Below are 144,179 nucleotides of genomic sequence, written 5' to 3' on the forward strand. Positions count from 1 at the left end.
ATCTGCTAGAGGTTGCTTACACCCACTTAGAGTGTTACATCAATAGAAATGCATGCTGTTTAGTTTTATAGGTACAAATATGCAGAAATAAAACTGTTTACAACTTGCAAATCCAGTGGAAAACAATGTTACCATACTATCCATTAGCATAAACAGATGGAGATAACATATACACCTATCAGGCATAACATTATGACCACTGACAGGAGAAGTAAATAATATTGACCATCTTGTAACAATGCAATGTTCTGCTGGGAAACTTTTGGACCTGGCTTTCATGTGGATGTTACTTAGACCTTCAGATTCCCCAGACCCCAAACTGATCAAGTATCTGTGGGATGATCCAGGCCCCTTCCCTCAACCTATAGGACCCAAAGGGAAGAATAGATGTTTAACCAGACAACATTGACACAGATTTTGACTGTGATACACTCTGTGGATGTATTTTGTCTGTGTCCACTGTCGATGGTAACCTTTGCTTAGGCAAGCAGAGCACAGTGTTTTCGGATACAGTGCAAACATGAGAAAAGAAGAAAAGGAAAAGAAAAAATATCCTGTGTGGGAAAGGTCTCTATCATCTCATTTGTCCGTCTTTGCCCTCTCCTCCTCTCTCATGGCGTCATGCCGCTCTGTGCTCTGATCTGTGGAGCAGTGACAAGACCCTGATCCTCAGAGCTGCGTCCCTACTTCAAGCGCTGAGGCAAATGACCCGCTACAGCACGGGAGGGTAGCACGCAGGATTATATGCATGCAGGCACACGCACACACTTACACACAAAGCCATATGAGGGCTTGGGATGTCTTAACTCGTCCTTTGGGTCCGCCTTCGATGTCATCTCCTCCAGCAGCTGCTAACAGTCCATTTCAGCCTCTAACACTGCCAGGGGGCAATACCTTGCAGTGGAGTACTAATGATCTCCCTCCTTCACTCTGTCTCCTTCTCCATCCATCTCTCGCATGTTTCTCACTGGCTCTCTTGCTATATCTTCCTCATTTACTGTGCTGCTTTTCCTTTTGATTGCATCTGTTTATAATCGTGCCTGTCAGTACCTGCACCTGCTCAGTATTCCTGTTTGCGAGCACGTCCATAGCCGTGGCTTTGCATTTGCAACTGAGCACGTCTTTGTAAACCCAGTGTCCATTAACACGGCGTTTACTGTCTCTGTATCATTAAGAACCACAGACATGTGTCCTAGTAAAAGACTAGGACATAAACTGAAGTGATGTAGCCACGGTCACACTCACATTATTCTCTGTTCTATTTCCATGGCTGCCTGGGAGCCTAAAAGCCTTCATAAATTACTCTGTTATTTGGGTCAAACCTCTGTTAGTAAGCACGTGGCTGATTTAGAGCCCCAACTGCCTCCCCTTTGCTCAGATGTGTGCGCGCACACACACACGCACAGACAAATGCAATGTTGTTACGGCATAAACAGACACATCCCACAAAGAACAATGTCAAGATAAACACAGAGAGATCAACTTAAACGTTCAATGTCTGAGAACAGGCCACAAGGGGAGTTTGAGTCAGCTCTCGTACGTTCGTTTGGTAACCCATCTTGTGTGGTCAAACATCAGCTATCACAGCATGTGAGCTCATTGCATGTGGTTATAGAGTGTGCGTGTGTGTTGGTTCGCCTCCAAGGTTACTGTTAGTTTTCCATGACATTTTACAAACCATATGATTGTGGTGTTTCACTACAACCCACCAACTGCTTTTCTTTCTCTTAAGCTTGTAATTTGACTATCCTGCTGTTTTTTCTTCTATACCGCCATTATTTCCTTTCGGTCACTTATCATCAAGCAGCTTTAACGTACTGTGTTTGTGTATTCATTTGCTAAAAGAATGTGTCGATTTATTCCAATTTTGTACGCCTGAATATTGAAAAGTTCATTAATTTGTTAATTTTCATCTGCTGCAGATATTTTCATAGTTTCATAGACAGCTGTGTTTACAGAGGAGGGATTCTGGTATTCTATTTAGTTGCAGTCAACCCTGTCCTGTTTTGGCAGCTCTCAAACCCCAATACACAATTACTAGTTATGTTAAAATGCATGTTGGTTCGAGAGTAAAAGTTAAAACATTCCTCCGATCAGGCACAACATTATGACCACTGACTGGTGAAGTTAGTAACATTGACCATCTTGTGACAATACAATGTTCTGCTGGGAAACTTCTGGACCTGGTATTCATGTGGATGTTACTTTGACTTGTATCACCCACCTAGACCAGACCAGGCACCCCCACCCCATAGCAATGACACTCCTTGATGGCAGCAGCCATCCCCAGCAGGATGGAACAACTGAAAAAAACATGAAAAATTCACTAGATCCCGAACTGAACAAGTATCTGTGGGATGCACTGGAACAAGCCTGATCCACAGAGGCCCCTCCCCTCAACCCATAGGACCAAAAGGCCCCCACTAACAACATTCTGCTGCCAGACACCACAGGACACCCTCACAAGGCCCAAAAATGCAATGATTAACATACTCATATATTTAAATACCTGATCAGTCGACTTTTTTTAAAACGTCTCCATTACCCATTAATACACTAACTCTTTTTCAAAGTAGGCAAACAACTCCTCAAACAAATATAAAACCCTTTTTGTGCAATTGAGAAAATTTCCACAGGTTTTACTTTTACTTTACTTTACTTGCTTCTGAAGAATGTGTTGCGAGTCTAGCCTCATTACTTCATACCGTCCCAAGAAACAAAGCAAGGTAAAAGAACTGTAGCAGATGATGTGGTGAAAGAACAGGAAGATGAAAGGAGCATGAGCATGCGGACCGATGCACACAGTACCACCATACTGAAGTGATGCTTTGATGTTGCAGAAGGTCGGAGATGTAAAACACAGAAACATGTGTCTTATCCAGCCAAGACATTACAAAGTACTCCACGTATCTGATGGGCTACATAATGTATCAATATTAGCCCATGGATGAGTCCGATGCAATTAGGTTTATCGTGTAAAAACAAACCAGCGGCTATAACCCGAGCTGGTCCTGGGAGCAACTGAAACAAGAACACCCTCTTGTTCAGGGTTCACAGTAAATGATTACAGGTGACTACGTGCACAGTTACTTGTCAAGTTTTAGACAATATTAGATTTGATTTGTCCAGTGTGATTAATAAAAGATAAAATAAGTAATAGATAAGTAATACGCATAGCAAGTGAATGATTAAAATTGTGATGAACATGATCAATGAGCAAAATATTCTCCACATGCCCTAGGGAATGTCAGGGCACATTTCAGTCAGGACCAAAGCATCAAGTCAACCAACCGGCTGGCTACAAATTCTGCTGCTCCTCAAACATGAAAACCTTTTAAATACCCTAAATGAGAAACAGCAGTGATGCCTGGTTGGCATGTGTCACAGTGTTTTTCTTCTTCATCCAACATTTAAATGAGAACAGACTGTGATCATTTCATATGCATAATCCAAAAAGTCCAGTATGCAAAAAGTGGATTTTGCAATTAAACTATTAATGAAAAGACTAAATGAACATAACTGCTGAAATCCAAATGATTATTTGCAAGAGGCGCAGATGGTCCAGTAGGGATGCAAATGAAAAACCTGATGTCTTAGATAGGTTATTGACCCTTGACCAGACAAAGATCCCTCTCATCAACGTTAACTCATTGACTGGCCTGTCACGCGCGCTGGTCGATCCCTGATTTTGTCCTCCTCTAATTTGCTTTCACAGGGAAGTCAGTGTTGTGGCTTGTTTCACGTGAACTACCTTTATTACACATGTCCAGCATCATTTTGATGCACTCTCAAGTGTTTCCAGTGCTTTGCACAATGAGAAGTTTCCTTACTCATACCCTATAATTTTCCAAACGCCCACGCATGGATACACAACCAACAGTGCCACTTACCTGTGCTTTGTTTTCTCTTACGCCAGTAGTCAAATCCCCTGAGGCCACCGCCAATCAATGCCAAGCCGACATGCCTACTTGTCAATGGCGGCCATTATGTAGATAACAAAAAGTCTGACAAAAAGGAAGTGGAGGAGGAGACGTGGAAGAGCAAAGGTACCATAGTAATGTAGTAAAGGTTGCCTGTCCTGTCTAGTTTATATGTGAACATAAAACCACGGCGTGCCTGTCTTTCACAAGAAATCAGCGCTCTTAGTTATTCAGATGCTTTCGTCAATCAAAGCTCCAGACATAGCCGGAATAATTTCAGCCCATTGTTCAGCGCTCTCCATTAAAAACTGAGGGACAAACCCATAATTTCATATCATAGTGGGTCACCCAGACTTCTTGGGTTCCTAACCATGATTAAGAAATGTTGTGATATGGGTGCTTGTGGTGCAGATAGTTGAAAATAGTCATTTGACAAAAATGGTTGTAGCTGTGTGTGCATATAATATTCGAGCAAAATTGAAATGTCATAAGAAGAAAATGCGAATTAGGCTTTTAGGATTTTACATGCACTGAGTTGGAGTGAATAAACTAGACTGAGTAGTGTGATCAAAAGCTGTTGGTATAGGCTCCATTACACATGGCTGTAATTAACAGAGTTGAAAAAGTAGAGGCTGCCAACCAAAGACAAAATGAAACCTTGAGAAAGAAGAAAGCACATTTATTTATTTAATTTCAGTTGGGCAGCTGTAATCATTCTTGGTCTTGCCAGGCAGTATTAGCTGTATTTTATGCGGCCCGGGCACAAAGAAATGCAGTGATTCTTATACACAAAGAACAACAACATCAACCGAAGTGCTAGGTGTCACTGTGGTACACTGCGTGGCTTTGCTAGTCCAGCTGGTTTTCACTATGGCTGTATTTCGCCCAGATCGTTCTCAGAGACTCCCATATTAAGTTACTATGATTCAAACTGTAGATGCTGCGATGCAATCTCAATGGGTTCCAGGGGGGGCTTGCAGTAACATCTTTATACGTTACCTCATTCTTTGTTATTTATTTCGATCACTGTTGAAGCCAGTTAGTTAGTGATCAAGATATTGCTGTGAAACACAATAAGTCAAGAACGCCTGAATGCACCGGCCATGCTTTACATGGGTCAGGAACCAGTCAGGAACATATCTGATATCAGTACCCAGTGCCACTGCTCTTACGTCTGGATTTGTTTCACCTAAAATGAAATGTGATGTACTGAATCAGATGATTGCCCGTAGTCCATTTGTTTTTCCATCAATACTTAAGTAGCTTAAATCAATATCTCAATGCGGTTTGACAGTGTCTAATAAGCCTGCTGTTAATTTACCCACTGAACGGTCACCTTAGCCATCGCTGTGCGTTAGAGTTACTCTTCTTCTTCTTCTTTAGAGGAAGGTAAATGTTCTTTGGAGGTAAATGTTTGTTTCCTCAGATGATGAAATGAATTAGATGTTTCCTAAAAAAAAAAAGGCAAAACCCACATCTACTGAGTGACTTTTTTTTTTGCATGTTTGAGGATGTTTGCCATTTCTGCAACGTTTTTTCTAGTGAGATACTTAAGTACTGCTACTGCACAATGTGACTGAGACTGCAACATCGTTGCTTCATATCCTCTTCAGATGAGGGGATAGTAGATATATGAAAGTACTGTAGGAGATGATGTGGTGAATGAACAAGAAGATGAGAGGAGCATGAGTCTGCAGACGGACGCTCACAATGCGATCATACTGTGTTGCTATTTTGCTTCGATCCTATAGAAAACGTTGGAGATGTTGGATACATGTACCTTCTCCTGCCGAGACATTACCCTGAGGTAATCACATATGGGATCATCTACATAATGTATAAACAGTTACTTGTAGGCTCCTGAGCTTCTACACCTCCATTTAATTTGGGAAACAATTTGTTGAATCCAACAGTAAAACCGCTTCACCTGGCGCATAGACAGAGTTGCTGCGGTTTCTAAGCTCATCCCCGTGACATCAAAATCTGATTGATGGCGCTACAAGAGCAGTGCTTGATTATACAGGGGAGGAAACACTCATAAACACGTGGTGCGTACAAAAGAACACCGATGTCTCTCCACCACACGTACACAACGTACACACACAGACAGCAGGCGCAGGAAATCATGCAACATACTGCAATCAGCTGTCGTACACACACACACCCACGCACACACCCACAAACACACACACACACACACACACAGACACGGTTCATGAACGGATTTCACAGAAGGATAGACCTGGGCCTGTACATTGCTTAATAGGAAGGCATTAGCAGCATGTTTACCCTTAAATAAATAAGGCTCCTGTATACACTGTCAAATGAGTCAGAGAGCTCTGGAAGCCTATGCAGCTTGTGCAAATGTGTGTCTGATTTACAGGGCAAAGGATGTCGCCTTGCTGCGTTGGCTCCCAGTTTAGATTTTCATCATCTTTTCTCCCTCGATAGAGAGCACGGTTTGTCTTTGGTCCCACTTGAGTCAACCAATAGCAGTTCAGCATGTCACGTCTGCCACGCATGAAACAGGGATTTCCACATCTGTAAGGGATTATGTGGTCAATATTATCTGAGTCCCTTCAAACCCCTCCAAGTTTTTCTTTTTCCAACTCACTATTTATTCTGCTCTTCTCGTTTTTCTGTTCTGCTCGGTTCCTCCATCAGCCTCTGAAAATATGTTACTGATTTTGGGTGGTGACAGTAGTCCAATATGGCAGGCGTTTTGCTGATTCTTTTATTTCTGCTTGCTTATTTGACTTGCGTCTAGCTAAAACGCCCAAGTTTTTCTGGTGCTGCCAATCATGGACGGACGGGTTCCTAGACACAGCCTAGTGCTATTTTTTACGTCTTTGTCACCATTATGCATTGTTTCTTGTGTTTAATGTCAATTATTTTCATCTCATTCCTATCATTTGCATCTCTTTGTATTTGTTTTGTGTTTCAGTTGTCATTTTGCGTGTCTTTGTAGCCGATTTGCATTTCTTTATTTTGTGCCGGTAATGCAGTTCAAGCCAAAGGATGAGGAGACACTTTGCAAGTATTGTTCAAAGCTTCTTGCGGCAACACATTCACACTGACTTTCTTCTGTGTCCACACTAAATTAAACTAATTACCACAACAGAATGCCACAGGGTTCGGTTTTGTTGAATCAGAACTGTTTTGCTGTCAAAAGACCTCAGTTGCGTGATTGATTTATTTACTGTCTTTTAATCAGATATAGTCCCAGTCTGTTGTGCAGCTGTAAAATAAAGGAAAAATAAACAAATTGGATTTGGTTGGGCCCTCCAGAAACCTTGCAGGCCCCTATTCTCATGCAATAATCCTTTCAAACTAACTACAAAAGCTTCTCACTTTTTCCACTGAAATCACTTTATTTGGCTGTACCATTGGCTCGACTGATGAAATAAACCCGACCGATCTGGTATCCAGATGACGCTAAAACAAATGCCAAGAATTGCTTCCATATACAATCAGACCCAGGTGTGTTATCTTTATTGTCATTTCACCATTCTTCTCTCCTTTCCCGGCAATCTGGCCCAACAAAAAAGTGCACGGATCAAATCACCGTCCTGTCAGCACCCATTTTCCTGTTCCGCTGCATCCACTAGAAGACACTCGCACACACACACACAGAGCGTGACGCAGACATACACCCAGGGTGGCGTCTCATTCCTGTGGCTGATGAGAGCAGGCATGATGGGAGTGAGGCATGTAATGTGATTTATAGAGCCGGGCTCACTTTTCAAATTCAATCAGGAACTTTGATTACTGATGAAAATTTGAGACAGGAAATCGCTTTGATAGCAAACTAAAACCTCATGAGACAGAAGAGCGCCGATATGTGCATGTGTGTGCGCGGGACTGGGAAACACTGAGCCTGTCTGAACTTGGCCATATTTGATTAGAGGGAACACACGCAATGCAATCAAGAGCGACAAAGCAGGAACTCCAGCAAATTTAACCGGTGACCGGTGAAATCTCTCCTCTGGTTCAGATTTTTATCTATCCGAGAACCTTTTTGATACCGACATTGCAAGCTCACACATTAGCATCGGTTGTGGTCTCACAAGCTTTACGGATACACAGAAGTGACGCGCACGTATAGAAGCACACACTCGCGTATGGCCGACCCTGCAGAGGTCATGGCGGATCTATGTTGTTTGGTCTCCTGTGTTATTTTAATGTCTGCTGTTGCACATGAGGGGACACTCAAACCCACACCTGACAGCATGACAGACGGGCCCAATTATCATTCCCAGAGGAGTGTGTGTGTGTCACAGAGAGAGACAGAGCAGAGGAACAGGAAGAAAGGCTTAGATGAAGAATGAGAGAGTGCTTGTGCATGTACGTGATACAAACATGACAGCCTCATCAGTCACCAATGGCCTTTTTAAGTGTTCTCCATAGGGACTTCTGACCTTTTCACATGATATCAATAGCAGCTGCATGATGAATCAATCGCCTTGGCTCCCGGTAGCCTCTGTTAGCCCGAGCAGATACGTGAGATGACATTCGGCCTGTAGAGGCACCTGGAGACAAAAGCCCAAAGTTATGGATTGGCCTTTGATGGGGAAAGCAAACCCAGCGGTGATAGCTGCGAGACAGACGGAGGCAGGGCGAGGATTGCATGCGGAGAAAAGTTTTGGGTGGAAGGGCGGATGGAAAGATGGATGGCGGTGTGGGAAATTAAAAAGCTATGAGAAGAGGGGAAAAGGAAGGAGAGGGAGATAATGGCAAGTCGAGGTCAGAGAACGAGCCCCGACCATTCTGTCTGTCTGCACAGGATGGATTGGAAAGGGGAGGAAGAAATGGGGATGCACGAGGCCAGGAGAAAGATTAAGAGGAGGGCAGTGGGAGGAGATAGATACTGAGGAAATGGAGAACAGGCTTTGCGTTTCTTTTTTTTTTGTCAAGCCTTGTGTGTGTGTGTGGGTGGGTGAGACGCAGGGAGCGAGCGATAGGGGAATATGGAGCCTAATATGATGGGCTAAATGAGGTGTAATGGCGGTAACATAGAGTGACAGCAACTGGGCCAGTGCATTAAGGGGTTAACCAAGGCCAGGAGTCGCTGACCTTCCCCCTCCCCTGAGACTGAATTATCTCTCGGTAAGGAACACACACACACACCCACACACACACACCGATAATGAAGATGTGGTTGCACGGCCGCTATATTTCGCCATTCAAGAATGTTATGACGGGAATTTCACCAGTGCTATCACCATCAGAGCCGAGTAAGGGACAAATGAGACTACCCATGCAGTGATTTTATGCAAGACTGGTCAGATGCTCGCCAAAACAAAATTTGATACCTTCAGGCTTTGTTACACAGCAAAAAAAAAATAATTGGTGAGGGCCACACGACACTTTCATGGGAAGACGTATTGTCTAAGTCCCGCTGCAAGTGTACCGTGTTGAATTGCATTTTGAATAAGAAAGAAAGGCGTGTGAAATGTGTGAAAGGAAAAGACACTGCAGGCTTCAGGTGAGAAATTAGAAATATTAGCATATTTATTACAGCAACATGAAAGACATTAGAATGCCTACACCCTTTACAACAAGCCACGCAGAGGAAACTGGCATGGGGACAAATAAGCATCATACGGTGGCCAAAGAAAGAGAGAGAGAGAGAAGGAGGAGGAGGAGGAGGACAGGGAGAGATGGAGAGCTGAAAGTCTCAAATGAGAATCACTCATGAACGTTTACAATACAGAGCTGGTGGCAAATGGAAACAAACATTGTATTTGAGATCAAGCAAACCAGCCCACGTAGCTGAACCTTGACAGGCTGAAAAGTGACTGAAACCTGTGATTTGAGAGCTGAAACCAAAAGTTTGGTTATGACATGGTATTACACAATTTTCCATTATTTCCCAGGAAGTAAGTGATGTAGTTCCAACCTTGAAATTGAATGAGGCGTTTTGCACTCACCAAGAATTGTGTAACCAAAAATGTCAAATACCAAGCCATTCAAAGACGTAATTGGCAGATAAATTAACCAGTGCTGTCATTTTCCTCGTCAATTTTTACGGGTCATCGGCTTAAAGGTTTATGATAATAATTTCAGGACAAAATGACTTTCTTCTGCTCAAAGGAATCAAAGTGGCGTTGCTGTTGGAAAGGGAGCCTCTGGGTTGTTACAAAACCAGGGTGTTGATGTGAGGTCACCTATGAACACAGATAAATACTACCTGTATATACACTTTACTCTTAATATCGCCTCTATAGGACAACAGAAAAGAACAATAGCTCAGTAAATAAGGCATCTAAAAGGCCAGCGGTCAAGGGTAGTCCGCTAGAGTGAAATCATAGAGTTAGCAAGAGTAGAATGAACCATTTCTGACAAATTTGTATTATTATTCTTTTTTTTAAATCTGTGGCTTATGTCGCAACATAGTTAAGTGGTTTGACAAGACGAAATGCATCTCTTCGACTATAAATTCTCAGCATCTCAACATATTAACCCTGCCATATATTTACCAGGTCTGAAGAAATGGGGCAGAAAAACACAAATTAAAAGCCTTATTAATGCTCGGCTGCCCTCTTTGGCTCAGTCCCAGCTGGCTCTCTGAGCGCCGCTCCCCAGTTAATAGCATGACATATGCTATGCTATATATGCAGTTTCAATGGCAACGATGGGACATGTCAAAGAACTGTAAATGTTAATTTGCTAAAAATGTGATGTCACCCAGTGGTTTGTTGTGGCTGGAAGCCTGTGGTTTGGAATTTGTTTGCGCCGCAATATTATATGGACAATAGGGAGGAGCTGGGGAGAAGCGATGGGTGCATCCGACTGAGAAGCATAGACCAGACATGCCAGTCGAGTCGGGAGTGATCCCAAACTTGCTCCATGAAGCTTATCTATTTAATTATGGAACAAAAAGACCATCATTTTCAAAAGGACCAACAGCACACTGTTGAGAAGAAGTGAATTTGGCTAAGGACATGATAATGTCTTGCGGAAAAAATGACTGAGCCGGCACCTAGCCACTTTCAGTGGCAATAAACTTTAAGCAACTTTCATGTTTGCTTCACTTTTCAGAACTGGTTGCTACGTCCATCTATACCAACGATGGTTTAACCTGTCAGGCCACAAACTACTGTAACCTAGTTAGCCAATTATACACTTGTTGACCATGGCAGTAATGCTCGCATACAAAGCTTACTGCAGCCCACATTAGAGCCGATAAGCATGTGATCCCTTCCTGGCACATATTTTCTCATGTTTTTGTTATGGAAAAGACTGAAACAAACACATCAGTGTCCTTCAAATTCTTTTCATGCTGGTCCTCTTACTCCATGCAGCTCGTGGAGAAATGCAAAGCTTGCCAGGCTTGCCGTGCACAAGTACCGTTGCTAAGCTAAGGGAAGGCATTAGAGAATGTTCTGGTAATTTAAGATACAGAAATTGGTGTTTGGTAGTTCTCTTATTTCGTGCCTCCTCCCTTCTTTTCCTGAAGAAGCGTTTTTAAAAAGCTGTGTTGTACGCAGAAACGGGGTTAAAAAGTGCGCATTATAACGGCCTAAGGTGGATATGCAAATGAAGCCAGTGCATCGATAAGTCCATTCTACTCATTCTAACGCTATTGTAGAAACTGCAGTCACTGTCACCTGTCAATCAAAGCTGAAGCTTTGCGCCATGCTACATTCCTTTGTTCAGACCAACGAACCACCTCCCTTCACTTTCCTCCTGTATGACTCGCCCCTGAACAAGTACTTCAGAAATCTCTTTTTCACAATAAAAGTACATCATCATCGTTATCATTACAAACATTCTAACATTGGAAATCAACACTGTACATATTTTACACTATGATACAATCATATATACTGTACTTTATGCCACTGTTGGTCCTATAGAGTACCACATATATTAAAACTGGGTTTGGGAATACACTTAGAGCAGGTTCAGTGTCAATAATACAGTGTACACTAGAGGGTCCCTTCAAATCTGCTTGTGTAATTCATGTGATAAGCAGCAGTTTTCCACGGATATGGAAAAACCAACACATTTATTTGCTTCTTGTTGTAAACATTGTTTGGTAGAGTTACATCATGGTTATTGGTTTGAAAACAGGGATGCTCGAAATAGGTTGGCATGAACAATAACAAGAAGGTGAGGCAGTACAATACACATATCTTTTTTTAAAGTAACATTTTACCCTCTTGTGGTGGCACAGCTGAAAACCAGCACTGTGTATATTTCATCTTGCTGAAAAGGGGTTCATTCCGATGCTCCTATTCATCAAGCAGACTATTTGGGAAACACAAAGCACTGTAATTATTATGACTGGCCTTGTGTAACCATCCAAGCATGGGACTTGATGACAGGAAAGCTTACAGTCGGAATGGTGGTATGTTGCCCAGATGAACATTTCAAGGTTACTGTACATGGCACAACACTGGAAAAACAAGTTATAAGTTCTTAACAGTGTCAACTCTATCATGACCTTTGCGTCACCTTTGCTCTACACAAAACACATTAACTTTCTTAAAACACCTGAAACATGGGAAGGCAAACTTTTGGGCTGAGATATTCCCAAGGACATTGCAATGAAACGTCCGTAACGGACAAAGCTGATTGAAAAAGACAGTGGAAGAGTAAAATTTTGTCTGCGCTTACTGCACTGTAAGCAGTTTCAGCCTTTTCCTTGCTTTCAGTTTCAAAGAACCGTGCAAATAGACTAGCAAACGTGCACTGGGTCTAGTTGCTATGGAAGTGTGTCTGAGAGCAGTCGCTGAGGAAGCCCTTCTCTGGTCAAATACACTATTTAAACCATACTTTCATCCTACACAGGCTAGGAAAATCTACATCCCTCTCTATCGCTAAAGGTCCAGTTTTTCTCTTCTCCTCTCCCCACACATTCATGTCATTCAGAATCTCGGCTCATTCATTGGCTTTCTGCACACAGAGAGCAATGGAAGGGGCCAGACACGGACTAGGTAATAACTCCTGTTAAGGTTGAGCAATATAAACCTCACCACCGATACAAACGTTAGGTCCAGCTCTACAGTTGTGGGACACACAGCCCATATAAACATATATCTACACATATACATATCTTCTGACCCTTTTTAAACTCTTCGAGGTGAACAAAAATGACAGTAGAAACCAACTGTACACCTCACAGACAGTGATGATAATTATATTCTAAATTTTTTTTGTCATTTCTTTTGTTAAAAGTCTTTTTTTTTCTGCTTTTGTTGAGCTGATATGGCGTGAAATGGTCTGGGTTGCACTGTTGTGACCTTGTTGTTGGAAATGTGTCTCAGTTGCTCCATTAAGGTGATTGTGTTGCTCGGGACTCTTGAGTGCTAAAGCCAGTGGTGCCCATCGAGGATGGGAAGAATAGGTGAACTGCGAGAAGGTGAAGGAGTCAAGCGTCCATGTTGTCTCCATCTCAGTGTGTCTCAAAAGTCAATGGAGGCCACAACACAGAGTATCCATTACAACTCCATTTCTGAGGGGAAACTCTTCGACAGGAGTATCCCGTTTGAGTCTAGCTCACCACATGTTTGTATGGAAACTGTTATACTTGGACGTGCGTCCCCTGGGTCTGCAGGGCCTGCGCGCTGGACAAAATCTTCTTCTGGTGGCCGGCCAGGCTTACTCCCATCTTAGCCAATTCACTGCACAGAAAACAGAAATAAACAAAAAATGTTAAAATACTCGTTTTAGAAAAGACGATAAAGTGTCAAGCAGCTGCTAAATCTCCATCTCCATCTCCAAGATACTTGTGTACATGACTGTCTTTAATTTTGAATGACACCGAAGTGGAATGTAATGCATCTCTTACTGACAATCTTGACCTTTTGAGAGTTTCATTTAACATGGATGAGACACCACCCGTCTGTACCTGACACTGATGTAGAGGATAGAGTCCAAGCTGACATATCCAGCACTGGAAAAGTTCTCCTTATACTGGCCCATGTTGATGGCCTGCAACCACTCATCCACTGTGCTCACACTGAACTCTGGGGTGGACGGGTCCTCCCTGCTGGGATGTAAAGCACACTCACAACTCAATAAAGTTTTGGCCGGTTGAGTGGCTAAATAAGTTTCTTTTACTAGTCCTGAAGTCAGTTTTTATCTCCTCGGTACAGGTATTGAAGATTACTCTGCCTGGGCATTCGTAAAAAATTGCAAAACTCGTGAGTTAATACTTATTTTTGATGCTAGATCTGAATCTTATTAATTCTGCAACAGTCGCAGAGAGACGGCCTCAAATCCAGACTGAAAAACAAAAACTCTAAACTTTAAACCTAGCCATTAGTGGCTAAGTAGGATTAATGGTTCATCAGCTATTACTCCTTCTCCCTGGCACAAGTGGATTTACTTTCGGGAGCCCTTTGACTTGTTTGCTTGCTTCCTAGTATATATTGTTATAAATGATCTGTGTGTTCATGAATCTTCGTGCTCAGACTGAGAAGAATACACATAGTGCAGCTGTGCATGTCTTTGTCTCTTAGACTGTTTTTCTACTCACATTGTTCATTGAGTGAGCTGTGCATAGAGCCTTGTTAGCAGTACTTTTGAGCCCCTGTCCCTTTTACTGTTGTGTTGGGATTAGTTACTTTTTCCTGTCTAAAGTGTCAGTATGTGAGAGGGACGGAAACGTCTGTATGCCGGTCTGAGGATCAGCTAAATGCCTCAAGAGTAAAATGTAAATGTAAAACTAACGATATTCTGCAGATGCATGCAATACACCTGGGGAGTCTACACCGAATCTGAGTCTGTGCATATACCGGCCCACACCTTTAAAGCCTGATACCCTATCACCTCGCAAGTATTACTTAGTTTAGAAAAGGTTTAAATGGGATTTTATAGGAATAATGACATTTCTGAAAACAATTATCAGCACCAACAAAATGGAATTGCATTGATGTCCTGTAATCCACATGTGTGAAGTTTTTTAGAGTAGTAACTTTCTCCCACTGACCATACTGAGCTGTTGGCCAGCTCTCTGAGGCTGGCAGGGTTTCTGATGAGCTTGTCCAGGATCGTGACAATCTGTCCAAACTTTGGCCTGTCGCTGCGCCCCTTCTCCCAGCAGTCCAGCATGAGCTGATGCAACACCACGGGACAATCCATAGGGGCGGGAAGACGGTAGCCCTCATCTATTGCTTTGATCACCTATGAGAAAGAGAGAGAGAGATTCTGTGATCAATGCTAGACGGGGAAAATAAAATGTCAGCGCAAATTCGATATCACGTTTAAGAACTGTGCTGTAGATTTTAGATTTGCAGATGTTGTATGAGTGAACTGTAGCCGTTTACGCTGCATCTGAGACATGATGTGTTGGTGACTCACATCCTGATTGGACATCTCCCAGTAGGGTCTCTCTCCGTATGAAATCACCTCCCACATGACGATACCGTAGCTCCACACATCACTGGCTGAGGTGAACTTCCTGTAGGCTATGGCCTCTGGGGCCGTCCATCTGATGGGAATCTTCCCTCCCTGCAAGTGATTCACAACACACATTTATTCATACACAGAATTTGTCACCCTGAATTTGCTGCTTTGCGCTGTTTTTAATAGCATAAATACTTATTGTATTAGTTGGTCTCTGGCTAAGTGCTGTAATAAATCAGAGTAGAGCAGAAATGGCAAAACGTATTATGAAATGGTGGCTGCAGATAAACCTGCTGCACTGCCACCTTTAATACAAGAAGCAGGTGAGGTTATGCACCCTAACAAACAAGCGCTCCTTTCTAATATCCCCACAATACAGTTTGCACTAGAGTTTGTTCTTGCACCTGTCTTTCTTCTGCCATCAGTTTTTTTTATTTCTTTTTTTCATGCTTCCCTAGCCTTCGTTGTTGACGCACGGATCAAAGGGATTCCATATGGCCCGCTGTATAGAGACAATAGGCGGTAAGATACCTCCGCCCTCTCTCTTTCACTCTAATACACACAGACACACACACACACACACATCACACCTCTATAGGCTCGCTTCAGCTCTTTAACATGCGGCAGCTGCCTCTGCACCACCTAGCATTCCCCATCTCTGCTTGGTCAAAGTCAAATAAAAGACAAAGCTGCCAAGTCACTCGACACTGTACTTTTGTTTCCACCACCCCCTGTCCACCCCTACCCCATCTTCTTTTTTTTTCTCTTAACTGCTCTCGCTGGATCTGTCTCCTGTCTTTCCCCATTCTCTCTCTCTCTCTCTCTCTCTCTCTGTCTTTCTTCCAGCCTCCCTGGATCTTCGTCTTATTTGATATCCACTCCTCTCTCTCTGTCTCTTCCCCATCTCCGCCTCGGCCTCTGCTACCCAACCCCCCCCCCCCCCCCCCCTTTCCTCCTCCTCCCCCAATGCCTGCAGCTCTCCATCTAGGTCTCCTGACATCAGTGGGAGTTTGTGTGTGATTGCAATAGAGCAGTCAGCGGCTGATACACTCCTCCCCGGGCAATGCTAATGCCATATTAAAAATAACATCCCCAACACTTCCTATGAATATGAATAATGCCGTCTCCTTGTGGACATTTTAGATGAGTTACTCCACAGCGGTTTAACTCACTGACGTTTGACTTTCTTCATTCTCTCTGTGAGAGGATGCTGATGTTAACAAAGACTTCTTTGACTTGACTGCATACTGACAAAAATATTAAAAAGAGGAGACGTGCGAGTGTACGTGCTCTTCTTGTGTATGAATTTATTTTGTGAAAGCGGAGGCCTGACGCGAAACTGTTCAGAAAACTGTCTTCAAGTAGCATTTACACTTTACAGTATGTGACATTCCCCTCTGTTCCCTAGGACACGACACATGGCATGGCAATTATTCTTTGCTTCCTGTTTTGTTTTAAAATTCTCCCCTCTCCTTTCAAGTACTTTGGTTTCTGCCTTGTTTTGTTTCCTGTCTGTGAGATTGCCTGTCCCTCCCCTATTAGTCTCGCCTGTTCCTCATTAGCCTCCCTACAGTAGTGTATTTAGTTATGCGTTCCCCTCTCACCGTGACTATGTTTGCATGTACACTAGTATTCCACTTTCAATCTGAATTATAGCGCAGCCAGAACAAAAATGCCTTGATGAAGGTTACGTGTTCCTGGGAGGGACAGAAACTGCGGTGCCAGCAAAACACAGAGTTGTTCAAGAGAGTTTGAAAAAAAATTAACAAAGCCGGAATAGATGTGGGGGGTGTCACTGAAAACATGGGACAACTTCCTCTATCTGTCTTAAACTCAAGAAAGTGTTGTCAAGAAAGTTGGGGAAAATACTTCTTCTCCTATTATAGTTCCAGCAGATGCAACACTTGTCTTGGTGCCTGTAAGCACATCTATCTCTTGTCAGATCATATTATTTAGAATCCATGTTAAGTTGGAATCAGAATGATTTCAGTCCATGTAAACGTAGCCAGTGACAGTTCATATTTGTACCCTGTCCTGTATAAGTCTTTATCCTTGTGTAATGTCTTGCTATTTCTTATCTTTGATCATTTGTTTGTTTGAACTTTCCCTTTGATTCCTCCCTGTTGAATACTGTTGCCTATCTTCTGTCTGACTCCCTGAAACTTTTTGCAAAAGACTTTTGGTTTTTGATCTTGAACCTGTCTTACTCGTCTGCTGATTTACCAGTTGTTCCACAACAAAATACACAGAGGCATCACTGTTCGGTCTATTCAGGTCAATCACTTTTTGGACCTGGTCTAATTATCTGCAGATATATTTCGTTAACAGCCTCTGGCTGCTCTTTGAAGCAATTCTCTTTCTTTGAAACTTAATTCATGCACATGGTTCAAGTAGGTTTTCCACCAGTCTGTTTTGGTTCAAGTACAATAACAAAGAGGTCAACTGGCAAATGAACTGTATTTGAAGACATTTATTTATGACAGCTGCAGATTGTGAGAGTATGTCTTACCCTTGTAGTGTAGGCGGCCTCTGGGTCGTCCTCCAGAACTCGGCTCAGGCCAAAATCAGACACCTTGCACACCAGGTTGCTGTTGACCAGGATGTTTCGAGCTGCCAGGTCTCTGTGAACGTAGCTCATGTCTGACAGGTACTTCATACCGGAGGCGATGCCGCGCAGCATGCCGACCAGCTGGATCACTGTGAACTGGCCGTCATGTTTCTGGATTGAGGGACAAGGATGAGAGACAAATTAATACACACAACATACAGTAAGAGTTAAAGTTGACATCAAGCTGCAAAGCTGCCAGAGCGATTAGAGTTGGGTCCTTTAACAACTTCAGCTGGAAGTGAAGGTTTAAGCCAGGATTCAATCATCCGTGATGGCAGCAATCCACACTGTGAACCTCTCTGAGCTCCTCCGAACCCCGCGCTTTGACCTCCTCTTGGAGGGTGGCAAGCAAAAGATGAATTCCTCCTTCCAGGGATCAATGGGGGATCACAAAAAAATCCTACTTGCAGAGGATTGGATCTGACAGTGCAGACAAAACTTTCCTCTCTAACCCTGACCGCGTGCCCATGCAGAGCTCGCTGGATTTCAGTTTTGAGCTGTCTTTGGCAGAGAGCGGAGCCTGTTGATCGATGACAGTCCAACTCACCTTCCTCTGCCAATTATTTCTGCCCTGGGCCAACTGTCCCCTTTAAAAAGCCATTCACGTTATCAGTCACCCTCTCTCCTTTATATCATCTCTCCTTCCTCAGCCTCTTTGTTCTCTCCATCCATCTCTGTCTCTCCTCAGTCTCTGTCTCAGTGAGAGAGAGAGAGAGAGAGAGAGAGAGAAGTCTGTGATACTTTGATTCAGTCTCCATCTATCTTTCTATCTTCCTTCATTATGGAATTAGAACGCTGCCATAAATTGTGCGCGCGCAATGAGACACGCGCGAGCGCAAATCAAACATCCGCGCGCGCAATGAGACTCGCGCGAGCGCAAATCAAACATCCGCGCGCGCATTTTTACCCCCCGAGCGCTTTTCCAAGCACTCGCGAGCTATTTTGTAGCTCGCGCGCGCGCAGAGTCCGCTCGCAAAACTTTCCCCTGCTCGCTCGCGAAACTCTCCTCTCCTCGCGCGGAAAACTGTCCCCTGCTCGCGCGCGAGTTATTTCTTTTAGTGGGCGTTTTTGTCAGTGAGGGGGACGGGCCTGGGGGCATGCCAATCACCATTGTATCCCCGAATATAATTGGTTGAGCGTATTGGCCAGTTGAACAGCAGGGTACGGCAACACTACTAGGACAAACGGGACAAACCACACTTATTCACACTCCAGAACAGAAGGTGGCGGTAATGCACCAAAAAGCTGGTTGCCGAACCGCCATTCAGGTAACGTCAAAGACAGTACCCTGCAAACATTTCATCAACCTTGACGGCAGGTCTAAGGGGCGACCTCTAGCGTGAAACGAGTTTAAAATAGGTCTAGGTCGCGCTTCGACCACAAACCAACTTGATGAAAAAAATAAATGTAGGTCTAGGTTGCACCTCGACCACAAACCAACTAGAAGAAAAAATTAAATTATACAACCAATCGGGTGAGCCCTTCTAGCCAATCAGAGGCGGAAAGGGCGGGACCTTCTACTCCAAACCTGGCAGCGGAACGACTGCAGAGAAGCAAGTACGGCACGTACCGAACAGTTTTTTCGGTAAGTTCGTTGACATAAAACATTAGAGACGGTTTATATGTGTTCATTATCATAGACTGTAGGTTCATATTGCAACTTTCTGTGTTTTAAAAAGTGTCATTGACCGACCGTGCGTTATGTGTTTAACTGTCGAGTGGATTTCAAGCTAGCTGCTCACTCGGCTAACATGAAACAGGGCTCTTCAGTGTGCTTTCTGTCTAATATTCTGATATTTTTGGACTATTGGAGTTTAGAAATCCAGACATAAATCAGTGAAGCACTTATACAGACGAGCTGACATGGAGGTGTCCAGAAAATGCATTTTTTTCCCCAAGATAATTTGAAAATGTTAATTTATCTTCATTAAAAAACAAACAAACAAAAAAAACAATAGTAGCCTAATCTATTGATTAGCTGTTAAAATGTTAATATTCAGTGGATTGTGAACATAAAAATTTGACTCCCAATGCAATGCCTAATTGTCTGCTTTGTTAATCAACAATGTTTCTTCTGTTTAAGATCATGTAATGTTTTTATTTTATCATTATCTGGGACTTTTTGGCCTATGTAAATATAACCAAAAAGCAATTTATGTCTGTTTCATGACTTAACATTCATGTGATGTATGTAGTATGTACGTAGGTGAATTAGATGGTAAAACGGTGTATAATTTTCCAAGATGTGTTTAAGAATTGTTAAGTAATATACTTCAAATGTTTTTCCAGCTTCACATGACAGAGTGAGGATCTCCACTCCAGGTGAAGGAGCCATTGATAGGAGGGAGAGGGGTCCAGAGGAGATCGTGATCGCCTACAAAGTGTTTTTCAACTGTGTGGGTGTTTTTATGTTTATTGCACATACAGCTAAAAATAAAAGAGACCACTGCTGCGATTAAATTGGGATTATTCCACTAATGTTGATTTCTAAACTCCTCCTAAGTTTGAAAAGTAGTGTTGTGTTCTAAAATGAATATGAACCTGTTTTCTTTGCATTATACAACGTCTGAAAACACCAGAATTGTTTTGTCATTTTGACCTGTTGCCATTTTCTGCAAATACATGTTCTAAATGATAATATTTTTTTTTCCAATTTGGGAGAAATTTTGTCAGTAGGTTATAGAATGAAACAAAACTGTTCATTTTACTCAAACACATAGCTATGAATAGTAAAACCAGAGGAACTGATCATTTTGAAGTGGTGTCTTAACTTTTTCCAGAGCTGTATGTGTAAGAATCATGTTGGTCTGATTAGTTTTTAGTTTTTCAAGTGTTCTGATTGTTTGTGTAATAAAACTTTAAAGAAATTGCACTTTTGTGTTGTCAAACTTATAATTTCCCCCCAAAGGTAGGTTCTGTTAATACATTGTATTTATATAAATGTGTTAATTTATAGCAAAAAATATTTTTAATATCATTTATTATTCATTAAATGTATTATCTATATGTAAACACTAATTGTTACAGTTAATCAGTCAGTTTGAACAGATAACATTTCGACGTTGAACAAACGTTAAAACGACGTCGAGACCTAGACGCAGCCAGGGGCTTTAAAAGTAATGCTGAAATGAAGGTTGAAAAGACGTCAGATCGCAACGTCAACATCATCTCTACCTGCATTTGTCAACCTCTTTTTAACTCCACTTCACTGCAGAAACAACATCTAAAACTCGACACATACAGCTGTAAATATATATATATCAGAATATTTACACTGGATCGTTTTTAGAAGGTGAATAATGCGCGCTTAGAAGACATCTGTGTTACAACGGGACGTTGTTTATGACCGTTAAAAAGACGTCGAGGTTGCAACGCGACGTCGTTTCAATTTGCATTTCAGCATTACTTTTAGACCTCCTGGCGACGTGTACGTTTAGACGTTGTTTCAACGTTTATTAGACGTCGAAATGTTTGCAGGGTTGTGTCTCTTAAAATGAGTGTCCATGGGCATCTTTGCCTTAATAAGATTTTAATAAGAAATAGCCTACTATATTTTGACACACATCTGCATCTGGACCATACGTCTATATGCTGCTCTCATAAAGAGAGTTGCTGACGCCTATATAAACTACAGGCCTTCTATCTTTTTTATTTTTAGGATTTTTTAACATTACGTTTATAATTTTCAGGGAGAAAGAAGAAGTCTAAATCGAGAATATGAACAAAACAGTTTTACCAAAATAAAAAATGTCGTTGTGCAACAGAATCCAAGTTACAAAAAATGATCAGCATTTTATCAGATTAATGTCGACGATGGAGGGAAGGAAAGACAGCACTCAGTCAAACATACTGAAGTTCATTGCTCTGTGTGACATTTTGCAAACTTTCAAGTCAAGACACCAAATCACAATACATGTCATTCAGGCATTCGGGGCTGTGTGGCTTGTCCCGTTTGTCCTAGTAGTGTTGCCGTACCCTGCTGTTCAACTGGCCAATACGCTCAACCAATTATATTCGGGGATACAATGTTGATTGGCATGCCCCCAGGCCCGTCCCCCTCACTGACAAAAACGCCCACTAAAAGAAATAACTCGCGCGCGAGCAGGGGACAGTTTTCCGCGCGAGGAGAGGAGAGTTTCGCGAGCGAGCAGGGGAAAGTTTTGCGAGCGGACTCTGCGCGCGCGCGAGCTACAAAATAGCTCGCGAGTGCTTGGAAAAGCGCTCGGGGGGTAAAAATGCGCGCGCGGATGTTTGATTTGCGCTCGCGCGAGTCTCATTGCGCGCGCGGATGTTTGATTTGCGCTCGCGCGTGTCTCATTGCGCGCGCACAATTTATGGCAGCGTTCTAATTCCATACTTCATCTTTCTGCATCTGCGTCCCCCCCGTACTCCCCTTGCCTCTGTCGTTTTTTTTCTCCCTCTCCCTCGACAGCTGTGGAGTAAGTTAATTAGCCGGTGGTTTTGTGAGATGCTGATTGATTGGACTGTCTAACAAACCTACAGACTTCCTCTATCAATCTGCCCACCACGCTGCATTGCCAGGAAGGAGGAGGAAGGGTGGGCAGGGCAGGGAACGCGAGAGGAGACAAATGCGGGGCAGAGAGGTAAGACAAGGAGATGAAGCAGAAAGGATTAAACAAATCAGAATTTTTGGCAAAATGTTGGCACGTCATCTTCGTTTTTACTAGAAAACTAAAACGGAGCAACTTAATATAGAGTACAGGGACAGATGGGAAAGTGAGAGCGGGATGGAGACTGACACACTTAAGACGGGAAAAACGGGAACGGTGGTTTTGTTATTTCAGGGGGAGGCCTGGTTAATAAATGGTCAGCATAATTAAAGACACATATGGAGGCCAGATGCACGGATGAGCTGTAAAAACCATAAAACTGATTCCATAATTATATGGAGCCACTGCGGACCCTCTTTATGAGCCTCATTACAAGACATGCTGTAACACAAAACACGCATGTATGTGTGTCGGGACGTTGTGCGTCAGCCGCTTTTTATCCGTCACTTCATTTTGCCTCAGTGTCGCTGATGGGATTGGTGTCTATTTAGCAACGGGGCTATCATCACAGCCTTAATGGCTCTGGAGCACTGCAGCGATTTCACTGGCTGACAAACAACTCTGAATATGAATCAGGGAGACGCCGAACGTGATGCACGCCAGGGCTGCAAACGCGCTTCGGTTGTTTCCTCCTTAGCAAAATCCATACCGCCTCTTCGCTTCTAATGCTCATGTTTTGGAACAGGAATCATGACAAAAACATTCATCAAAATTCAGCATCATATCCGTGTCTCCTTCTCTCCTCTGCCATTAAATAAACAGTCCTGTGTGTAAAAGCCGCATATAAAACACTGCACTTATAAACAGTATTTATTCATTCATAATGTCTGCAGTTTTGTGAAAGGACAGCTAGAAGGAATAATTATTTAAAAACATCAATCCCCGCAATGAGTTACTATTACATGAATTACTATCATTATGGTGTATTATGTGACCGGCTCTTCTCTCTTCATAATGTCGGTCTCAGTAACAAAGCAACGCCTCCACAACCTGGCTTTGATTTTTAAATCAGTTCACTGATAAGGGGTTTGCAGTTACCTTTTTTTTTTTTTTGGGCCTCATTTTTTTAGCACTTTTGAACTCTGTGGAACATCACCTCGTATTATCCAATATATTTCACAAGGACATTTCTCAAACGCTCGATCGGCACACTAAGAATCTGCTGGTTTCTTTGTTCGTTCGTAATAATGCTGTTTCCCTTCACGTGTTTTTTCGCAATTGCTTCCACATGAGCAGCCACGTGACCCGTGTGCTGTTCAAATGTAGTGCATTTGGAATGAAATGGTCCTTTTTGTTAGTGTCCTGACAAAGCAAACGTTGCACATAAAGCAATACACTTTCTTTGTTTTATTGCCCATTTGTCAGCAAGATGCTACAGTTTTCTCTTCTGGGATATGGACGCTAAGTGCATGCCATAGATCGACTATCAAAAATCATTTAATGAACGTGTGGGGAGCCCAAACATCTATCTGAAAGAGTCTCCGTCCATTTCTCTGTCCTTAGTCAGTATGGAAAGAGTTTCCTGTCAGCCAGTGTGCACTGAATACGACAAGAATATCACCACGCCCATGTACTATCTATTGATGACATGTTTCTTATGCCTGTTACTATGAATAGTGAATTTACAATATATTCACAATAGTGAATCAGCTTTTCATGCCATCCCTTAAAAGACTCCCACTGTGTCATTACTTATATTTTTCTCCTTTCACCAAACCATGTGGAGAAAATGTATTATCGAAAATAATTTATCGCAAGCTGCCAGAAGTTCTCTAGCTGTGCACAATAATATACAAAGAAATTGTTGAGTTCTTTTTTCCCCATTGTGGCTGCTTGTAAGTATGTGGTTCAAAACTATTGTGTCCTTGACCGTCTTAATCTCAGTCCTTGGTTGACTCTCTAAAACTTTTATAGACTGAATTCTGCAGCTTTGGGAAATGAATGACAATTTAAGTTGGGTGTCTTTTATTCATATATTTTTATGAGTACAGCAAATTGAGGAAATTAACTCTACAATTTCAGACTCTTTACAGCTGGAACATCATTTTCAGTGTGGCTTTTCTGAAGGCGCGTGGCCCTGTCCTTGGGGGAAATGCGAGAGCTGTGCTCCTTCCAGTCGAGCCATGACTCACCTTGAGGAAAGTGTCCAGAGATCCATTTTCCATGAACTCCGTTATGATCATCACTGGCTTACCTGCGGAGGCACATAACAAGGCAGCTGTTAGCAGGGCAGAGTTACGAGGAAGAAACACACAAACTATAAAGAGACGAGGCCAGTGAAGGAGCAGGGTCCACAGCTGTGACCAGCCCTTCTCCCTGCCTCTCTCTAGGGGATAACATGGCATGTCGTCATCAGTCACACTGACAGCTTCTAATCAGCCCTCTCCATAAACGCCAGGAGATAATTAGAATAGACCAATCCACCAGAATATGTGTGTGTGTGTTTGAGGGGGCCTCCTGAGATCTCATGAATACTAATCAGCCTCAAGGGAAGGGGGTTGTGGTTGGATCGCCATGCACCTGCACCTGCACGAGTGTGTGTTTGTGTGCATGTGATGAAGGGCTGGTTGAGTGACGGGCCCCGCGCACCGTGGTCCCCTGCATGGCATCTGGTGGGGCTTACAAACGATTAACAAAGTACCTGCAATCACATGTACACACACGCACATGTTCCCCTAAAAACCAGCACTTGTCCCTGTTTTACAGGGCGCTCTCTCGGTACCACCCCCTGCAGCCCTGCTTTGCCAATCACAAACTAACACGCAATGTGCAGTTACGACTGGAGCGTGTATGTGTGTGTGTTTGTGGGTGGCTTGTAAACACACAGGCTGTGTCAGCTGTGATGAATAGGTCACATTTCCTAAATCAGACCTCGGAGATGCCGGGAAAAAGAAACCTAGGGGAGGGATAAAGACAGCACGATAGAAGGTGAGAGAAATAGAAGAAATCTAGATGGAGAGAGCTTACAGGATGAAAAGAAAGTCTTTCTTTCTTAGGAGAAAGTTCAGCTTCTCAAGAGGTTCATGACTCAAAATAAAAAGAAATGTATATTGGAAAAGAAGCAAAATGATTTTAAGGCAGTGGAGGTCAAAGAAGGCTGGACTAGAGAAGTTGAGGAGCGAAGACCATGTGGAAGAAGATGCGAGGGGAGTAAAGGAAGGAAGGGTAAGAGAAGAAGAAATGAACGTAGAGGAGGAGAGAAGAGCTAGAGGAAGAGAAGGAAAAAGAAAGACGACAGGAGCAGAGGAGGTGGCTTGACAGAGGAGGGGTCAAAAGCTTGTCGTGGAAAGGCAGGAACAACACCACCGAGGCCTGGAGTAAGATTGTCGGTAAAGACACCAATACATCACCTTAAATGAATTCACTATCTCACTGCAGCAAGCACACACACGCACACACACACGGAGTCGCCCGGTCTCTGGTGGTGGTGTCTTCTTTGACAGTAACATTAGTCTCAGGGATAAAAGTGAAAGAGAATTGGATTTTCTTCTGCTGGGGGTGAGGACTGCTGGTCACATTTATCTCCACACGGGGCCTGGCTTGCGTGTGGTGTGCTGCTCTGTGTGTTTGCGAGGAGGAGGAGGAGAAAAAAAAAAAGAGAGAGAGAGAGAGCTGGTTTCAGGGCTTGGCAGGCGGGGAGGGACGGTGCACGGTGATCACAGGTGGAGAACGCACCGTCTTTGTGAGCGTTTGCCAAATAAAACAGTCGACTGATGTTGACTGAAAAGAGGTCCGTCTCTTTGGCGCCTTCAGTCCACTTGTGTTTGTGTGACGCTGAGATTGTGTGCTTAATTTCACTTTGGATATTGGACCATGGGATTAAGAATACATGTGTGTTGTTCTGTGACGAGCTTCCGTGTATGTAAACGTTAAATTCTACAAAGCAAACAGCCATGAAATGGAAAACTGCACTTGAAAACCAATTATGTGTTTGAGTGTGTGTGTATGTGTGTATATAAGAACCATGTATGATACCAGTAAAGGAGAATATTGCCTTCAGGTCTTTGCTGTTAGATGTCGTCAAGAGAGAAGCACAATGAAACACATTCATCCTGTTGTATCAGCTTAGAGGACCATGTTAACCTGCTACACACACAGACACTCTCTCTCTGCTATCGCTAGCTATCATCTGGACACCTGCCATACAGAATTACCCCCACAACTCTACAAGATAACAGCGGCCACCAATAAAACCGACCGCACGCACCCTCACGCTGCGTATTAGCTCATTTCATCTCTTTTTGTCAGGTGCAAGCGCAAACACGCACTCGGCTCCACAATGAGTCCCTTTCACTTCTCGTGGCAACTTCATCACAAGCCATTCACGCTGCGAACACACACGCAGGCAGGACGGAGGCTCTCCAGCTCCTCCCCGCCAAACAGTCGCTCCTCGGTTTCATCCTGAAAGCGCATAATTAACTAATCACATTCATATTCATTCGGGTTTATTGCCTTTCATCGCCTTCAGAAATAACCCCGCCGTTTGCGGAGCTAAAAGCGCCTCCAAGTGTACGCGTGTGTGTGCAGATTGGGTATTGATGTTCTGCCAGGTGGAGTGTGTTGGTGGAATGGATCAGAAAGGAGTTTGCTCTTTTCTTTTTGTGCGCCACTTTATTAAGCGAGAGGAGAAAGTGTTCTCTCCAGGATAAAGCTGTAGGCGCGTGTGAATGTGTGGATGAAAGACGCATACGTATATACCGCCTGCGTGGTGGATTACATTATGAGAGGCTGTTTCTGAGTGTTGTTGGTGCGAGGGTAAACGAAAGTGATAGGCTCCGTATACATCTGGACAATTACATTATGAGTAGCTATCTGTGTGTGTGTTTGTGTGTGTGTGCCAGTGGGCCACATTACCGCGTTATTGAATGAGGCGGCCCAAGGTACAAACGAGAAAATGAAATAACTGCTGTATTGATTAATGTTAAAGGTCTGAACTAAATGATACAATGCTTTTAACACAGGACAGATCTCTGTTCTGGGAAGCGCCATGTGAGGTTGAGGGGGTGCGGAGAAACAGACAGACAGAAACTCAATAACCTTATCTCCTCTCCTCACCTCTCCTCCTCCCTCTTCGCTTTCTCATCTCCTCTCATTTCCTCAAGTTTGTCTCCTCATCATCCCCCCCTCCCCTCGCCCCTTCTTTCCCTCACAACTCTTCGCACACCTCCCCCACCGCCCCACTCCGCCGCCCTCATCTATTCTCAACCCTGTCTCATCTTCTCTCATTTCCTCGCTCTTGTATCCTATCTCACCCATCCGTGCCCCCTTCTTCCCTTACATCCCGCGCCCATTGTCACCCTTTTTTAGCCGCTTTCCCCTCCCGTTTCCTCTTCTCCTCGTTTTGCCCGCGCAGGCCAATCTTCAGATCTGCATGCATATTCAACACTTGAACACTTTCAAACACCCTGACAGGAAATATTGAAACACTTATTGTTCGGCGCACAAAGACGCACGGTTAAAACTAATCACCAGTTTCTTCAAACAGAAGACGGGTGGAAAAACGTGGTTCTGCAGGGTTTCAGCAGCACCTTTGTGCCACAGCCTTTTAGCGTGTGTGTGCGTGGGGGTGTGTGTGTGTGCGTGAGTTTGCGTGAGTGTGTGTCAGATGAGATGGAGTTCGGTAATTGAGGGTTTTCCAAATGAGCCGATTGTTGCCACGATTGTAAAACACATAAAGGACGGATGGATAAAATGAGGGACGGGGGAGATAAAGGCAAGATAAGGAGATGGAGGGGAGGCCGGGTGGAGGGGATGACGGGGTGGGGGCAGATTGCACTTTTCTGATGTGTCGGGAGACAGATAGAGGGGGAAAAAAAATCAAATTTTTCCCCCCCATCTCTTTTTTCTGCATGTGGCGCTGTAATTAGCATGACAATAGCAACAATCAGGTGACAGACAGCAGAGGAGGTTATTAGAGTGGCACATGGCAACGGCTGGAGGCTTATGAGGTTTTAAGCAGGGAACACACACACACAGACTCAGACTCACACATACTTCCATGCACATGCACACACAGAAATTAATAAAACCAGAAAATGCAAACTGCTTAGATAGGCGCTCATGCATACACAGCAAACAACTGTGCAAAATTTTTATTAATACCAGTACCACAATAATCACTGCTACAACTAGGTTGAATCATCCTGTTATTATAACTGTATTGATATTTACTACTACTACTGTCCTCTTACCAGTCTACTATTCTGCATATGTAACAACAACAACAACTAAAATACTGTAACTGTTTCCTGTATCGTTGAAACGTTTAGTCCATTATGCAGTTAATTACAGTTGTGGGAATGTTCTGCTTTTCTTTGTCCTGTATCACAGTAATCTATTCATACTTTGGTGAGACAAACCCAAAACTTTTAGGACACCACCCTCTAGGAGTCTATGATGGGCGCTGTTCGCTGTTTTCTGAGATTTTAATTTAATTTAATTGAGAAAGTAATCTGCAAAATTGGTTAAACTTGTGGAGGACACGATCAGATCTGCAGATATTTTACTCCTCGCGTATAAAAATTTTATCATGATTTGCCCCCCACTACTCCGCTCAATGAGTTCATTAAACAAAATCAAAACTCATTTGCCAGTGCTAATACCAGAGCGGATTGTAAAATGTCATATAGAAAAAAAAAAAAAAAGTGCTTAAGGCCAGTCAGCGCAACACAGACCTGGAAGACTATAGACTGGACACAGGATGCAACATGTCTCAGCGCTTTCTCTAAATCTATAACCAGTTGGCTAATCAAATACGGAGCAGTAGCTATGCCCTACTGTGTGTTTTTTTTAATGTTTCTAAATGCCCAAAAAGTTTTATGATTTCATTAATGCACTTTTTATATGCCATCAACCTGCCAGGGACTGTAGATGAACATTAAAAAATTAAATCTGGCACATTTACGTGGATGGACGAAAGTGCTCATGCTAGCGAAGGTGCTTACTGAAATAATATTTAGAAAATATATATATTTTACTGTTACTTTTATCCTTCTTATCGCTATTAATACTGTTAACAGGGCTGGGTATAGCTACTTATTTCCTGAGTCGATTTGATTCTGATTCACAAAGTCAATTCAGTGTCAGTTAATTTAGAGATATTGCAGTTTTGGCACATATTGCATATTATTTTGCTTTTAGGCAGCTCTTCTCTGTGCTCATACTTTTTAAACCCAATCAGCTTTCAGGCCTGACGGTGCTGTCAAGAGTTGTAGCGTCTGTCATGTTCTGGGTCTCCCTCATACGTGGACTAATCTCATTGCATGGTCTCAAAAGACCGCAGCGAGATTTCTGACAAGAGGATGCAGGAAATGCAGTGTACCTTCGTACTCCTGCCACAGCGGAACAGCAATTCCTCCTAGTTCTACTCAAAGCAATACTACAGTACTCCTACCTCTTCTGAGTGTAATGCTTACTCCGACACAAACCAATCCTGCACACCTGAGTCTGGAGCAGTCAGGGTCAGTCTGTCTGATTAGACCGCTGGCGGTGTGAAGGGACCAGCTGGTGCCGGAGGAAAAGGCCTGAAGGAATTATTGACCCATCTCAACTCTCACCCCCTTGCTCGCACACACGCACCCTGGGCTGTGACCTGTGAAATTACTGCCCTGCTAGTGAGATTTGTTTCTGAGGGGCTCTATCAGCTTCTCAATGTGGCGTGAAGGCAGGTGAGGAGGGAGACACAAAGAAACGCATGTGGAAGCAGACGAGCGCTCATTACACACTTGCTAAAAAAAGAACATGTTTTCTATATTCAAAGAACAGAAACTTAACAAGCACGTTACGATGCTATAATATGTCAAGTCAGTGTTCAGCTGATGAGCTGTTTTCTCCTGTCGACCGCGGCATTGTCCTCTGTCGCAAAATTTCACAAGTTTCTCAGTAATTCTTGTGTTTATTCCGTCGTTCTAAAACAGAATAGTGAGCGTTACTGGAAAGAAAATGCCTTAATTACATGTCTACATGTTACATGCCTCCCCCTTGTCGGAGAGAGAAAAAGAAGGAGAGAGTGACAGAATAAGAGGAGATGAATAAGAAATGCAGTGGGGTCTCATTAGTAAAATGCACGCTGCTGAATATTCATGAGGCTAAAAAACACATCCAATTAACTTTATGAATTATTAATATTCATGATAAAAGCTTGTGCATATGCATTTGCTCTTTTGTTGTTGGCCTAAGTGCCACTGAACACCGCTGTGTGATGGACTGAAGATCTTTGTGTGTGGATGTGTGTGTGTGTGTGACAAAGGGAGAGGGAGTAATGTGAGGGGGAAATCAGGGGTTTACTTGTCTACACGTATGTTTTCAGTCAGCTTCTTTGTACTGACTCCCTCCTTCTTGTTCTTCCTTTAGTTTCTCCCAAGATCTGAATAAGGTGTCAGATCGGAAGGACAGAGCAGTGTCACGGAGAAACAGCAAAGCAGAGGGAAGAGAAGTCAGAATATGTCCACACTTAACAAGAGCAAGATAAAAAGGTGGTGTGGGTCACACTAGAGTACAGGTCATTTTTGCATCTCTGCACTAAAAACCTGAACACTCTGCCCACTCCACCTTCCCATCATTAATCTTAGCATGTTTTAATCATCGAGTGTATATAAAGATGGATGAGCGGCGGTTTTGAAGCTCAGTGAAGTGGCTCTGGCAGTCACCATCTTTTCAGTGTCTGACTCCTGGCTGATTTCGTAAACGGCCAAAGAGGTGGAGTGGGCCTAGTGTGGTACCTAGACACACGGCCAGCAACCCGCGATGCACCCACCTGTCACTCAAAGCAGCCACATCCTAAATTATGCATGACTTCAAGCTCTGATATAACTCAAACAGGTGAATTATATAAAAATGGTCAGTTGTTATGAAAGGGGTCACAGTGCCTGATCACAGTGCCTGATCACAGTGCCTAAAGGCTACACAGCCTCTGACCAGCCCCCCCCCCATAATAGCTGTATAGAGCCAGAACTAAGAGGTGGATAATGGGAAAGACATTATGTTGTTTTGTAAGATGTTAATGATGATTAGAATGTAAAAATCTATCTTTATCTTGAGCCTGTGCTGCTCATAATCACATAAATACTTGACATTTGCCATTTTGCATTTTCGCCTCGATAACAGTTGACTCAGAAAGAACCAGGCTTTCCTTCAAATTAAGAGCTCCTATTGAATTAACAGAAACAGTCGGCCGGCGTTATGCATGTAGCGTTAGAGCGGCCGTGGGTCCAAAGCAGAAAGGAAAATAAAAGATGCTCAGATTTAGTCGGCTTGGTGTTTATGTAGATAGACGTTGAGTGAGAAAGACAGAGAACTACAGGGTGAGAAGAGGAGGCTGGGATTGACTGAAGAAGACAGACGGGGAACAAGAGAAACAGCGAGAGACTGAATGAGAAGATTAGATGGACGCTGACTGAGAGAGAAAGCAGGAGATGGGGATAAGAGACGGGGGCAGGATAGATGGGGAGAGAGAGAGATGGAGTGAGTGATTGAGAGAGCGAGGCCCCGTGATAACGAATCAGCTATCTTGTTGAACCAGGCCTGTGTCTGTCTCACCTACATGAACACACACACACGCTCTCTCACTCTAATTGCCCAAACACAATCATGTGAAGTAAACAAGTGGCCGTTTGAGAGGTGGACAGGCGCGTGCGTCACCGGTGTGTTACCATGGTAATGGAGCTTTTATCTGATCCAGGGTCAGCTCTTATTTACATCACCAACAGCTCTGCTGTCTCTCAAACAGGTGCGTGATGGACGGGCGCCCACACAAAGCCAGAGAAAGGAAAGAGGAGTGTGTGATTCCTCGCATGCGTGGTGGAGTCAAGGCTGTGTCGCTGTTTTGTCCTCACTCACATTTGGTGACGACACCCTCCAGCCTGATGATGTTGGGGTGGTCGAACTGTCCCATGATGGAGGCCTCGGACAGGAAGTCCCTCCTCTGTTTGTCAGAGTACCCCGCCTTCAAACTCTTGATGGCCACGTAGATCTCCCTCTTCCCCTGCACACGCAGCCGACCACTGCACACCTCCCCAAACTCTCCTACACACACAGAAAGAAACACATAATAAAGTCTATGCTGTTGATGAATGTCTATATTCTCTAATCTGTGACTTAAGAGGTTTAATAAGCGCGTTCATTGACTCTAATTTCCATTTCATATACTGTGTATCCACAATTATTGCGTTGTACAAGTGCTACTGATTTCTTAAATATAAGAAAATTCATCCATATACACAAGTCTTTCCTGAAAGCGATTAAGTCATTTGAATTCCACTTTAATTTTGCTTGAGTTATTAAAGTAGTCTTCCTGCTACTTTTCTGCCAACTCACCAGCTCCGATGACTCTCTCGATGCGAATATTGGAAGCATCTATCTCTTTGGCAAAGTCTCTGACAGCCTGGTTGGGATCTTCATAGGTGTGAGGATGGATGTAAGTCCGGCTGCCTGGAAGCTTGACTGTGGAAAAGTGTAGAAAAAGGCAGAGAATTACATTCCTTTGCGGCATCTCCCAAATGTATCAGAAGAAAAAAAAACTACATTGAAAAGTTCATGTTACTAGGATGTTGCTTTATTGATGCACTTTGCCTCAGAAGTTGTCATGGATTCAGTGTCTTACTCTAACATTTGTGCGAATTCATGTTGAAGTGGGAGCCTGAGCGTGGGCGCTCTGTTTGAGTGACATTACAAATGATTACATAATGAAACACATAACTTTTTGTTAGCAAGGGGTGTTAAAATGACTCACAATTTTAACAGGATCCCACAAGGAGCTTCGCTGTGCCAGCTAACGTTTTAGTGCGAGAAACTGTGAAACAATGCGGTTTACTCGACCGCAGAATGCCACGAACTTAAGAGACTCGTGCTCTGTAGCTCGGTTCTTACGACGCGTCCCTGGGTATGCAAACAAACTATGACTGATGCATGTGAAGGAACAAACTGTGATTTTCAGGGTGTTTGTCGCATCGCTCGGCTCGTTCAAAACATTCCTCCTTCTGTTTGTTGTTTACAGTCGTAGGTACATGCAGCGATGTGATTCATGGCAGGCGGGTGTGAAGTTTGGATGGAAGACAAATGTCACGCAGACTCTGTTTCCGCTCGTTTCTGTGTTTGTGCCTTTACCTCGGCCATGTTGGAACTGCATCTTCTCTTCATCAGGATCCTGCTTGGCCTTGATATACCCACAATGCCTGAAAAAGAAATGCGAGGCTGAGTTATGATGCTGTTACATAAACCTACTGTCTATACACGCGGTCATGTTAGTTCTTCCAACACAAATATGCCAATATATCCTATATTGTTAGAACATGTGCAAAAATTCGGATTATCTTAATCCCCGAGTGCACATTGGACTGTGTTTGCAATATTTAATCTGTGGTATTTCTAGGAAACTCCCACACTGTGTGCAGCCAATAACAATGAGAAATGTTCTTTTGTTTCCACACACACACAATTCTCCACATAAAACAAGTCTCGGGAGGAACAATCCCACAAAACACTCCAAATTTTTTTCTGCTTCTGCCAGTAAGTTCAATCCTTCTCTTTGAGCTACATGCCTGAGGTTGAGCGTGCCTCACAGTGCGTGTTTGTCTCGCAGATCTACACATTAGAGCACTCCTCTTTACCTGTCTGTGGACCCTTCTGGTCAACGAGCACTGGCTTCAACATTATCAGAGGTCACACACACATGCCCCTTTCTCGGCCCCCTCTGCACACATGCTGCACACCCTGCGGCGTGGTTCACTGATCAAGACGGAGTATTGACCAACCGATCAACTCAATCCTGCAGTGCAGCTGTGAGGAAGTGTTAAACCTATTCTATTTACAGACCTCACAGAGAGGGGGTGTCGTGCCAGTTTGTGTGCGCCTCATATGTTGACTCTGTCGGGCCTCTGTCTCAAATACTGTTTAAGAGCCCTAATCGCCCATAACACTGTCTCTGGGATTTACTGCGCCTTTAAATTGAGCACAAACATTTTAGGACAAAAAACATCAAATGTAAAAGGAATCTCATATAACGGTTTACTAACCACAACATAAATACTACATGATCTCCTCCTCCTCTCCCCTTCCATCTCCTTTTATGAAAAGAAGAGGCTGTAACTCATAATGTGAAAGGGAAGAAATGGGATTGTAAATGCCTACAGGAGCTACTTTGGGCTTTTCAGAATCAGAATCAGAATGCTTTGTTTTTGTTTTTTTTATTATTATTCACTTAATTAATGTAATGTAATTTATTTTAACTAAAACTTGGACGGATAGAGGACTGGCTAGAGGTCAAAGATCTCCTCCCATCCTTCTTGACTTTACTACGGGTAAAGCATCAACCTGGCAGTATGTCTGTCCATCATGAAGATAAATTGATTTGGGCTCAGGGCCAAGAGTGACTGGGAATCTGAGGCTCAGACTGTATGTGATTTAAGAAAGCGGTGGAGACCGAAAGAAATGGAGGAGCAAAGATTTGACCAAGGAAAGAAGAAGAGCAATGAGATGAAGACAAACCTAATAAAATGGAGTTATACTGAGTGGAGAAGAAACAGGGTAATGCGCTATGACTAAGAATGAGACTCACGCAGCAACAGAAATGGAGGAAGGTGGGGCTTTGCTGGGCTCAGTAAATCTCAGTCATTTGGTGTTTAATCCTTGTGTTGATTTTACACAGCTGAATGCATGGTATAACCCAGACATCAATAGTCTGTCTTGGGAATACACGCACACACGCACACACACATAAGTAAGGGTAGAGACTGGTTGCTGGTATTTGGGGATAAAGGGGAGGGGCACAGTGCTCTTATGAAAGGGGGGAGCTGGGCCCCACCTGGTTATCAGCTGGGCTCAAGTCAGTCGAACGTCGAGGGACTATCATTACCCCCTTGACACACACTCGCTCACACATGGTGCTTAGGGGCATGTGTTTAAAACATATGGGGAATGGGGACATGGGTCACACCTCTGCTCCAACTGTGATAATCCCGTGGGGATGCACACAGACACACACAAATTTTCTGCAAAACACCAAAACCAGTGTGTTTCAAAACACTTCCCCATCACTGCTGGATGTGTTTCTGTGTTAGAGTGTGTGTGTGTGTGTGTCTCCGCGAGTGCATGGCTGCATATGTGTGTGTGTCTGATGGGAAATGAACACATTTCCATAGTAATTACAGAGCAACTCATTTCTCCTCTCCAGTTAGAAGTGTCATGAATCATTAGCGCTGCAGTCTTAAACATGGCACAAAACCTGACATGGCTGTGGCTTTTGTTTTCCCCTGACAGCTGTGTCTGGGTGTGTGTGTTTGAAAAAGATATTTAATACCTTCAAGTAAATGCAGTCTGACCTGTAACTCGTCTATTAAAGACGCTGGAATTGGACTCAGGAGGACAATGTGGAGGCTATTTTATGACGCCGTGGGTATTTTTTCTTTTTTTTTTTTTTTTTTCGCGTTTGGTACTGAAACATAGCTGTAGCGGAACTAGATGAAGAAACACATCACTGTCAGAGGGTAACCAGACATATTTTACAGTTATGCCGTGTTTAAACTGCTACTTCCTTAGCAAAAGGCACGCTCTAATTCACTGTGGTTTTGAGGGAAAAGTGTCTCGTTTTTAACGGCATAAATGGAAACTTTAATATTGTGCCAGAACAAAATGCTTGGTCTAAACACATCTGCAAAAAACTATTTATAATCTCTTGGGTATCCATCCTGGAATCCAACATTAGTTATTATGTTTGTGCAGCCCAAAGCCCTCGGTAAATGTAAGGGAAATATCACAGTATTAAATAAAGGGCTACCCTGACTGTCATTTAACCAAAACCATCATCTTTCAGTGCCTTACAGCGGTGTTTACATTTACATGGACACTAGTATTCTGCTAGAAATCATGGGAACACCTCAATCTGAACAAAACTGGCCTGATCCCGTCTGACTGAGAGGAATTTTCCGTCGAGTTGATAGGGACGGTTAAGCAGTTCAGTGGGAGTGGAGCAGTCCAGTTCTGGGACAGAAACATGTTGGTGGCAAAACAACAAGTTAGACGACGTGTATGAAAAGACAGCAATTGTCTTCTTCTAATGAATGAATTCCAGAGTCCTTCTTTTGAAATATTTTTACCAATTGGCCCGTTTTATGTATATTGTATCATAAAACTATGACCACTGACAGGAGCAGTAAATAACAGCACAAGGTGTTGACCTGGCCTCCAAATTCACTAGATCCCAAACTGATCAAGAATCTGTGGGACCCATAGGACCCAAAGGCCCCCACTAACAACATTCTGTTACCAGACACCACATTCTCTGATGGGTCAACACTGTTTTGGAGGCACAAGGGAGGCCTACACAGTATTAGGCAGGTGGTCCGAATGTTTTGCCTTATTGGTGTGTCTTCCATGTAAACAGTCAAGTTGGGATCCTGAATCAGAATGATTTCACTCGGGTTGAAGAAATATTGTCCATTGTCCAACATTGTAAGCGTAGCCAGCAGGACGTTCCAATCTAGCGAATAGAGAAGTAGATCGGCAAATGATATATCTTTGATTTTGATTTGTACGCTAGTTTTTATCATACAGTATGAACGTTCATAGATTCCTGAGCTAGAACATCTTTTATTAGAAGAAAAAGTCAACCCGCATTTCCACTAGCTGCTTCTTTGTCCCGCTGTACTGCAGTGTGACGTGAACGCCGGCGTTCAGCCAGGTAGAAATCATTGTGCCACTTAGCTGCCATCTAAATGCGCTATACTTCCCTGGCTCATACAGCAAATGCACACCCAGCGCGTTAAGCTGATTTAAAGTACACATGCGTGCACCAATCACGCAAAAACACACACATTAATGGACTGCGATACCGCTGTCGCAGCCGAGCTCTCACCTTCCTCCCTGCCTCTCTGTTCCACTCCAGTGAGGACAACAGGCTATCCCTGTCCTCCAAAGCTACACACTCCACATTTGCATATCAATTTACTTTTTAATATAATGCTCTGTCACTCGAGACCCATTTGTCATTCTGCTAGCAAGCCCCCACCTTCATAGAACTCCATCCATATATTATTGTTATTGTAGCCCCTCCCCCGTTTTCCTCTCTCTTCTTCTCCCTTGCTGCTCTTTATCTCTCTAGGGTGTTAAAGTCTTTCTTAATTCTTCCTTTAAGTGGAAACATCCTCTCGTCCAGTAACCCCCATCTCTCCCTTTTCCCCCTTTTTTCTTCTTTTTTCGTTGCAATCCATTTATCCTCTCTGAACAGGGCCTGTCCTCCGCTCTCTATGTGGATGCGCTGTTCCTTTCTTTTTTTTGATCGAAAGAATGGACAGTAGGAGCAGGAAAGAGGAATAAGGACAGAGAGAGGGAGATGGAAAACAAGAGTGCTGACAGGCAAGAATGCACAATAGGGGGTCTAAGCCTGCATACCAACTAACAAGCAATCAGATGAAGGAGAAGAGCGTCGAGAGACGGGGAAGGCAGCCGTAGGAAGAGAAGCTGGAAGGTTAACATAAGGGATGTGGACAGAAAGAGAGGCGGGGCAGTGTTTGTGCTGCAACAACGGGGGCCGAAGGCAAAGTGGAAGAGAAAGCAGAGATAGCATGATTGGGAGAAGGGCTTGATAGAAAAAATAGATATAAAATCTTCCCGATAGGTGATGAGTGAAACAAAGAAAGGTGAAGTCAAATATAGGATGCCTGGATCGAGGATTAACAAGGAGATTGGACAAGTTAAACACTATCAGCGCTGTAGCTCAGCCCTGAGGGGACAGAAAGGATAAACTTGATGGACAGATTAAGAGCAGATGACAAAACGAAGAGTGTCAGGAAACAGTATGGCTGCAGGACATGTCTTGAGAAAGCCCAAGAAAGTGAGAAAAAAAGCATCCACATCTGTAGGTCTTGACTCAACCGCAACTTAAATTAGAGAAGATGAGGCCAGTCCGTGAAGAAGCATCTTAAACTATACCTTTTACCTCCATCTACTAAGATGCCTCAGTCCCTCATTGTTTTTACAGACTTAATCCCACTCAAGATAACAGGAAGCTGGATCCCATCCCAGCGTACATCGCCCAGAAAACCAAGAGAAACAGGGCAGGCAGGTCGCCAGTTCATCTCAAGACAAACACGAGATAGATAAACACTCAAATTCACTCAAACAGGCAATCTGGAGCGTTCGTCCCTCTTGACACTGGGAGGGAACCAGAGCACACAGAGGTGAACCCACACAAACACAAGGTCAATACAGAAAATTGGACTATCTCTCTGTCAGCTGCCAAAAATGTGGTTTGTACAGGTTGTGGTCAGGCCTTCTAAAATAGTACACGTTCATGCAGACATCTTTATTACTGTTGAATTTTCATGGAGTCATTTTTCCTTAGAACATCAGGACTGTGAATTGTAATTTATATATGTATATATAATATATTCTTTTTATCACATAATTGTTATTTTTGAGTTATTTTTTCACTCATTCTAATAGTTGCACACCACCCTTTTTAAATATAAATAACACATTGTATATAACACTGCATGTTATATATGTATTGTGTCTACTGTGTCTACTGTTTTCATGCAGCAAACTAAAAACCTTTAAATCATTCTTTTGACCTAAATATAATGTCTATACAGTTGTATTTAAGCAAGCGTGACAAAGCAGGCCTTCTTGTTTTCCTGAAATTGTCAGCATTGTGCCAAGTCTTCATTTATTGGTCAATTAGCCTCAGGCTTTATTGCTGTCTGCATTTCCCCCTTCAGTCTGACTCCAGGCTATTGAAAGGGAGACAACAACATCTATAGCACAGAGTGCTGCTGATTTGTACTTCCTCTGATAATAAAACCAGTGCTCAGTGGATCTGCTGTCATTTTAGTGTGCCACGGCGCGGGGCGGAATTAAAGGGAGGACCCCTGTCAGATACGGATAGAGTCATCACATTACACATATGCCATTGCATTCTCTAATATACTGCATCTTAAGCCCTGTCCACGTATAAAGCGATTTAGCCGTCACTCTGTAGCTGACACTTGTCGGCTTGTGGACGCTCCAGGATTTGGTTGCCTTGGTAACGCTACTTATTTTCAACCTCAGTTGTTTCCGAGTAAACATAAACGGACATTATGGACTGCCAGGAACTAGATCTTCTTGCCATCTGGGTTCACCCAATGCTCCAAGCCCGCTGTCAGCACGGCATATTGGTGGCAGGAAGTAAAGTAAAGTAAAAGTTTAGGGAACTTGCGTCAGTTGACAAACAAGTGTATCGGCGCTGCTATTGGTCGTCACCTCGAAGTTGGTACCCTCTCGCTTCTCATTGCCAAAGAATCTTTCATCCATCATCGCTTACTACTCACTGAATTTAAGTAACATTTCCTTAGTCTCCACTAGTCTCTTGGATGCATGCATGCAGCATAGAGAATGCTATTCTTAAGGGAGAGGAAGAACGTGTATATGAGGTGGGAGGCAGGCTCGTGAGGGACAGCTAGAAGAGACAAGAGTGGAGGAAATAAAAAGATCAAACAAGGGGTAACTTTGGCAGGACAGAATGAAAAGCTTGATTATGCACTAAAGGCAGAGGAGGTTGAAGGACAGAGGCTGAGGTAAATATGGATTACGGAATACCCTTGAAACAAAGAACCCAGACTTTGAAGAAGTTTACAGAAATGGACCAAAGACAAACAGACTTGTGTGTGGATGGAGGCTTTCCTTTCCTTTCCTTTTCTCTCTCCTCATCACCTCTCATCTCCTCTCCTCTTTCATTTCCTGTCTCTTCACATTATTTTCCAACCGCTAATCAGAATGGCTAAAAAAAAAAAGAAATCAGTAAATCATTAGTCACCCCTGCAGCATGACACAATGAAATGACGCATCTATCCTTCTTTCTCCATCACTCCCTCCTCACACACAGGCAAACACGCACACACACACACACCCTGCTGTGGTGTATCTGCTCCCATCATTACTCATGATAATGGTGATTCCATTTAATATCAAGCTATTAAATAAAAAATAATTACTGGGAGTGAAATCAATGGATTAAATTCACTCTTATTATTTCGCAAAATTAAGCCCCGTTCAGCAACCTGAAAAACGAACCGCTTGGCTGCTAATAAACACTGAGGTTTATAAAAGCTGATTGTGGATAATTCATTAAGAGTCAAAACAGCATGGAACAAAACAAACTCGGACCAAAAAAAAAAAAGCGCTGAGGAACAGAAGTGAGTGAGATTTCTTCTCCTGGCCTCCTCTCTCAGTCCATCTCGGCCACGTCTGGCACCGTCTCAGCACTCTCTGACCACAGCGTAAAAAGATTTACTCAGCCCGGGCTAATTATTAGGAAGGGGAAATGATTAGCTGAAGAGTTATGACTAATAAATCTGTCCCTGTTTCATTAACACCCTGTTTGGAAACATTTCATTCTGGTGACTCTCATTAAGGAGAGTGGTAATGGACGGCAAGGATAAGGAGGGAAGGGAATGGGAAAGGTAGGAGGTGAGGAAACGGCAGCGGGGTCTGCATGGAGCTGCACTGCGGTAATTGGTGTAATGTAGCCGATTTTTTAACAACCTGGGGAAAGGTCAAATGCCAGAGGATGGAACACGAGAGAGAGAGAAGCGTGTCATCTGTATCATTACGTGAAGTGTATCTTTATATTTGCTAACAGATGACTGCGAAACTAATTTCCCTAATGACGCTACTACACCGACACAACTTGATTAGGTCACGATCGTAACACGTGTGCGTCTGTGCGTGTCCGACAAACGCGTTTAAATGCGCTATAAACTTTAAAACCCTGAACCGGAACAGTATAAAAATTTGTCTGATGTTTTTTTTAGGACATTTGATCAATCCCACGGCAACATCTGCTCATTTGCATACAGCCTGTGTGAAATAGTTACGCACCTGCGGCAACTAGCTGCTATTATTGCACTGTTTGTAAGCTACTTTCCAGGCATTCTGCAGACAAAGCTGTATTTGGCTACACCCTAAAGCTTAGCTGCATTAATTGAAAGCGCCAGCATCCAGGCAGCACATACAAATCTGTCTAATGACACTACACACACACATATCATCACCGGGATATATGCACACCCACCTCCGTGCTCTGGCCTGTTTTTAGATTTGTATTCACAGAATCTTTTGCCTGCCAAATCATTATTAGTGCTATTATCAAGCAAACAGAAGAACACCACCCACAGGGGAGGGAACGCATTGGCTGATTTCTACCGCCACTGAATTCACCATGAGTACCGTTTGGCAATCATGGGTCTATTACTTGTGCCTTTTTTCTATTTCCTTTTATTTTTTCCCCCCTCCCTCATCCAAACTTAAACAAACACCATTTCTCCTTTTCATTTTGGGTGTTATTCATTTCAGCTTCTCACATTGTCTTTGACACGCAAACAGGCACGCGCCCACGCGTTATTTGAGCGGTTTATACACTTTGTGTTGCCGTTCTTCTCACAAGTCTCTCCCTCTCGCTGCCTCTCAACCCCGGTCTCTCTCTTCTCCCGGCAGCGTGTTTTCATTAGCGCATGCTTCCCCTGTTCCTTTTTTCCATCCCTCCTTTCCTCTTTTGTGTCATTAAGTTTTTAAGAATAACCCTGGGCTGCACAACAGATGCTGCGAAGGTGAAACGGCGTACGCGCGCTAACATGCATGCACATCACCGGGACATGCTATTGTGTTAGGAAGGTAGAGCTGTTGCTGCTCTCTATTAGTGAGACTGAGAACTCTTTCTGCTGCCATCAGCAACGTTTTGACAGCCCACTTTTCCTCCTCTGTGTCTTTCTCTCTCAGCCTTGTATTATTCAATACTCTGCTCAGCAAAGTTATTCTTCTCCCTCTGAAATATGGATCCTATATAATATACTAATAAAAACTAATAGTAGAATTCGTCTGGACTGAACCAAGATGCAAATGGAGATCAGTAGATTTCATATTGTCTCACTTCAGTGTGTAAAAAGTTAGATATTAACTCATTTCGCACCCAGTTAATAACTTTTATTCAGGCTTTAAGACTTTTCTTGAACAGATTTTGGCCCGTGACTCCCTGCTGATCATCTGCAGCTGTGACTCCATAAAGGCAGACATAACGGATGAAACAGTTTAAAAAACAGGAACGACATAGATCGAACAGTTTCACACTGACTTCTCACCAAAAACTCCCACATTAAAATCCCAAACTTAGAAAAACACACAGGAGTCTGGCACACAACCAAAGCCTGCAGCTATTCGGAAAGGGAGACGGTTGCGGAGGGAGGCTGGAGAATCATTAAGGCTGCAGACAAAATAGAGAGGCGCAGACACGCACACAAACGCACTGGATGCTGGGAGGCAGGAGCTGTAACATGTTTAACAAGGAATGAGGGAAAGTGAGGACCGAAGGGGAGAGCGCTTTTTGAGTGAAAGGCCATCTGCTAGTCCGTGGCTCTGCCAGTCGCTTGCTAGCTTCCCAACATTCGCACCTGCCAGCCTGCCAAAGCTCCCTCAGGAGGACAAAAGCACCAGCCCCACACACAAACACACAATTGCGCGCACACACTCGCCGGGCAATAATGGCGCGCACACACAGCAATAACTGGTGTGATTTGTCAGCAGCGTGCTGTGTCTGAGGAGCTTTCCGTGTTTTTTCATGTTTTCCCTCCTGCGGTAACAATAGCATAACAGCACTTTATTAAACGAGAACAGGACAGAACAGAAAAGCCTGCAAATCAGCCCGTTTATGAGGCATAACTGTTCAGCACACTGCCAGCGAACGCTGCAGGAGTGGCCTGTGCCTGTGTGGGTATGTGAGGAGAAGAGAGACTGCATGGACTTACATATTGTTTTATAGTTCACTGAAAGGAGCCTTCTATCAGGGTGTCCAGAACATGGTCAGGATTCAGTCTGTCATCTCGGTGTATAACAGTAAAAGAAATCCTCAGCACTATCTCTGTCCAGTCTAGTGATTATTTGGGAAGTGATTTCGACAACTGGCCTTTGGGGCCTTATAATTGTCTGTTGGAAAATCTATTAAAATATGGCCTGACTCTTATTGTCAGACTCAGTTTCAGTTTAATCACTGTCTACATTGAACTGGTCTCAGCAAATATGTAAGATTCTCGTTACACTTGGAGGTGGGGGGATGGGGGTGCAGGAACAGAACAGGAAATGAAAGCTGGAGAGCCAAAAGATGGGGAAAATGAAGAGGAAAGCAGAGGCGGAGAGAATGAAACGAGAGCTGGGAGTGAGAGAGAATTTGACTGATTGACAGATAAGACTTGAACAGATGAAAAGAGGGAGGTATGGACAAAACAAGAACAGATTGTTTTCAGATTTTCTTCCAATTCTTCACAAACCTGACAGTGACGGTCCTATTGCACCTACCAGTGCAATCGCTCACCCATCATCTCTTCCTCCTCCTCCTCTTTTAAACACACTTGTAATCTGTCTTTTCGTCTTCTGCTCCTTGCTCCTCTCCCTTCTTACCCCGTCCCCCCTCCTCCTCCCCCTCCTCCCCCCATCCCCACATCAATCTACTTTTCTCTCCATCTCTCTCGAGCCTCTCCTTCTTTCTCCCTATCTCCCTCACCATCTGAAAATGTAGCTCTCTAGTGGCGCAAACACACTTCAGATGTACTTCCTTCACCCTCTCTGCCGCAGTCTGTCATTCCCGCCGCCTATCGAATATGTTTATTCTCCACTTGTGTTCTCCTTTACCTCGCTTCTGTCCATCTTTCTCCCCCCCGAGCTCCCTCTCGCTTGTCTCTCCAGTGATGTAGCTTTGATCCTCGCTTCCTTCCCCACTTACATGTCACACACTCCACTTATGCACACGTACACACACACACACACACACTTGACAGATGTACAGACGTGCTTTAATAGAAAGCAGTAATCAACACTGCTTCCTCCAAAGCATCCACACCTCTAAATGGAAGACAGATAGATGGAAAAAGAAAGACACAGAGAGAGAGAGAGAGAGAGAGAGGAAGAGGGGGAGACCTGAAATTGATGGTAGTGTATCGACCCCTCTGTAAAACCTAGTTAACACCTCCCCAGCCTGTGAAATCTGATTAGTGTGTGTTTGTGCCATCGCATGTGTTCATAGCTCAAAATGTTTAACAGGTTGTTTTTCTTCTTAGATGGACAACCCCATAATACGCTCTGATTAAAAAAATGTTGATGTGTTCCCGCTCATGCGTCGTGAGTATTGTGTGTGTGTGTGCGTGTGTGTATGCGTGCACGCCACAGAGGCCTGTCTCCGCTGATTACATCCCTCGAAGTCAATAGTGAATAGAGCACTCAGCCTGATAAGCAATCACCTGAATCAATACTAATGTTTTTAGTGAGTGTACATTAGTATGTGCGTGTTTGCATGCGCGCGGATGTGTGTGTGCGCGCGTAGTCCCTTAAAATGTCGCTAATCTAGTTGGAAGTCATTGAGAATAAACATTTAGCTGCAGGTAAAATAAGTCACAGATGTCTTTCCTGTTCTTCCTCTCCTCTCCTCTCCTCCCCACTCGTCGTCCATTTCTTCCCCTCCAAAGAGCCTTCTCCTCATTCAGATGCTTTCATCTTCTCGCCTCTCACAATCGGCATTCTTTTATTTCCCTTTCTCCCCCTCACCTAGCTCTCCTCCGAGACGGGGCATTAACAGCAGTCTAACCTTCAAAGAGAGGGATCACAGAGAACCCATGCTCTTCACATGCAGAATAACACAGCCTTTAGTTGGGCTTTGGCAGCCGTGTAAATGTCAAAGTTGGAGGCCTTGCTTTGGCACCCCCGCATGTAATTCCTCAGAGAGAGACAAAGAGATATGAAGGGAGACCAGCATGTGTGAGGATCGCTGTGTTAACCCTTGTGCGCACATGAATGCACAGGTATAGTATCAGATAGGCCCTTTGAATATGATTTGTGGCAGTCTTAGACGTTTCAGTGAAAGTTCAGTCAGTTTTGACTTCAATTTTTTTCGGCAGTGACCCAACATATAATGTGCAACTACGGAAAATAAAGCTGTCAGTGGCAGCTTAACCTAACAGTGACTGTTTCAAAGGTCCAAAAACTGGATAACAACAATTCAACGGATAGGGTTCTATAATTTATATTCTTGTGATACTCAGGTACTTACTCCATCTTAATACATTCTTAAGACTTCTACTACCATTTAAGACGCAAATAGTAAAATTGTGGTAGGAAAAATGCTAAATAATTTCCTAAAACAGCTGTTTTCAGGAAATGTTTCTCCAAAAGGAGTAAATAGTGCAAGCACTGCATGAATAGTGGAGTACACAGGGCATTGCACATTTAATGGAGAATCTTTTCAACTTCAGATTTAGTGAGCCTGTGAGCAGCAGACTGTGAAACTGACTCCAACTAAAGTGGAGTGACCCCGTTCACCGTCATAAACGAACACGTCACTCACTGCAACACACAGTTGCACTGAGTGACATTTTAGGAGTTCTCTGGCAGTGATGAAGGTCTGTGGTACAGAAGCACACGTACAAGGATTTGCTGCGGCTATGTGAAAACTAGCAGGATCAGTTCATTTATAGTTTTGCATTTACTTGGGGTTTGAGCAGAGAAACATCCACCGATCAGCCACTACATTAAAACCACTGACGGGAGAAGTAAATAACATCTTGAGACAATGCAATGTTCTGCTGGGAAACTTTTGGACCTGGCATTCATGTGGATGTTACTTAGACATGTACCACCCACCTAGACCAGACCACACACCCCCACCCCATGGCAATGACACTCCTTGATGGCCGCAGCCAGACGCACACACAAAACGGTTTAGGAACAACTCAAAAAACATGAAAAACAACAAAAGGTGTTGACCTGGCCTCCAAATACACTAGATCCCAAACTAATCAAGTATCTGTGGGATGATCCACAGAGGCCCCTCTCCTCAATCAATAGGACCCAAAGGCCCCCACTAACAACATTCTGTTGCCAGACACCACAGGACACCCTCAGAAGACCCATGTCCATTTTCTGATGAGTCACAGCTGTTTTGGGGGCACAAGGGAGACCTACACAGTATTAGGAAGGTGGTCATAGTGTTATGACTGATCGATGTGTAATGTTACAAGGCTTCTATTTCTATCATTTCAATGTGTTGACCAGAAGGTGGGCTGTCCTATCTTGTACAGTTGATCCTACCTTCCGCTGACAACGAAGCAAGTCACCAGGAAGATGAGGAGAACGATTCCCCCTGCGATGGACACGGCCAAAATGGTGGACTGGTTAGGGTCTCCAATGGCCAAAACATCTACAAAACAGGAAAGAAAAGAAAACGCAGAGAATTATTAACACAAGCGTGAATAAAGATGAAAAGACCTCAAGGATGTCTTCTACAGGAGGAGGAAACTAATAGGAGAAAAGCCTAAGGGAGGCTGGGAGGTAAATGACAGCAAGCGAAAGATGGAGAGAGAATGAAATACGGTAACAATAGACAAGGTGATAAAAGACGGAGGCTGGAGCAGAGAGAACAAGAGAGAGCAGCAAACTAGTGAAAGAGAGGCGGAGAGAATGGTAAGTAAGGTCCTTGATGAAAAGAGCTCTCCCTCTCTGCATCGCCTATGAGTGTATGAGAGCGGACGTGAAAAGCCATTCCCGTTCGGCTGCGCTGTCCAAATGGATATGTTAACATTGCACATAACAAGGCTACCGCCGAGAACTTTCTGCAAAGATGCATCGATTTTTACGCCACACCAATCGAGCCATTACTCAAAACAAATACCCCATTTATCTGGCTTAGCTAAGCATGAGCGGACACGTGTGTCAGTGTGTGTATATATACTGTATATATCAGTGTGTGTGTGTTGAGGCAAATTACTGCCCCAAGGCAGGCACAGAAAAGCATTGATCTCCTATTACATTTAGTGGCACACGCATACACACACACACACACACACACACACACACACACACACACACTTCTTTAACGGTCAATACAATTGATCTGATTGGATAACCTTGATATGATTGCCACGGGGTTGTCAGAGTTTGTATTTTACAAGGCTGAACTTGACTGTGAACCTGCTGTATGACGCCTCGGTAACAGCCCTGCGCCTGAGCTCTGTTAGCTGCGTCGAACTCAAAGCAACGATTCCAGGTGTTTGTTGCAGGATGGAAATATAAACCGAGTTCTGAATTACTGATTATCGAATGATTTGCAGGCTAATGTGTGCCCTTTGTGTGCTACACGGACCGTCTGTGGTGCAGTGCTATGCATTTACTGATTTATGCCCCTCTGCCTGCCTGTCTAGGAATCAATGATCACTTTGAAGAGCACATTACGGGGCCTCTAAAGCAGAAAATCCTGGAGCACATAATGAAGCGATAATGAAAGTGGATGACAGCAAACACAGGAGAAATGGACGAGTGACAGGGGAGTTTGAAAACGCCGTGGTATTGAGGTTCAGCCAAGTGCGCCCGGAGCTGTTTGTGAGGCCCCGGCCCCACTGTCATAGATTTGTCTTTCTGGAATTAAGTGGACAGTCACCTTGAAGCTAAAATGTAAAAAATTACACGTTTCACTGGTGTTTCACTATAGCGGCTAAAAGGGAAGAACAAAACCAGTCTGAATATATGCATCATCCTGGCAGTCGGCCGTCCAGTCAAGTTTAAATTAATGCACCAAACGGCTACGGGATTACCGGAGGATGCCAGCTGTTCATTCCCTGTCTTCTGATTTTGTGCTTGTTGTGAAGCTTCCTCCACCCTTCAGATCTTGCTCCAGTGGTCTGTGTGAAACAAGATCTCCAATCCAGAGATGCATTCTTTTCTCTTCCCAGTGAAATTGGGTTGTCTTTCTTTTGCCTGATACATTCAAGCCACTGGTTCAGATATGTAGACGACAACCTGTGAGGCCGCCCAATTGATATATTTTACAACCATCCAGTGAATTGATTTAAACTGTAAGAGGAATTAATCAGATTCTTGCCACACTTGACGTATTAAAGCAGTACGTTGTTCCCTGCAGTTAATCTTTGTCCTCCTTCTTCACCTGCACTTTAAGTCTGAATTTCTCGTGTTAACACTGGATGGCTTTTAAAGAACCGCTGCCATATAAATATTCTAAATGTGGCTGTTCCAATTACTAGCTGGAGACCACAGGGAAATTTAAAACAGGGAGAAAATAGATGGCAACGCAACAAACCAAGTGGAACAAACAAATATTTATTATTCTTCAGTTTACCTTCGTGGCTGGTTTCCAGTTCAATCTCTCCGCCGTAGCTCCCATAGCCGCCATCGGTTCGGGCCCTGACCCTGAACACGTAGGTGGTCCCCGGCTTCAGCCCGTCCACCGTCATCATGTTGGAGCGGGTCTTCAGAACGGTGTAGTTCTGCTCCCGCTGGTTCTGAAGTGGCATAAAGAGCAAGAGGAGGAGGAAATGAAGTACCGAGTTCAAAGGATAATATTGAGTGTAAGAGAAATAAAGTGACTGCAGATTACAAAAAAGAAAATATAAATAAAAAAATATAAAACTCTAAGGAGTTTTATGTAAAGCAACGAACCGTTTGGTATATTGAGAGAGACATAAAAATAAGGGAGCGGGAAAATAATAGAAACCTCAAACTGTTGAATTTAAATGTCTCCAGGGGCCAAATACAGCTCACTAAGTTTTCATTTGTTCATCACTGGACCATTTGGTTGCATTTATACGTGAGCATCTGTCAGGTCCCAAATCTTATCCCTCTCTACACTCTGGGGTAATATGTGGTTACTAGTTCCGCTTCATTTCGTTCCTCGACTACCTTGTAGGTGTGTGCGCACTTAGAGCTGTGAGTGTAGGAGGATGAATAAAGAATAAGTGTGTCTGTCAGTAAGCTGATTCCCCGCAGAGAGGCTGATACTTTACCTAATGGAAGACACTCTACAACACGGATTAACACTTTTTTACTGTTAATGCCTGCCAACGCGCGCACACACATACGCACGCACGCACACACACAGGCTTAATTTCATCACCTCGGCCGTGTTTTTATGAGGCTTGTTCGACAGATGTGTGGTTAATTAGCTTGGTGTGAGCAGCAGAGGGGACGTGACGGATAAGGCAGTGGAAACAGACAGATAGAGAGATTAAAAGAAAGAGAGAGAGCGTTGTTTGTGACGAGCAAGTCATTACAGACATGACCTGGGGCTACACTCGTCTCCTGCCGGGACAGACAACAAGTACAAGATGAAGAGGGAAGAAACATGTTGCGTCAAAACTGTTGAAGGAGTGAAAGGAACAGTCTGGCATTTTGGTAGAAACACTCATGCTGTTGACAAGTTAGAAAAGAAGGCGCCGACAACAGCTCTGTCTCAATAAAACTAAATTCACCACCCAGCTTCTGTGACTGGGATTAATTACCAAGTTATATGTGGTTTCTTAATCTGTGCAGAAACCAACCAAAATGTCAGACTATTTCTTTAAAATAAAAAAAAAATAAAATTAGCAAATCCAGATTTATGTATTCCTGGTTTGTGTCCAACTGCAGTATGCTGGGTTCTGCACTTCCCATAATGCACCTCGACAGCATCTCTCATTAGACTCTTCCTTTGTCTAAACAACCAAGTGGCAACCTCTAGGATTAAAATTGCGGAAATACCAGAAGCTGCATTTCCTCCAGCACCCACTTGAGTCTGGGTGCTAAAGCAACTTAACCCACATAGACCCCTGTATTAAAATGCCCAACTTTACAGGACAAATAAACATGTCTACAGATATATGCATAATTTAAGATGTGGCCTCTTTGAGAGACTGATGGGTGCCCCCCACACTTTACTAGCTGTATGAAAGTCGTCACCCACCCACCTCAGTTTCACTCATTCCCAACGTCTGATTTTGCCTAGCTCGGAGTAGCCACACTCAATTCTTACCAGAATGTGGTTCTGGTAACACACCATTAGGATTTCATTATGGGGCAACCGATACAGTTTATACAGAGAATTAAATGCCTCTGCACACAACTGGATAGTCTCACAACCAATCAGAGCCATCGTGTTGTCAACAAATTCATTGCACGATGAGTTACCAATTCAGCGACCCCAGATCAACTTTTGGCGGAAAACTTTTCTGAGCGGAAAGTTGGTGTTGGTGTTAGGCAGAGTCAGGAACTGCTGAGATAAGAGCCCAAGTCGCCCCATTGATCTTAAAAATGGCTCTTAAGGGATTCTACTGTATGGGTGACGTCACAAAGGGTGCGTCTATCTTTATATATAGTCCATGGTAAAAACTCAGGTTATAACGCAGGCCGATTCACTAAAAATGTATTAAATGAGTGGTGTCTCTTTAAAAATGAGTGTGTGCGTATGTCTCACCTTCTCGTAGTAGATGACCTCGTACTCTACTATCGCTCCATTGGGTCTCTCCGGACCCTGCCAGGCCAAAGTCACACTGTCCTTGCTCCGCCTTTCCTTCAACACTACGCTAACTGTGAAAGAAGAAGAAGAGAGAGAAAGAATGAGCAACAAAGACAGAGTAAAGTTCAACAAGAAACAGCAACATATAAAGAGAGCGAGAGCGTGCATGAGGACAGTGATTTCAGATCCAAAGCGGTATAACGAGAAGACGCACATTGCAGACTGTGTGTCGTGTATGTAATTTTGCTAATGAGACAGCTTAAAAGGTGTCACATACAGTACATGTGTGATCACGGAAGGCCTCTATGTGTCTGCGTGACTGTGCAAGGTCCCAAAACCCTGTGACTTCCTACCCAGTCTTCGCACATAGTGGCACGTGCCTGCGTGGGCTGAAAGTGTGTGTTGGTGCCATGTGTAAATAGCTGTGTGACAGTGTGTGTGTGTGTGTGTGTATAGCAGACTATAGTCGAGAGAGTAGCATGTGTGTGGAGACCTTAATGAGGTTAACAACCTCCCACACCCCCTTTCACGTTCTCCCCGATCCAGCTTTTGCACACACATCCGTAGTATGAGCCCTATTAGTCATCGCCACCCTGTCACACACACCTCTCTTACACACAGTGACACGCTGTGACAGAGGCACATATGATTATACATGTGCAGGCAAAGGTGTAGAGGTGTAATTCGGTGTCAGAGTATCAGAGTGAGGCCTCACAGCAGTGATTTTACAGTTATGCTGTAGAAGCTCAATACTGTTTGTGAATACACTGAAATTAGGATACAGTTTAAAAAAAACAAAAAACTTTTCCATATCCCAAATCAGTGGATGGCACTTCTTCTAATGTTTTTACTGTAAATCGTAAAATACACTTGTCCCCGGCATTGCGTTCATATTCTCACCTGTCTGCGACGTGGTGACATTTATGACTACCGTTCCTCTGGGCGTTGGACTTAAATCAGACACCCCATTCTGGCTCTCCACAGTAAAGCTGTAGTTCGAGTCCGGCTGCAAGTCGGTGACCAGCACGGTGGCCGACGAGAGACCGAACTGCCTAGGCACGAAGTGGACGCTGCTGCCGCACGGCGTGCACTTCCTGCCGTCACCAGAGCACTTCCTGCAGTGGAGGCTGTAGGTGATGTCTCCTCTGCCTCCTGAGTCTCTGGGTGGCGACCACTCCAAGGTGACGCAGGTCTCGTTCACCGTAGAGATTGCGTTCTCTGGAGCAGATGGAGGACCTGAGGGAGGATGAAGACATTGATTTGTTTCTGGACTATGAAATCTTTTAGTCAGTCGAGTGAAATCTTATCCAGTAGTATCCGTATTGTAACCTTCCCTGAAGCCTAAGGGAACATGATTAAAGGACTATTCCACCTCAGTGGGTACATGTATTTAAATATGTAGCTTTGGGACAGTGAGTTCGCTGGTCCAAATCTCCTCTACGTCCATAGTGTAGGTTCCTTGAGCGAGCACCTAAACGCCCCAGCTTCCTGAGTGCCTCTCAGTGGCTGCTCCAAGTGTGCCCATTGTTCTTTGTTTATACAAATGAGTGGATTAAATGCAGGGGATGTCTTCCTTGTATGTGTTCATACAGATGGCCAATAAAGCTTATTTACATTCACTATTAAGCCTTTTATTCTTTTATTGTTGTCAGGCTTATGGACAGTTAATTGAATAAGTATTAAAATCCATACAGAGATCGTTTTAATCAATGTATTGTTGTCAAATTCTGGACCTGTACTACCCACAATGCAACTCCCCCCTACTAGCAGTTCCAACAGCAAGTGGATCTGCTGGCATTTAATCTAGCCATGGGCCTCTAGCCTAAGGCAGAGATGTGTGGCAGGCTACAAACTAGTGGTAAGCTCTCTCCTCTCTCACCCCCGCCATTTCTCACTTGGGGCAGTTTATCAGATTTCACACAGCTCCCTCAGAAACCACAAAATGATTTAGGATTGTTAGGAGAGTTGTTGTTTTTTGCAGATGAAGTAGTACAAATCCTGACGTGTGATATCTGTGGAATTAATTGCATCGGCACCATCAACAGCATCATCATTGGATGTCTACTTGCTGGCATTCGTCTTCTTCCTTTCCTTCACTGGCATGTCACAGCTACCAACTGTTGGTCAGTGGAATACTGTGAAACGCTGCTTCATGCCATTACCCATGGTCATAAACCCCACAGGGTACAACAGGTTTTAATGAGGTGAAAGATTCAGCTAAAAATGATCCCAGCATGTATGTATGTGGTGAGGAGCATTGTATAAGCTGAACAAGGCCTCTGCAGAGCCTTTTGCATAACTCCTTATCAGTGCCAGTTCTTGCCATACAGCCTAATGGTAATTATTTTTTCGCAAATGTGAAAAAAAAAAGGCGTGCATTTTGTCATACCAGATTAATTGCGGTTTCTATTAAGACCTGAGTTCACACTGATTACATTAAAAATGAATTAACCAACTGGCCAGAGTTCGGACACTTAGCGCGCTATTAATGAACAGCTTTGGAATGGACAGAGATGAAAAGAGTCTGGCTGATTGTTAATGCAAGTATAATAAATTATAATTAATTTCCAAATTTAAATCCTTCTTTAAAGAGACTTCACATGACGTTAAATAGTTTATGCTTGACTGCAGGGAGATTTTTTCTTCTTACATTTATATGAAGTTACCAACACTTTGGACCTGCACTGCAGATAATAAGTAGTAAGTGGAAAATGATCTATTGAAAGTGCCCCGAGTAATTGTCTCCTGAGTCAGGTACATTTTATGATTTAGGGCGGTTAATATGACTCAGAGCTTCAGCTGAAATGATTAGTGTTTTACAGAGTCAGAGCCCAAAAAGTGTGTCAGTCATCACTCTCAAAGAAGCTGAGAAACAGTGACACTTTATTACGCCTTTAGATTGAATATGTTCTTGATGACAGATGAATTAAAATGACCGGAGTTAATATATGTAACTAAAATTTGAAACTGTTTTGTTGCACCTGAAGCAACATGCAGTATTTTTAACAAAGCATAGAAGCATTTTATCTCTGGATAAACCTAAGACATCAAATTCTGCTTTGTCTCTGTTATATTCACGGTCTCACACCCTTGTAGGCATGAATGTACATGTGTCATGGGATGCATAGGAACAAGCCTGATCCACAGAGGCCTCAACGCATAGGACCCAAAGGCCCCCACTAACAACATTCCGTTTCCAGACACCACAGGACACCCTCAGAAGACCCATGTCCATTCTCTGGTGAGTCACAACTGTTTTGGAGACACAAGGGAGACTTACACAATATTAGGCAGGTGGTCATAATGTTGAGGCTTTGCCTCTCCAGTTCTTAGTAGTCTTTTGTAAAGTATTTTTAAACTACTGTCCTTGCAAACTGTTTACTACTTTTGCATCACGTTAAAACTTTTCACCATCAAACCAGTGGAATATTTTCCGTGGGCGTTTAACTTGAGTTTGACAACAGCAGGGATCTGTGCTGCTAAGGGTGTGCTGCTTTTGGTGCCACTGAAATGATGAAATATGACCCAAGAAGTCCCATTTAAGAAGGAGATCTAAAAAAAAAATCGCATTATAATGCGCTGAGGAAAGTGTGATCTGTAGACATTTATCAAAGCGTCATAAGATAACCAGTAGAAATGCAACAAATAATCTAATAGGAATCTGGCTTTTCCTTTGTCTGACTTGCCAAGATGGAGCCAGAGCCCTCCACATTGATATAGCGACACAACTACAACGAATACAGGAAGTACCCGCATTCTTACCAAAGTTAGAACCAACTTCTGTAAGTAAGTCATGTCTACCTGTGGTTTCTTTTCAACTGGAAGATCAGTTTAAGTATTGTCAAACCATTTGCAACAACAACAAACTTCCAACACATCATCAGGTAAGCCCTTCGCATGGTATTCATGACACATGGGAACCACTCCAATGGAAATCACTGATTATGGTTGTTCCCAGCACAGCGTGGCTAGCGTATCTCAACCATATGGAAATTTGGCAGTGGGTGCCCATTCAGCCTGACATCTCATCAGGTCCTAGCAAAGGAATTAGCCCCAGGGGGCCGCCAGCAGAGCCTGGGACTTTCCTGATTAGCCTTCCCAGTGGCGAGCCTCTCTAAAGTGCAGGAGGGAAGGAGGGACAGCTGGGCGTAAGGGATGGAGGCCATGCTGGGTATAATTGAGGCTGTCGGTCATAAAACTGCTGAAAGGGCGTGCTGACTGATCCTGCTAATTCTGTCTTTTTCTTTTCTCCATCCCCCCACTTCCCTAGGTCACACTCAACTGTCCATTATCGCCGCTGCCACTGATCGGCCTTTTATGACACTTAGATTATAAGTCTCTGATCCACTATTTCCTCCGCTGTTCTATTCTTGTCCTGTGTCTTACGTGTCATTCTCTATGTCGCTATGACTAATCCTTTCACCTTTTCTTCTTATTTTCCCATTTTTCTCCTGCCCCATTCTCCCTAGTGCTCTTCACCATGCAGGAGAGCACGCGTGTGCGCCCATACATATTTGAACAAACCGTTACTCATTTCCAGCTGATAACACCTGTCACATCTCACCTGCTACAACGATTAATGAGTGTAATCTACCATAACCTGATAATGGGTTTCGGTGTGTGTGTGTGTGTGTGTGTGTGTGTGCACAAGTGTGTGTTCCTGCATATTTCTCCGGTCTCTCTCTTCCGCCATGTCAGTGTCCTTTCCCACCCCCACATCCCTCCGTCTATCTCAATCCATCTCTCTCTCTGTCCCTCTCATACGCTCAATCTTCCCTCCTCATCCTCTCTGCTCTCCTCTGTCTCTGTACACGAGGATGTGGTCCAATCCCTCTGGCAGTGTGTATGTGTGTGTGTAAGAGAGAGAGAGAGAGGCAGACAGACAAAGGATAAAAAACATCATCAGCTTTCCACCAGTGTATCACCCATATCAGGGTTCTCATCTGAGATATCCGAGGGTTGAAACCGCACAACTGATAAACATGGATGTGTATATGCGTGTGCGTTTAATGGATGGTTCCATTGTGTTGTGGAAACCAAGAGCGGCCGAGGAAGAGGAAAACGCATGGAGGTACAAAATATATAGAAATATGAATAATTAGAAAGCAGCAATGACAATTCTTAAAGATTCTCACATGAGTATATGCAATGTAATCCAATCATTTAAAAACCATAAAATGTAACTTCCTGTAGCAAATACTACGACTGATGGTTTATAAGCATGTGTGTGAACTTTTTGCCGGTGTTTGTATAACTCACGTGTGCAGGCCATAGAGCGGGGGTCGGTCTCCGCGCGGTAGAAACCTTTCTCGCAAATGCACTCGATGGCTTGTTCCTGCGGCGACGAGCTGTGAGGAGGACATTTGGTGCAGTAGGCATCTGTAGCCAAGGCTTTGTAGGTTCCCGGTCTGCACGCTGGAGCGAGGAGAGAAGGCAAACACGGAGTGAGATGATGTGCCAGCAAAAAAAATGAAAAAAATAAATTAAATTGATAAACACTTAGCGCTTATTAGTGTTGTACGCTGAAGGGTCAAAACCCAAGCAGCACGTGACTCCGGTATTTACACTTCATACTACAACTATCACTGTTGTACCGTGGTGCACCTTGGCACTAGCTATGACAAACACCTCTTAACCCATACAAAAGCTTTTAACAGATAATTCCATTTTTTGTAGATCTGGCCATCATTTTTGTCAGCTACTATGAAAATACGAAACAAACAATACAAGCAATCAAATGGCCACAGAGGTTGTAAACACTTCACTGAAAGACGGAAAACTGCGGAGTAATTACACAAGCAGTCAATGTTAAACATTCATCAAAGTTTGCAGATTGGCTCATTTGTTCAATTTTGACTCACCATATTTAACATAGTTGCGAAAGCGCACACTTTTTCTGCAATTTGTCTGGGCCATGGCCATGGGTGATAATTATAGACACTCTGAGTGGATTTCACTTCTAAATAAAGTAATTTGACCAGTTTAGACGTGTTTGTCTGTCTTGCACGTCTAACTACTGCTAGCGTTTTCAGACCTGTCTGACATGTAGTCTGGGTCGCCAAGTTCCCAGATCTTGATTTGAGGAGGACCAAGAATAGAACCAAGGTTGTACAGTCATAAACCGTGATTATCCTCTGAGCCGGTACGAAAATAGAATAAAAGAGACTCAAAATGCACAAAACAACACAATACGAATGGAGGACTACAGATACTGAGGTCAAAAGAAGTGCCGTGCAGCACCCGTGGCAAAGAACAAGAAAGCTGAGTTAATATATTGTGACATTGGGACTACGTGCGACTGTGTTACAGCGGGCTGAAGGCCGGCATAACCACAGGGTCGTATGGTACAATAACACAGCGCAACAGCAGATCAACTGTCATCCCTGTTATATAAGCATTAGATCTTCAGGCCAACGAGGGGAACAAAAATATACAGCCACAGTGGCAGCAATAGTCTCAATAACATAATACGAGTATTGCTATGGCTGTTACAGTGGCTGCATATTAGTCATTATGTGGAGTCATAAAACTGGGGAGGGAAACGTGTGATACCACTCAACGGGAGCAGCAGGCTGAAATAGACTGGGGACTTGAGTGATTTCCCTTTTGCATCCTAGGCAGTAAAATGGAATTCCTGACTTTCCCTTTGGTAATCTGAATATAGATTACGTGTGTATTTATTTATACATTCATAGGCCTGGTATTCCCATCCTCGTAAGCCTTTTCTGCCTCGGTGGTAAATGGTATTACGGTGCACAAAACCCTATGTAAGGAAAATGAGGGCGTCTCAAATCTGATTGATGCCCTATGCGTGTGCGTGCGTGTGTGTGTGTTGGTGTGCATATGTGTGTGTAGGTTGGATCAATGATGCGACACATACCACCTGGTGCTGATTGCGTGTTTGTGTGCCAAGCGCTTGTGTGCGAAAAGGTGTTAAGTATGCAGCGTGTGTGTGAACGCCTGTGTTCGACTGCTGATTGCTTGTGCTGCCGGTGAAGGTCACGGATTTAATCAAGCTGCACGTCACTTGTCCCAGAAAGGCTGTATATTATCACACAAACGCACACACACACACACACACACACATTCATGCATGTTCAATGCCATGGTCAACCCGCGGATAGCGGTACAGAAAAGTAGCCAAAAAGTTGTGTGATTTCTCACTCTGGAGCGAAGTTCTTCCACCTGGATGCTGTGCTCGCTTGCATACAGACAGTATTTTTAGGCAAATCATTCATCATAGGGGAGCAAAGTCCACTAGCACAATCCCCAAAAGACCCGAGAGAACACTGGAAAAAAAAAACACGATGTGTGTAGGTTTGAAAAAGAGCGAAAGAAGAGAAGAAGAAAGAAAAGAAAGGAAAGGGAGTGATAATTCTCAAAGGGTTCTCCTTCCTGACAGCTTCCAAGGTAATGGGTGCCTATGCGCTGTGCTGGGGCCTGTGTGTGTGTGTGTGTGTTCCTGTTGGCTGGGCTGTAGGAGCAGGGTGGAAAAGCAGCTTTTCTCCTGGGACGTTGCATCCGGAGAGTCCTGGCTCGGGGCACTGTCCAGCCAGAGAGGCACAAAAGACCCCGTCGCTAGAGGACAGACAGGGCATCCCATGCCAGGCTTGGCGTCCGTACAACTGCCTGATCAAAAAGTTTCTGCAAGAATGGAGGCTTGGCTACTATGAGTGGAGCTTCCTCCTCCTGATCTGCTGTTTTCTATTTTGCGTTTCCACCTCTTGCTCACTCCACTTTTTCGTTTTCTCTTAAAGTTCCCCTTTTCTCTCTCTCCCTCTCTCGCTTGCTCCCCTGCTTTTCTTTTTTTTTTTTCTTTCTTTTTTTCTCAAGCTACTCCCAGTCTCTGCCCCATGGGAAATGTGTTACTTGACTTGGTTCCCTTATGATTAATGATTTACCATAGATATGAAAAAGGGACAAGAAGGCTGAAGCAGCAAGACAGTGCTTGCATAAACATGCACTCGCACACAAAGCAGACACACACAGGAGCAAAAGTTTAGACACAAAAAAAAAACTATGTTAGGAAACTAGGAGCTAACTCCGAATTTGCAGCTGACAATGCCGCACATAGGGTGTGCTGAGATGTGTGTATGTGTTTCTCCTAAAGATAAATAGTGGCCTCAGATCCAGTGTCTTATTAATAATTCATCTGGTCACCAGAGAGAGTCAGTGTATTTATGCCAATCGATAGCTCTTAGATATGATATAGTACTGCTGCTCAAGACACACCCTCAGTCACCACGCACTGATTGAGATGGGAACAGCCCAACTCCTTCCTTTGGGAAAACACTGCGCACATGAGATGACTGGGTCCTGCTCTTTTCTCTTCTTTTTTTTTTTTTTAACTCTTTTCAGGCTCCAAAATGTCTTTACTGTTATTAGCCTCTTATAAAATGTCAGAATATAAGAGCCTGTTCGAGTTTCTCAAACCACAGGGATATAAGCCGTGGATCGGATTATTACATGCAGCATCTCTTAACTGATTGTTCAGGTTTAGGTTTACTTACAACCTCATCAATTTGGGTTCACTCTCACCAGCAGGAAGCTAAAAAAGTTATTTTTACAAACCCACTCTTTCGCAATAGTGGAATATGTTGCAGCCAAAGTGGCAAATAATTGCATCAGGAATTGGTCGGGAACAAACCCAAGCGACCAGTTGGGGGATTGTTTTTTTTTTTTTTTTTTTCATTTCGTTTATTTCTCTTAGTCATCTCTCATGGGGACACTGTCATTTATCTGTATTTACCTCTTCCATTCGTTCACACAGCAGTGGGCTGCAATGTGCTGTGTCTGGGGAGCAGCTTATTGGGGTTACGTACTTGCTCTAGGCACCGCGGCCACAGACATAGCGGGATACAAACCTGTGATCTTATTGTCCCAAAGCTGCTTCTCTAACCACTACTTAGACCGCATTTCGGAAAAAAATAAAATAAATAAATTAAAAAAAGGGGGGGGTTAATGATTTGAATGGTTAATTCACAACCCCACAATTAATACCTGTATTTAATAACATAAAATGAAGCGGAAAATCCTTATTCCAAAGATGCAATCATTATCAAAACACTGATAAATGATGCATACGTTCCTTTACTTTCTGTGACCTACTTTATATATTATTAATATTAATATATTATTCACCTTTACACATATTACAGTTCATTTGAATCAGGCGGTTCAGGGGTCATGTAGACACACAAGCACAACAGAAAGTAGAAAGTAACATGCAGAAGAAAAATCTGCATTTTAGTTCATGTGATAAAATACACCTCTGTCCTCCGTGATGACCCCTCAGGCCAGTTCAGCATATTTTCACTACATTTATGTATGAATGTCTACATCACGCTTGTGTGAATAAGAGAAGCTGCTGCCGCTTTACTTCAGGAAAGGCATTCGGCTAATGTTCAACGGGACCTGCATATTTAGAAACAAGCGCAGGGAGAAACACAAACCCATATCTCAAAGTCATTACACTCTAATTACATTCAACCAGGCGGCTCCGTATGTACGCAAAATCACATCCGCCGCACGTTTCCGAAACAAACACCCTCTGACTCTGCGAGCGTCCTCCTCTCCTCCACTTCACTTTCAAATGCTCCTACTAGTTTAACTGCTAATTGCTCTGTTCTCTTGCTTTCTGTTGCACTTGGTTCAAGTCAAACATTGGCTCCCCGCCGGCTTTACCATAAAGGGCAGAAAGAGGAGAGGACTGTGTGCGTGTGTGCGCGTGGACGGGGTGGGAGGTAAAATGAGTGTGTACGAGTGTGCGAGCAGGAGCCTGTTCGGTTGGGAGGGGAGTTGTGTAAAGCTTGCTGGCCCACGGGAGATGAGCTCCATAATGGTCACCATGGCAACAGGCTTTCAAGATGGAACCCTTCGAGTACCCCTCGAGTGCCACGGCTCCCGGAGCACAGAGCAGCCTGTGTGCATGCGTGTGTGTGTGTGTGTGTGTATACAGGCGTTAGTCGAGGCCAGCTACTTAAAAATTGAAACATCAAGCGTCAGTGGAGAAATCTGACGAGATCGAAGCTGACGTCCTTTACGGCCACCGGGGTCGCATCTGTACGTGTGTTTGTGCTCATGTGTACATACCCGTGAAACAGGCTTTTGGTCGAACTGACATGTTGTGATACTAAACAAACTTTGAGCGGACGTAAAAGAAATATTAAAATAGTGAGCTCTTAAAAGCCGAAGAACAACAGCACAGCCCGTGTGACTTTACTAACTGAAAGTGCGTTTGTGTCATCAACAATTTCCCTTGTTGATAAGTGGAAGTAATATGTGCGGGTGTGGATTTTTTTATTTATTTTTTATTGTGTGCAATATGAGTTTCTGTTTGTTGAGTAGAGACCAGAGCAAAGTGTGTTTCTGGCTGGGTGGGGGGGGGGTCTCCTGCTGGGATCCTCTAATCCCTAATCGGAGTTCATAACAACCTTTAAAACCATAATATTCATCATTACTACTAATCCTGCTAAACACACAAGCACACCCACACTAAGACACGCACACACACAATATTCCTGAGCAGGCCTGTTTGAAGGTATGTTACATTTTCTCTTCCTACTTACTTTTTTCTTTCCTCTTTTAAGAAACATCATTAAAAAGAAGAATTGCGCATTCTTTAAAGATAGCAGCTTCTGGTCAAGTTTGAGTGTGTATTGAGAAATAAACCACGAATATGACATTCCAGTCCACATACTTGTATCAGCCATGCTAATGAGCATGTTTGTTTACCAGCGCACTGGAATTCAGTGCAATAACAAATCAACTTTAATGACAGAGTCCAGTACTTGTAGACTTAATGTTTTGGCCACATGCAGCCAATTTAACATAATTTCTGACTTAATTGAAAATCTGAAATTTAATTCACTTTAAAAAGATTCTGACCTGATAAAATTTGTACAGAGAGTCCTGGCCTGCCATTGAGGAGAAAAATCCAGCCAAGAGCAGCTATAAAAACAGCCCACCAGGTTATTTACCAGTAAATACATTCCTATTCAAATGTTGGCCTAGGTCAGATCCTGTGGTATGTGTGGGCATACAAGGTGATTTGGCTGAAAGAAAAACACTTATTAAATAAATCAGAAGAATTTCAATGACTGTGCTTTAATAAAACTAATACTGCAAAGGGTAAAAACATAAGCCCAGATGTTAAAGTCAGGCTTACTTTACCGACACCTATTTGGAGGCAATAAACAAAACTAGGATGTATTACATCAAAGCACATGATGTATAGCCAAGAATTACTTTTAACTGCCTCAAACTTTATGTTAGAGAAAGACCAGCCAGGATCACATGACCCGTGTCCAGTTGGAAACCACAGACCTCCATGACTGACACCTCGGGACAAACCCTTACTTTGTTCGCCGCATTTTATGACTGTTCTGACTCATACGCATGCAGACGGTCAGGCCTGATATGAAATGGGTTGTGCTGTCCGGTACACGAAGCACATGAGTACACTCTGACTGCTTTCTGATCTACTCTCCGTCCTCTGGACACCAGCCAATTACTGAGAGCGGCCAAGGGGAACTACGGGATGAAGCTTTCCCTCTTCCTAATTCTCTCCATATCTGTCTATCCTCTGTTTCTGTTTTTCCCCTATCGCTCTGTTTTCCCTCCTGTCAGTCTGTCTCTGTTTTTCTGTCTCTGTCCTCTGTGTCTTTTCTCACCATCTCTACTTTGTGTGTGTGTGTGTGTGTGTCTCTGTCTGCCTTTGTGTGTGTGTCTTTATTTCCCAGTGGGCTGTCTGTCATACTTTGACCCTGACCTTCTCCAGAGCTCCTGCACAAATATTTACTCTCTCGCTGACAGGCACACACATATACACAAACCACTCAAAAAAAAAAAAAAAGGAAGAAAGAAAGAAAGAAAAAAAGAAGTCATAGGGAGAGAGAGCAGGCTCAGTTTCAGTGCAATTAAAGCACACACACATCTACGGAGACACACTCTTCGCTAGTGGTAACCCTAGCTGGTAGCTCTCTAATTTTGAGTCGGGGTGATTATCTCGCAGTCTAAAAACAGATTAAATAGATACCAGGTGCATGTGAGTGTTTCGGCGTGAAAGAGGTCATGGGCGAGAGACGGACAGAAAGGGAGAGAGAGGAAGAAGAGGGAGAGAGCATGACAGGCCTATAGAAGTCTGTTGGGAGTTTGGTTCACAGTCTGAATAACTTATCCGTCAGTCTGTTTTGCCATCAATATAAAAGGCCAGAGGAACGCAAAGATTCCCCATCTCCTTTTGAACATCAGCAAGCAGAGCATTACACACACAAACACAGCTCCAGTCTGCACACACACATCTAAACCTCTACTATTACCACATGCTTATTTTTGTCTCATCGGCACACGTACTCCCAAACCACAGACCCATAACGCCATCATAAACACACACGGCCCTCTCAGACACACACACACACACACACACACACACACCACGGCAGTAAACGTGCCCACATCAGCCGGCCCCGTGACCAGCAGAGTGTGTGTAGGAGGAGCAGTGCACCTCCTTTCTTCACCCGCGTTATTTTCAGTTCATCACTCTCAATAATTCATTCTCTCAGGCAGAGAAGGAAAGGAGAGCCCCGTGCCTTTTTCTCTTTGTCAGACACACACTCTCTCTCTATCTCTCTCTCTCGCTCTCTCTCTCTCCAGTGTACCTGTCAAGTGGGAGGCCATATTCTTGTCGTCTTTAATCTGTGGGTGGCTGACTTCGTCAAACTCACGGCAAAAAACGAATTGAAATGGCAAGAAAATCTGCCCTTGTGTGTTTTATTTTCATCGAAGGCAGAAGATCACAGTGATGACATTCGTCGTCGGCATTTATAAAAAAATAACTAAAGCAGCAGAACTGCTAAGAAAGACAGCACTTAAGACTGCAGCCTCACTCAAGGTCACACCAAAGACTCCACTGACTAGTTTTGTGTGTACACATTCTGGAGTATATCCACATCTTTATGAATGAATCCGTGCGGTTATGTTCGTGTGTGTGCACTCTTCAAGTGGAATCTTCCACGTGACACATACAGGATTGTCTTTTTATAAATGAATGAATCCATAAATAATACTTCCTTTCACGGGCCTCCTTGAGCCCCAGGCACCTATTCAGCGCGCAGGAAGTCGAGGGTGTCACACACAAAAGAGCCCCCTGCTTGGGAAAATTGCTCCTGCGTGTTTTTTTTTTTTGTGCTCTCTAAAAAAAAAATCTGCAAAAACTCAGTCCTGTGGGAGCTTTCCACGTGACTATCAACAAAACAATTAGATCCACGGGCAGATCTGCTTACGAGGCGGCCTTGAAAGGTAATGACACTCATAGACCTCAATGATGCCCTTTTAGCGGAGCAATGCAGCTGGCTGGCAAGCAGCCGTGAAGAGGGGAGGGAAGATAATTGATGCTGCTATTTCGGGCATTATTTATTTTCAGCTTAACTTAAAATGACTAAAACTCTGGCTACATATTTGCATGAACTGTATTCAATGAGTCATTTTCTGAGAACTTGTGCATTTTCTTAACATGTAACCGAAGGACGATATCATTCTCTCTCTTGACTGCATTCTAACTTATTCTACTAACAACCACAATTCAAGGACCACGTGAGACTGTCTCATGCGTTGAGTCGGAACGGCACTGCCAACAGTCACGATAAAACAACTGTGTTGCTCCGCCGTCCGCTCGACACAGAACAGCTCTTTTTTTTTTCTACAAAAGACAAAACTCTACTTCTTGTTAAGTTCAAACATGCTCACACAAATGTCAAATCCAGGAAGTACATCACTTCACAAATTCAACAAATATTCCATTGCAAAATGAAATATCTGACTGTAATTCAAGAAACCAACCTTCAAGTCTCAACCTTCTACTGATAAATAGTGCTTACCCCTCCAACAATAGGGCAGAATAGTCCATGAAACATTCATGAGTAGAATGGAAAAAGTCTCACTGGAAAACAATGGCTCTATGATTAATGTACATGGACCATCAAAGGTATGGATACCCTCTGAAAGTGTCACTCATACATGTAAAAGAAATGTGCATCATGTCTGTGTGTCAAATATAAATGAATTAGGAGATATGACTTCATGAATTTGTGTCAATTGGATGTGCGGACGATGAGCAGAGTTCTAACCACAGACCATGATGATAACCAGGCAACATCAGCAGGTTCAGCTCTAGCTTTATTTAGTTTTAAATCACATAACATTCGATAACTTTATGCCAAGCACCCACACCACTCCGTCATTTTAGGAGCCTAAAGTGGAGAGTGTTGGAAAGGACTAAGTTTTAGTTTGAAAACTGACACCCGTGTCCCCTTTTTCCGGACAAAACAAACAAAGACCTCACCCCGTGTTGTCTATGATAGCAGCTGTACATGTGCCGGAGGAAGGATATTAATCAAGCGTTAGCAACCGTTTCAGTGTCTTTGTTATCCTAAATGGAGCTCCATGTGTACTCAGTAGTGTTAGTGTGGACAGGGGATCTGGAAAAAAAAAAATGCTAAAATGATTGTCCATGTGGTGATAACAATATATGAGGGCGGATGTAGTCTAAGTTCCTATTGTTCTCGGAGCAGCGGCATGCACCTTTCCATTTCACCTCCTGCACAAAGAAAGCAAATCACCACCGGTACATATGTTTGGCTACCTATGTAAGGTCTTGTTCATAGGTATTATACCCACAGGCAGCAGCTGATCTAAACAGCAATATTTCAAACTGAAACTAAATCAGTCACATCTCTCCTCCGGTTCTGCGTAACACTTCTTTGTTGTGGCCAACACTGGCGCTGAAAAGTCTGATTGAACTTTGCAAACGGTTCCTTTTGGCTGTAGAACAATAGCGCAGCTGTAATGGGTACAAAAGCTGCAACAATAGACTTCGACCACGGCTACATCTGTACGTTGGGGCTGAGCAATAACTCCTGTGCAGCGCCGGCCCAATCAACCTGACGCGCTGATCGTACATCTGGAAGCCATCCATAAACTAGAAAGGGAGTGAGGGTGGGGATAAGGGGAAGGGGTCAATGGCTGCCTTCCTGTTCCCGTGTTTCCTGTTCTACAGACCCGCTGGCTGCCTGCACGTCTCCTCCGCTCGCACACAGGCACCTTTCTGGAAACTTTTAGATTTTGAATGACGAAAACGCAAGGCTGGTTCAACTAATGTGAAAATTATTAACTTTCCCATGAGTGCACATATGTTTATCCCTAACTGGAACTCAACAGCATATGGAACTCAGCCAATTAGTATGAACTGTACCCAAAGGAGACACATTCTCCCCTCTATTCTCTCTCACTGCTTCGGTCTGTAGGGAATAGCGCTATATAAGGACGTGAGGAGTTGAAACATGCATTAACAGAGTCTCAGTCCTTGGCCTGCTTTTCCCTCTTTTCTCTCAGGGTTTGCTCACACAGCTCAACCCACTGCACCAGACTCAGTTGAGCCACACAAGGTCCTCCAAAGCCACCTTTAAGTCCTCGGGTTTTGTTGTGGCTAACACTTTAGCGGTGCAAACACCACCTCTGTACTAAGGTGGCTTTTGGCAACTCAGCTTATGTGTGGACAGTGATCGGCCGCGGCGAGAGAGGAGCTGAGCTCGGAGACTCTGTGTGAATCGGCATTATCTGGGTCAGTGCTGTGTGGGTATGTAGACGGGAGCGCAGAGGATCTAGCGGGAGCCTAAGCCTTTGTGATTTTGTGTCATTTATTTAAACACAAAAGAGAGAAGATGAGAAAGCGGGAGAGGGAAAAGGGATGGAGTTTAGGAGAGACACGTGAGGGAGGGGAGATAAAGGGGAATACAGGAGAAACGAAGGAAAAAGGTGGCTGCCGTTACCCAAATAAATGAAAAGTGAAGGCAGACAAGCGAAGCAGTAGAAATATACACACTGGAAAAGACAGGTAGAAGAACAGATGACTGGCCTTTACTTGGCCCATATATCCGTTTGTCCTTTAAGAACATCTGGCTTGTAATAACAGCCTGCTGCCTGACACTTCAACAGCTTAATGCCCTAATGCCTGCAGCGGTGTACACATACACACACACACATACATTCACACACTTACATACACTGTATACACACAAAAATCTCTTGCCTAGCTGTCTAAATCCTTCTGTTAGCCGCCCACTACCTTCCTACTCACACCTTCGTACTCTCAAGCTCCCCGAGCTGCCACCAAGAGAAGACCGAAGAAACGAGAGAGCGGTGTGTGCGCGAGTGGAAGAGAGAGAACATGCTACATGAGGGAGCCCTTGACCTTCAAAAGTCTGTGTCTGGTCAACATAAAAATGCTCAGTTTACCCGCGTCAACTGTCCACACTCGTACTTCTGCTGTTGAGGAGAGGCAATAAAGAAAGGCAGGCTCCCTGCTGAGATTTCGGCGCATTCACACGCACACACACACACATCCCCACACACGAGCTCAATCTCTTTCACAGGTGAGAAGATTAGCCTTTTCCTCGTCTGTTCCCCGCTCAGACCTCTCATTATGAAGGGAGACTGCAATCCTCTTATGTGACATAAAGTGTAAAATTCTATTGTGTATACGTTTTTGTATGTGTGTGCACGTGCATGACCAGTCATTCTTTCCCTAAATGCTTCCGAGAGCGTTTCTTTATGTAGCCCTCGCAGCACATGTATCATGTAACATTTTTTCTGTACAGAAGTTTTCCTGCAGAGAACAAAGGCTTTTACTGTAATTCCTTCCCCGCGGTGCGCTTGTCAGAGCCAGGCCTGATTGACCGAAGCAGGAGGCCTCTGATTGCTGCTCGCGATGCGCTGTTTGACCGGATTTTGTACATCCCCCTGCCTTAGAGGACAAATTTTACATCTGAGCTCTTTCGTGGCTTACAAATATTTGTTTTTCTTGGGCCGGACTTGACCAGATGCAGTAGGTGAGCACCGATTTTTGTTTTGATCTCTGCACAAGCTCAACAGCACCAAACCGGGCAGCCTCGCATCAGAAAGTAACAAGCTAGCCTAACACTGTGGCATGTTTTAATCACAGCTTACAAGTTTATTTAAGAGGTGCATTTAAGTGGATTTCATTATGTTTGAACAGTTTCTAGTCCTTATCCTTGTATGTTATGCAAGGCATCCGTGGGTGGATAACTGGGAAGATGTGAAGATATTCTTTTGTAACTAACAAAAAAAAATTGACTCCACCAGAACTGATTTTGAAAATATTGATCTACTACTTTAAGAAACAGACATGGAAATGATTTTCGTCTTTGCATCTCGGGAAGTAATATATAATAAATAAACCTTTTCTGCAAACCTGCAGCAGCCTGAAAAAAAAAAAAAGTTACAAGTTGAAGCCCACTGTGTCTGCATCACAGTGTTCCAAATGAACACACAGCTGATCGGACAATTTTTCCTCGGTGATTCGCACTTTGGTTTTTGTCCAATTTGAGAAGTGAAAAGAACAGCAGGAGAGCTAAGTGGAGTCAGTATGAGGAGTGTGCCGCGGCTCTGAGAAGTTCTTTTTGTAATACTAAGTTCTTGCAGAGAAATGAAGAAGAAAGGAAGAAGGAGACCATTAGATGGGTATATCCAGCAGACAGACAGAGAGACAGACAGACAGACAGACATGCCATGCTGACCCATATTACTTCTGCCCGCTCAGAAAAAGAGAGAGAGGAGATGAGAGCAAGGAAAGTTGTGTCGAGGTGACAGGTGTCTGTCCTTCTTCACTCCGTCTCCTCCATCTCTCAGGCATCTGAGGCAGTAATTGGTGCTGTCAGACACACACAGAAGGACAGAACACACAAATACACACCACGTCACAGCTACACACACACACAGACAAACACACACTCCTGCCCTTCAGCATATACCCCTAGGGCTTAAAGCAGGAGAGGTTTGAGAGGAGTATTCACTACATCCCCTACCAGCTGTGAGAGACAGAGAAAGCAGGAGAGGGCAAGGGAGCACAAGGTGGAAATGGAAGGGTAGGGGAAACGGTGGCAGACAGAAACAGAGAGGGCAAACAGCAACAGAATGCACAAAAGGCGGAGAATAAAAGAAGCGAGCGGAGGAAGGAGGCGGGGGGCGCGCAGACACTGGCCTCTGCATGGGTTGGGGAGAGATGGCGAGAAGTGACATGGGTGCGCAAATGTGACAAAGAGAGGGAGAGCAAGTGTGTTTGAATACGTGTGTGTGTGTGTGTGAGAGAGAGAGTGAGAGGGATTATGTAACTCCAGAGGTGGCAAAAGGGATGAGTATGATTTCATCTGACTGAGCAGAGGAGTCATGGCCAGCAGGGCAACAGTGTGTTTAGTGCACGAATCAGTGCACGAGTAGTGAGATTAAACACTGAAGTTCTGTATTATTCTTAACAACAAACACAGTCAGACAATTTCCATTAATTATCCCCAAAATAATAACCAATCCTGTGTGTTGTCTACATGGCAACCTCTGTTTATTTTGACTGAATCTCACATTCAATGTACTGCTGCGGCAAATATGAGCCAAATGTGTCTCAACCCGCCTCCTGTTTGAGTAATTTATTCTACAGCTACCATAGTTTACTAATTGTTCTTCGTGGAAGTGATGAAAAACACAATGTAATTCTGTAGTTATAATTTTAAAAAATTACCCTGTGTTCCGTTAGTAATCATCTAATTATTTCTTTCCAATTAGACACAGACATCAGTGGACACAACTTTCCCGGCAAACTTTCTAAAGGTTTTGGTTCTTTGGTCTAGAATCAGGACACAGTGTGCCTCTTTCATATAAACTGTACCACATCACACTGTTTACATCCAGGAAAGGTTCCAAGAAATTATGAGGGAAATGGACATGTAAAGTATGATTATTTATTTGTTTTTGTCCGGGGATGGCATTGGCCTACGCTCCACGGGCAGGTTATGTATATATATCATTTTCACATTGATTATGGCACGACATAATTGTCAAAATGACTGATAGTTTCCGTCTCAACCTAGCGGTTTGTTTGTGTTTGTTACTCATAATTAAGACCACATTTCCCATGAATCCCATCGTATCCTGCTCCACAGTCAGTCTGTTGATGCGTGTGCTCTGTTTGTACGGGAAGAAAAGTCATCCCGTGTAAGCAGCTTCCCCTTTTTGCCATAAAACTCTTCACGAGATCGAATGTAATCCGTTGTCCACCATTAACAGCATCACAACAAACACATTTAAACAAACTTCACGCCGCCCTTTAGGATATAAGAGGCAGCGGGGTGGAGAAGAGAAAGATGATCTATAAATGTTTAATGAGTTCAGACGGAGGAAATAGGGACTGCTTTGGGGAGGACGGAAAAAGGAGACAGAAAGAAAGATGGAGAGGTGAAAAAGGGAGAAGATGCCAGAAGAGATAGGTGAGGAGCAAAATGGGTGGCTTGTAAAGAGCGAGAGGTGGAGAACAGTCCCCATTATAGAAGCAGGCACCAGAGCAAGGTTAGAAAATAGCAGAGGGGAGGGTAAAGAGCTGGAGATTGTGGGAAAAAAAGGCCGTAATTGGAGGTGTCTGGTGTTTGTCTAACACAGAGAGGCTAGTAATGATTCCATTAGCGCTTCACACCGAGAAAGAGAGAGACGGGGGAGACAGAGACAGAGAGAGAGAATGGGAAAAAGGAGAGTGGCACGGAGACAAAAAGACAAGGCTAGAGAGGCCAAAAGACGACAGGGAGACTCACACAGAACATTACAAGACAAGAATGAGCATCAGAGCAGCTAAATGGCAGAAAAGAAGAAAACCAAGAGAAGAACAAGAGGAAAAGAATTCCAGGCATCCATTAAAAGGCTTGCTCACCTGCACGATGAAGATAATTACAAATGCCCCTCCGGCCTTTTCTGTAGCGCTCCCCCCCATGTCACCCCTTCATCTCTTTGTGTGACGGCAAATGATTTAAATGCATTAGCGGAGTACGTTTTCCCTATGGAAGACCTCCAGACTGTGTCAGGGCAGGAACCTTTTGTTTGGAGCTGATGCCGAGCGCTGAGAGGACGCTTTAAAAAGCCCGGCCCTTGTTCTCACGGGGACACATTAGAGCGCAACGTACTGGGTCGCTGTACTTCTCCGCGGCCTCTCATGTCTGTTATGAGTCTGCTTGTTGAAAACGAGGCTGATTACGGATGCTGGCACATTAGTCCGCTAAGTGAATTTTGACAAACAGTACCAGAACAGTGGCACACGCAGGCAAAACAGCACAATCACCAGTCACGTTAAACAAAAGGATGCCGGTCTGCGGGGTGTGAGTTTGGCATCATTTCAAAGGCAGCAAACAAACGCGAACGATGTTTGGCTGATGTACGTGGGACAGCAAATTCTCCTGCTGCATGAGGAGGAAATTTCATTGCTATGCAAATCCTTCCCTAGATCCCATTTTTGCTAATACTGAGTAGGTGGCGCAGACAACCCTGCAGCGTAGGGAGCTTAAATTCACCACAAAGGAGTTAGAATCTATTGAAAAATGCTTTTTAATTGTTTCCCGAATAATTACTCCACCAGAAAATATGCCTTCAAACAAGCTGAAATTAAAAACTTTCCCTCCTACGTTGAAGAAACACCTCTTTTGCATTCGTGCCCGCGCTACGTCTGTAGTGGCCGTAACTTATTAGGCAAGGGACACATATATCTTCTGACCTCTGACCTCAGCCTGCCAATAAGACTGTTACTTCTGCACACGACTGCAGCACACATGTGCATACACCCAAGTTTAATGTAATTGAGTTAAAGCTAGCTTGTTAAACGCTCCTACATTGTTCTGTGTATTCTCTCTGGAGTGATAAGACTCAGAGAGCAGACTGATGAGGTCATGGAGATCACCGAGGTCGACCACTTCGCTACGTCAGACTGACATTAAATGAAGTTTTAATACAGGGGACGCGACACAGGCCGACGCGGTGATGGCAAGCAAATGATCACCTGTCAAATAACCACAGCTTGTCAATTTACAAGACAGACATGTAGCTCAACAGTCCGTGTTTCATGATTGAGATGCAGCCAGAGTTCTGCCACAATCTGTGCACATTACCAGCCTGCAAACTGCAGAGTACAGCTTGTTCTTATTCACTTGTCTCTAAGGCCCGACTGCCAAGTTTTCTGGGCGCCTCGGCTGCCGCTTCTCCAAAACAACTGAAATTGCATTATGTGCACCGATTTCAAGTCTGCAGTGATGAATATCTATGATTCCATTTTCTTTTCCGGAGGAAGTGAGCCTGTAGGGACAGGTGACAGCGTGAGCCTAATACAGCCCGCTCAGTCAAATGCATGCATGCACAGTACGTACACACACACACATTGCACACACCATCTGGGGAGTTTTACAACTCAATGATCTGCTTCCTAAGGCATACCTTTTCCTCTGCTCCTACAACACAACATACATCAATAAGCACCTTCTCACACACACTCGTACGGCTCTCCTCTACGCAGTAGGGAAAGTGAGATATTCAGATCTGACACACACACAAATAAAATGAGGAGATGCCTTAAAGCAACTTGTACCCTTTTCTCTGCAAGAGTTGTCCTTGCACTGTCGGAAGCGATGACACCTCCACACGCACACAAACACATACATAACCTAAATGTCTTATGTAGAGTTTCGCAATATTCACGCATACATTACACACAGATAGACACACATATTTTCACTCTGCGACATACGTCATGAGCATCTTTGTAAGGTGTTGGGGGTTCACACATGTTATTTTTCTCACTTCAGAGCGTCAGCCTTCGCATGCTCTCATGTCTGAAGTGTGCCACGCTAAAGTTACATCCTTTGCTCAGCTAGTATAACAAGACAGCAGCACGCACAATTCTTGCTCTCCTTATTTGTCCTTCTCCATCTGTCTCCCCCCCCCACACATGTTATGATTTCCTTCACACACATGCCTCAGGGACCCCCGCCCCACTCACGTTGGCAGACGTCCTTGTTCTCCTCGAAGCCCGGTTTGCACACACACCTCCCGATGGGAACCAGCCAGCCTCCGTCCGCACTGCAGTACATCTTGGGCGCCTCGAACTCCACGGAGGCATTCACGCACACGCCGTGGACCTCAACCAGCGCCGTGTCTCCACCCGTTATCGTGTCGGGGAACTGGGCCAAGTTAAGCACGGTGAGCGGGCACTTCTTGTAGAAGACCCTAACTGAGACCAGAGCGATGCAGGCGCCCAGGTCCTGGAAGGCCAGGTAGAAACCCTTTTTACTCAGGTTGCTGATGTCCCGCACCTCCGTGTTCAGCTTCATGACGCGGTCGCCAACGTCCACCTGTGGCAAAATGGAATGTGTTGGCAGTATTCGAATTTAATCGGAGCTACCAGACAGCGACTGCACTTTCAAGACAAAAATAACCACAAGTGGTGACAATTTTGCAAGCAAATGGGAAGATAGCTAAGTTTAATTATAAGCCACAGTCAATCCAGATTTAATTCGGTTGGTGGGAATTGGCGACTATCTCATTTTGAAATGCCACCCTCCCATTTCTGGTCTTCGTCATAAGGTCATAGAATACAAAAAGGTACTGTTTAACGTATGAAATCAATATAGAGAAGGAGCTGCAGCAGGAAATAACCATTTTTTTCTTTTAAAGAAAACTTTGGGGAGTAATTATTGAACATAGATGGGACATTAAAGACATTTTTGTGTATGTACACATGCTGTACATGTACGTCTCAGTGTGTGTGTGTATCCATACCTGTGTGAAGCTCTCGTCTGCAGCGATGGTGTCAATCTTGACGTACTGGCTTTCCTTGATGAACCACACGTTGGCATTGTTGGACTCATAGTAGTACATGTTGAATGTCTGCAAGGCAAACCGCGTCCATCCGTTATCAGACAAAACAGAACAATGCACATTTAACTGACACAGATAAAAATCAAAGTGAGAGCGTCTGTCCAGTGTGCAATTTTAACAAGGCCTCCACTGCTCCAAAGCTCTCTCCTCAAATCTCAGTCCATCTGCCTGGATGGCCAGTCAGCAACACTGTCTGCACTTTAACAAAAATGCGTCTCTGTACTGTGCCACACTGAGCCCACTACTCAGTCATTCTGAAGATATAATGAGGGTGCAGGGGAGAGAGATATGCATACAGAGGAGCAGTGTTATCAGGCTGATATAAGAGAAAAGGGAAACGTTAAACTATACGAGAAGACACAAAAAAAGCCTCTCCAGCATCATTTGCTTCAGTCTGCAGCAATCCTCTAATTCTTTGCCCGTCTCTTGTCTTGTTATCCTTTCATTATGTATCAAAGTGTGCTTCCTTCTGTGTGTGTTGAGTGTCTAGTGCATGTGTGGTAACGACTGAAAATAAAATGACAAAACTGATAATGAAAATGACCTTTTCCTGCTCTGCATGGTAATGTGATATAATGTTCAAAACAAGCACGCATTTCATACAAGCCATAATTACATTACAAACCTACACCTACCACCTTTTGACGGGCAACATATATGAAAAACAACAAAGCGCTGTGATACTGGAATGTAATTTTCTGCAAAGAATGCGGGGGCAACAATCGTTCCAAACACATTTAATGCTACATTTAATGTTTAAAGCGGCTTCATGCCCTTAACAACACAATAAATGCACTTATCTTTATCCTCTAAAGTTGCTTATGTGTGCTGGGAATGAATTTCTATTTGTAATGTCCTACTTAATGTTACAATGAACAGTTTTATTATAAATGAACTGAGCTGCACATTAGAGAAGTGGAAATACTGATTACGCTATAGTTAACTCAGTTTTACTCAAAAGGACAAGAGCAGTTTCTCTGTGATAAACCTCACGCTCCAAATCTAACTTACTCCTGTGTTATTGATTTCCCCCCCAAAAATTAAATGTGCTTTTCACTTGCTTCACTCCGAATAGATTCCAAAGAGCAGTCAGCACCCAAGGAGCTGGTCAAAATTCAGTGTTTTGCTAACCACGAGTGAATAACGGAGCTCACAAATGCAGCGGGGGGGCTTAGCACACACACGCATCCACACGCATCTGTTGCAAAGACATCTGTTATCTATCCACTAAGGCCCCATGTCGCTCATGTGTGGAAAACCCTGCTTGCGTGTAACCATCTGGGTACTATATACAATGATACAGACCTCTTTACAGGTGCCGGGGACCCCGGGCAGGCTGTTGCAGTCTCTCAGGGTGAACTTGATCTCGATGTAGACACGCTGCGCTCCTTCCCGGCTGATGTGGCGCGTCCTCAGCCAGTTGTTTTGGTTGGCCTCCATGACGTTACACACCTGGTAGGTCCTCATCGGCGTGTTCCGCTCATCCATCACACTGATCTCCTCCCACTGAGCGTGAAAAAGAGGAGGTGGAGAGAGTAAATTTACTGTGATATCTTAGTTTTCAGTCTCAAACCTGAAGTTACTGAGGCCGACTAGGATGGAGGTATAGAAAGATAGATAGACAGACTGGAAAGTGTGATGAAGGAAGGAGTGGAAAGGGGAGGCAAGTGGATGATTGAGGAGGAAAGAGAGAGAGAGGAAAAGGGAAGAGTTGAGACCTGATGGGAAACGGTTGAATCTTTTCAACTAAAACATTTCAAATCAAAGACTAAGTGAACGTGAACCCAAGGTAGAGTGATGTTCAGCCGCACAGGGCCAGCTTCACAACCGCACCTCTCAGCCATCAGAGCATCTTATTTCATCGCTCGTCAATGGACAAAGAAGTTCTCAGTTCAAAGTATGGTTTAGGGGAAACTGGGCCCAGGTTCAATGAACTGTGGTTTACTGCCAACCAACTCTAAGCCTGCATGTTCTGTCTTCATGTCTGGTGGAATATGAGTGATGATCTGTGTCAGGATGACTGAAGGACCGTCTTTGTCTGCACATGTGCGCGGCAGGAGCGTGTTTTTCTAGAGCGAACGCGTGATTTAGTTCTTAAGAGGTGGAAGTGTGCGCATGAGAGAGAGAGAGAGAGAGATACACGGAGAAAGATGGAGAAAAAGCGAGAGAAGGAGAAGGTAGGACAGAGCTACTTTGTCTCCCGTCATCTGCTACCATCTGTTTCCACTTCTGAGTAAGGCAGTAATTGAGAACACTTCTCGCATGAGCAGGAAAACATTTCTATCTGCACACACAGACAGGCACACACATGCATATACCACTGACACACACACACACATACTCAGAAAGAAAAAGAACATTTCTATTCCTTAAAGAAAAGCAAAATAAGCCTGTGTGGTTTCAGTGTCTCAAGATATCCGATCCATTCAAGGGGAAACTAACTGGATTTTCTTAGACATAGACACATCAAAACCCCCACACACACTCACACAAACTGGATGAGTTGTAGTTTGTGGTGAGGGATGAGAAGACCACCATCTTTGTTCTGAGCCCCTGTCATCATCTTAAGACCGAAGCTTTAAGCTCCATAGTGATCAGCATATATCACCTTACAGTTGCCCGACCATGTAAACACATAGTGATACATATGCATGGTGTGAACACGAGAAATAAAGAACGGACCAGCTGAAGCCAAAGAAAACAGCAGAAATGCAAAGAGAAACTCTCAGACAAGTGGACTCCGAGCTAACGTTGAATTCTTGAGGTTAATTTGATGTGACGGCCCAACAACCCGGCAAAAGCTGGGCGCGTTTCACCTCTGAGTCCTGAGCACTAAAACAGATCCGCATAAAAACACACACTCTCGCATAGGCTCGCGCCCGCTCTCCAGCTCGCTCGCACACTCAGATGCTTTTAATCTCTGCTGTGTATGAGTTGGCGCTCAGACAAAACTAGCTTTCTTGATCCCGACCCAACAGTCCTTCAGCAGAGGAACAGAGAGAATGAAGTAGAAACAAGCGGAGAAGGAGAAGAAGAGGCGACGATTGTTTAAGCTGCTGCAGTCAGCTGACACAAATGTCCCTGACAGGCAGTTTAGAGTTTGAAGATTACATTCAGCTTAAAGGACGTATCGCTGAAGTCTTGCTCAACAGTGTACGCGCCCGGCAACTGTGGGTCATTGTGATCGACTGCACTTGATTCAATTAAAAGAACAAAACAAAAGAGAGAGGGAAAAAGAGAGAAAAGAGGAGAGAGGGGAATGAATGTTGGTAAATTACAGGCGCGCCTGGCAGCTAAATAGACCCATCTGTGCAGAGCCGAGACCAGTCGGACATCACAGGACGGTCACACACACCCACCCACACAAACACACAAAGCTGCGTCCCCAGGGAGTGGTGATTAAAGCGTTTATGGGAATAGTCATTGAGGGATAAAGAGGGCTTTATGATGTCTTTGTTTATTTCTTTGTAGGCAGAGTTTGGAGTGGCTGGATTACTGCCACTTCCTGGTGAGTGACTTATTTCCCTCACTGGCGAGTCTGTTCTTTGTCACGTTGTGGAGCACAGGTGTGTTTAAGAACAGGAAAACAACCTGTTTGCCTCTGTGTTGCTAATGATACAGCGGCCGCTTGAGAGAAAATCTACTAAAAATACAACTGGGAAAATGTTTGGATAGGCTGAAGAGTTTAAGCACTCTCTCTCTCAACAGCCACACACACACACACACACACAAAGTAATAACTGTTGCTGTGTTGGTTCAGTCTGAACGCTAATTAACATTCAGAACGAAACCCTCCTCCCTGAACCCTCAATCACCTTGGCCAATCAGCACGGAGCCCGCTTGATTGCTTTGAAGTGAAGCAGAGACGTCAGATTGGGGTTTAAGTTCACCCATTCACCAGCTTAACATAATATCCCTCCTTCTGCAATCATCTGATGGGTATACCTACGAGGACATAATTGGCAAACTCTGGAACAAGTTCTGGCTTATTAAGGGGGGGGCAGAGAACGAGAAGGAAGGGAAAAAAACTGAGATGGCAGACGAGGAAAGATGGCGGAGGAGGCATAGGAGGCTGAGAAGCCTTTAGTCGAGGGCCCGTGTGGCCTCCCATTTCCAAACATTATTAAGACGTATCTGTTTTGTGTCTCTCACGAGGAACTCCCCCTCCACGGTGACAGAAGTGGGTCGCTCCGCTCAGTCTCAGGCACATCCGGCCCTGCATGGCTTGGATTAAGCATGACCTGTGAGGGTCAAGTGTTGTTTTGGACTAATTCAGGTAGACAGTGGTCTCATATTGGTGGGAATTGCTTCTCACTGAGAATAATCCCCAGGTTTAAAGTTCAAAGGTCAACTAGATAATCCCTTTGATATGAAACATAAGATCTTCTCCCAGCCCCGGCGCCTTTCATCTGACGGTGTATCACTCTCCTATCGCTGTAATCCCTTTACATTAGATCCACGATGCATTAATAAGTCATTACCATATGTATAATCATAGTAAACAAACAGTGCCGTTGCCAACAGGACTGACAGCCTCCACAGAGCCTCTGGCTAGTGTCTACACTGCCTTTCCTAGAAATTGCCTAGCTTATTATATGGCACACAGGAGATGCATTTACAAGAGTTTTATATCATGATACAGAATATGCTGCTTGTACAAGAATGGCAAGTCACCTTCTATTTGAAAAGAAGGATTTAGCTTTTCCAAAGCCAAACTGTATCCTGTGAGAATAATCCTCTAATGCTGTTTTTCTTTTATAAATACAGGATGGGATAGTGTGAAGACTTAAGCCGTGCCGGAAGGGTGGGCAAGGTAAAAGCAAGTAGCATCACAAAACAAAAGCTGTACCGACTCTGTGACAAATATTTTGCTTTCCCTTGCATTTTCACAATAAAAGCATGCACCCGTTCTAAGGTCATGGGAAATGCGTGTGATTAAAGCGGATTAAATCACGTCCATGTTACAAAAAAACAAAAACAGCCAGCAAGAATGTGTGCAGATGTTGCCTCAGCATGGCTTCACAAACAAGGCATGAAAGAGATGCACGATACATGAATGATATTAAGATTTATCCCAAAGCTCGTTTTGCTTGTAAACTTTTTATGTCTAAGCCGCAGAGACCGGCATGGAGAATAAGTGCTTTCAGTTTTCATAGTAATTATGTTTTACAACTGAACAGAAAACGTTAAAGGGATGTTTAAACATGGGCACACACAGCAGACTTTCCTTCTATTCCATCCTCCTCTGGCCATTTATTTCTGTCACCTCCATTAACACTTGAGTTGCTTTCTGTCTGTTCAAGGGAAACGTGATTTTCATTTTGCGGCATAGTCATAGCTATTTGTCCCAAAATAGTTTTCCAGATTACTCGGCTGAAAAGAGCGATTTAAAGGGAAGAAAATATTGGTCTTTCATGTGCCACCAGACCGAATGAAAACATCAATGAAGGCAAAGACTTTAACAGCTTTGACCAATTTAACAATTTTCCCGGTCAGATAAAGCATCTGATAAAGCTTATGCCCGACCTTTGGTTTTAGACACTCCGGTCTCAGTCTGAGTTGGTATTATAAATGATCTATTTATAGGATTTATTTGACAGGGGCGAAATGTGAAGGGAAAATTAATTTCTGTGTACGCGCAGGGAGGAGATCCTCCATCTTGACAGATCATAAAAAATATGCTCAGGGAGGGAGTTTATTTTATATATTTAACTTTGCACCAGACGTTTCTTTGAGGGTAAACCAACAACACGTGCTTTTCCTGCCACCCAACCGGAACCGCATCAGGAAAAGTAACTTGTATTCTCAAAATTAGATTGAACCTCTTAGCTTAGCCAGCAGATGGAACACATTTTACTCATCCATGAGGACCAAAACAAAACAACACGCACAATATGACCACGCAATCAGTGCATTTCAATTAAGTGAACTTGATACTCTTGATTGCTTGAGAAAACAACCTTGCTTCACTGTGCTCGCTTCAGTTGCCCCTTTGCTGCGCGCAACCATGAAACCGTGTGTGGCATCCTGCAATTTAACACACTGATGCTGAATAGTGGAGTGGGGAGAGAGAGGAAATAGAATTAATTCAGTGCCATTCAACAGCCCCTGCACTACAGTGACATACAGAACCCGCTCTGTTAGAATGCACTCTGTGGTTCTTCCTCTCTCTCCGCTCTCACCCTCGTCCTCCCCACACTTCTCTGTTGTCATTTTCTTATTCATGGTGGCTGCACTCCAGACTCCCTTGGTCCCTATACCTGCAAAAGGCTAGTTACGCAACACCCCCCTGACACACATGTACACGCATGTATACAACGTCTCCTCTTACATAAGAATGTTTACTCCTGCGACATGTCCCTTCACTCCAGTCCAAAAAAAAAAAAACGCAACCCGTGATAAATGGAGTCTCCAGTGCCACGGCGTTTTCAGCACAGCAGAAATAATTTGTAAATTCCCCCTGCAGACTCCCGATTTAGCAAGCAGCGCTTTAAGAACCCAGTGCTCTCTAAAACACACACTCCGCTGCTGCTGCTGCTGCTGCTGCTGCTGCTAACTCCGAGTCCCTGCCTGTTCCCCCCCGAAATAAAACATGTCAACACAACCTGGTAGTTGTGATCAGATTTATACTTTTAGTGCCCGGACCAGCTTTAAAAAATATGTTTCAGGATTTGCGTGTGTGTGTGCTGTACTGCAGATACTCACCCCGTCATTTGGGTAAGCCTCCCAGCCCAGGTCGGCCAAGGCAGACATGGAGTCCAGCAACGTGACTGCAACAACAAAAGAGAGAAAGAACAAACACTTTAACGCCAACTGAAAATGCTGGTGGTATTTCATTTCTCAATCCGAATGACAAACGTCCTTAAAGATAGGGTAATGTTTTCCATTAGGCGTTCTTCTGTCTCGAGTCTATCATAAACCTTCCACATAAAAACCTCCCGAGATGTTTTCATGTTTTATACGGGGGTGTTTTTTGTTGTGTTGGAGTACGCCAGCAGTGGAATCACAAGCAGTGGTAAACGTGTAATTTCCACTTTTAAGATTACTGTGGTTGTGCAGCAGCCGTTACGGTTCAAGGGGACACAAAGTCGGTCAGTCAAACACGATCAAGACACTGGAGGGAGACTATGTTTTACAGAAAGTTAGAGATTTTTAAGGCTCTTTATCAAAGTTCAGTCATAAGCTAGAAGATTACATTGAAAATTAATTTTTGGAAGGAATTTTGATTCTTTTATTTGAATCAGCCAGTGCTGAAATCGATTCTGAACACTTTCTGAGTGTCACTTGCAAATTGCCACAAAAGAGCGACTGCTCATTGCGCCCTGAATCCCATGTGTCTCGGCATGACAGGAGGAAGCGGAGGGAGGACGCGGGGAAGGTGAGAATGAAAAGTGAGGACGAGAAGAAGTGGCAGGGCGATCGGCGGGAGGCGTAATGAAAGCCTGCTCGGATCCTGGAGCACAGTTCTGCTCGCTGGGCGTCACCTGTGAGCGCATGTGTAGGTGAGCTTGTTCAGGCTTGGCTCGCTCAGGTCCTAATCAAGCCTTCAACACTGCTGACCATCAATATTTAATCAGTGTCCATCTGCGGAGGCTGCTGCTCCTCTCTTTCTTCTCTCTCTCTCTTTATCTCATTCAGACACATTGTGTGTCTCCCAGGTTGGCGTTCCTCTGCTGAAATCTTTGAGCCCGTGCCTTCAGTCCACAGATGTGAGCTGCTGCTGGCCTGACACTATTTAAACTGACTGCATCACTTTAAAGCAGCACACTATAATATTTGCACTCCAATTTTTATAAGGCAGCAGCGGTGACCTGGAAAGACTATTTGGTGGTACTGTAAAGTGTGTGCTCCTGAATGCAAATGAGACTAATCACTCAACTGAAGAGGGTTGAAAGTGTCTGTTTACAAGTCCCTCTGTGTGTCCATAGTGCTGGCAGGTATAACAAAAGGAGCTGTAAAATTGGTCCAACCTCCTCTTTTCCTATCGTTCCCTCGCTTTCTCTTCCTCTAGCGCTCACGCTGTTCATCAGCCCTAACTGAATCCCAGCCGCTCTCCTCAGCTCAGCACACCGTGACAGCAGGGAGGCATGTCATGCTGTATTAGCGTGTGCCTATGTACGTGCACCGCGCGCACGCGGTGGCACACATCGAGCATGTGACGCACAAACACACGCGCTTTGCACAAAGCAGTGTCAGAGCGAGAAAACAGTGCACATGGTATAATGAGAGGCGCTGCACAGTGGAGCCGAGCCGAGAGAGCGATAGATTAAAAGAGGGGGATGAGACGGAGACAGTGGAGGAGAGGTGCTGTGCAGCTAAAGGTCACAGGGAGCCTCCAGCCCATGTGTGCATTCAGAGAAACTAAAGACCATTTAGGCTGCTTTCCTCAGTTCATGGGCTTTTGAGTGGCGTACAGAAATGGGACATAATAATATAATAATATATGATTTCAGGATCCAACAGAAAGGCGCATGTACACACACACACACACACACACACACACACACAGACTGTACAGAGATAAAAGATACCCATCAACAAGGAATTTAGCAAAATTGTCCGTTTCAATTATAACAATCTCTGTGATTCACTTATTTTAATAGGATTCATGTGTTTCACGGAACAGCCCCGAAAGTTTTAAAGGGTTACTTCGCACAGTTTAAAAAGCTGAATCTAGTGTCTGTGTGTCTCTCCAGATATAAACGTCTGGTTAATCTCCGGCTGACACACAGGCCCCGCTGTGATCATTTTAATTTCCACTGAAGAAACAGCCTCTGTTGATAATGTGTTCTGTTTTGTTTCACTCTAATAATGTGAGTTTTCACATCACATTATTTGATTGAATTTGACTGCTGGACTATCTCTTTTCATTCACTTCAAAGGGCCCATTTTATTTGTTCTCTTGCTAGTTATTTATGCACACAGTATGACCGCATGTCTCTATATGTTCTGGTCTTATCTCAAAAATCACAGCGAGCTGCAGTTCTCCCTGTTATTTTCCTCCAGTCTCTCTCTATTTTTTCCCTCTTTTCTCTGTATGCATTCTGAGTATGAAGGAGATTCACGTGGAGACGACTGGTATAAGCCCAGGCATTTTCAGATCTCGCTTTCTTCCTCGTAGTGCGTTGCATTTGAAGTGGAAAGCTGGAATTTCTGCTTCCCAGCAGGAAGCGGGAAATTTCAACTGTAATGCCCCCCATGACTTCCTTCTCAGAAAGTCCCGACCTCAAACTCCAATGTGGCTGCTCTGTGAGTCAACAAATTGAATGCAACAGTAAACAGTTTCTTGGCACATCTGTCTCATTAAAACAGTCATATTCACTGTACTGACAGCTTCTATCTGTGTTGCTGGTATTGCTTTCCACTGCTAAACTGGCTAATGAGAGGAACCCCACTGTATTCACAAAGAGCAGGCTTCAAAGACCTTCCTTGGTTTTTCTGACTTCTTGTACTGGAACATGGTCGAGTGGTGTCATTCCGACTTCCACAACTAAATTAGGAAGTACAGTTAGACCCTTTCTGTCCAGCTTTTAGTTGGGTTAGACTTCACTCACAACTAGCATCGCTCTCTAACTCTTCGAAGCTCCTGACACCTAATCTCATTTGTTTAACCCGTACATAAAATGTTTCTGGCTAGGCTAACCATAGCTAATGAAATTCAGGCTCCAGCCTTGCCTTGCACACACAAACATGAGAAGAATATTGATCTTTTTCACCCCATTAGAAAGTGAAATTCTGCATAATTCTCGGAAAGTTGCTTTGTTCATGTAACTTTTTTGCAAAAAATGAAATCCTGTTTCAAATTAAAACCAAAGCCGTTTGTAAATCCTCAGGATCTGGGTGAAAATGTTGAGTTAAGAGAGAGTGTGTGTGTTTTTCGGAGTTTGTGCAGTCACAGCGTTTCCTCTCATTACAGAAAAAACATCTTGGTACTGTCTAGTAAGCTAAAGTGTCATTATGTATTCTAAAGCCATTTTGCGGCCCTCTGGGAGAACACACACATACATACACCTACACACTGACACTTTTTTCATCTCCTCACACCTCCTGTCAATACCACTTATCACTAGTAATCAATGGCTGGACTCATCAATTATGTATTTCCTATAGTTTCCTGTCTGCTGACACAGCCAGTATGCATACAGTATGTGTGTATCTAAAGGCGAAGAGAGAGCAGAGGAATTATGAAAATGCATAGCATTCTCCCCCAAACCAACATCGATGCCACACCTCCATCTATCTCTCCGTCCATTCATCTCTAAATGCTCTCACCCCATTTCCATCTTCCTCTTCTCTTTCTCAAGGGAATTGGCTAAATTGTGCGTGTGCGTGAAATCTAAGCCCGGGCCAGGCCTGCTTTGCCCCGGAATAAAAACACTAAGCTCATCACTCAGTCACTCAGACCAGGCTCATGTTCGAGCTAATGATCAGTCTCACTCTCACAGACAGACACACACACACGCACACAAGCTCCAGGTTTTTGAGCAGTTAAACATGACAGCTCACAGCCACAGTGCAGCACATTCCACTGGTGGCTCTGCGGCAACATGGAAACCAAGTTGTATGTTCACTCACAGACCCACAAACGTTACTTTCATTTTTCCCAGGTCATAAGTGCACAGCTCCATAGACATGCACATGTGACCTGACGACGAGGGTTGTTTGGTTACAGGGAGACAAGCTGTCTTATTGATTTCCAGCACCAAACTGTGAGGTTTACATTCTGAGAGTGAAAGATGAGGAGGAGGTGGGGGTGGAGTGTGTGAATTTGTGAATCATAAATTCCTGTACGAATGCAGCAGAATGCCTAAACGACAGCTACTTATAGAGCCATGTACAAAAAAGCACAAAACTGTCTTTTAGTCCCTTTGTCTCTTCGCGTCCTTCTGTGTCTGCCTATTTTCCTTCTCACTCCTGCTTCCTCCCTCTGGGATGTCTGTCTCTCTCCCGTCTTCTTCTCTGTTTCTCGCCCCTTCTCTGTCTTGTTTGTGTCTCTCTGCCACTCTCTCTCCCTGGACGGTATCCACCGCTTCAGCTGGGCTGCAAGAAGCTGTGATCCACCTGCCAAGAATCAAACAGCTTTGCCAACAGCCAGACTGGCGCACAAAGAGACCAGGATGCTTACACACTCTCAGCCACACACACACACACCACATTTGTGCCACAAAGAAAAAAGACTGCACAAGACCACCACACAAGACTCAATACAGAGTACAATATGTGACTACATAATGAGTTCATGAGATCTTTTCATCTCACAACGCAGTATATTAAACCGAAATGGACTGACTCAGCAGATGCTGAAGGGGCTTGCTGACCGCACATCCAACATGTGGATACCTCATTGTCTCTCTTTTTAATTTGAATATTAAACCAAGACTCTTATAAAGGGAGCAGAGCAGTTTGAACCAATTTTCATTTAGGTTTCATGCTAATAACTTTCTGGTATGTGTTCTAAATTAAAAACTCTCCCCACACACCAAGTACATGTACAGTAATTCTTGCTACAAGAAACTGCAGATCACAGTCGCACAGTAATCGAGGTCCTTCAGTGAAAAATCATCCGGAGACGGAAATATTGGAAGAAAATGCAAATGAGATTCCTTTTAAGAAATTTTGTCTCTACTTTTAAATAGAAAAACAAGCAGTTTTAACATAAATTAATGACAGAAAATAATCAAACTAATGATAAGTTGTGTACGGTATGAATCTATAGCCATGAAGTCTGCAATGGCACCTGAGGATCATGAGTATTGTTGTATTTAGACCCGCCTGTCTTATCAAAATGACAGAAAAATACACGATTTCTCAAAAACAAAGTTAAAAAACAACATAAACTTGTGGGGTTGTGTCATTATCCTAAAACTCTCTAAGAGGGAGGGGGTCGTGTGATAATGTAGAACGTCTCATGTGAAAGGTTTGATTTTAGAGGCTTATTTATTTACTTTATAGCTTTAATAGCTGCTGCTGTTTGTAATGTAGATAATTTATAAGAAAATACACAAAGCGATCTCCTGCAGGACAAATCCCTGCTCCGGGCGCAACAAATAAAGCAGGTGAACACGCACACGCTAACACATGTATACACTCCCAGTCTGTGAGCGTTGGCCCCGCCGCCAAACACACACACACACACACACACAAAAAAAAGCATCCCCTGCTTCAGCTCCACCGAGAGCACAGTTCAAGAGTGAGAGCGTTGTCAGGGCAACAAATGAGCTGATGGAGAGCAGGATGAAGGGGAGGGAAGACTTGAGCTCTGAACTTTAGGAATAAACTAGCATCTTAGCAAGGCTGCTACACTTGCCGTCTTTTCATCAGCCCTCTCCCCACTCAGCCGCAACGCACCGAGAGGCTCGTCTGCTCTTTTCTCTCTGCATCTCCACGCTGAGCCTTTGTTCATGGCGCGTTATTGAAGCTGCGTGTTACTGTATATCCCTCGTATTGCTTCATCTCTGGAGACTTTTGCTTTCGGTTATTTTGGTACACGGGGTAACATTTTCCCCTTACTGGTTCTTTTGTTTAGGTTTTCATACTAAATAAATGTGCATGGAGGAAATACTGAGAGGATGCATGAATCAGTTCATCGCGTTTTGTTTGTGCAAAGCACCTTGCATGCATGTTACAGTAAATCAGGCGCTTTTACAGTGTGGAGGATTCCCCCAGATTAAATCATTCAACATTCACTTTAAATTTTTTCTTCTTTGCGTTGAATGTCTGTTTTAACCATCACTTCATGTATATTTTATATATGTTGTTTAAGTGCCGTTTGTAACGTCTGTATCCAATTCTGCAAGTTCACTTTCTGTGTAAGATATTTTCTTCACGGAGGACGTCCAATTTAGCAAAGTTTTAGAGAAAAGCGTTATTATTCTTTGAGCGCGATAGCCGTCTGCAAACTGAATGTATCTATGAATAATTCAACGGATTTAAATTAAATTCTAATCCTAATTCTTCTTTTGACTCCGTTCGATTGCCCGCTCTTTCTTGCTACCCATTTCCCTTCAGATGTGCTGTGTTGATCCACAACACTTCAGCAAGCACAAAATTAAATTCCACTTTGGGCTGGACTGAATTATGTTGATTAAAATCAGTTATATTAAGCATCATCCCACATAATTACACGGGAGCCTATAACTATTCAGATGAGTGATAGACGGGAGCGAATTGCTGAAGGTGAAAGCTGATTCGGCGAAACAAATGGAATTCAATTAGCTTTTAACATGCATGGTTAAATGGTGACTGGAATCATCAGTTGTCTGACGTACAGTACACAAATTAAATGATAAAAACAAGGTATTAAAGAGCAATGAAAAAATAATTACTTCAATTTGTCCTTAACTTGCAAATTAAAAGTGATTTGCTCTTGTTTTGACATGAATTATTTTAGATAAGCAAGTCTGATTTGATAAACGTTTCAAAACAACTGTGCAAAACCCATATTGATCCTTCTGTAGGGTAGTCTACACCTTTTAAATGTCTCGTTAGGGCACCACCTCCTGTTATCGTAGGAAGAACACGGTTTAAATCAATTTATCAGTCTCAGTTCAATAATTTGCATATCTGAAGGAGTGAATCCTTTACTACAATTTGTACCAGTGATTCTCTGCCGTAAAATAACATCACAAACAACTTCTTAAGTGTGAACAAATATTTATTTAATAAAGTGACAACTATGAATAAATGAGGGACTAATAGAATATAGGAGTGTAATCAAATGAACGATTATAATAAGGTATGAAATAATTTCTGGAGCGATGGTGAGAGATGGAGATGTTTAAGTCCTAAACTAAAGGGAATAGATTTGATATCTAATCTAATCAATCTTCTCTAAAAGATGTTAGTAGGGAGTTTCAAAGTAGTGACACCAACTCTTTGTCTTAAGCGGTAGGAACAATTCAGCCTACTTTTGTAGAGTCTTCTCGGCGTCGGTGATGGCGGAGCGTCGGTGTGACGAGATGGTCAGTGACGAAACGGCACAGCTGATGCAGGCCTCTCTTGGACCGGTAGACAGGACTTGTTGCTTGGTCTGCAACTCCAACACCCAGCTTTGCTTCAGAGCGTTGTAGGTGTTCAGTCAAAGGCAGATGACACTTGGCAATGTCTTTGTGTTTGAAGAAAGAAGTTGGATCGTCACGTCTTCTTGATGTCGTTGCTATGGCAACAGCTTCTTGATTTCTTGATCCGTAGAAGAGATTGGGTCTTTCTCTGATATCCCAGCTGACTACGCTGGCTAACTTATAAACGATGTTGGTTAGTACTTCGGTTCGTAGAGTATAAAAATGAATAAAACTAGAAAAATATTTCAGTCACTATAAAAATCGTACGTCGGGAAAAGCATCCGACGAGAAACAAACAGAGCTTGAAAAGGACCGTATTGTCAACATTCAAGTTGTTCTTAAAGTTACTAAGTACAAACGTGACTAAGTACGTAAAGAAGAAAACTAAAATAAAAGTAAACGTGAATGGAAAGTGGAAAGTGCAAAAGTCCGGAGAAAGTGCAAAGAAGTCTGAAAGTATAAAAGTCCGGAGAAAGAGCGGCGGAAAGAGGAGCGTCTCTCTGGTTTTATGAGTTAATTATTCAGGGCGTGTTTGGATCGGGTTTCCATAATCTTCGCGCGGAAAGAGAAGAGAACGCTTTCTCCTTTGTTTCGAGATGTCTTATTGCCTGATCTTCTTAACCTATTTTATATTACTAAATTTAATCATTCCATCACTCATCATGGCTCGTTAGCAATGTTTTTCGTATGCGACAACACTCAACATTACAACATGACAAGATGACGTATCAGAATGACTACATCAAAGTAACTAAAAAGCATCAATAAATTAATAAACTCAAGTTCTCTTTACATTGACATTTTGCTAATAATAAAAGGTCGGGGTTTCTAAAATAACAACTTCAACAGTTATGATTTAAACTAATAGCTACTATTAGTATAAGAACATACCTAAGTTTCAACATTCTTTAACTTCAATGATTAAAAGAGAGAGAATACTTTTAAAGATAGCCACTTGATGGCAATGTTGATCCATCCTGTGACAAATTATGTGAATTTGGGCTAGCATTATCGTACAAGGATCAAAATCGTCTCATTGTGATCGTAAGCACTTCCTGAACAATAATATATAACTTACCAGGTTATTACATTTTCGATAGTCATATTATCAAACTTAGGCTCTTTTAGAGAAGAGAAATGCAGATCAGGGTCTGGTTCTGGGGAAAGAAAGTTATTTACGACCTTCTTATCTGTGTTCCACTCTCTTGGTCATTCTCGGAGAGGGGAAGAGCAAAAACCTGTGAAAAGCATGTTTGCATGTGTGTCCCTGAAAAAGGAAAATTAGTACATCACAAGTTTAAAACATAGATGAACATAACATTAAGGTTTCTAGACTTTGTCCATACAAAGTAGAAGAGTCACTTAATTCATTCTTTGTAGTTCCTGACATCGCGTTGATGTTCTTTTGATTCAGGACTAATTAGTCCAGAAACAAGAGTGGGAAATTCCACAAGAAGTGTAAATCTGTCTTTTTGGCTCAGATGGCGTCCTCAGCATTAGGGAGGTCCGATAGTGTGGGTCTGTCCAGCATCTGGACATGGCACATTTATGGCTAAGGTGTAAAAGGTTGATCTGTTAGAAGAGTTCTTCTGCAAAACAACTTCGTAAATTTAAATTCCAAAGGGGGGAGAATTGAGAGGACGACTGGTTCCCCTACACTTCGGATCTCTTTTTATCTATGCATGTATTTTAAAGACATTCACGTAAAAGCAAAAAGGCACCAGAAATGCAAAGTTTTAATTGATTATTGCCTGCAGCCCAGAGGACAACAGTAAACAAAATCAGTACGTCCACAACCACTGAGTAATTTGTTACATAAAAATATTGAACGTATCTGCAGCCATGAATATGATGTGTACTTCTAACAGCATTCACATATACACTGGCATAACATTATGACCACCAGATACTTAATCAGTTTGGGATCTAGTGAATTTGGAGGCCAGTCAATGCCTTGTGCTGTTTTCCATGTGTTTTTTTTAGTTGTTCCTAAACTGTTTTTTTTGTATGCCCATCCTGCTGGGGATGGCTGCTGCCATCTAGGGTGTCATTGCTATGGGGTGGGGTTGCCTGGTCTGGTCTAGGTGGGTAGTACACGTCTTAAGTGGCATCTACAAGAATGCCAGGTCCAAACGTTTCCCAGCAGAACATTACAGTGTCACAAGATGGTCAGTGTTATTAATTTCAGCTTAATGTTGTGGCTGTTCAGTGTGTGTTGCTGTGAAATTAACTGTTTAGATAGGCCTATTTTGCTGTCGACTAGTGGTTAGAGAAGGGGGCTTGGGAATGTAGGGCTACTGGTTATAATCTACATCCATGGATGAAGTGCCCCTGAGCAAGGCATCTAACCCCTAAACTGCTCCATGTGTGCCTTGTGTGGCAAAACCTTTCCACGTTGACTTTATCATCTATTTTTGTGCCATAGTTAATTTGTCAAACTGACATAAAAAGAAAGCCCACACCGATAAACATCTTATAGGAACATAAGACAGGACAAAGACTAAAAACACCTACAACATTAAAACTCATACAGTAAGTGTGTCTAAAACGTAAGAACGGCTGAATTTACCAGAATACGCGCTGTGCTAATCTATCCTAACATCAAGTAAAACGTTAATGACTATAAGATGTCTTCTGCAAGGGAGTCTCAAATGGGAGAAAATGTAATGATTGTTCAGAGGATCTTTTTCAATGCAGCCACTTTAGTAAAGTGCTTCTTAAGAGGAACGTATATGAAAAAAAAGTCCCCTAAGGCAAATGGTACTAAAAATATTTGTGAAAATATTCATGTGTGTGACGAAGTGTGGCTCGTTGAGCTTGCACTTTTGTACCTCTAGTGTAGCAGAAGTCACATTAGTCTACTCTGCAATTTCATACACTGGCAGCACTAGCAGGACAGAAAAGATGATATTCTGACAGACTATGACAGGAGCACTGCCCTAGTTTGTCGCTTGAAGAGGCTCTGGAGTGCGTGTCTGTGAGTGTGTTTGGGTTCGTCTGCGCAGGCTGGTTGAATGCTTACGGTGTTGAACTGTGACACCCAGTCAGATCCAGACACTTGTTTTTTAATAAGCTTCTTCCACCAGTATGCCAACAACTCATCAAGGGCAGGGAGCAACAAACACACAACCGTAATGACGCGCACACACACACACACACACACACACACACCTGAGGCCTTGAGAATTCAGAAACAGCTACAAACCACACACACTGTAGCCTTCATCCCAGCATTCATTTTAAAAAAGTGAACTGTAACAGCCAGTGGTAGCTGAATAAAAAACAACGAGCAGTGATAGCATAGTTTTTCCTAATAATACGTTCCTAATAGGACAATTAATTCTGCAGAGTGTCTCGAAATGTTCCCTTTTCAAATATATATTTCTCTTTGTTGGCTCCGTCTTGACCTTTTTTGCGCTCTGTTAGTTCGTAAGACATCCCTCCTGATGGGGCAGGGAACACACAAACACATGCACACACACACACGCGCGTGCGGCTGTCACACAGTGGTTGGTCACAGGAGGGTAAATTGGCCTGGGATCTCAGGGGCGAGCCTCGGCGGTGGAGACGGATAGGAAATCGCGCGACGGGTAAAAGCGTGCGCGGACAGGTCTCTACGGTTGATGCTGGCAGTAATCTGTAACAACACACACACACACACACCGGTCGGCGCTCTGCCCTTGGCGGCCGCATTAAATCACAACCTAAACCGTTCTGCTCTTCAGTGACCACCGGCGTCTTGTAGACAGAGATATAGAACAAGCATAACTAAAGACAAACTGATATGTATGAAGGTGGAAAGACCTCCATAGTTCCCCAGTGAATTTCAAAATGATTTGGTCAATTTAAGGCAGCTGAAACTACTTCTCGACATTAAACGTGGGTGGACAGTTGGACTCTTTGTACGACTAACTATCCTCTGCTGCAACGCTTCAATGACATGCTCCTTATAACTGTGCTGCTCTGAGTAGTATTTCATTTCTAGAGGACGTTGCTTTTCAAGAAAACCTGAACAAAGGTCTCTTCACGTATTCGCATGGTTGAATACAGCGTGTCTGTGTCAGTACGGTCTAAAGCCCATCAAATCTAAAGCTGCCAGCGCGGATGTTTTCTGAAACTCGCATAACAACTCGGCGGCTGCTCATCAGCAGAGAAAAGACACTGGTCAGTGACAGATACTATTTCTATTAGCTGACCCAAATTCAAGCTGGATAATGCAGCCTTTCACAGAGATAAACAACAACGAAAACAGAAAGAAAGGAGAGAGAGGGAGGAGGAGGAGGAGGAGGAGGAGGTAAGGAAACAGCCAAATTCTATTTAGCTAACGAAGGTCAGGGCAGGGAGCACGAGGGTGAGTGATGTGTGTGAGCGGGGAGGAGCGCCGAGAGGAAAAGAAGGGGAAGAAGAGAGGCACATGTTGCAGTGGTCAAGGCCCAGCGATCAGTGATTTGACCAGCGGTTAAAGGGTTGTTCAGAGGGGGGAGGGGGAAATGGTAGCGGTGGTGGTGGAGGTGGTGGGGAAGGGAAGGCTTCCTTTGACATTAATGAACCCGACATCCGCCAGGAATCATTCAAGCCTAAAAACGGTTCAAGTTCACTTGTAGCTGGTTAACACACACCCGTGCTCCTCCTCCTCCTCCTCCTCCTCGGGGTGGGGAACTGAAATAATATGCTCGGTTAAAAATGCGCGGAAAGTCGTAAAGAACAAGACCAGCGCCATGTAAGAATCTAAACATCTGTTCACATTACAAACTAAAACCTGAAGGTATGCGCTGCACACATGCATTCACACGCACGTCCAGATGCTTTCCTTATCCCCTTTTTAGAACAGCACAGTCTGCAGGATCAGCTTGACTGACACATTAAGTTTGACTTCTGCTGAAGTCAGTGGAAATGTGAGTAGAGCATTATTAGTTTTTTTTTTTTTTTTTTTTCTGAGCCTTTAAAGGAATAGTTTGGCATTTAGTGGATGTTTAAGCACATCTACCGCCCTCATGTTTGCATAGTAAATGCCATAAGCCTTCGACATAGCATACAAGATAGAAGGAGGGTTAAATAGAAAGCGCTGCACCTCTTTAGTCATTAATGAACATGATATATCTTGTTTAATACGTGCAACTGTTAGTTGCAAACTTTAGTGTGCACACATATCAAACAAACCACATATAACACGTTGAGCTGGACGTTTTTTTGTGTTATCCTCACTGGTTTCTGGCTCTAGCTTTATATTTAGGACACATTAGCGCTGTCAGTCTTCTAATCTAAATCTCAGCAGGAAACCAAATACAAATTTTAACCTCTCCACCTTCAAAGCACCGAAAAAGGAGAAAGAAAATCATTTAAATTGATGACGCTGAACACGAAAACCATATTTAGCAACCGCTGACTACCATTAAACACAACACAAAGGCTCTGTGGGCGCTGTTACGGAGGCTCTGCTCAACGGAGCACAGAGAGCTATTCAGTTTCTATAGAATTAGGTGCCTTTGTTCTTCTTTTTTTTTTTCTCCCCTCATCACTTCTGTTTTGTCTCTCAGATTTATCTCTCGTGGATTTATCTTTTATTTATAATTTCAGTCTCCTTCCCCGTGCTGCTTTCTCTCCGTCCCCCTCTCGCTCTCTTTCTCACACACACACAGTGAATCCATGAGGTGAAGCCTTCACAGCAGAATCATTCTCTGTCACTGAGTTGTATTTATAACCCCATCCATCAGCCAGCCCCTGCAATATGTGACACTATTCTCTGGACCGAGACCACCAAACTGCCCCCCAGCCGTACATTCAGATAGAATAACTGTATGTGGGTGTGCATTTGTCCGCATGCATCAATTTGCGCTTGCATGTGGGGCCGTGTTAAGCAATATAGGAGCTCGACCTCATTACAAAGAGCGTACAGAGGCCCTCTGCTCTTGTCTTAATATTATGTTGGAGGTCAGTGAAAGAGAGAGGGAAGAGACGAGGACGATAAATGTAAAAAAACAACAAAGGTGGAAGAGATGGAGGCAACAAGGGAAGGTGATAGAAAACACAGAAGGGCAGATACAAAAGAAGGGGATTAAATAGAGATCGGAGTGCAGGTGGAAAAGGAAAACAGGAGGGTGTTCTGCTACTCTCTGATGAGAGCGGAGATCTATATCCTCTTCTGTCCAAGGTCACGGTTGTTACATGGGAGCAAAGCAATCTCTTGGACTCACACGCACACACACACACATCCTGAGGTATGGCTTTGCCGATAACTACAAGCAGCCATTATAGATTAAAGCAATTAAACCAGATGAGACCTTTGACCCAACATTATACCACAGTCAGGATCTTGTGCGAATCATAATGTGTTCGTGTGTGTGTGTAGAGTAGAGGGCATGCTTTACATATGCTTGCCTGTGCACTAACTGCTCGCCCTCATGTTAACCTTAAGAAGCGATCCAGCAATTTCCGCCAGCACCCTGAGGCCAATTCAATGAAAAGCTTCAAGTGCGCTGCATTACCATAAACCTCCGAGACTGTGCCATAAACCACAGTTGAGTCACTTTTTTTTTCCCGCCACAATGTTGTTCCTCACCCTTTCCGCGCATTAATTCAGCTGGATATCAATTTCCGCGGGGGAACGAAGCCAGAATTCGGAATCAAATCACTCATTTGCGTCTATTAGCGTGCTCTAATCAACACGCGGCCGCGGTGGAAGGAAGCGTGGGATTGCTCTGTATTTTCCAGGATTGAGGAGGTAAATTTAGAGATGTGGGGAAGACACAGAAATAGAAAGGTGTGATAGTCTGCTCCTTTCCCCAGCATGATTCTGCACACGGGGGATGTGGTTTAAAAAAAAAGTATAAGTAGGTGCACGGAAACAACTTAAAAAAAGAAACACATTGTCCCACTGTGTTAGAAAGCGTATAGATAGAAAGTGAAGCAGGGATGAGGGCAGCGAGTGGGGAGACCTGAGAGCATCCACCCTGCTGTTACATCAGTATGCCCTCAGGGTCCAGACAGAGAGTGTGTTGGGCTCCCTCTGCTGGCACACCAAAACTCCTCCAGTCCTCTTCCTCCCTTTACTCTTGATAACAAAGACCTTCAGAGAATCGTCTCACTCGTTTCCTCGCAACTTATGAATGAGCCAATTTTCACTTTGTTATCCTCCGCGCAGGTGCAACTGTAGCAACAGTTTCGAGCAATTCTGTCAAATCTGCCGTAGTGCTCTGTTCTCAAAAACGCGTATGCCAAACAATTTTAGAGCAGATCGATACCCCGGGTAGCGAACCAAACTTGTTGACAGCTTAACACTATTTCCTGCGAAACGCCGTCATCTCTATCAAAGGGTCTGTGTTCTTAATTGAGCCTTGAGAGCTGTATCTCTCTTTTTATGACAGCCCCGCGACTAGACAGACTCAGAGGGAGGATTTCCTGGAATAACACCACTACCGAGATGCGTGGGTGGAGAATGCGCACACTTATAGGCACACACACACACACACACACACACTGGCACAGAGAAGTGCAATCCCTCAGCTAAGCATGCGGTCGCAGCAGGGAAACTGGCAGGCCAAAAGGTAAGAGCAGAGCATAGAGTGGCTGACAAAAATGGCTTCATTGGATTACTCTCCCATTTGGGCACACACACACTCTCCATGTACACTCTCCACACACACACACACACGCGTTAGGGAATGAGCTTAGAGGTGCCAATTAGGCCAATAGACTGAAACAGCAGGAACTGACCAGAGGATGAAAGACCAAATGAGTCACACAGATGAAGGCGCTGCCTGGCACGTTACTCAAAAAGAGTCTAATGGTAATGGAAACTCCTCGGACCTGTCAGTCGCCTGACAATATTTCTCATGTTGAACATGATCCACGCACAAACATGCTCGCACGTCTCTGTGAGTTTATCTAAATCAACAGGAGTTTCCGTTGGCTTCCAGTTGGTTTCATCATTCGTGCTCATTTCAGTGAATATTTCAGCAGAGTGTTAGTGTCTCCCTCGCATGCATTGTCTCCTGCTGTTAAAACACTCCTCCTCCTCCTCCACTCTCTCCTCTCCTCTCTCCTCTCCTCGGTCTCGCTGACTGTCGTTCCTCCTGAGCCTTTGTTCTGTGTGAACTCCACCGGGCTGTGACATACATTCAACACGATGTATGTACACACGGCTTGTACCGTTAAGTCTCCCAGAGACAGGAGGTCACACTGGACCTCGGTGAGGCCTGTCACTGTGCGACCGTGCGCGATATGAGTCATTTGTGTGTTTAATCTATCCCATGTAAGCCTGGAGTTGAAGTCAGTGCACACACGCCTGCGATAGTGACCAAGGGACAAAAATATCAACGAAAGGCAAGCTTTGTGGAGCTAACTGCAGCTTTCGGGGAACGGCAAATCAAATTATTAACGGAATGACAATGAAATCACAGCTGCATCATTTCCAGTCAGACTGTCTGACAGCCAGTGAGCGAGCAAAACAAACAAAACCCACATTCTCCTCCAGTTTAGTTTGGTTCAAATGCCTCTCAACATGCCCCATAAACTAATTATTTCCAATATAACTTTTCTGCTCTCCATTTAGTGGGAGTTCAACTTTCCATTAAACAGGCCCGCTCCCATGTTTCAGCAGTCAGGAGTAGTTAGTGAGTGAATGCATTGGCTAATTTCAGGCTGAGCATCGATGTTAATACAATAACTGAGAGAGGCTCAGCAGCAGCGTGTGACAAATTTAATGTAATTGCTGCTCCTCATTTGCAGACCGAGGGAATAGGCTGTAGTCCACATCAGGGAAAAACAGCATTTATCAGGGTGTAATTATGAGGATATCTATAATTAAGAGGGATTATGACAGATATATCAATGTTGTTTTGGCATAATCATTATAAGTTAGACTACTTTCACGCAAGAAAAATAGCAAACCGGTTGATAAAATAGTGAAAGGGCTTTCTCGGTGTCACAAAGTGAAACGTCGACATCAGCCCTCCCCGTCTTAAGCATGACAGGGTTGCCTCTGTGTATATATGTCATACAAATTTAATGTCAGTATGCTGGGGAAAGAAAAACGTGACGAACTCTCTTTTTTTTCTCTCTCTTTTTCTTTTTTTTTTTTTCTGTCCCCCTCCGCTTTTTCTTTATGCATGATTCATAACCAAGCCCGAGCACTTAACGGGAAGCTCCGCCGCTGCGCTCCCCGCTCCTTTCCCCGGCAAGTGGAACCGCGTGACGGGGCGCCCCTATCCGCCGCCGACACAGCGCGCAATCAAGTCATCCAACTCACTCCACTCAGCGTTCACGCAAACCCGCCAGGGCACCCACCTTCATTCTCCGGGTAATTCCGTAAGGCTCGGCACGGCGGTAACGCGTGAAAAAGAAGCAGGGCGGAAAGGAGGGAAAGGGATGGATAGATCCACAGGACGCGTGGTGGTGGTGGTGCCATTTTCAGGCTGCGCTGCGTCCTCGCTGCATCCCTGTCGGCGGTGTCGAGTCGGTGAGCGCAGCCTTGCGATTGAGGAGAGAGAGAGAGGGAGCAGAGGAGAGGAGAGGAGAGGAGAGAGAGAGGGAGAGGAGGAGACGCCGGGAAGGAGGGTCCTCACTCAGCCAAGTCCTGTCAATCAGCCGCCTGGCTTTGGGGGTGATGTGGAGGCCTGTGGAGGAGAAAATATGCACAAGATAAACTGATTCACTGGTTTAGCCCGATGTTGACTTTTAAATACATCATGTCACAGAGATAAAAACTTACTTTAGGTCTCACAAATCTTGTTTTAAAGCTGTGTCACCGAGATCAGCGAGCAACAAATATAATAGGAGGTCACAGCAAAACCAAACTTGTTACTAGATTAGATGGTTCTCATTCTGTAATTCTAACTTTGTAGACCATTTTATTTAAAAACAACAACAAAAGAAAAGTGGCCTTATTTAACAAAAATAAAGTGTGGTTTATACCTCTGTTGGACTAGACGGCGTAACCTACGCACGTAGCCTACGTCGGTGCGAGCCAAATACTTGTGCCTGGCCAGGCTGACTCTGTAAAAACGCCACCCAAGCACTAGTGGTCACTGTGTCGGGTCGGGGACTGACACCTTGACCTAAATTTCGCCGAATGCGAGTCATACAAATGTTTGTATCTCCGAACCTCCTCAGTTAACCATTCCTCGGTGTGTTCCGTCTTTATGGATCCAAAACAATCAATTCGAAAATTGTGGAGATGGAGAAGCAGCAGGAGATACTAAACGGAAACACGCTACTCTCAAGCGGACCAGTCACAGCTCTGGCGCTCTGCATCGACGCAATGCATAGTTACATTTCTGGGGAGGTGCACGTCAGGCTACGGCATCAAACTGATGCCGAAGCATAAACCACCAGTATGTTTGGCTATGTCATTTCTATAAATGAAAGAATTTGAGATCGGGCTAGTTTTATATTCCAGTCAAGAGGAGTGCAATCCCCAAAAAGTCTGAAGCAATTTAACAATGACCTTCAGCAAAACCATGAATTTTGCACGTCATGGATATGAATTTATTTTATGCCAATATAAAATAATAGTAGAACATCCAACTAAGACAGTCATTTCAGGGTGGAAACCCAGAGCCACACTGCATGGTACAACAAACCACAACAAAGCCAGCCATCTCATTACTGATCCAGCTGTTGGAATCCACAGTGCGTAGCTCCAAGATAAACACTTCCACATCACTGTAGAAAACACTGTCAGTTATTTTGATAAGTGACAGGGCACATGGCAATTACTGTATTAGCTCAGGCTGACCGGGCTGTCTCGCTCCGTCTTCGCCCGGTTGTTGATATGGCTCCTCCGGATGCTAACAGCGGCAGACGACGCTGACATGCACAGCAGATTTTCAGTCCGACTCTTTATGGAGATTTATTCAGCTTATATTACATGTATGTGTGGCCTGTGTTAGCGAGTGTCGGTATGTCTACAGCAGGCTCTGTCTTTAAACATGAATAAATAATGTGTGCTGCTTGTCATGTGAAATGTGTGAGGAAGAGGGTGTGCAAGGTCAACCTTTCAGTCTTCCACTTCTTTAACACTGACAGAGGTTGTGTGGCGAAACCTCTGCCCCCTGACTGGAATAGCCACGGTTATACAGGGACTTTTCACCTCTTGGGAGCGTGTGCATGGAGGTTCATGGTCATTGACGGAATATAAATAAAAATACATGAGGCTTCTCTGAAAACCAGCAGCAGTTCACCAGGGTATAGCATAATTGTATAATTGGTTAGCTTAGCTTTAGATAAAGACCAGAAAGAAATTGGATAGCCTGGCTAGGTTCTGGTTGGTGGATCGAGCCGGCTTAGCTCTGTTTTCTGGCCGTATGCTAAGCTAACTGGCCATACTGCAGCCACTGACATGTGAATGGTATAAATCTTATCTAACCTTTAGCCAAGTGTTCCCCGGAATGTCAAACTCTTCACTTCATTAAAATATTTGAGCGCATATTTTGGCTCCATGAAACTTGGCTGAAATCGAAGCCCATTTAACATCTAATTTGCCGTGAATGCCTTTTGAGAGCAACCAAAGCATGTGTAAAGAGATCCTATAGGTCACCTGGAGCGCTGGGATTTTTTCCCCCCGCAGCCACTGGGGAAATGTGATGTAACCACGCCATGATTTATGGAAGGAGCACGACCACAATTATATTTGCCACGAGTAACGTTCGTCTATCACGCTCCTGTCTCAAATGAGGCTCCTGAAAGACTATAAAACTGTCAAACATACCCTGATTTATGCTGAAATTCTGCTTTACCCCCTCCCGGCCATGTGTGTAGCCGCAGAATTGTGTTTCGGCTTTTGTGTTTCTGCGTGTGTGTGTGTGTAAAGCAGCCACCTCCACACATTTGTTAAGGGTCCAATTATGATGATGATTTGTTCCCTGCAATGGCTTTACTTGGATGACCTAATTTCCTCGTTGAGTGTGCGGAAAAGAAAAAAATACTACTCCTTTTTTTTCTTCTCCTCCTTCCACTCACTCCTTCCACATTCTCCTTCTTCTCCTTCTTCTTCTGCTGCCATGACGCTGCATTCATCCATGCACTGACAAAACATTGCTGTCATGCATTCCGGCAGCGGCGGAGTGACACGGCCCCTTAAACCCTTGTCAATCCCTCTACCACACACATGCACGCACCCGAACAAACGCACACACACATCCTGCAAGCCTCGTGGAAGAGTCTAGTTTTGCATAATGACATTTCAAGGCTACATACACACAAACACAAACACATGTAGCGGCAACCCAGCGACGCAGCTGAGCAACAGTAGCCTAACAGACGTTTGAAATTTGTCATGTGTTTCCTTATGCCTTTAACCCCTGTCTGCATCTGCCTCTGTCTTCTGGCATTGTTCGCTTTCCTGACTGCGCTTCCACATTTATTTCCACAAGGAAGTGCTGATTTATCAGTCGGCTTTAATTTATTTTGAAAGGATTCCTTCTTTCATTTGTTTTTCCACCTCTTCTGACCTCTAGATTCTCACCCCTCACCCAGCTCGGCCTGGCTGGGTCAACCATTCTCTGTAGTGGTCTGCTCACCAGCCAACTTATTTCTCTTTGTTGTTCACTTACAAACAAATATACACATGTTCATAGTCAGAACTTCTCTTGAAAAAAAAAAACAGTGCGCAGTTACAAACTTGGATAAGCACACCAGGCATCCCAGCAGGAGTGTGCGCAAGTGTGTCTTGCATGCATGTGCCATTGGCGGCGATCGCTTGTTTGACAAGGGGCAGAGGTGATGACAGGGTCGTCTGCCTTGCCAGGAACTCCCCCCTCAGTCACCACACTCTATATACACACACACACCCTTAGTCCTATTCAAAGCCACTCACTCATGTGGTAATGTCTCTATTGTGACATCCCGAACGCTTTATGGGCAACAGCTTGGTGCTGGCATTCGGGCAGAGGCATGTGTGTGCATATGAGCATGTGCGTTAGTGTGTGTGGCTGAGTCTGGCTCACTGAGGAATCTGCTCATCTAGCGCTTGAAGCACTTGAGCAAGTTTTCTGCTCCAGACCGGTGACAAACTAGCAGAGAATTGCAGGACGGGGGGGGATGGAAAGCAGAGGCAGCTTCAGGTACCAAGATTAAAGGACACACACAAATGTACATACACACACATCCCTCCTCTTCACTCCGCTCTTACTTTCCTGCCGTCACCATCTCAGTTAAGCAGGCAGAGCGATTCGTCATGTCAGAGAGTCCTGGTGCTGCCATACAACAAAAGGTGAAAGGGAGTGTGGGAAAGGGCTGGTGCACAAAGCCCTCCCTGCCCCCGTCTGTCTGCCTGTCGCAGTTGCATACGCGAGCCGAGAGCCCCTTAAGCATCCCCCACTCCGTTGGGCTCGAGGCCCCTATCTGCAAGAACAAACCAATCTCCATAAATATATACTTTGATATTGCAAGCATAGTTGTTAATTACAGTGCAGAGTAGCCTAGGCGTTAACACCAATACAGCCAGGGTGATCTTTACTCTGGTTCATACCAAAATATCTCAACATCTGGTCTCTGTAGCCCCCAAAAATTGCTTTTACTCATTCCAGACAGCCATTCAGTCAGAGAGATAGAGGGAGGATGAGACTGTGGGACAGAAGGAGGGAGAAAGAGATAAAAACATCTATTCAGGGAGCAAAATCTGCTGGTGTCTGCCAGCTCTTCCCACAAAAAGCGACCAGGAAAGAGAAGGAGGGTCTCCTCGAGACCGACGCCAGCTATGCAGACAGAGAGGCAAGTAAACAAACAATCAGACAGACAAACAGAAAGGCTGAGAGAGGAGGATATTCACACTGTTCCAAGCGTCTTCTCATCCGGGCTGTTTTTGTGCACCTGATTTTCTCTGGTTGCTGGAGAGGATTCACACACACACACAAACGCACACACACAGAGTAACTGCTGACTCGTAGGCAAAGTGAATGTTGTCTGGCATATAGCTGAGCCGAGAGAAAGGGTATTTACTGTAAGTCTGCTGGGGAAGAGCAGTCAGTGTCTTACCATCTCAATCGTGTCCTTCTCAAACAGAGGAATGATTTAACAATCAATGAAAACCAACCTTGTCTTCCTGTATCACATTCCCACTGGAGCTGACCTATTAGCCAATGATGAGAAAACATGCAGATTCATGCAGTGGAGGAGAGGTGAACAACAATTTGAATAACATTTCGACTCAGAATAAGGTCATTTGCGAACATTATTTCCTCTGAATGGGTTTATGTTCCCCACAGAGCTGTCTGAATGTGATACGAACAGATGGGAGAAAGTTGGGACGTTTATGTTTTTCACATTAGCCAATACAATATCAAAGGCGTTAAAATGGAGAGAAATAGATGGATAAAAGGAAGGATGGAGTCATCATGACGGATTGGAGCATGCCCAACCAGTGACAGCCTGTTGGCAGCGAGACGATGGAGAGTTGCCCAACTCAGAGCTCAGTCATTTCTTGCTTGCTTATTGCCTCATAGCAATGGAGTGGCTGAGATCAAGCAGAATATGAACAGGGATTTAGACCTCACTGTCGCACATATGGATCAGTCAGAGCTGCTGTCATCAGGTTTCTAGTCTTGTCAGTGCAAACATGGGCATGCGTATCTTTGTAATGATCAGTGGTTTGATGTATGGCTGTTGTTTGTTTTGCAGTACGCCCTCATCCTGGTTTTGACCAGGACGTGCAGGATGTTATCTGTGTTTCTGATCATACTCTGCCATGTGTGCAGTCCTCAACTCAACCTATGCAGTCATCAGTAAAACAGGGAATATGAGGGTAAATAAAAATAAACCGTAAATTGTTTTAACACTCATTGTTTCTGTTAGTGGCCCCACGGAGAAGCTGTTCAATCAGCAACACATTTTCTTCTATTCAATCTCAATAGTATATTAGGTTCCCATGAAACAAAACGGTGTACAAACTCACTGCGTCTCAACGTCCGTTAGCACACTATCAAACAGTTCTCTGTGTACTTAGCTCACTTGCATGGTGCATGGATTTCAACCTGAAAATCTCGTATCAAATGACACGTGGCAAGTTGTGCACTCACTGGAAATGATGATTGTAACATTTGACCTGGTGATCTCCTGAGCTAATGCCAGCTCGGTTTGCAGTACCAAATCATCACTGTGATAAACTCAGCTGATAAACACTACAACAGCTGACAGAGTAGGTATACTTTTTATAAAGTCAGGACACCAGGTGAGTGTGTATGACTCATCGTTTGTATGGTCTCCGACCTTAGATGTCACAAGTTTGAAAACTGGTCGGGAGCCCCTCCCCTTCAAATAAGTTGGCAAGATGGAGACCAGTGAGAGTGAAATGTATCCATCATTTCACACTCAGCTGTGTACTGACCATTATGAATGCACCTTCCAAGCACGTATTTTCATGCATGTCAACATATTTGTCTGTGTGCAGACATACACTCAAAGCAGCGACTGTGTGTGGAAGTATGTGATTCGAGGCAAAGTGCTTTACCTGTACAGAGCAGAGCTGTCTTATTTTTAGATGTTAGATGTTTAGTTACATCTCAGATATTTCTACTTTTATCATTCAAATATGTGCTGTCAAATCTGCTGTTTTCCCAAAAGAAACTCCAAATGAGCTCACACTTCACAGATATTTACACTGTGAGATGTTTTCACGTCTCACAGCAGGGTACGCACATACAGAACAAATGTTAGAAACACTAGTGGTGTATTAGTCAATGATCCAGCATGCACAGAACCTGCGACTAGTTATTTTAAATGCTATGAAGTTAGGTGCGTGCGTTTCCTGCTACGCCATGACAAAACATCCGCACCAGTCCCACAACTAGTCTGTGGCACTGGTGTGTGGGTTTTCTGATTAAGATTTACATAGATGTTGATGTAAAAAGACTGCAGTACAACAAACTTAAATTACAGGAAACCTGAGTCCAACTATGAGAGTCACTCATTCAAATTCCCTCTACATTAGTGAGCAGGGGGAGGAGCTTTGAACAGGGTACCAGGCCCCTAAAATGTTCTCCAGGTGCTTTGTATGGCTGCCCACTTCTCTAAATGGATCACTTAAATGCAGGGAACAAATTCTTTATATATACTTTGCGTTGCTTGTATTCCAAATTGTGATATATAGGACGCTTCAGTTACAGCTCCTATTTTATACATACAGATTTTTAACCAAACAAAACTCAGATATATCAAAATAATAGTATTAAAGCAGTGCCCATCATGGAAAAAAGGACTGACCACAAACAAGGTAGAACTAAATGCTGAAGATTACAAAAAAATACACTTAGCAGCATGGTGTCCTTCACGTATAAAAGCTGCATTAAGTCCCTTTTGTCCATTTAATAGCCCTTAGTAGCATGAGTGGAAGGCTACCCAGTGTTATTACATTTACAGGTGGCACAGAGGCGGTCCTATTTCCTGCTGTGCTCAATTCAGTAAAGTGACATGCAGGTGTGGAGAAAGTCTGCTGGCCAGGAAACATATGTTCCAGACTGAAATGATAAGCTCCGAGTGGCTAAGAGCTGCAGATACCCTTTCACGTACATTAAATTTCTTTCTCAACTGTAAATAGACACTTTCTAGGGAAGCGTGGATTCTTTTACCTTTCCTTCACTCACAGAGCTATAATAAGGCACACAGAGCAGATACACGTTAGTGTGATTTGTCACCATCTCCCTCGGCACGGACAGGCCCTCACTAATGGACAGACACTCTCTGTGTGCTAAACAAATTAGCTCCATTACTAAGAAGCAGACTGCAAGGGTGAGACAGACAGATAGAGAGACAGAGAAACCCAGAGGTTCAAGATAAAGGACTATAGAAGGAGATAAATGTTGCGGAAGGACAACATAAAAAGGGAGAGCAGCAGGAAAAGATTCATGTGTGGTGTAAGATGAATAAGTTGAGAATGCTGTCTTATCAAACACAATTTGGTGCGAGTGCATGTGTGAGCCAGGCTAGACATCTAAGCGCTTCGAGCCCTCGTGAGAGAGGGCAAATGTGCATTATCGTCCATCCATCACTCACTCATTACTCATTCACTTACTTACACTCAGACACACACACAGACACGGAGCCCATACATGAATGCTGATACGCCCTAATATGGTGCACTTAACACCCAGACTGGATGCGAGTGAGACACATTTATCTCCATGCAGTTGTGTGGAAACGGCCCTGAGTGCATCTGTATATGTGTGTAGGAGCGAATGTGATCCGCCAGGTTTCAGGTCAAAGCAATTCTCTGTCAAATGACTGGTTCATAATCTGATTGACAGGGAGACTCCCTCCTCTTGTCTGTCTTCTCCTTCCTTTCTCATCATTTATCATTCATTGTCTTTCTTTCTAGCTGTCCGTACCTCCTCCTGTATGCATTCCTCTTTTCCCTCTGCAACCTCTCACCTCATCTCGTCTGCTACCGCTTTACCAAATCCTTCCACCACTTTTTAACAGCGTGTTTGTCCTCTCCTCCCCTTTGCCGCTCTTTATCCTCCCTGCATCCTGTCTCACTCTTGATGATATAAACACATCATTCTGTCTGCGCCGTGATCGCATTACCTGCGGTAACACAGCTCATAACCACAGCACCTCTGCCATCTGGAAGTGTGTGTGTTCTTGATTTAATTAAGTTATGGGGGCCAAACTCTTGCAGAATACTAACATTGCAGGGCCAGTGTTGCCATTGCTGTCTTACCTTAAGTCTTAACAGGAGCTAAAGGTTACAATTAGGTTACAGTTAGAGAAAGGGGCTAGGGAATGCATTATGTGAATGGAAAGTCCTTTCAAAGATAGAAACAAAAGTTTGAGTGTGTGTGTGTGTGAGGGCGTTTTCTTGTATTGCTATTTTTCTGAGGACCATAAGAGGTTTACACCATGAGGGCATTTGTACAAAGTTAGCACATTTTGGCCGATGCTCACTTCTGTACAAGGATGTTTGAGGTTTAAGATGTGGTTTTTGGGTAAAGGTAACTATAAGGTTATGGTTAAGATTAGGTTATGGGTTAGGCACTTAGTTGTAGTTAAGGTTAGGGGTGCAGGGAATGCATTATGCCAATGAATGTCCTCACACAGATAGCCTTACATACTGTATGTGCATGGGTGTAAGTACCTTAGTATAAATTTGTATAGAAATGTGCTCTGAATAGTCAGAGTGAATGAAGTAAGAAAATTCAGCCCTCTGTGAATGCAGCGCTATTATGGCCTTGAATGTTTTCTCTGGAATTACTACAGTCACGCAGAGGTGTGTGAAGAACAAGGTCGTTTTTCACTGCTAACATTCTGCATCAGTACAGAGATATCATCTTAGACCACCCAATGAAAATGAACTCGTGTACCGTACATTCGTGATTTTGAAGGTTTTCTGTGAATGCTCAAATGGCATTTTGAAAACCTGCAAAACCAAAAAGATTTTGGACGGCCATGGTTTTTTGAAGTACTAAAACAGGAGTGTGATGGTGTCACGGTCGAGTACATTTGTTGCATGCCGCCCTCCCTTCTTCTCATCACTTAGCTCTTGCAAGCTAACAGTTGTTCTCCATCTTATAAGGTTAAATTAGCCTTAAAATGTAGGTTACCCAATAGATAATGTGTCACAGAGAGAAAAATACTAAAAACCTGCATGTTCTTTGTCATGCTATGGATGGCAGTATTGCACTCTCAATACATCGCTTTGCTTCGGCCTGACATCTGAAATCTGAGAGAAATATCTTCTGTGTGTCAGAGGGACTGTCATGAAAATGGGTCCACATACAGTATTTACATGTCATAGGACAGGTTTAACAGCTAATGGTGCTTAATAAAATGGAAGGATAAAACACTGGGTTAAACAATTTATCAGGCACTTTCCGAAAAGTGCTTCAACAATTTATGTTGATAACACTGGGGGACTGGCGAAAGACAACAAGCAGTTTCTGTTTGACCACACGCAGCGTCGCTCATGCCTTCATCGGCACGGTTATTTTATCTGTTTTCGCAGTTTGAGCCGTCCTTATAACGAGCACACAGATTTCCATTCGCGCCATTGGTGACGTCAGCCTTTTGGAACATTAATTAAGAGGAAAAACAAAGCAGAAAAAAGTGGTTTTAATGATATGCGCAAGAAAAAGTACCACAAACCACCGGGGAACTTGTAAGAGCTCTGAGGAGAGATTGTGAATTTAGTTTGTGTGTGAAAGTGACACAGAGGTCAGTGTGAAAGTGACACAGAGGTCAGAGTGATCTAAGCCTCAGCAGATTGAGGCCTTTATACCGAGTGATCAGAAAAGCATCCTAACCTCTAACCTCTTATTTAGATACATTTACAGTGTTACAATTACTAAACACTGTGACTGTAGCGCTTTGAGTCCCAATAGGCAGGGAAGTGCTACATAAATACAGGACCATTTACCAACAGTCACAAGTTTACTTTGGTCTAGAGAATAACAAAAGAGAAACTGGTGCATCCTTTGACATTATCATAGAGATTTAATGATATGCTTTAGGCCTCATTTAAACTCTTAGCAGCTGCTTGGGATCTATACTGCCATGTCACTCAGAAATCAATATCTCGTACACACACACACACGCTCACCCACACACACACACATACCCCGGGAGGAATTTCTCTTATCGGGAAACATCAGATCAAGCAGATACACTTGAATGGCTATTGGGGCCAGATTGACTCACAGCGAGGGGACTCGGGATCAATGTTTTTGCTTGCAAGCCAAACTCATCCTGTTGCTTTGTGTGTTTTGTGTGTGTGCCTTAGCGTGTGTCCAGGGAGCATTTGCCTGCTCGACCAGCTGTCTGCTTGTTCACGGCATATTAATATTAAGACGGCGGTGGCGAGGATCAGAGGACGGACCGGCAGCTCCAGAGCGGGCCGAGTGCATCCTTGGACTCGCCTGACAAGAGAGGCCCCTGGCAGAGCTCCCCCGCTGGGCTCAAGAGACAAAGACAAGTGCCTGTGTTTCCAAACATAGGCCCCTCTCACCACCCAGAGGTCAGGAACTTGGAATAATCTAGCTCAAGCAGGAGGTAGCAGGCTTTCTCGTGCACACACACACACCCATACGGAGGGATTAAATCTTTAATATGACCCTGCTTAACCCAACAGAGGAACAAATGGCAGGGTGTCGCAGGGGGAAGAGAGGCCTGTAGGAAGAAGGTTTGGAGGTCTACGTGGGCAGAAAGACAAAAAAGTGGTGGTGGGGAGGATGAAAAGGGCAATCATGAGACATGTGTCTGACAGACAGAGAGCTAGCGCACCCTAGCTGAAAGACATAAAGAAGCCGAAGAGGCTGAGATATGGCCTGAATGAGTTGTATCATCAAAGCAGACAAATAAAGAGCAAGACCAAGAGAGGGGGAGATCTTGCAACAGTGAGTTATGAATGGGCTTTGGTGGTCTAAAAGGGGCTTGAGTTCTTTGATCCTCCTCTAATAATGTATCTCAAGCACAGCCTCATCTGAAACGCCACTGCCCAAGGGAGACAAATCACAGTCGAGCAGACACAAAAATCCATCAGTCAATTCATCAACTGATTCTTAGACACTTTTTTAAAGCACAGACTCAAGGCAGCAGCCTGTGTGTTTGCACTGCAATGTCTCAAATGGGAAGTCTAAATTATTCTGGACCAACTGACATTTTATCTTCTTGGCCTCACAATTCACTGTATCACCATGAAGAGCAGAATAATGTCAGCTATAGCCCAGGGGTTGCAGCGGTTGTATCTTTGCCACTGTAGACTACCGGGCTAAATTTGGATGACTCTCTCAGAGCCTGTCAGGCTCCTGTTTACTCACTGCAGGGAAAGTGCGCCATCTAGTGCACCAGGGTGAAGGTCCGTAAAGGAAGAGGATCAGAGGGGTAGGTTACTGTGTGCAGCAGCCGTTTAGATAGAAGAGGAGATGCTTCACAAGAGGAAAAAATCATCAGAAGATGATGATGATGATTGCAGACTGTGCTGTCTCCAGTTCGATTTCAGTAAATAAGCTGTAGCCTCCATTCACGATGGTCCATAACTCAGCTCCTTAGTTTCTTTCTCATCTCATGTGTTTGCTATATGAGTGCAAAACGGAAAAAAGAAAGAGAAAAAATACTGATGTGGATACTGAGATAAGTTCACGTTGACCTTTTTAAGAAAAAAAAAAAAATGTTCTGTGCCAGTCAGATACAGCCGTGCACGTGCAGTATAAGGTCTCTGGTGTCTTCTCACCTTTGGCTGAAGAGGGGATTTCTACTCAACATGTAGTCAAGATTAAGATCGAAGAGAATAAAGATATATCTGAACATAAGGCTTCATGTTTGCTGACTTTTTAGACAGCAAACTCACTTACATTGTAGGTTGTTGTTTCAAATTTGTGAGGACAAACTGCATTGATGAAGGTATTAAAACTAGAATTTGACACTTGGATCCTTCATAATTTAACTGAATCGAAACTTAATGCAGAGCCTGCCTCAGCTGATTTTGTGCTTTAGGTCCCTAAAAATTACAAAAATCCTAACATCCTATATAAACCTAACCTAATAAAGTTTAAATAATCCGTGCACCACATATTGTTTTGTTACTTATTGCTGCTGGGCATTTTACAAAAGAAAGTAAAACTGTAATCCTCCTTAACAACACGAAACAGTAACACGGCAGAAGAACGCGCAGCCTCTCCTCCGTACTAATGGGCCCATTTTACCAAATCTACGGAGACGAGTGGACAATTTGCTGTCTATAATAGCATTGGCCTAAAGTGACAGGTTACTGAAGCGGTGAAAACCCACTCCAGCTGAAATGATCTTGGTGGATCAGCTGTGGCATTGCACGTCTTCCAACCGTGAAGAACTGCGGGCCGAGGGCCGCTATAATTAAAGCGCTTATTGATTAGACTTTGCGCTCCTGCGTCCCCTGGACCGTGAGTCGGAGGCTCGGGGCGGGTCAGTCACTCTCACAGACATTCAAATCACCTCAGAGCCACGAGAGCAATGTCTATGCTAATGTCTATGGTAATATGGCCCCCAGTTTAAGTCGATTATTGACGCTTTCTCTAAATGGACGGTTGATCCACAATTGAAGCTTTATGTGAAGAGGTCAATAGTGGAGAGATTGATACCGGGGCATGAGGTCAGTTTCATTTCAACTTCACCGGTTTCAGGAAATGAATTGGGGATTACTTCGTTAATTGAAATATTAATTGCAAAGTAAATGACATTTCAACTCCAAGTGGGAATTCTGTTCATCCTCTGGTCCGCTATTGAACAGAAATATACAATGTCCATCTATACAGGCCCAGAGGAATAGGTCAGAGACCCTCATTTGCTGAGGATCAACCTCTCTCTGGTTTTATTCATATCTTTGTTTATTTTTTTTTATAACTTTGCTCAAGAAGTGTGTGTGTGTATGTGAAGACAGAGATAAAATGAAAAGAGTGTAACACAATATAAGTCCTGAGGTAAGATAAAAGTCAAGACGAGAACTGGCCATACACATTTGGACCGGAGAATAACAATGGTTGATGGTTGATGGACCTCTGGTGGGTGCTGGTGCTGGGGGCAAAGCAGAACATCATGCAATCAGTCTGAGAAAGGTCGGTGTATCGATCGGTGTGTATGGCTCCACTGTTACATATCAAAAACATCTCTGCTCTTCCCAACACTTGTCTGGCTCTAAGAATGACCCAGAGTGCACCGCACTTTAAAGCAGTCCATCCCCAGACAGCCGTTCTGCTTGTCACACTGAGGCGCCAACATCTTTCAGACTCAAGCCCAGACATATGGCTCTTTGTTACCACACATCTGGCCTTTGTGGAAGTTTTCAGACTTTTTTTTTTATTTTTTTTTTACTTGAGATGATCTTGAGATGAACAGAAAGGAGACTTCTGTCTGATCAAAACTATTCCACAAAAGATTTTTTTCTTCTTTTTTTTTTTTTTTTTTTACACATCTTTATCTCCCTGAATGAATCGATGAATTTCCTCGGTGTGGGATAAAGGATAAAATTAAACCTTGATCTGTCTGGAGGGGATTCTTTATGAAACAGAGAGAGCAGCTACAGCCAAATATATCCATCTGATGAGATGCTCCTTCAATTACTGGTCTCATTTGCAATATGCCACTCACGCTGTGTCTTCGCCTGTAGGTGCTTTGAGCTGTGCACCAGCCATTGATATATTTCATATCAGAAAACATTATCCTCTGCCTCATTTGACAAGGCCTGTATGTGCTAGCAAACTTTCACAGGAGAGCACGCAGAGGACACAGCCACGATCTTGGTGCTTATGACTCATGCACGGGTAGGTGTAAATGCATACAGTGTGATGAGAAAGTAGTGGTTTGGGGGAGAGGGGTTTGGTAGCTTCATTCCTTTTCTCACGTATTCTCTATACAGTGATGAGTGGGGTTTTAGTGAGACAATAGTTATTTTTAAAACAGCTGGTGGGCCCGTATGTAAATAAGTTCTTAAACATGGCCCCACCTCGATGCAGAGGAGGCTCGACAATGTGCTTCTCATTCCCATTTGCGGTCGATATCGGATGAGGATATGAGAGCCAGTATTGATTGTAATTTCCTGCGACGCTACGTTCCACTCTCTTGCTTTTATCAGGAGACTAATTCCTATCAGCTACGCTGTCAGCCAACCAGCGGGCCCTGGCTGCAGCCCAGGACAACAACTAATGAATAAGAGAGGAATGAATAATCCAGCGAGGCATTTCTCCTCTGACAAACAGGTTGCCACAGGGACGATAATGATGAATCTGGGATATTGAGTGTGGAGAAATGTGTGTGTATGTGGGAGTAGATCGGCACATACGCTGCTCATTATGTGTGTTTGTGCGTTTGCTTGCACGTGCGCCTGCATGCTTTATAGGGATTTGTGTTTTCGTATGTGTGCGGCTTTTTGTGGTTCAGTGAAAGCAGTCTAGATTTCACAGATTTTTAATGAGTAGACATTTGGGGCGGCAGCCGTTTGTGTGGCTTGGGATTTGCTATTGTTGTATAGAGCAGTCAAGGGCATAAAACCAACACTCTGCTTCCAGGTGGACGGCCAGTCAGATGTATGTTTGTGCCGTCCTTGTGGAGCTGGTGTAACGATGTGCTGGCTGACGTGCATCAGGGCCTCTTCTTCTCTGATTCACACCTGTTGTATCTCAACATTTTCTTGAATGGACTTCAAAGCGTCCTCTTTGTGCTGTTGTGTATCTCTCTTTTGGTCACCTCCGCCTCTTCCATGTAATTCATTCACAATCCATTTTAGGTTTTCTTTTCACGTAGTCCATCCTCTTCTTTTTTTCTTTCAAACTTTAACTCGAGCCCATTACATTGCGCGTTTGCCTGAGTGATTGGGTAACCGCTGGTATAAAACTGGAGGATTGACACGTGCCGCTTCCTGAATACAGTAGGCCCACTCTTTCCTGTATGTGCTTTTCGACTGTCTTGTCTCCATCAACGATCTCTTTCATCAAAGGTCATTCACAACTCCACAGGTTACCTATTCTGAAAGTAAAACAAAAGCATGTTGCTGAAAGGCTTTGCTTTTGTTTTGATGTAGTGGCACGTGGCGATGCCTTTTCACGTGTTCAGTAAAAAATAACTCTTCTCACAGCGTTGTCATTACAAACCCTCAACATATCCAAATTACAAGTAAGAAGATGATACTTTTAGGTTGAGGTTTAGCATAACTGTACTGGAAATTACTTAAGTTCAGCTCTTAGTAATGTTCTAATAAAAGTCTGACCACTGTTTGATCACTCATGCAAACACTGATGTGATGAGCGCAGATTTTCTTTGTCTCCGCATGATCCGTAAATCTGATTAAATATTAAAGTTCAACTGGAGATTTCATGCTTGTGAGTCGATCAGTCATCCAGTCAAACAAGAGAAAGAGCTGAAAAGAATATCAACTGCTTGTAGGTGCACCGTGTGTAGGGCCATTAAACAGAGCTTTGTTGAGAATGTTGCACTGATGTGTGTGCGTGCATCACAACCGGATGAAAGTACAGAGATAAAACTGGCACTGATGTTTCTGATAAGCGTGTATCAGAGCTGCGTGTCATTCATCTTCACTGATTTATTGTGAGAACTTCCCCATGTCCCGATTTAATTTAAGATTAAATCCAATGCTTTTTTCTTTTTTGTACAAACTTTTCAAATCGTCCTTTAAAGTCGAAGCAACTTGTGGCTTTCATAGTGAGTGCAGGGGAAAGTGTTTGTACTTTTCAGTGATGCTGCTGTTGTAGATGTGGGCAGGCCTGTGGTAAATGAACAGTTCGTCATCTTTCAACTTGTGAAATTAAACTCATTGTTTCCCCTCCCCACCGTGTGGTCGCAATGACTCTCCTCCTTAATGACAGAGCTGAAGTGGGTGAGCGCCGGAAGGGCTTCTATTCTATAAGAGGTGGGATCTAACCTTGCATGTTCAGAGAGACAGAAACAACATCGCTAGTGAGTAGAGCAGTGAACGCACAAGGCACCTCTACCATATGAACAAGGCTACGCTGGGTCAGTTCTCCGATATATGCGCAAGCAAGCGGTGCGACACTGATATACACAGAAGAACTAACTTTGAAAGATTCTCCGCTGGACCTCTGAAGGACATAAGCAAAGTGAAACTGTGAAGATGCAGTTCAGCCTGGTTTTAGCTACTCTTCTCTGTTTAACCATGTGGATGAGTTTGGTCAACACAAGTAAGTACTGCAAAAGAGTCGAAGTTTATGGTCTTAATGTTTATCACTGTAAAATGAATGGTACTTACTCTTTCTTTCTCTTTGTGTGAACAGTTTCAGCCCAGGCAACCATGACAAGCTGTTGTCTCCAGTGGTCCAGCACCGTACTTCATCCCAAACAAATTAAGAGTTACACCATTCAGTCTGAAAGCCCCTGTACCACCAAGGCAGTAGTGTAAGTTCTCTTTCACACTACAACATATAAGGCCATATCTCAACTACCAAATTATATTACCTAGTTAAATTTAATTTTCTGCCTAGTGATAACTAGTCATGCAAACAGTTTTGGTTTCCCCCCCAAAAAATCTCAAAATGATCAACAATTATCAGGTGGAGCTGATAATTGAGGCAAAAATGTGGATTGTTAAGATGAACAAGAACCATGTCTGTATAAAGATGCTGTAGGGTGCTAATTTTCTACATAATGAGGTAGAATATTTCAAAATCTGAACCAACTATCTTCACAGCTAGATACCATTAGAGGGAAGTGAGGAGAAATGATTTTGTTGTAACTTAACTGAACCCGACTTAAGTAGAGACAATGTTAAAACTGCATTACATTGATATTAACAGCTCAATATCAATTGCAGGTTTCTGACGGTTCATAGAAGGAGAGTTTGCTCGAACCCAGAGGATCCCTGGGTAAAAAAGGCAATTTGGGAGGTGGACAGAAGGGGCAAAGAAACAACAACAAGTAGCATGACAACAGCACCGTCCACGGAATCAAAATATGAAGAAGCATCAACAAGAGACATGACACCAGCACTATCCACGGGATCAAAAAATGGACTGAATGATGGAGCATCCACAAGTGGCATGACACCAGCACTGTCCACAACATCAGAAAATGAAGAAGCATCCACAAGTGGCACGACACCAGCACCATCCACGGCATTAAAAAATGAAGAAGGATCCACAAGTGGCATGACACCGGCACCATCCACGGCATCAAAAAATGAAGAAGGATCCACAAGTGACATGACACCAGCACTGTCCACAACATCAGAAAATGAAGAAGCATCCACCAGTGACATGACACCGGCACCATCCACGGCAGCAAAAAATGAAGAAGCATCCACAAGTGGCACAACGCCAGCACCATCCAGGGCATCAGAAAATGGAATGAAAGAAAAAGAGTCAACAAGTGGCACAACACCAGCTTCGTCCACGGCATCAAAAAATGAAGAAGCACCCACAAGTGGAACGACGCCAACACCGTCCATAGCATCAGAAAATGGAATGATTGAAAATGAATCAACAAGTGGCACGACACCAACACCGTCCACAGCATCAGAAAATGGAATGATTGAAAATGAATCAACAAGTGGCACGACACCAACACCGTCCACGGCATCAGAAAATGGGCTGACTGAAGCGGCATCAACAAGTGGCACGACACCAGCTTCATCCACGGCATCAAAAAAAAGAAACCCAAATAAACGATTTGGGAAGAGGTGGCTGAGGAAGGAGATCAGGAGAATCAGGAGGAGGAGGATGGGAAAAAGGAGACGCCCCTGTAGAACCATACAAGAAATAAGAAAATGTTTGTCCTGCTGCAGCTACAAACTTATAAATGTATAAAAAATATATATCTACAATATGGCTTTAACTATATTTTGACCATACCTTGTTATAAATATGTATACCCTAAGACAAAAAGAGCAATATTTGAAGCTTTCTGCTGTAAGTTGTAAATAAATTATTTTTCTGCAAGTAATATTGTGTTTTTGCTTTGTTGACCAAGTATTCTGACATTTGACTGTGGTTTTTAGTCACTCTGTAGGAAGAAAAGCAGCATAGACATAGACAATGATAACAAACAAGATAAATGCACACGAAACAGTGTCAACTACACAAACAGACCTATAAACACAGCAATGGTCTGGTTACTAAGGGTACATTTTTTACTCGTGAAACGGAACTCATAGTTTCCTCTCCCCACCGTGTGGCTGCAGTGACTAATTGCCATGGTTATAGGGGTGTGGTTGGGGGGGGGGGGGGCGCGCACAGGAAGGGCTTCTTTTTTCTAAGAGGCAACATCAAGCCTTGATTGCTCAGAAAGACAGAGAACCCGACTTAAGTGGGAACACTTCGGTTCAGTGCCAGCGATACTTACTGTAAAAGAATCTGTTTAGAGATTCTTCGGTCCACCGCTGAAGGTCAGAAGCAAGGTGATACTCTGAAGATGCAGTTAAGACTGGTTTTAACCACTCTTCTTTGTTTGACCACATGAATGAGCTTGGTCCACACAACTAAAGCTAAACGTACTCTGTCAAGCTGTTGTCTTCAGTGGTCCCGCACCAGACTTCATGCCAAACAAATTATGAACTACACCGTTCAGTCTGAACGTGCCTGTCCTATCAAGGCAGTAGTGTAAGGGTTTGTGTAACTTGACACTGTGTCTCTCTTACCTTTAGAGATTTTCAGATAAGGTGTCTGTCTGTCAGGTTTCTGACACCGCCACAGTGAAAGAGGGTTGAAGGCCGCTGTTTGTATAAGGGGAAAAGTCAATTTGAAAATAGGTCACAGCAAAAATTTGGATTGTTCAAATGAATAGGCACTCTGTCTGTGTAAAGATGCTGGAAGATGCCAAGTCTCTACGTACTAGGGGCTGAATGACTTCTGATTTTTTAAAGTTGACTAATATGTGGTGAAAGCCTAGTCGATGACATCACACATAAAAACACAGTAGACACTAATTCTGAAACATCTATATTATATCTATATTCTTGACCTGAATACATACTGTAAAGGAAAGCTATGGAGGCTCTGAAGCTTGAACAGGGGCTACGTCAACACCGTAAACACCGTTAGTCTGACACTTCTAATATGAGGCTCTCGCTTGGCAAACTCTCAGCTCTACCATAGCTCCCGTCTCTTGCATGGTGCATAAACTGACTTCAAGGACAAAAAACACGCTCTACAACCACAGCAGCAATGTCAACTAATAGAACACAACAGAATGCACCTAGCAATACTGTGCGCTGCAGATATGTTTAGCCTATATAACTCTGCACCGTCAATAGCGCTTAGCACTTAACAGTGTGTTGTTAGATAGGATAGTGTAGCGGAGATAAAAAAATAAAATAAAATGAAAGAAAAAAGCGGTTTATCTCCTAAGCCTTTTTCGTGTATAGCAGCTAAGGGTAGAATAACTTTGACAATGAAATACACCAGCGAATTGTTGATGTGCAGCCTCTTTCACTCTGTTACTGCAGGACGTTTGTTAATTGACTGCCACTGAGAGGAGTCGGACCGTTCCTCTGCTAGCGTTAGCGGATGCCTTTTCAGATAAGTTTGAATTGCAGTAGTACATTTGTTGTATTTCAGGACTGACTCACATATTCTGCATGTCACGGTAGAATGGACTTAGTGAAGTATTTCCACACACGATGGTCCGCGATTTGACCTGCTGTCTTCTGGGATGCGTGTTATTATTGTCACGTGATTGGCGACTAGTCGACTTACTGCTAAAAGCGTCATGGCGCAGCAGTGAAGTCGACTAGTCAGTACAGCCCCTACTCAGAATGTGAACAATCTATCTGCATGACTAGACGGCTATAGAGAAAAAAGAGGAGAAATTATTTAGTCCGAGCTTGACCAAACCCAACTTATTTACAAATAATAACATTGTCATTAACAGCTCAAAATGAATTGCAGGTTTCTAACGGATTGCGGGCAGAGACTTTGCTCCAACCCAGAGAGTAACCCCCGAGTAAAAAAAATGAAGAAGGATCCACAAGTGACATGACACCAGCACTGTCCACAACATCAGAAAATGAAGAAGCATCCACAACTGACATGACACCGGCACCATCCACGGCAGCAAAAAATGAAGAAGCATCCACAAGTGGCACAACGCCAGCACCATCCAGGGCATCAGAAAATGGAATGAAAGAAAAAGAGTCAACAAGTGGCACAACACCAGCTTCGTCCACGGCATCAAAAAATGAAGAAGCACCCACAAGTGGAACGACGCCAACACCGTCCACAGCATCAGAAAATGGAATGATTGAAAATGAATCAACAAGTGGCATGACACCAACACCGTGCACGGCATCAGAAAATGGGCTGACTGAAGCGGCATCAACAAGTGGCACGACACCAGCTTCATCCACGGGATCAAAAAAAAAACTCCAAATAAACGCAGATTTGGGAAGAGGTGGCTGAGGAAGGAGATCAGGAGAATCAGGAGGAGGAGGATGGGAAAAAGGAGACGCCCCTGTAGAACCATACAAGAAATAAGAAAATGTTTGTACTGCTGCAGCTACAAACTTATAAATGTATAAAAAATATATCTACAGTATGGCTTTAACTATATTTTGACCATACCTTGTAGGGATGTAACAAATTACCGATATGAATCGGAAATCGGTTTTGATTTAAAAGATGTGAGTGCATCGATACACAAGCCCCTGGACCGATCTAGATGTACCACGAACCGGTCGATGGCCCGATTATAAAGTTATGAATCGGGTTATTACCGTAATTTCCAGACTATAAGGCGCACCTGAATATAAGCCGCACCAGCTACATTTTGGGGAAACTATAGATTGTTCCATATATAAGCCGCACCCGACTATAAGCCGCACCCAAGCCGCTGGTGTTTTAATGTTTAATTACCGTAAGGGTTTCTTCTACCACGGAGGGGATTGTCGGGACAGAAATGACTGTTTGGAAACGCAAAGCGTCCCATTTATTTACATCTGATACATCTTTCAATCAATCAATCGATCAAACTTTCACATCTTTGACATTACAAACAGCATTCGTGCAGTGCACAAACAATACAACGGTGCGCTCCTAGCGCACTTCCTGCAGTCATAGTACCGTAGTAGTGCAGTAACAAAAAACAAAGCTTACAACGCTTGACGAGGCAATAACGTTAAATGGCTAAATTTAATTCGTTTTTAAAAGTGCTTGCCTGTAACACGGCAGCAAAAGTGCAGTAACCCGGCTGCTCAACTAAATAACCAGCATCTTTTTCGAAAACAGCCAACACAGCAGTAAAGGTGCAGTAACACGGCCGTTTACTGTATCAAAATAACCAGCCTACTATACCAGAAAAGTCAGCCAGATCGTTCGCCTTTAACTTAAAAGCAGCTCTCGTACTGCATTTGGACTCGCTTGGTTTGTTTTGCTCTCGTTACCTGGCGCGAGCTGTCTGTCTCGCTCCTGCGCTTCCATGATAGTGCGCCCCTGGTGACCGTTAGCTGTAACAATCCATAATTCGTTGTATAAACCGCAGGGTCCAAAGCAAGTGATAAAAGTAGCGGCTTAGTCCGGAATTTACGGTATATCAGCAATACAGCTGGAAGCCCCGCTTGCTTATTCTCTTTCTCTCTCTCTTTCCCGCAAAAATCTCACGAGACTCTATTAAACTTATCACTATGAAGGTAAACAATATCACATTTTTAGGATTGATTTAGGATCATTCATAATGTAAAATGTCTACTTTAAACAAGGAACTATATCGGATTACTCTCTAGGCAATTGAATCAGGTCAACTGGACTTGGTTTTTGTCTGTGTCTGCGGGCTAGTCAGACTTGCCTGCTCGTCTCTCGAACTGATGAAGCCACTTGGATAAGGAGCGAAACGTCTTCACAGACAAAAACCAAGTCCAGTTGACCTGATTCAATTGCCTAGAGATGCCTTTGACCTGGACAAATGAGAATTTGCACAGACTCATCGGATTACATCATATTGCACTGAATCGTACCGAATCGGATCGGATCAAATCCTACCGAATCGAATCGAATCGGTTGTTTTTAAAATGTATCCTTCCTGAATCGTTTCGTACCCCATGTATCTAGATACGTATCGAATCGTCTTATATTGGAGAGATGCACACCCCTAATACCTTGTTATAAATATGTATACCCTAAGACAAAAAGAGCAATATTTGAAGCTTTCTGCTGTAAGTTGTAAATAAATTATTTTTCTGCAAGTAATATTGTGTTTTTGCTTTGTTGACCAAGTATTCTGACATTTGACTGTGGTTTTTAGTCACTCTGTAGGAAGAAAACCAACATAGACATAGACAATGATAACAAACAAGATAAATGCACACGAAACAGTGTCAACTACACAAACAGACCTATAAACACAGCAATGGTCTGGTTACTAAGGGTACATTTTTTACTCGTGAAACGGAACTCATAGTTTCCTCTCCCCACCGTGTGGCTGCAGTGACTATTTGCCATGGTGACAGAGGTGTGGTTGGGGGGGGCGCGCACAGGAAGGGCTTCTTTTTTCTAAGAGGCAACATCAAGCCTTGATTGCTCAGAAAGACAGAGACAACATCGCTAATAAGAAAAAGCCACTACAACACATCTACCGTGTAAACAAGTCCCCTTCGGTTCAGTGCCAGCTATACTTACTGTAAAAGAATCTGTTTAGAGATTCTTCGGTCCACCGCTGAAGGTCAGAAGCAAGGTGATACTCTGAAGATGCAGTTAAGACTGGTTTTAACCACTCTTCTTTGTTTGACCACATGAATGAGCTTGGTCCACACAACTAAAGCTAAACGTACTCTGTCAAGCTGTTGTCTTCAGTGGTCCCGCACCAGACTTCATGCCAAACAAATTATGAACTACACCGTTCAGTCTGAACGTGCCTGTCCTATCAAGGCAGTAGTGTAAGGGTTTGTGTAACTTGACACTGTGTCTCTCTTACCTTTAGAGATTTTCAGATAAGGTGTCTGTCTGTCAGGTTTCTAACACCGCCACAGTGAAAGAGGTTTGAAGGCCGCTGTTTGTATAAGGGGAAAAGTCAATTTGAAAATAGGTCACAGCAAAAATTTGGATTGTTCAAATGAATAGGCACTCTGTCTGTGTAAAGATGCTGGAAGATGCCAAGTCTCTACGTACTAGGGGCTGAATGACTTCTGATTTTTTAAAGTTGACTAATATGTGGTGAAAGCCTAGTCGATGACATCACACATAAAAACACAGTAGACACTAATTCTGAAACAATGACATCTATATTCTTGACCTGAATACATACTGTAAAGGAAAGCTATGGAGGCTCTTCTGCAAGGTAACTGAAGCTTGAACAGGGGCTACTGTCGGCCGTAGCCCACGTCAACACCGTAAACACCGTTAGTCTGACACTTCTAATATGAGGCTTTCGCTTGGCAAACTCTCAGCTCTACCATAGCTCCCGTCTCTCGCATGGTGCATAAACTGACTTCAAGGACAAAAAACACGCTCTACAACCACAGCAGCAATGTCAACTAATAGAACACAACAGAATGCGCCCAGCAATACTGTGCGCTGCAGATATGTTTAGCCTATATAACTCTGCACCGTCAATAGCGCTTAGCACTTAACAGTGTGTTGTTAGATAGGATAGTGTAGCGGGGATAAAAAAATAAAATGAAAAAAAAAGCGGTTTATCTCCGAAGCCTTTTTTGTGTATAGCAGCTAAGGGCAGAATAACTTTAACAATGAAATACACCAGCGAATTGTTGATGTGCAGCCTCTTTCACTCTGTTACTGTAGGATGTTTGTTAATTGACTGCCACTGAGAGGAGTCGGACCGTTCCTCTGCTAGCGTTGGTGGATGCCTTTTCAGATTAGTGTGAATTGCAGTAGTACATTTGTTGTATTTCAGGACTGACTCACATATTCTGCATGTCACGGTAGAATGGACTTCATCTTTAGTGAAGTATTTCCACACACGATGGTCCGCGATTTGACCTGCTGTCTTCTGGGATGCGTGTTATTATTGTCACGTGATTGGCGACTAGTCGACTTACTGCTAAAAGCGTCATGGCGCAGCAGTGAAGTCGACTAGTTGGTACAACCCCTACTCAGAATGTGAACAATCTATCTGCATGACTAGACGGCTATAGAGAAAAAAGAGAAGAAATTATTTAGTCCGAGCTTGACCAAACCCAACTTATTTACAAATAATTACATTGTCATTAACAGCTCAAAATGAATTGCAGGTTTCTAACGGATTGCGGGAAGAGACTTTGCTCCAACCCAGAGAGTAACCCCCGAGTAAAAACAGCAATTCTTTGCTGGAGAAGCAACAGAACAAAGAAGGATCAACAAGTGACGTGACACCACCACTGTACACAGCATCATAGAACAATTCCAAAACAAACGCTGATCTGGAAAGATACCATTGAGAGTGAAGATCAGGAGAGTTATGAGGTGGGGGAAGAGAAGATGCACCTGAGGAAACATGAATGTTTCTCTGTTAACTTGGACTGGTCCTGCTGCATCATCAAACATGAAAGAATTATATATGCATTTATAAGTCTACAATAAATATTCTAGTTTATGTTGTCGTATGAAGCTTTCTGTTTTCTATTGCCAATAAAGTATTTTTCAGCAAATTCTGCGTTTTTGCTTTGTTGACCAAGTATTCTGACATTTAAGTGCAGTTCTTAGCAGCTCTTGATAACAAATGTGCAGGAAAGAAACCATCATAGACATAAACAGCGATAACAATCACGATAAATGCAAACATCATATATACAACTGTTGTGTATCCAGCAAATAGGTAGATTCAAACATAAGAACTAAGTGTGTCAGCTAAACAAACAAACCTGCAGGATATAAAGTTATGGTCTAGTTACTAAGGGTACGTTTTTTTTCTTTGTAAAACTGAACTTACAGTTTCCTCTCCCCACTGTGTGGCTGAAGTGACTCTCCGTAACAGTGTAAGGGAGGAGGTGTGGGAGCACCGGAAAGGGCTTATTTTATAAGAGGTAAGAACAAGCTTTGAATGCTCAGAGAGGCAGAGACAACATCACCAGTAGGAAAAGACCACGACAGCACACGGCACATCTACCGTGTGAGCAAGACCGCTTGATTCAGTGCTCTGACATCTAGCGAAGCAAGCAGCGAGACTATTCATTGAAAGTGATACACACCGTGGTAGTAGTAGTAGTGTGTGTAGTAGTGTGTGTTTAAAGGTTCTTGGCTCCACCTCTGAAGGACATAATCCTCTGAAGATGCAGTTCAGCCTGGTTTTAGCTACTCTTCTCTGTTTCACAACGTGGATACGTTTGATCTATGCAAGTAAGTACTGCAAAAAATAATAATAATAAAAAAAAAGTATTAGTTTTTGATCTGTTTGTCACTGTAAAATGAATGGTACTTACTATTTCTTTCTCTATGTGTGGACAGGTTCAGCTCATGGACCAGTGTCATGCTGTTGTCTCCAGTGGTCCCGCACCAGACTTCACGCCAAACAAATTAAGAGTTACACTGTTCAGTCTGATAGCATCTGTCCCATCAAGGCAATAGTGTAAGTCCTCACGTAATTTCACACTGCAACTTGTTATATTTCAAAGCAAAACAAATCTCTCCTCTCTTACCTTAAGTGATATCTAATCATGTAGACAGTTTTGGTTTTATCCAGATTTTCACTCACAGTGTCTGTAATGTTTCCTGTGTGACCATAATGAAAGTGGAGTGTAGAGAATTTCATATTTTCTGCTGCTAAGAACATCGTTTCTATATATTTAATTGGAGTGCTTCTGACGTTCTTAAAAATACAAAAACCAACAAAAAAGTCAATCTGAAAACAGGCCATAGCAAAAATGTGGATTGTTCAGATTAACAAGAACCCTGTCTGTATAAAGATGCTGTACGATGCTAAATGTCCAAACACTGAAGTAGAATATTTCAAAATCTGAACAAACTATCTTCACGGCTAGATACTATTAGAAGAAAGTGATGAGAAATTATTTTGTTCTAACTTGACTGAACCCGACTTAATTAGAGACAATGTTGAAACTGCATTACTTTGACATTAACAGCTCAATATCAATTGCAGGTTTCTGACGGTTCACGGAAAGACAGTTTGCTCCAAACCAGAGAAATCCTGGGTGAAAACTCTGAAGGTGGACAGGGTACAAAAAGTGTTGCTTGACAAAGAAGCTACAACGATTGGCATGACACCAGCACTGTCCACAGCATCAACACAAGGACAGAATGAAGAAGGATCAACAAGTGACCTGCCAGATTCAACAACAAGAATCAACTATAAGAAAGCCTGAAACAAATATGTCTGCCATATTTAAGTATATTTTGATCAGATCTCTTTGTGATAAGTAGTTTAATATTTAATATATGAATAAAGGGCTATATTTTGACCTTTCTGCTGTCATTATACAATAAAGCACTTTTTCAGCAAATACTCTTTTTGTTTTGTTGACATTTAACTTTGGTTCTTGGTAGCCCTCATAGCATTTACACACAGTACCAATGACCAATGAGAACATCATAAATACACTGTTACATACAGCAGGTGGGTAGATTTAAACCAAAGGATGACCATCAATGTCAGCTACACAAACAAACCTGTCAGAATTCAGAATTGTGGTCTGGTTAATAGGGTATCTATTTTGTGAAACAGAATTCACTGTTTCCTCTCCCCACTGGATGTTTGTAATGACTATCCTCCATAGTGATAAGGATGGGTGGTGGAGAGCTGGAAGGGCTTCTTTTTTATATATATATAAGAGCTAAGTTTAAACCACAAACGCTCAGAGAGACAGAGACAACAACTGAAGCTTGAACAGGGGCTACGTCAACACCGTAAACACCGTTAGTCTGACACTTCTAATATGAGGCTCTCGCTTGGCAAACTCTCAGCTCTACCATAGCTCCCGTCTCTTGCATGGTGCATAAACTGACTTCAAGGACAAAAAACACGCTCTACAACCACAGCAGCAATGTCAACTAATAGAACACAACAGAATGCGCCTAGCAATACTGTGCGCTGCAGATATGTTTAGCCTATATAAAACTCAGCACTGTCAATAGCGCTTAGCACTTAACAGCGTGTTGTTAGATAGGATAGTGTAGTCGGGATTAAAAAAAAAGAGAAAAAAAAGCTGTTTATCTCCGAAGCCTTTTTCGTGTATCGTCCATTGCCAATAAAGTATTTTTCAGCAAATTCTGCGTTTTTGCTTTGTTGACCAAGTATTCTGACATTTAAGTGCAGTTCTTAGCAGCTCTTGATAACAAATGTGCAGGAAAGAAACCATCATAGACATAAACAGCGATAACAATCATGATAAATGCAAACATCATATATACAACTGTTGTGTATCTAGCAAATAGGTAGATTAAACATAAGAACTAAGTGTGTCAGCTAAACAAACAAACCTGTAGGATATAAAGTTATGGTCTGGTTACTAAGGGTACGTTTTTTTTCTTTGTGAAACTGAACTCATAGTTTCCTCTCCCCACTGTGTGGCTGAAGTGACTCTCCGTAACAGTGTAAGGGGGGAGGTGGGGGACCACCGGAAAGGGCTTATTTTATAAGAGGTAAGAACAAGCTTTGAATGCTCAGAGAGGCAGAGACAACATCACCAGTAGGAAAAGACCACGACAGCACACGGCACATCTACCGTGTGAGCAAGACCGCTTGATTCAGTGCTCTGACATCTAGCGAAGCAAGCAGCGAGACTATTCATTGAAAGTGATACACACCGTGGTAGTAGTAGTAGTGTGTGTAGTAGTGTGTGTTTAAAGGTTCTTGGCTCCACCTCTGAAGGACATAATCCTCTGAAGATGCAGTTCAGCCTGGTTTTAGCTACTCTTCCACCTGACGAGTGGAGTTACTGCTAAAAGCGTCATGGCGCAGCAGTGAAGTCGACTAGTCGGTACAACCCCTACTCAGAATGTGAACAATCTATCTGCACAACTAGACGGCTATAGAGAAAAAAGAGGAGAAATGATTTAGTCCGAGCTTGACCAAACCCAACTTATTTACAAATAATTACATTGTCATTAACAGCTCAAAATGAATTGCAGGTTTCTAACGGATTGCGGGAAGAGACTTTGCTCCAACCCAGAGAGTAACCCCCGAGTAAAAACAGCAATTCTTTGCTGGAGAAGCAACAGAACAAAGAAGGATCAACAAGTGACATGACACCACCACTGTACACAGCATCATAGAACAATTCCAAAACAAACACTGATCTGGAAAGATACCATTGAGAGTGAAGATCAGGAGAGTTATGAGGTGGGGGAAGAGAAGATGCACCTGAGGAAACATGAATGTTTCTCTGTTAACTTGGACTGGTCCTGCTGCATCATCAAACATGAAAGAATTAGGGGCCAAGCAGCGAAGCTGCGAAGGCACCTATTGTGTTTGTACGTTTTCTTCCCTATTATTAGGGGCCAAGCAGCAAAGCTGCGAAGGCACCTATTGTGTTTGTACGTTTTCTTCCCTATTATAGAGAGGCGAAGTCCTGCCCCCCTACTTCCGGGTTATGGGACCTATCTTTCGAAAAAATATGAACGGCAGTCTATGGAGAGATAATAATTATTTTTTGGTCCCGATCGAATTGTGGCATGAATTTCACATATGATGTGTGTGAATTTAAAAGATAATTTTTCACGTCAAGAGATAAATTATTTGACGTAAATAAGCTGAACAACATTAGGTTTTGTATGAGATCGCTTAGTGAACTACATCTCTCTAGAGATCCCTAGAGAACTATGGCTGTCTCCTTGTTGAGCTTTACCGTCTTCTTCCAGGACGAAGGCAGAAGCATCAAACGAGGTGAAAATCATTATAAATCGGGTCATGTCGAGAGCTGTAGTTACACGAAGGGAGTTTTGGTCGGTTCTGTACGCGCCAGCATGCGGGACTTGTAGTTCGTTTAATTACATATTTTCCATAGCGTTTTACTTAACTATCTTGCGACAAACTGCGACATTCTTGACATATAAAATCATTTTTTATTCTGAAAAACAACATATGTATAATTCAAGGCACAAGTCGGACCAGAAAATAATTTATCTTTCGCCATAGACTGCCGTTCATATTTTTTCGAAAGATAGGTCCCATAACCCGGAAGTAGAGGGGGCGGGACTTCGGCTCTCTATTAGGGGCCAAGCAGCGAAGCTGCGGAGGCACCTATTGTGTTTGTACGTTTTCTTCCCTATTATTATTATTCCACCATGGGAGTCTATGGCAGCCCATAGAACCGTATGGTAAAAAGTTGTGAAATTTGGCACATAGCTTAAGGGCAGTCTCAATATTACTTTGACTGAGTTACATGTAAGCACTAAGCACGGTCTAGCGCCACCAACTGGTCAAAATTTGAAGTACATTTCTGCATGTAACTTTTGAACCGTATGTCCGATTTTTGAAAACAAGGTATCCTTGGAATCCTTGGATCATGACGATTTCAACGCACACTATGACGTCATAATGCGTCATGATAGATTTTTCGCAATTTACGATTTTGTCAAAAACACGAAAAAAGTTTCAGCGGTCACAAATTTTGTCCGATTCTCAAGAAAATTGGCACAGACCATCTTCTGACCAATGCGCACAAAAGTTATCTTCAGGCGTCTTCAGCTTCGAAACCGTTTGGCCGCTACAGCCAATCAAAATTGGCGGCGAAGGCGGCGTTTTCCATTTGAGCTCATATCTCGGCAACGCTTCGCTGCAATGAAACCAAATTTGGTACCACACTTCCAGACGCTGTCCCAAGTGCACGACAAAAATCTGGTGTCATTTGGCCACTAGGGGGCGCTATAATTAGCAAAACATTGTTTTTGCTCATATCTCTTGATGCGTTTTTATTTGAAATGAAATTGTGATATCCGCAGATACCGTGGGTCGCCCCAGTGACAGTTCATGCCAACTTTTCGTGTTAGCCAATCGCAGTTGGCGGCAAAGCCGCCAAACAGGAAGTTTTCTTATATCTCGGTGATGCTTTGACTTCCGAAGACCAAACTTGGTCACACGCTTCGACATAGAAGTGGGCAAAAAAAAATTGGTGTCATTCAGCCACTAGGGGGCGATGTAATTAGCAAAATTGCGTTTTTGCTTATAACTTTTGACCCGTATGCCTGATATTCAAAAACCTGGTACTGTTGGACTCCTTGGATCATGCCGAGATCAACAATACCTATGATGTTAATTTCGCCCCATTGGATTTTCCGCCATTTTAGATTTTATCAAAAACACTTAAAAGTTTTCACAGGTCACAAATTTTGTCCGATCGACACCAAACTTCACACACATCATCTACAGACCATGCTTCATTAATGCATTACTTTTTGTCTTCGGAACTAAAACCGTTCGCCCGTAACAGCCTATCGAAATTTGCGGCGAAGCCGCCAAACAGGAAGTGAGTTCATATCTCAGCAACCCTTGCATGTATCAAAGCCAAACTTGGTGCATGGACTCAGGACCCAATCAGGGGGAAGCACAAGAAATTTGGCGACCTTTGACCTCTAGGGGGCGCTTCAATTAAGTAAGATGCCTTTTGGCCTGTAGCTGTTGATGTGTTTGGAATTAAAATGTACTAATGGTGTCTGGTAATACTGTTAGACGTCCTTAGGCCGACCCACGCCAACTTGTGATGTCATCGTGAGTGATTCGGCCGCCATATTGGATTTAATCAGAAACATCAAAAAGTTTTCACAGGTCACGAATTTCATCTGATCTTCACCAATGCATTATCAATACATTGCTTTCTGGAACAACTGGCAAAAGCATTCACCCGTAACAGCCCATCGAAATCGGTGGCGAAGCCGCCAAACAGGAAGTGACCTTATATCTCAACCAATCCTGGGTTGTTTGACTTGAAACCTGCTGTGACTGCTTAATGCTATATGTCTAATGCAACTGCATTGAGTTACATGGCAAAACTGGACTGCTGAACTTTCTGCTTGCCCCTTCAATGCTGCTTGCAGCTTTAATTATATATGCATTTATAAGTCTACAATAAATATTCTAGTTTATGTTGCCGTATGAAGCTTTCTGTTGTCCATTGCCAATAAAGTATTTTTCAGCAAATTCTGCGTTTTTGCTTTGTTGACCAAGTATTCTGACATTTAAGTGCAGTTCTTAGCAGCTCTTGATAACAAATGTGCAGGAAAGAAACCATCATAGACATAAACAGTGATAACAATCATGATAAATGCAAACATCATATATACAACTGTTGTGTATCTAGCAAATAGGTAGATTAAACATAAGAACTAAGTGTGTCAGCTAAACAAACAAACCTGTAGGATATAAAGTTATGGTCTGGTTACTAAGGGTACGTTTTTTTTCTTTGTGAAACTGAACTCATAGTTTCCTCTCCCCACTGTGTGGCTGAAGTGACTCTCCGTAACAGTGTAAGGGGGGAGGTGGGGTAGCACCGGAAAGGGCTTATTTTATAAGAGGTAAGAACAAGCTTTGAATGCTCAGAGAGACAGAGACAACATCACCAGTAGGAAAAAACCACGACAGCACACGGCACATCTACCGTGTGAGCAAGACCGCTTGATTCAGTGCTCTGACATCTAGCGAAGCAAGCAGCGAGACTATTCATTGAAAGCGATACTCACCGTAGTAGTAGTAGTAATAGTGTGTGTAGTAGTGTGTGTTTAAAGGTTCTTGGCTCCACCTCTGAAGGACATTATCCTCTGAAGATGCAGTTCAGCCTGGTTTTAGCTACTCTTCTCTGTTTCACAACGTGGATACGTTTGATCCATGCAAGTAAGTACTGCAAAAAAAAAAAAAATATATATATATATATGTATATGTATATATATTAGTTTTTGATCTGTTTGTCACTGTAAAATGAATGGTACTTACTCTTTCTTTCTCTATGTGTGGACAGGTTCAGCTCATGGACTGGTGTCAAACTGTTGTCTCCAGTGGTCCCGCACCAAACTTCACACCAAACAAATTAAGAGTTACACCGTTCAGTCTGAAAGCATCTGTCCCATCAAGGCAGTAGTGTAAGTATTCACGTAAATTCACACTGTAACTTGTTATATTTCAAAGCAAAACAAATCTCTCCTCTCTTACCTTTAGTGATATCTCATCATGTAGACAGTTTTGCTTTTAACCAGATTTTCACTCACAGTGTCTGTGATGTTTCCCGTGCGACCATAATGAAAGCGGAGTGAAGAGAATTTCATATTTTCTGCTGCTAAGAAAATCGTTTCTATATATTTAATTGGAGCGCTTCTGACATTCTTAAAAATCCAAATACCAACAAAAAAAGTAAATTTGAAAACAGGCCATGGCAAAAATGTGGATTGTTCAGATTAGCAAGAACCCTGTTTGTATAAAGTTGCTGTACGATGCTAAATGTCCAAACACTAAGGTAGAATATTTCAAAATCTGAACAAACTATCTTCACGGCTAGATACTATTAGAGGGAAGTGAGAAGAAATTATTTTGTTCTAACTTGACTGAACACGACTTAATTAGAGACAATGTTGAAACTGCATTACTTTGACATTAACAGCTCAATATCAATTTCAGGTTTCTGACAGTTCGCGGAAAGACAGTTTGCTCCAAACCAGAGAAATCCTGGGTGAAAACTGCAATCCTGAAGGTGGACAGGGTACAAAAAGCGTCGCTTGACAAAGAAGCTACAATGATTGGCATGACACCGGCACCATCCACAGCATCAACACAAGGACAGAATGAAGAAGGATTAACAAGTGACCTGCCAGATTCAACTTCAAGAATTAACTATAAGAAAGCCTGAAACAAATATATATCTGCCATATTTTATATTTTATTTTTGTAACAAGTAGTTTAATATTAATATATGAATCAAAAGCTATATTTGGACCTTTCTGCTGTCATTATACAATAAAGCACTTTTTCAGGAAATATTCTCTTTTTGTTTTGTTGACATTTAACTGTGGTTCTTGGTAGCCCTCATAGCATTTACACACAGTACCAATGACCAATGAGAACATCATAAATACACTGTTACATACAGCAGGTGGGTAGATTTAAACCAAAGGATGACCATCAATGTCAGCTACATAGACAAACTTGTCAGAATTCAGAATTATGGTCTGGTTAATAGGGTGTCTATTTTTATATGTGAAGCAGAATTCACTGTTTCCTCTCCCCACTGAATGTTTGTAATGACTATCCTCCATAGTGATAATAATAATAATAATACATTTTATTTATAGGCGCCTTTCACGACACTCAAGGTCACCGTACAAATTAAAATAAAACACAATTCAAATACACGAAATAGTTAAAATAAAACACAATTAAAGCACACACAAGCATAATATAGAACATATAGTTACATACAAATGACAGAATGGGAGATAGAAGTGAGACTATGGAATGGAGTAGGCCTGTCTGAATAAATAAGTTTTGAGCTGAGATTTGAAGGTGGTGACTGAGTCGGAATTTTTTAAGTGTTCTGGGAGGGCGTTCCACAGGCAGGGGGCTGAATGGGAGAAGGTTCTGAACCCCATGGTGGTCAAGCGAGCAGGTGGGATGGTGAGTTGTTGTGATGAGGATGACCTAAGAGTGCAGGCAGGAATGTTTATTTGGAGCAGGTTAGTGAGGTACTGAGGGGCGAGGTTGTTTAATGCCTTGAAGGTGAGAAGTAGGATTTTGTAGTTGATACGGAATTTGACAGGAAACCAATGGAGTTTCTGCAGGACCGGTGTTATGTGACTTATGGAGGGGGTTCCAGTGATGATACGTAGTTTTGAACCAGTTGTAGCTTATGGATGGATTTGTCAGGTAAACCAAATAAACGGGAGTTGCAATAGTCCAGACGGGACGTGACCAGGCTATGGACAAGAGTGGCAGTATTTTCAGGTGAGAGGGATGGACGGAGACGGGAGATATTGCGTAGGTGAAAATAGGCTGAACGGGTGATGTTGTTAATATGAGAATGGAAAGAATGAGTGGTGTCAAGGATGACACCACTAGTGATAAGGGTGAGGTGGTGGAGAGCTGGAAAGGCTTCTTTTTTTATAAGAGCTAAGTTCAAACCACAAACGCTCAGAGAGACAGAGACAACATCGCTAATAGGAAGAGCAATGAACACACACAGCACATCTACCGTGTGAACAAGAACGCTTGAGTCAGTGCTCTGATATCTACTTGAGCCAGCAGCAAGAATATTTACTGCAAGTAATAAACAACGTAAAAGTCTGAGCTGAAAGATTCTCAGCTTGACCTCTGAAGGACGTAAGCAAGGTGAAACTGTAAAGATGCAGTTTAGCCTGGTTTTAGCTACTCTTCTCTGTTTCACCACGTGGATGAGTTTGATCAACACAAGTAAGTACTGCAAAAAAGAGTTGAAGTTTTTGGTCTTAATGTTTATCACTGTAAAATGAGTGGTACTTACTCTTTCTTTCTTCATGTGTGAACAGTTTCAGCTCATGCACTGGTGTCAAACTGTTGTCTCCAGTGGTCCCGCACCAGACTTCATCCCAAACAAATTAAGAGTTACACCATTCAGTCTGATAGCATCTGTCCCATCGAGGCAGTGGTGTAAGTGCTCATGTAACTTCACACTGTAACTTGTTATATTTTAAAGCAAAACAAATCTCTCCTCTCTTACCTTTAGTGATATCTCATCATGTAGACAGTTTTGGTTTTATCCAGATATTCACTCACAGTGTCTGTGAAGTTTCCCGTGCGACCATAATAAAAGCGGAGTGAAGATAATTTCATATTTTCTGCTGCTAAGAACATCATTTCTATATATTTAATTGGAGCGCTTCTGACGTTCTTAAAAATCCAAATACCAACAAAAAAAGTCAATTTGAAAACAGGCCATAGCAAAAATGTGGATTGTTCAGATGAACAAGAACCCTGTCTGTATAAAGATGCTGTACGATGCTAAATGTCCAAACACTGAGGTAGAATATTTCAAAATCTGAACAAACTATCTTCACGACTAGATACTATTAGAAGAAAGTGATGAGAAATTATTTTGTTCTAACTTGAATGAACCTGACTTAATTAGAGACAATGCTGAAACTGCATTACTTTGACATTAACAGCTCAATATCAATTGCAGGTTTCTGACGGTTCGTGGAAAGACAGTTTGCTCCAAACCAGAGAATACCTGGGTAAAAACTGCAATTCTGAATGTGGACAGGGAGGCAGGGAGAAAAAACCGTTGCTGGACAAAGAAGAAACAACGAGTGGCAATGACAACAGCTCCGTCCACAACATCAACAAAATAACAGAATGAAAGACCAACAAGTGACCTGTCAGATTTCATCAACTACAAGAAAACCTGAAACATATGTTGATCATATATATTTGTGATAATTAGTTTAATATATAACAAAAAAAGCTATATTTGGATCTTTCTGCTGTCATTATACAATAAAGCACTTTTTCAGCAAATATTCTCTTTTTGTTTTGTTAACATTTAACTGTGGTTCTTGTAGCCCTCATAGAATTTACACACAGTACCAATGACCAATGAGAACATCATAAATACACTGTTACATACAGCAGGTGGGTAGATTTAAACCAAAGGATGACCATCAATGTCAGCTACATAGACAAACTTGTCAGAATTCAGAATTATGGTCTGGTTAATAGGGTATCTATTTTGTGAAACAGAATTCACTGTTTCCTCTCCCCACTGAATCTTTGTAATGACTATCCTCCATAGTGATAAGGGTGAGGTGGTGGAGAGCTGGAAGGGCTTCTTCTTCTTTTTTTTATAAGAGCTAAGTTCAAACCACAAATGCTCGGAGGGACAGAGACTACATCGCTAATAGGAAATCCAATGACCACACATATAGCACCTCTATAGTGTGCACAACACCACTTGAGTCAGTGCTCTGATATCTACTCATGCCAGCAGGAAGAATATTTACTGCAAGTAATAAACAACGTAAAAGTCTGAGCTGAAACATTCTCTGCTTGACCTCTGAAGGACGTAAGCAAGGTGAAACTGTAAAGATGCAGTTCAGCCTAGTGTTAGCCACTCTTCTCAGTTTCACCATGTGGATGAGTTTGGTCCACACAAGTAAGTACTGCAAAAAAGAGTTGAAGTTTTTGGTCTTCATGTTTATCACTGTAAAATGAATGGTACTTACTCTTTCTTTCTTCATGTGTGAACAGTTTCAGCTCATGGACCAGTGTCAAGCTGTTGTCTCCAGTGGTCCCACACCAGACTTCATCCCAACCAAATTAAGAGTTACACCATTCAGTCTGTAAACGTCTGTCCCATCAAGGCAGTAGTGTAAGTGCTCATGTAATTTCACACTGTAACTTGTTATATTTCAAAGCAAAACAAATCTCTCCTCTCTTACCTTTAGTGATATTTAATCATGTGACAGTTTCGGTTTTATCCAGATTTTCACAACTATCTTCACAGCTAGATACCATTAGAGGGAAGTGAGGAGAAATGATTTTGTTCTAACTTGACTGAACCCGACTTAAGTAGAGACAATGTTGAAACTCCATTAGATTGTCATTAACAGCTCAATATCAATTTCAGGTTTCTGACGGTTCGTGGAAGGAGAGTTTGCTGCAACCCAGAGACTGACTGGGTAAAAAAGGCAATGGAGACAAAAGCGTTGCTTGACAAAGAAGTAAGTGGCATGGAGCCAGCACCGTCCACAGCATCAACAGAAGGACAGAATGAAGAAGGATCAACGAGTGGCATGACACCAGCACCGTCCACGTCATCAACAAAAGGACAGAAAGCAGGACAAACATGTGACATGACATCAGCACCGTCTATGACATCAAAAAGTGGACAGAATGAAGAAGCATCAACAGGTGACCTAGTATTTTGCATCAACCTTAAACAAACCTGAAATAAATATATAGCAATATAAAGCACATCTTGTCATAAATATATACTGGAAGACCAAAAAAAAAAGGTATTTCCTGATTTCTTTCTTGATTTCTCAATAAAATACTTTTTGACATATATCTGTTTTTCTTAATAGCTTGCATTTTGTTCACACACAATACTAATAACAAATGGGAAGGAAGGCAAACATCATAAATACAGCTCCTGCAGCGGGTGTCCGACACCACAACCTCTGAAAGGTTACACCACTCTCTAGCACTGACCTAGACTATAACTCTCACCCAAGAAAAAGAGCAGCAACTGGAGCAGCTGGAACTGGCCTTACATCTCCATTGTATCTGTCTAGGCTGAACTGCCTACTAAAAATCTCTGGCTTTTAGGCCAGCTTAACTCACTGTAGCCTGGGTCAATGCTGGTAACTAGCTTGACATTCCTGACATTACTTACCATAACACACACTAAGGCTCTTACATCATGTGTTACCAAAGACTGCCTATGTAAAAGGGAAAGACACTACTCTTCTGTAGAGTTTTATCTTGGACAAACACCCAGTGTTACCTTCTCAGATTTGCAGCTCTGTACCATGCTAGGACACCTTTATCCGGGGGACAACTTCCCTGAACATACACTGAGTCATTTGTGTGCAACACACACATTACCCACAACGTCGCCTCCTGAAAAGTGAATGACTGTAGGGGTAACACTGGCTAGGCAGTTATCCCCAAGTATTTAGCTCATGTAGTCTTACAGATAGTTGCATGTTTACCAAATCCTTGAATCCTGTTCTCACTTGAGCAAAGATCTACATTGTACACTGTACTTTCAGGACTGGCTTGAATGGCAGCTTCATATGAATGCCATGGCATGACTCCAAGAAGGCTCCACAGTGAGTCGCAACGTCCTAGAACCAAACCCACTCTTTACCTTTCCCCATACCCTCAGCAAAGCTCTCCGCAACAAGTTACATTCACTTGCTACAATAACACCAGCTAATACCTTCAGCTAACAGCATGCTAGCAAGAAACACCCAGCTAGCATGTCACTGTCCAAAGCACAACCCACCAAGTAAGTTGAGCTAAGCTGTAATGTCAATCAAAGTGATCTGTCTTAATGACAGGATACTTCTAGAGCCATAGATGGTCATTGGCCAGCTATTGGCTTGGTGTGTCATAGCCCTAATCAATAACTCACCTAAAAGTAAGCTAAAAGTAAGAAACCTTCCTCAGCTACCTCACTTTAGCAATTAACAGGGTCTACACATCCTCTAACATTACTGAACCTGCATTTCAGTTATATACTATACTAAATGCCGTGTATTGTGTATAACTATATTGTTTGGATTGTACCAACTGCATTGTCATTTTACAGAAACTTGGCTAGTTTAACTGTTGGTCAGTGTATCTGCATCTTCTGACACACAGTGCTATTTTGCACCTAAAATAGTGGAAAGAGTCAGATTGGTTGGCATGCATCACAGTATAAAAGGTTTGCAGTGTTGTTTTTGTCTGTCTACTGATTTGGCAGTATGCAAGCACTGGATCTGACTAGGTATTTTCTTCTTGTTTTGTGAGTCATTAATTACTGAGATTAACGTGGCTCATTCATATTAAAGATATTAATTAAAATACAATTACAATAAATTTCCTTTGAGAATGATTAGTTTGAGTCAGTGGGTTTTTCCTGCATATCATAACATCTATTCAGCCTGTTTAGTGTGACGCACAAAAATACCACAGAATACCAATACCAATACCAATGAAGGTTACTGATATAACACCAAAGATTAAACAACAGACAGAATGTACTATATACGTTGGCTTGCTACTTTAAATGAAACATTTGAAAAGGCATTCAATTTCCTTCTTATTCTTGAAGATGTTTCCTGGAAATTTGTGTAAATTTAGTAGAACAGAAATTCAAATCATACACTCAAAAGAGTAAAGACCTATGCATGTCTGGAGTTTAAACGGTGTAGTAAATAGTAAATGCTATGTGCAATATTTCCGTGATATTTCTGTTTCAGGGCTGCGTTTGGTTTTATTTGAAACTGTGGGTCTGACATACCACGTCAACCACCACATCCTGAATGCTCATTTGAGCAGGTGCGTGTACGAGTGTCTGCATGTGGTGGTCTAATTCAGCAAAAACATTTTCACGGGGCTGCTTCCTCTCTTCTAAGAACATGAAGCACAACCTGACAAAATCTTTTACCAGTCCTGCAACGCTAATATGCATGACACGCATGGCAGTACCATCATCCACACCTTGAATGATAGGAATCCTTTTTTTAAACGTGCCAATATGCTTGCATCAACAAGTGACTGTGTGGGATGTGAAAGTTGTCACTTTGGAGATGAAACCACTGATAACCAACCGACATTGCATTTACCTTCTGCTCAATGAGGCGCTGATTGCAATTTTAGCATTTTTCAGGTCATTGTTGTCGCCTTGCAGCCTGTTGCTTTGGTTCATTCCCTCTGCTGTGAAGATGGTGACCAGCTGGTGAATAAAGCAGAGCATTTAAAAAAAACTGCATCAATTCAGGAAGCAGAATTAAGGTTGATCTGAGTTAACACTTCAACATATAATTGGGTCTAAAACATTAATAAAAAAGCGTCACATTTATACATTGAGGGAGTATAATGAGTACAAAATGAGTAAGCAAATGGTAAAACAATATCTTTAGATAGATAGATAGATAGATAGATAGATAGATAGATAGATAGATAGTTTCTTTATTAATCCCAAACTGGGAAATGTCTCTGTTGCAGCAGCAATGTACAGGCACAGCTCTGCACAGCTTTAACACTGCACAGCTCTCCAGTACTCTTTCAAAACACCTTTGCAGGATACCCTGTGCTGGAGAGGAGTTTTGTAGTTAACCAATAGTAGAATTGGGGCCAGGTAAGTACGGAGCATAACTTGAGTACAGGCACACACCACAGTCACATACACTGCCTAACCCCAACCATTACCCTGAACCATACTTAAACCTGCCTCCAATCTTCAAACTAAAACCAAATCTTAACCTGCAAAACAAACCTCTGCTTAGGTGTGTGAGAAAGTAAATGTCGCTTTCACGAAAAAAAATCCCCCCTTTGATAAAGCCCTAATTGGTCCTCATAAAGATAGGTATACAAACACACACGCACTCACTCACATAAACAGTTTTTTGTATCTTTGAAAGGACTTTCTCCAGCCTCTTGCCCCAAACCGAACCATCAGAACTAAGTTAACCATAGTCTAAACATAGATTTAAGGGCATGGTCAACACAGCCACACACACACGCACATGCGCACCCACACCACACGCGCATACAAACTGCCAGTCTGTTGAGTATACATAAAAAGAAAATAGATGTCTAACTGGTCCTCAAAAAGATATTTGTACAAGTACACAGATACTTTACTAGCCCATGGGTCTTATGAGTAGATGTGAATAATGATTCATAACTGCTGTGAGTGCAGTCATAAGCAGACGAAAATGAAGAAACACGGGTAAATCAGTTTATGTAACTTCACAAAGCCTTGTCTGAATCTTTACTAATAATTCTGTACCACCAGGTCTTTACAATATATTTATGATATACGTTGTAATTTGTCGTTGCCTTTGAATGTTCAGTCACACAAAGAGCAGCATTTGTAGGCCTCTAAGTCACACAAGGGTGGGAAAAACCCATTAGAGTGTGGTTCAAGTGCTGCATGAACCTCAAACGCTCTCCACTCTCAGCCCCTTTAACCTCCCCCTGCTGTAGCACACTGAGACCTAGTGGTACTTTCTTTTTCAACCCACTCATAGTAAACAGTGGGTTTTTTTAGACTTCATTTTTAACAGTCACACATCATCGTGTTAGCGCCACCAGATGATGGAAACGCGCTTACGGAAAGCTTCCACCTGGTCAGCCTGAAGCCCACCCTGTCATCTAGTCACAGTGAGTGGAGGTGGAACAATGTAGCCACCAGAGTGGGTGAAAATTAATAAATTGACTCACGGACAGTTTGGAGAAAAAGCTTAGGGAAAACTTTAATAAGTTTAGTCTTGTGTTGGTGTTGACATTTTGTGGTTTTAGTGATGGGAATAACGGCGTTAAACTAAATGGTATTACTAACGGTGTTATTTTTTTCAGTAACGAGTAATCTAATTAATAATTAGATTACTAATTAATGGGGGGGGGACACGCAGACACAGGGAGAACATGCAAACTCCACACAGAAAGGCCCCAGTCGCGTAGCTAAATCACACTAACTTAAATAAATGTAACTTATTGAACTAAGTTTAAATGGTGACTTTCTCTCGCCCACCTGGAAACTGTATTGGCCAGTTGTGCATAAAACAACAGTCCAGGCACATTGGAAATCTTGTGCAGGGCTCTCAGAGTCAACAATTTAGGTAGTAAGAAAGTTAAGAAGTATAAAATATAGAAATCTCTATACAACGTTAGGAAATGAGGCACTATAGTAAGAAAAATATAAATACAAAATATAGAAACATTATACAACATTAGAGAGAGAAAGCGAGGCAGAGGTAGAGGCAGAGAGAGAGAGAGTATTAGGAATATTGCACAGATAGACTATTGCACATTTATCAGAGAACTACACATTGATCAGGAAATTGCACATTGTACAGGAGGGGATGTGGCACATCGTCCTATTTCACAGATAATAATAAATCAACTATTGCACATGCATGTTCAGGAACCATGTTGAACACTTAATGAACCTTCCCATGTACTACTAGTCTTCTATGTAATTTCCGCATTTTGCACTACACAGGCCGTATGTTTGACATCCCTGGTGTACAGTATATAGTGATATATATAGGACATGTAGTTGGAAGATATATAAGAATACAAATATATAATGTTGTATATACATATAGCTCTGTCCTTACCACAGAGCCTGCCCTCGGTATATTATATGGGTTATAAAGGAATACCTTAAACTATTTAAGGAGCTGTGCTTTGTGATTGCAGCATTAATGCTATAGTTATTCTGCCCACCATGAATATGAGAAGAAGAACCTATATAACTCAGTGTTGCAGAGATATTGTAATTGGAACATTCAGACTTGTTGCTGGAAACCTCACTGCCTACCATTGAGGCAGGGCACACTGGATTGTGCTTTGTAATAATTTTACTTAATTAAAAAGCAAAAAACATAACAATATCTTATTTGACTTTCAGTCATGGATTTAGGAAAAGAAAACAGAGCACAACTAAAGCAGTTTTGGAAAAGTAGTAAATTATTTTCTTTAATCTTTAGACAACAGTGCAATATGGTGCAGCACTTTTTATTGACTTATATTTTTTGAAGCAGGACTGTACGATGGAACTGCCCATTTATTTAAAGATTATTAATCAGTGCATGCAGGCAGAAGATATCACCTCTGGCTTCCTCCGTGTATCCAAGGGCGTGCCCCAGGGATTGGTTCTGGTTATTATCCTTATTGGATCCTTATTATCCAACAAATTAACAGTCCTGATCACAGCGTTTCTGACTCAAACTATTACGCAGATTATACTGTGATACACAGCTTTGCATCCACACCAGCTCACGCTCTTCATCAGTTTGCTTTTAATTCTTTAGAACGTTTGTGACAAACATAAATATATAATACAATATAATATATTATATATAGTATAATATAAATATGAAATATAAAATCAAAGCAACAAAGTCAACAAAGCAGTGAGTTAGTCGCAATAATAAATCCATCTCCTTTAAGCCTCACATTAAGCATAAGTGTAGCACATGGTGAGCCTTCTCACTTAAGTCGCTGCTTTATTAGAGACATTTATATACATTCATGAACCTGTACAATGCATACAACATAAGATACTGCCCACCATGGAGTGCTGAGGGTTATTAAAAAATTGTGTTGGTATTGAAGAAAAAACTTTCTTTTAAAGCCCTTAGTGACCACTGTTCTTTGCATGTCGAGGCTGGTTGCCCTGCATGCTCCACCTCTAGTCTTAACTACTGGTGCGTTCTTATTTATAAGGATATTCACGGTCAACGTCTATTTTACCTATTTATTTCTGGAAGAAAAACTATGAGAAATGATTGTCTTCACCTCCAGGGTCCACACGTTATTTGGGAAAGGGGCATTTAAGTATTTAAGTATGCGTTTTCAGAATTATCTAAGTCTAAGGCGTACATTGTGTGTTTGATCCCCACTGTCGGTGAGTTCTGATGAATATTTGTTAATTTGGTTACCCTTTATTTTGATGTATTTTGTGCTGCTTCCTGTTTTAGATATAGAAGAGATTATAATCTCAATGAGTTTTTATCCAGGTTAAATAAAAATATCTAAATACTGTACTTAAGCTACTGTACTTGATAAAGTACACTTTTACTCCACCTAGAGGTGTAGTTACTTTACATTAATTTACTATCAGCCCCACATTGCCTGTAGTCAGATTTACTCATTAATGTATCATCACTGATGGATTGAACAATTTACTGTAGAGTCAAAGCATCACTGACAGAGGGCACTATTGCACAGTGAACACGTTTGATACTTAATTACTAGTATAGTAGTATACATGTTAGTTTTTAACACCTACTTTTACTTAAGTAACATTTTATATGAAGCCATTTTTATCATTCTTCCAGTCTACTATAACAACTTTTAACCTAGTGTAGGCTCAATCTAAAGCATATTTCCTTCAGCCCTGGCTCGGGGCTTCTTTTCTTATCATATCACCTCTCGTAATCACAGCCATCTCTACTGAGAGTGGCAACGCTCATAAACTAAACTAAACTAAACTAAACTATGTTACCACGGTGAATATCTATATTTGTGGTCTTTCTATGGAGATGAAACACATCAAGAGATAAGGTGATACTTAGAGGATGCTCCTAGATGCTGAAATACAGATTTTAGCTATTCTATATACGCACACACCTAATCTACTCTAAATTAAAATCACCAAAATGCAGCCGTTAACTTTTTTATTAGCCAATTAGTATCATGATACATTGGCAGTAACCAGTTATTTACATATTTACACTCGTACAAAGGATCAGATGAAAATATTTTAATTGACATTTACATAAAATAGAGCAAATATAATAGATTATATGATAACTTCACAAAAATGTGATACGGTAGAAAATAAGAAAACATTCAAAGTCTGTGGAACTCCAAGGGTTGAAAAGAACTTGGCCTTTTAGCTTCAGTAGTGATGTGATTTTGTGTGAAGATGAATCCATCAGTGGCGCTGCTGTAAGGTGGTACGTTGCTGTTCCTGTTGAAATTTCTTCCCATCCAGAAAGGCCATGCTGGTCCGTGTCCACAACCTTTCGGGGTCAGAGCAGATTCTCTTGCCTCTCACTGTGCTGAATCTGTTGAAAATGACAAGGCCGAGAATTGACAATCAATAACATGTTTCAGCATTGCTTCAAGAGATGACTTTTAGACTTTCTAAATTCTACAATATATTACATGATTACTTGAAGACAAGCTATTCCCTCAAAGTTATATATTGTTTTACTACTTACACCACTGCCTTTATTGGACAAGACGGCTGATCTTGTACGTAGTAACTATTCAGCAGTTCTCGCTGGATTTGAGTGTTTGAAAGTCTGCGACAGCAACTTCCAATCCCACCTTAGAATAAAGAGATTACATAAATAAACACATATGTATAGAAAAAGATTTTAAATATACATGTGTACGTTAATTTATTAAGAAACTAAAAGTTCATGTTCATATTTTTCTTACCTTGAGCTGAGACTGAGGACACCATCATAGTAACAAGTAAAAGTGAGATGAAACTGAGACTCCTCATTGTCTTGTCTTGTCTTGTCTGTAGCTAAAACAGATATGTGTAGTCTACGCTCTGAACCCTTTTTAAGCCCACCGACTGAGTCTACATTCATTTGCTGCTTGCAAGATGTGCAAGCAGCACCCACAGATATGTACACGGCTGGAAAGCGGAGTAATACTTCCGCCCACAGCAGCTCACCAGTGTGGTCCTCGTCCCTCCACTTGCTCATCAGGTGGTCTGAGGGTGTCAATACATGTTCCACTGCAGGAGGATGCGGTCTTTACATGTAGTGTACTATTCAAATTGACATGTGGAAAATACCTAGGGTATATTACCTGTATGTTTAATCACAGAGCTTTTAGTCTTGATGATTATGGTCAGTGAAAATGATACCAATACATATTAGTTTTTTTAATGAGCATTTTTCTGTGCTCTGGTGTAAAGAAACTACTCAGTTAGGTTTTGTTACAGGTCAAAATGTAATGGATGTTTAACCAAACTCACACACAGAAGTAACACGTTTTCAGTTACTGCAAGTTACTACTGTGTTATTTCACTTTCTAGCACGGAAGCTTTCTACTGTTAGGTTTTTGAGGTGAGTGTTTCTCCGTGCTAGTAACGTTGATGAACTCATTTCTGCAACCACAGTGCTTGCAAAGAGATAGAACATACAGCCTTCCCCCGTTTTAGTCTTTTGGCATTTTGTACGCAGTTATACACACACACACACACACACACACAGTACTTTTTCTGTTCCACTGAAACCCACGTGGTTTATGGCCACCTTTTCTTTGTATGTGTATGTGTACGTGTATGTGCGTGGCAGCAGAGACCTTTTACCCTGTTCAAAGTCTGAGCGTCCTCAGATGCTTATGCACGGATGTTGTGCCGCTCAGCTAACTGGCAGCCGGATAAGAATCGGTAAAAACATTTCTTGCCAAATCACAAAGACGATAACCAGCACAACAAGGATCCTCACAGAGAACAGAAGTATTAAAAACAGCTTGCGATAAATGTCATGAATTACAGTGTGCATGTATGTACACATATTTTACGATTAAAATACGTCAATAACAATACAACTCGTCTCAAGATGCTTTACAAAATCTGGCCTGAAACCCCCCAGAGCAAGCCTGAAGGCGACGGTGGTAAGGAAAAACTCCCCTTTAACAGGAAGAAGCCTTGAGCAGAACCCAGCTCATACGAGACCCATCTGCCTAAGGCCAGCCGGGTACAGACAGAAAAGAGAGAGAACAGCAGTTGAAACGAGATAAACATAGATCTGTCATAGATATATTTATATGACTAAAGCGTACATGTGATATCTTATTGTGGCGACACGAGGGTAGCTACTAAGTTATATATCAGAAAATCTTTTGTTTTTATTACCGACAACGCCACCTTGGGTTAGGGCCCAAGGACCCATACTAAAGGTCAATTATCACCAATTAGAAAAAGGCACTCAGGTTCGTTCACTCAGGGAGGGCAGGAGACACAGTTCAATGATCACGTACACAACTTTATTGGTTAAATTAGCACAAGGTTTGGCAACAAAATAAACAATTCAAACAGAGCCCAACTGGAACAAGGGGGGGTTACAGGCTGAGGCTTACCGGCTGGCGGAGGGGTCAACAAGGGAAAGTGACGTCCAAACCAAAAGAAGAAAGCACCCCACTCACACAGCAAACGAACGTGATGTGCACAAAAAGAAATTCTTAAATGAAGGTCACGCACACACAAGGGATCGCCACCACCCGGGGGACACCACCACCACCACCACCTTCGGCCTTCAGCTCTAAGAGAAGATAAAAGACGGTTAAAAAGGCTCACAATTAAAGAAAAGAAATTAACAATATTCTATAACACAAATAAACTAATGAAACAAAAACTCAATCAACAAGAAATAGTTTGAATTAATCCAAAAATCAATCAAAAGAAAATTAGCGAGTCTCTGGCCAGAGATATTAACTCAACAGTTAACCATATAATTAATTAATTTTAAACACAAATAGAGAATGAGTCGAGAGGGGAAATCTCCCTCCCCAGGACAAACAAATTAACCAAACAAACTACAAACAAAATTTACCAAAAAGAAATTCTAATGAGAAAAGAAATAAACAAAAGTACACCGCACCTTGGCAAACTTTTAAAACACTCGCACCTACGCACACCATCCACACAGTTCAGGGCATCCAGCCAGAGCGAGTAGCCGCACACATACACACACACACACACACGCCGCAGCAGCGGGGAACAGGATCGGAGCAGAAGACAAGCCGGCCGAAGACCGCCGATCAGGACCCCGATCCAAACAGCCTAGCAGTGAAGTAGCAGCGAAGCAGCAGCAGTAGCAGGCTAGCAACAAAGGGGCAGTGGCAGTCCAGCAGCGAAGCACAGTAGCCGTTATTCAATCAATTCGCTCTTTGACTTAACTTTAGCGTTACGTACTCCGGTCCGGATAATCGGTGTCCCTCCCAAAGAGGGAGAGGGGTGAAGAGGATCAGCACAGCAGGGGAGAACAGCCACCACCTTTCATACAAATGGCAGACTGTTAGAGGGAGAGGAACGGAAAGGGGGGATTAGCACCGACTAACCATAAACATCGAGGAGCTCACAGAGACTCACCTACGCTCCGGTCG

At 43.0% G+C, this 144,179-nt stretch overlaps 2 protein-coding genes and 1 long non-coding RNA gene across 3 annotated transcripts; 2 read left to right on the forward strand and 1 right to left on the reverse strand.

Moving 5' to 3' along the window:
- Positions 1-9,406: 9,406 nt before the first annotated feature.
- On the reverse strand, positions 9,407-96,966 carry LOC311489625 (ephrin type-A receptor 3-like; the record flags this gene model as incomplete). Its single annotated transcript, XM_084546787.1, has 19 exons — positions 9,407-13,549; positions 13,777-13,987; positions 14,819-15,053; positions 15,231-15,380; positions 17,785-17,994; positions 24,587-24,648; positions 32,292-32,477; positions 32,769-32,894; positions 33,558-33,625; positions 46,554-46,662; positions 48,595-48,757; positions 50,704-50,816; positions 51,646-51,981; positions 56,005-56,160; positions 72,623-72,974; positions 73,402-73,509; positions 74,806-75,006; positions 80,206-80,270; positions 96,846-96,966. The coding sequence occupies 19 exons, from the start codon at positions 96,964-96,966 to the stop codon at positions 13,450-13,452; spliced, it is 3,072 nt and encodes a 1,023-aa protein (XP_084402913.1). The 3' UTR covers positions 9,407-13,449.
- Positions 96,967-112,415: 15,449 nt separating this feature from the next.
- LOC311488856 (uncharacterized protein) lies at positions 112,416-114,923 on the forward strand. Its single transcript, XM_084545714.1, has 3 exons — positions 112,416-113,173; positions 113,267-113,387; positions 113,803-114,923. Exons 1-3 carry the CDS (start codon positions 113,107-113,109, stop codon positions 114,791-114,793), a joined length of 1,179 nt encoding a protein of 392 aa, XP_084401840.1. The 5' UTR covers positions 112,416-113,106; the 3' UTR covers positions 114,794-114,923.
- A 13,368-nt stretch (positions 114,924-128,291) lies between these two features.
- LOC311489601 lies at positions 128,292-129,977 on the forward strand. Its single transcript, XR_014699129.1, has 3 exons — positions 128,292-128,693; positions 128,818-128,938; positions 129,471-129,977. It is a non-coding gene; the product is annotated as an uncharacterized lncRNA (long non-coding RNA).
- Positions 129,978-144,179: the final 14,202 nt, after the last annotated feature.

This window comes from Chelon labrosus (genome assembly GCF_963514085.1).
Source record: "Chelon labrosus genome assembly, chromosome: 6".
Lineage (NCBI taxonomy): Eukaryota > Metazoa > Chordata > Actinopteri > Mugiliformes > Mugilidae > Chelon > Chelon labrosus.

Bases quoted from the DNA above. Each gene is read 5' to 3' on its own strand.
- LOC311488856 (XM_084545714.1), top strand. From the start codon at position 113,107: ATGCAGTTCAGCCTGGTTTTAGCTACTCTTCTCTGTTTAACCATGTGG. The intron at 113,174-113,266 runs GTAAGTACTGCA...TTGTGTGAACAG, and splicing joins GATGAGTTTGGTCAACACAA to TTTCAGCCCAGGCAACCATG. The intron at 113,388-113,802 runs GTAAGTTCTCTT...TATCAATTGCAG, and splicing joins TGTACCACCAAGGCAGTAGT to GTTTCTGACGGTTCATAGAA.